The sequence below is a fragment of the Lissotriton helveticus genome, chromosome 12 (genome assembly GCF_964261635.1).
Source record: "Lissotriton helveticus chromosome 12, aLisHel1.1, whole genome shotgun sequence".
Lineage (NCBI taxonomy): Eukaryota > Metazoa > Chordata > Amphibia > Caudata > Salamandridae > Lissotriton > Lissotriton helveticus.
Window position 1 is genome coordinate 87937012 of NC_136073.1, and position 132117 is coordinate 88069128.

Genomic DNA, 132117 nt, shown 5'->3' on the forward strand with positions numbered 1-132117 from the left:
AGCCCAGGGTCCACAGATACACGCAGAAGGAGCAGGCAGGGAGCCCAGAGTCCACAGACACATGCAGAAGGAGCAGGCAGGGAGCCCAGGGTCCACAGATACACGCAGAAGGAGCAGGCAGTGAGCCCACAGTCCATAGACACACTCAGAAGGAGCAAGCAGAGAGCCCAGGAAAGTTCAGGAAAGGTTCTGTTGTCCTGAAACACGGGGCTCACAGCAGAACCGCACGCATACTTGGATTGCAGAGGTAGGGCGGAAGCTGGGGTCGCCCTTCTGCCATTTCAGAGCTTGTCTCTGCGAGAGCAGGCAGCTCACCCTGGGATGAAGACAGACAGTCTGACGAGGAGACGGGCTAGGGATCTGTGAGAGGCTGAGGACCAGTGACCGCTCCTTAGAATCTTACACTTATTTCACCTCAGTCCTCTGCTTCTTTTGATCAGACCTTCCTCGGTGGCACTCAGAGTTTACCACCCTGTGTTCTGATTGGCTGCATAGACACGAAGCAGATCCTTAGCCAGGAATCCTCAGGTAAGACTCAGGTAACCCTGAGGGTCACATTTTACAATTCTAAGACCGCCGGCCTCGTCTTTCTTTCACTCTTCTTACATAGACATGTTGCAATCAGTCACATTGTGTTCATTTCCCAGGAAAATAAATTGAAGGTGATGTATTTTTCGGTTTTTTCCATATAGGTACACCCTTTCACAACCCTATTCCACTCTTATTTTTTGCAGATACATAGCGAGAACTCGAGCGCTTTACATGAACGCCAGTGACGTTTCACCCCTTGCCTTCATTTAACATTTACACCAGTGTTTCTTTCCTTTTCCGTCCCTCTTCTGAAGGCCTGCCCTGTTGTGTGGCCTGTCGGGGTCGCAGTTATAAGTGTGTGTTGCTTCTCACACCTGGGAATTACCAAGAGTGAGTGAACACGTGTCACCCCTCAATATATTTGTGCATGTCAAACCCAGCAAGAGTTAAATACTTGAAAAGGTCCAGTAGTAACTGAGCATGCAGCGTTAGGTGCTGCATTTTATTCTCCAAAAAGTCTGTGAAGTTCAGGTGATAATGACTGCGCTCTGTAAACTCCGAACACCTCGTTGTTGCTTTCATGATCATTTAAGACTGCGAGACGAGCTGAGCGGGGACGCTTATAACATAACGGGCATCAGTAAAGCACACGATATCCGTGGGCACATTGTCGATGAAGTACAGATGTTTTTGTTACACAACTCAAGGGGTATTAATTGTATAGACCTCAGAAGGATGAAAGGCTGAATGGACTCGCCGGGATTTGAATGAGGTCAAACACAGGGTTCTACAGCGGACGCATTAGTCACCTAAGCCGCAAGACCCGTCTTGATGCACGGAGGGTCCTCTCTCTTAAGTCCCTTCAAGTGCCTTTCATTCTGCCAGCCTCCTCCTCACGCATGGGAAATAAAAACAGGACAAGGACACCGGAAGCACCGATAGATGCGGGATGCACAGAGTACACTGCAAAACCATGCCAGTGTTTGCATGCGTTATATGGTAATTTTCCTCATGTCCCGGTTTGTAAAGAGGGTTGACTGAAAACAGTGGGAGGTGCTTTTTATCTTTTACAAAGCAGGGATAGTTAGCAGTTGTTTCAAGAAAACAATTTAATTAACAGGCAAGCTACTGGGTTTAAAATTGCATTTCATATATATTCTTACTGCCTGTTCTGTAATTCTCTGCTGGGGAGCGCTGTTATTCTGTGCGCTCGCTTGAAGTAAAATTGTATTCCTTCTTCCATTTTCCTGAAATGTCCCGGGTTTTGGCTTTTAAATTCCCGTCCCGTAATGCGTTAGCACGTTAGAGTCAGAAATATTGGCGTGGACAATGCTTCCTTTCCGTAGTGCTTTTCTCCACAAGGTTTTGGTACTGTATGCGGCACAGGTATCTAATGGCCATCGCAATTGCTCGGGATAAATTAACAGTCTTGGAGTTGATTTGAGGGCTGAGGCGTAAACCTTACACACACTGTAGGCTCATATCTATAATCTCGCTGAGTTACCTTACTTTATTTGAGCTGTGCGACCCATTTAATTAAAAGTCAGGAGTAGCAGACTTACATCTTTCAGGTCCTTCGGGCCTCCCTCGTAGACTGGTATATTCCAATAAATAAAGGCGGTGCCATATCTATTTCTAAGCATTACCAAGATTAATATGGTGTAAGACAAAGATGGAAAAAAAAATAGAGACTGCACAATCGAACGTCAGAGGCTATTGTTTGGTGATATTGAAAGAATGTGTCCCTCTGGGACACCTTGTTTCATTTCCCTCTGTAAACCATTACATCTGGTGCTTTATTTCAGAAATGTATTTTAAATCAATATGAACTAAGACTACAGCTTTTAGAAAGCAGTAAAATAGACAATAAAAAGGTCGGAGTGGGGCATTCTGCTACCCCCTGAAATCGAATCGTAGTGGTCTGTACATATCTTCTCGTCTGTACCGGTGCATGTCAGCCCCAAAATTCGAACCTACTGGTCAGTTCGTGAAAAGTTCGCTTTCCAGACAGTGCAAATGTTGATGTCACGTGACTTTAGTGCGACATTTCTCTAACAGGCACTAAAATACTTTATTTGATCTGTTAAAATCATAAAAAGAGTGGAACATACCACCATGATGAAAACGTCACAAAACAGTTACAGATAAAAATTACATTAAAAATGTTTTAGTTATCGTAACCCTTGTGTGGAATGGAACCAAAGAGCAGCGGATTATCATAACAGCAATAAAAAACATGTCTATGGTTTCTGGTGAAATTAAAATGTTGATGCCAACGGAAAATGGAGAGGGCACAAAGTTCGAAACTGTCATGCATAATTTTCTGTCCAGTTTCTTAAGTCCTATATTTACATATCCTGGAACATTTACAGGTGAGGTCATGTTTGTGCCTAGGGCTTGTCATAGAAAGAGGCTTTGAAAGAGGACAGAAACAGGTCTGAGAAAGACATTGGGGCCGATTAGGATGGCGGACGGACTTGCGTCCGTCCGCCACCCCTGAGTAGGAGGGACCGTCCGCATGGGCAGCGGCGGTCCCTCCATGGCAATTAGGATGTGACCGCCACCCTGGCGGTCACATCCTGTATGTTTTACATTGCGGCGGGTGCTGCTTGAAGCAGCACCCGCCGCAATGTAAAAAACGACAGCTGTGCATTTGCGTGCACAAAGCAGCAGGCACTGCGCGGTGCCTGCCGCTTCGTGCACGCAAAGGCAGGGGGGTACCATAGGTACCCCCCATGTGCACCCCCACGCAACCTTCACCCAGGGGGCCTGCAACGGGCCCCCAAAGTGAATGTCCGTATGCTTTTCCACGGCGGAAAAGCCGCCGCGGAAAAGCATTACTTTCCCTACATCCTAATATGGCTGGCGGTGTCTGATAGACACCGCCAGCCATGTTAGTGCTTTTCCGCCGTGGTCGCCTTCCGACCGCGGCGGAAAACCGGCGGACACATTGTGAGACCCACCAGCCATCCTGATTTGGCGGTGGGTCTTTCAGGCCTCCTCAGCGGATTTCCCCGCATACTCTGGGCCGGCGGTGGCTTCTGCCGGCCCGGAGTATGCGGAAAATCCGCCATCATAATGACCCCCTAAGGCTGGATACTTTATACCCTACTGCCAAATTCTTATTTTGGTGTTCCATTCTTTTCAAGGTTTTGTGCTGTTTCTTTCTTTTCTAGTTCTTGTGCTGCTAGGGACAACAATTTGACTGTGTTGCAAGACAGTTAAACTGAAGAACCACTGAGGCATTTTATGACGGCCACTCTGCAAGTCAGGATTTGAGTTTCTCTTAGGATTGGCCTTAAAAATGGCATCCTTGTGTTATGTAGTGCCGGACAGATGCATAATAGATGTAGTAATGACTCTGCTCCATTGCCACAGTTGCGGCAGTCCAGGGATGGCTAGGTCTGTAGCCATATTGGGGTGAGATCTTTGTTGGAAAATTAACCCAATCTCAATAAGGACAATTTCCGCTTGTAGATGTCTCTGAAGCTTTCTTGCAGATAGGGTTGTGGTTTCATATGCTTAAAGGATGGAATCACCAACCATGCATGACTTTTACCAGCAAATATGGTTTTATCGGATTGAAACAAAAATATTTTTATTGATTTGTTTGTGATTTTTTAAAAACAGAGTATGACATGGGTATTTGCCAGGATTCCTCCAGATTTAGCGTTTGAAGCGCTTGATTCAAAATTTGGCTTATCGAGTTTTTGTTTGTTGATTGTATTTCTACCTCCCAGCAGTGGTGGGCAAGCGTGTTGTCTTCCGCAGCCCTCATACACCACTAATATTTGGCTAGGATACCTTGTCTGGCCTGCATCTGATTCGTTAATCTATATTCCAGGCGTATCTGCGCCTGAGAGATGTGTCGTGGGATTGAAAACAGTTTTTTATACAGCCTAGTCTGAGCTAGATTTAGCATTTGGGCATCCTTGGTGTTAAGCATTTCCGAGCCATATGTTATTGCTGTCAAAAATTTTGCAGCCACTACCTTTAGGAGATGGTTTGTTGAGCTGCCACTTAGGCTTTTCTGTAAAGTTTTAGAAGCAAAGCATAATTGTTTGGTTTTTATGTTGACATGTTCTAGGTGTTGTTTGAAACTTATGTGGCGATCTAGAAGAACCGCACTGTAAATGGGGATCAGGATGCACACCGTCTACTTCCATATTTATCATTCTTGTCTCTTTAGTCTCTGGAGTGCGTGCATATTGAGTTTATTGCCATGCCCAATGGCAACATGGTTATGAACTATCACTGTAGTGGGGCGCCATCACGCCCCAAACAATCGCACTGCTAAATGTGCCAATCGCCTTCATGTTTCATTTACTTATCATTATTTCATTTACATCCAATTTGTTCCATATATATTCCACGCTTGTCATCCTCCTTAATCCGTTTTAATTCGAGTCTGCGCGCTGAGTGTACATGCTGTTTTCGAGTTTTTACTGTTCACCCCATGTCTATCCGGACTTTATGAATGAACAGAACTGAAGCAATAATTCATGTCAGGCAGCGTTTATTTAAAAAAATACCCAATGCATTTCGGGCTCAACGCCCTTCTTCGGGGGTCACTGTGAACAAATAACAAATAACCACAGTCACAAATTGTGTTATCCACTTCAAGGCATTTTGAAAACATTACTTAATACTAGCCCGATTAATAAACATGTTGCACAGTGCCTTAGAAATATTTAGAACACTTTAGTCAACACTTTGGTGTATTGCGCTGTACGTTGAGTGCCAAACAATTTAAATAATGGTCTTATCTTTACTTTAGATCCTAATCCTTATCTCATTTCCGCTTTACGAACAGTTGAAACCCCCACGGTCTCCTCCCCACATAAGAGCCTTTCGTCAATCCCTAGATGTCTGTCTGTTCCTCGACAACATATCACGCATATTCCCCTTCACAATCTAATACCTTCTCTCTTCACGCACATTTAACCTAACGGCAAGCCGTCTGCAAACTACCGTGCCCCGTGTCTCATTTGAACCGCACCCTCACTGTCATCATTATACCATGCTGACTCTCCGTTCCCTCCCGTCCATCTTTGATGTTAAATCAACCGGGGATAAGGTTGCGATATTCCCACTTAGCACGTACCTGCTGCCTGTTCTTTAAAAACGTCCGTCCTTACTCATTCTGACTTCCCATGTGCTTCCTCCCAGGATCCCTCTCTTATTCACACCTGGTTTCAACTGCCCAATGACATTTACAAATTACCCACCCTCCCAGCTGCAATTGTGGAGTGTTCTTCGTAAGTTACTACATTTCCCATAATACTGTTCGAAATGAATTTACCAAACCGATACATTTTACAAGATCGCAATGTTAGTTTCTCACATTTAACAAAAATGTTAAATAAGCACTTGGTGCAAATAACTCTTGGATATCAGTATTAAATGTCATTTTCATCTGAAAGTGATCCTTAGGCGTCTTCAACACTGTCTAATTATGAACCACATTGTTGTTCCAGGCGTGCAGACTCGTGTTGTTGATAATTTAATCATGTTCTTCATCTTTATCCTTGGGTGCTATCCTGGTGTTGGGCATAAGTTAAACTGCACTGTAAATGGGGATCAGGATGCACACCGTCTACTTCCATATTTATCATTCTTGTCTCTTTAGTCTCTGGAGTGCGTGCAGATTGAGTTTATTGCCATGCCCAATGGCAACATGGTTATGAACTATCACTGTAGTGGGGCGCCATCACGCCCCAAACAATCGCACTGCTAAATGTGCCAATCGCCTTCATGTTTCATTTACTTATCATTATTTCATTTACATCCAATTTGTTCCATATATATTCCACGCTTGTCATCCTCCTTAATCCGTTTTAATTCGAGTCTGCGCGCTGAGTGTACATGCTGTTTTCGAGTTTTTACTGTTCACCCCATGTCTATCCGGACTTTATGAATGAACAGAACTGAAGCAATAATTCATGTCAGGCAGCGTTTATTTAAAAAAATACCCAATGCATTTCGGGCTCAACGCCCTTCTTCGGGGGTCACTGTGAACAATGTGTATAGGATGCTTGATTTGCCAATAGCTTTCTTTGCTAAGTGGGTAAGTGCTGAAATATTTGTTAAAGTCCCCATGTCGGCTCTGAACCCAGTTGGTGTTTTCGGGATTAGACTTTTGCAGCTTACCCATTTCTCCAAATCTGCCAGTAGGTTTGTTGCATAGATATTTGCCTCTACATCTATAAGGGCTATCAGTCTGTAATTACTGGGGTCTAAGCGTGTTCCTGACTTATAAATAGGTTGAATGATGCTGCCCCTCCAGGAGTCAGGAATGTTTCCAGTCTCTAAACTATTGGCGAACAGAGGGGTTAGGTAGTAGGACCAAAACTCGGGTCGTACCTGAACAGTGCATTCGGTAGGCCGTTGGGGCTGGGTGCCCCATCCGATCTTAAGTGTTTTATTGTATGCTTAATCTGCTGTTGTGTTCAACTCTTTGCGCGTGCCTGATAAAAATGCTGCTGTCTTTCTGTTCAGCTCTGAATTTGGTTTGGAGTATGGGGTTGGATAAAGACTTTAAATCTGTGACTGATGTGTCCACCGATGACCGTTTTTCCCTACTCGGACTCCTAGCCTCTGATATTTTCTCTGGACTGGAACACCTTATAGTCTCTTTTTATGTTGTCCCCAGTCCTGTCTGTTGTCTGTTCAGTTCTGAAATTATATGTCTCTTCTATATCAATGCTCCAAGAGTGTTCAGTAATGTCAGAGGTAAATTGGCGATGTTTGCCATTTAGCAGGAAATTGATTTTTAAAAAAAAAACTGTTTCGAGTTTCTCTGCTTACTTGCGTGGAGCATGATGGCCTCAACATTTTCCTTGTATGTTCGTTTGGCCACCTTTATTTCGTGTTTTATTTCCCTTTTCGTTTTTCCTATAATTATGAGAGACTGTTGTGAGGGTTGGAGACCATTAGTTCGAATTAACCTTAGTTGTTTGTTCAATCGCATTTTGATTGCCCGTATGTTTGGCGTATACCATGGCCCTCCTCCGGTTCTGGATGTTTTATAATCTCTGTGGGTAGGTTGACATTTTTATTGATGTTGTTTGTAAAAGACTCCCAGAGCCCTGTAATATCTCCAGCGTGGGCTACATTTATAGATGTTAGCAACCACCGGCATGTCTCCATTATTTTATCTATGTTTTCGTCCCAAATTAGCCGTTTTAGATTGTAAAGTTGTATCCTTGATGTAACGGGCACCAGTGCAATCCCATGCAATCCAGAAAAGTTAAAATTGCACTATATGCTATTTAAAACTGAGCGCCCTCGTCTCAGTCACTTTTTTTATATCTGTTTATTAACAATGTAAATATTTAGGGAGTGGTTTACTCGGCTAACCTATTGCAAGAAGACTCTGTGGGCAAAAAACACATTGATGAGCTGAAATTCCTACGAGGCAAACTCCGCCTTTTATCTTCCCGAAGTCTGTAAATTCATGTTTTAGAAACTGGTCCTCTACACCTCTCTTCCGGTCAAATGCGCTCTTTATTGAAAGGAGAGCGCGTAATTGAATTATTAAACACATAATGTGGTCTCAGGGAAGGAAGCAGCTACATAATACCTGAATTTGCAATAGTAACACAGCTGTTTTCAGGCGGTTTTCCCTTTTACTCTTAAGCATCACACTCTGAGAATAAACACACTGCAAAAATGAATTCAAGGTGAAGAACAAAAAAAAGGGATATATATGTGTTTGCACGTGTATATAAAAGTAAGTCTATATATTTCTTCGTGTTCTTGTAAATATGGGTCCATTGTTTAACAGTGGTTATTTTTGGTCTCCTCATGCATGTCTGACGTGAATTTTTTTTACTGATAGTTTGCCATGTCTTAATTAAACTGGTTGATCCTCGAATATTTCATTCCAGATTTACATAAACAGCACCATCAAGGAGCACGTGTTTCCATTGGCCAGGAAGCGATGTCGGGTGTGAATACCCAGTAGAGCGGCGGTCACAGTGGAGGTGGGAGTATGTCCTTCAGAAACTTCCAGAAGGTCACCGTGTGCTTGGTCCAGATCCTCCTGCTGTCCCCGTGCACAGGCCAGCTCGCGGAGCCGGGGTGCAACCTTCAAAGAGCCAGTGTCAGCGGCTTCACAAGGGATGGCGACATTCTGCTAGGGGGGGCTTTCGCCCTGCACGACGCCAGGGAGTACGAGCCCCTCACCTTCACGGAGAGACCAGAGCGGATCTCCTGCCATACGTAAGTAACCCAGGAACTTACCGGAGACAAGCATGGGACGTCACTTCTCATGCCCTCTGAAGAGGACATTCCCGGCGATGGTACTGTGACTTATACCACAGGCCTGAATTTTAAATCATTGAAAAAAGTGTTCTTTTTGCCTTAGACCCTGATTCTGGGTTGGCCGGTGTTTTCTGACGCCTGTGCAAACACCAGTTTCTGCTAGGGTCAAAATTGCAATTTGTGAGGCATTATAGCACCTGGTAATTATCTGGTGCTTTAAATACCTTACCCCTTGTTAAATACAAGCAGGTCAAATTTAACAGGGAAAATCATGTCAGTATTTACCATACTTCCCGTTATTCCCAAAAATATCACCTATTTCTCAGACACACCCAGAAAGTTCTTTAATTTGAAGTAGGCTTTGCGGTATGTTAGGATTGAGGGGCATTGGCAGAGATGCATTGGGTCACAGTAGTTCCACATCTCAGGATTGAGGGACCCTGGCAGAGCTGCATTGGGTCGCAGTGGTTTCACATCTCAGGACTGAGGGGGCTTGGCAAAGTTGCACTTGGGTTCAGTGGTTCAGCATCTCAGGATTGAGGGACAGTAGTAGAGCTGCATTGGGTCGCAGTGGATCAGCATCTCAGAATTGAGGGACACTGGCAGAGCTGCTTTGGGTCGCAGTGGTTCGACATGATAGGATTAAGGGCACTGGCAGAGCTGCATTGGGTCGCAGTGGTTCGGCATGATAGGATTGAGGGCACTGGCAGAGCTGCATTGGGGTTCAGTTGTTCAGCATGTTAGGACTGAGGGGCAATGCCAGAGTTACATTGGGTCGCAGTGGTTCCACATCTCAGGATTGATGGACATTGGCACAGTTGCATTGGGTTGCAGTGGTTCAGCATCTCAGGATTCAGGGACACTGTCAGAGCTGCATTGGGTCGCAGTGGTTCAGCATGTTAGGATTGAGGGGTACTGGCAGAGCTGCATTGGTTCGCAGTGGTTCAGCATCTCACAATTGAGAGGCACTGCTGGAACTGTCTTGTGTCGCAGTAGTTCAGCATCTCAGAATGGAGGGACACTGGCAGAGCTGCATTAGGTAGCAGTGGATCAGCATCTCAGGATTGAGGGGCACTGCTGGAACTGTCTTGGGTCGCAGTGGTTCAGCATCTCAGAATTGAGGGACACTGGCAGAGCTGCATTGGGTAACAGTGGTTCAACATCTAAGGATTGAGGGACACTGGCAGAGCTGCATTGGAGCGCACTGGTTCAGCATCTCAGGATTCAGGGGCACTGGAAGAGTTGCACTTTGGCCATGGTGGTTCAGAATCTCAGGATAAAGGGGCATCTGCAGAGTTGCACTTAGGTTCATTGGTTCAGCATCTCAGGATTAAGGGACACTGGCAGAGTTCCACTTGGGTTCACTGGGTCAGCATCTCAAGGTTGAGGGACACTGGCTGAGTTGCACTTGTGTTCAGTGGTTCAGCACCTGAAGATTAAGGGTCACTGGCAGAGGTGCACTCTGGATGCAGTGGTTGCACTCTGGTCACAGTGGTTGTACTCAGGACGCAGCGCTCATTTGTCCTTATAGGGTTTTGCTTCCCTTGAGGATATCCTTCCTCTAGTCTTACAGTCTGCAAACGTACTATAGCTGTGTAGGAGAGTGGGATCTGCTTCCTGTGGTTACCCCCACATTTTGCTGATGTTTCAATTTTTTTCGACTTTAGTCTAGCAGGGGCCCCGCTAATCCAGGACCCCAGCCTAGCTGCTTCCTCTCTAAATTGATTCCATGTACTATAGGTACACTCCAGTTTGGTTACTGGGGTACCCTTGTGAGTCCCTTGTATATGGTACACTAGGTACTAAGGGCATAGGTACCCCAGAGGTCTACCAGAGGCTTCAGCATGTCTTATGCCACCCCTGGAAAGCCTTCCAAAATGACACCACAGGACTGCTACTGCAGCCTGGGTAAGGTGGTGCATGCACCCCTTACTAAGATATAGGTTACCTATATCTACCTTAAATCAATGCACATCAGTCACCCCTATGAGGCCTTATCAATCCTGAAGACAGGGTGCTTGGTTTTATGTGAGAGGGTGCCCATGCATGAGCAGGGCTCCTCTGCAGCCTTCAGAACCTATTCTCTGGGGCTGTTCTGTGATGCAGCCAAACCATATATTCTTAAGTGCTTTATAACATCGCGGTAAATGCTAACTTTGGAATGGCTGCACGGAAACATGTTGTATTTGGTGTCAAACACTTTGGAATCCTCCCCCCCGCCACTTCTGGCAGCTGGAGTAAAATTCCACCCTTCTAGAGGGAGAGACACGTACACACCGGTATACCCGGTAACAGTTTTAAAGAGCCCTGGCATCACAAAATGGATGCTGCAGCCACAGATACGAGTCTGGCCTCCTGCTGCTGACCGTAACTCCGGCAGGGGAGGCCTGGACAATAGGTTTCCTGTCACAGGGATGTGTAACCACCTCCCAGACAGGCCTTAGTGAATTGGGGCTGGGTGGATGCACTCTGAGAGTGCTTTGAAGTCTGCACTTGGGGCACATTTGGTGTCCCTGTACATAGCCAAGTTCAAACCTGTTGCAGGGGCTACCAGCCCCTGCTCTGGCGCCAACCTGGACAAAGAAAATGGGTGTAGCTACCCCTATTCCAAACCCTCCCTTAGGTGGGTCCCCAGAGTTAGTCCAACCCCTTACTTGGGTATAAGAAAGGAACCCCTGACTACAGGACTTCAGATTACACCTGGACGAAACTCTGCTACAGAAATCTCGGAACTTCGACAATATGCACGACTAGATGACAGAAGAATCTCCCTTGGAGTAAAGGAGTTACTCCCCTGCTTGGCAGGCACCAATAAAATATTTGCCGGTCTGCATCTCCGAAGCTCCTGCCGGACTCTGAAGTGCCAGCAGCCCCGGAAGAGGATTTCCAGATTTCCCAGAGGCCGACCCGAGTCCCCAGCAAAGCTGAGACCCGCAGCCCTCGTGAGTGACGTGGAACCGGAACTCCTAGACACCGTGTACATTTGCAAGTGCATCAGATTCTCAACTTTCTTTGAGGCTGTGCTTTGGGTTACTTGTAGCCCAAGCCCCGAGCACCTTTTGCACCGAAGACTGTGGGCCTACACTCCAAGAGTGTTACGTGAGCCCGCTTCTTGCATTCCCGCTCGAGGCTCCTTTGCGATCCCTGGTCCGTCAACTGCTGGGTCCCTTGGAAGTCCACTCTGATGTTCCTTGGGCTTCCCTCCTTGCTCCAGATGTGCCCTGACTCCCCACTGATGGTGAGCCCCTCGGACCTTACTGGTCTGCACCAAAGCATCTTTCTCCTTCCTGCGTGGGTTGTTGTTGCCAAGACTTGTTGAGTCTAATCGAGGCACTGACACCACAGCACTCAAGATCCTTTGTGGGACAGCTCGAATCTAGCTCTTGGTTGTTTTCGACGCCTCCTGGTCCTCATGGCTGAAGATTCAAGCTTCACCTCTTTCACCTGAAATCCCCTGACATCGGTGGGCATTCACCTATCATGCCCCTGGTCACTAAGTAGTGACCCAGACTCTGTCCCCTATGCTTTCAGGTTCTTCTTATCTTTGATCCAGGCTTGGATCACATCAGACACTTTCCACTTCGACGGCAGCAGCACTTTGCAGCACATCGCCATTGAAATCAACGACGATTCCCGACACCAAAAGACACCTATGCACCTGGCTTCCCAGGGTGAGGTAACAGGAGTACTACGGTGCTCCCATGGGTGTTGGCCCTAGAACCCCTTAAGTCTAAAGGGATTTGCTCAAAGTCCTCTTCCAAGTGTCCCTAATCTTTAATTTCCCATCCGCGACTTTCCCAATTGAAGTTAACAGTGATTTGTGGCTGTGTTCACACACTGCACATGTCCTCCGTGGGTCCCTTGTGTCACTGCCTTGGGTGGTTCCTTGTGGCCCCAGCAGTTCTACTGGCTCTAGGCTGTGTGTCTAGTCAAGTTGTGGTTCTTATACCACTTTCTTAATATATGGTTTGGTACACCCCTAGGGCTTACCGTAGATTGTGCTAATTTACTGTGTGCTATTAAGTGTAACTTACGTGTTTTGACCTCTAGCCTCATAAAGAGACTAATAGGGTGTGTTTAGAATAAATACATATATTGTATATATATACCTGGTGCGGTTCTCTTTTCATTTGGTCATTCACAAGATTACAGACTGGTACAACAAACAGCTTTACATTCCTTCAGACTTAGCCTGAAGGCTGCTCTCCATAGCTACCACTAGGATAGCTCTCAATAAAGGTTGTCTTTAACCTATCACCTCTAAGGGGCTGTTTGGACTGGTGCAAGGTGCCCACTATAACTAGTGGACAGCATATGCCAGGCCAACTTCTCACAAGCAGTTATCAAAAAATGTAGCTGTGACAGCTTTGAACTGGACTAGAATATTTAAAATGCCATACAGAACTCTGTACTGGAAAAGTTACCATGCCCTAAACTGTGAAGCACTCTGATACCCTACAGCAGAGATCTTCAAACTTTTGTAGGTTGAGCCCCCCATCTGAATTTTTTAGATGTTGGGCCCCCCCACCACCTGACAGAAATTTCGCCACGCGCACATTCCGGGCAGATTCAGCGAATAACATTCAATACAATAAGAGTGTTTAGTAAACTGCAGGTTTGGGAGTGGGTGTGGTGAAATGACAGAGGCTTATTACACAGCTCAAAACACCACTTTCCAAGATAAAATGTGTGAAAATTGTTTTTACTAGGATGCTTTGTTTTACACATGAAATGGATTAATAATAACACCACCAACATAAATGCGATAGGTGTGCCTGTTTTTCAGAGACGGTCAATCTGTGGATGGATTTTGGCTACTGCCATCCTCTGGGTGTGCTCCACATCCAGTCTTGAACGGTACTTAGTCTTTATACCGCAAGTGCTGAGAACCCAATCTCACATAAATAGGATGAGCTGAACCGCAAGAGAGTTTTGATAGCAGTTTCTCCCAAAGTGAGGGTTGACTAGTGTGCTCGTGTGACTGCAGGGTGAGGTACAGGGTGAACAGCGCAAGTGCATTGTGATTGAAGAGTGATCACTGTGAGTGGAGGGTAAGTGGGTGAATGTTGTGAGAACAAGGTGATCAGTGGGAGTGCAGGGTGAGCGGGTGAATGGTGTGAGTGCATGGTGATCAGTGTGAGCAGATTGTGATCGCTGTGAGTGCAGAGTCATCACTGTGAGTGGAGGGTAAGTGGGTGAATGATGTGAGTGCATCGGGATCAGTGTCAGTGCTGGGTGAGAGTGAAGGGTGAGAATGAGGAGTGAGTGGTCTGAATTCAGGGTGCATTCCCAGACACTTGAAGTAACTCAGCATGTTATTGACGGCAGCGTAGAGTTTCAAATGTGTTAAACTATTGCTATTATGGCAGTAACCAGGGATCAGGGTGGAGGAAATAAATAATGTGCTGATCCCTCAACAAACTTCCAGTCTTATAACTAGGGTTGCCAGCTCATTATTTTGATGTCACAGATAGTATAAAAATAAGCAGTTACGTAAAGCTGTATTTTCAGCACTTGTCTGTGCATACTTTGAACAGCAAATATAAATAGAAATAACTTTTAATTGTTTTCTAGAGCTGCATGAATGATCCATGACTGATAATAAAAGGGAACAAAGATAGAAAAATCACATTACAAATGAATCAACAAAAAGAAGGGGGGACTGGGAGCTCGTTAACATTACAAATGAATACATACTTCTTATCTATAACCATATTTAGCAATTAGCAAGTTATTTAAACAACACATGACTGGCTGGCATTTTGCGCGCCTGCCTGTGTAATTTTAAAATAAACTTTCAGGGACGTTTTAAGGGCCTGTGGGCCAAATGTATTTTTGGGGCCCCTGTTCAGACCAGCTTTGATTTTATGATCCAGTCTCAGCTCTTTCATGCCTTCTTTGGTCAAATACTGAGGGGCAGATTTACAAGCCCCTTGCGCCTCCTTCGTGTTGCCGTTGCATCACTTTTGTGACGCAGCGGCGGTGCAAAAGATGCGCAATGGTGGGTATTAACAACATGACGCATCTGGGAGATGCGTCACGTTGTAAAGCCCTGTGCCATAAGGAGGCATTCCGGCGCAGGGGGGGGCGTACCTGCGCAGGAACGCCTTTTAAAAGTGGCAGAGTGAAATCTACAAGATTTCACTCAGTCACTTTTAGGCCAATGCTGCGTCAAAACCCTGCACCTGCTTGAAGCAGGCGTAAGGCTTGACGCAGCATTGTCCAGATAGGGCCCCCCAAAACATTGCTGGAGCTGCTTCGCGCTTGTGATGCAACTCCACCAATGCACCGCTTTTACGGAACAGATGCGTGATGCATCTGTGCCATTTTTGCCCCATTATGCGCCGCATTGTAAATGCTGTACAAAAGGGGGTGGTGATGGACGGAGCATCTGAACCAAACAAACACTCACACCCAGTCAAAAGATCTGGGTTTGATCCATCACCGTTCTTTAGCCCACTCTGCCACCCCAGTTCAGACATGACTATATGCAAATCAGTCTGACCCTGTGCCTCATGGGAACAGTCCAGCCCAAACTGCCAAGCCATGCCTTCCCTGGACCAGAAACAAGCTTCCGAGGACCGGTTTCTGGCATTCCAGCCGTCTTCAGCCCGGCTTGCTTGAATCCAGTGGCAAAGTGAGCAAGGGACTCACGTCTGAGCATACCCTGCCACACTTATGGCGGCCAAAGCGGTACAAAACGGGGTGGTGATGGATGGAGCATCTGAACCAATCAAACACTCACACCCAGTCAAAAGATCTAGGTTTGATCCATCACCGTTCTTTAGCCCACTCTGCCACCCCTGTTCAGACATGGCTATATGCAAATCAGTCTGACCCTGTGCCTCATGGGAACAGTCCAGCCCGAACTGCCAAGCCATGCCTTCCCTGGACCAGAAACAAGCTTCCGAGTACCGGTTTCTGGCATTCCAGCCTTCTTCAGCCCGGCTTGCTTGAATCCAGTGGCAAAGTGAGCAAGGGACTCACGTCTGAGCATACCCTGCCACACTTATGGCGGCCAAAGCGGTACAAAAGGGGGTGGTGATGGACGGAGCATCTGAACCAATCAAACACTCACACCCAGTCAAAAGATCTGGGTTTGATCCATCACCGTTCTTTAGCCCACTCTGCCACCCCAGTTCAGACATGGCTATATGCAAATCAGTCTGACCCTGTGCCTCATGGGAACAGTCCAGCCCGAACTGCCAAGCCATGCCTTCCCTGGACCAGAAACAAGCTTCCGAGGACCGGTTTCTGGCATTACAGCCGTCTTCAGCCCGGCTTGCTTGAATCCAGTGGCAAAGTGAGCAAGGGACTCACGTCTGAGCATACCCTGCCACACTTATGGCGGCCAAAGCGGTACAAAAGGGGGTGGTGATGGACGGAGCATCTGAACCAATCAAACACTCACACCCAGTCAAAAGATCTGGGTTTGATCCATCACCGTTCTTTAGCCCACTCTGCCACCCCAGTTCAGACATGGCTATATGCAAATCAGTCTGACCCTGTGCCTCATGGGAACAGTCCAGCCCGAACTGCCAAGCCATGCCTTCCCTGGACCAGAAACAAGCTTCCGAAGACCGGTTTCTGGCATTCCAGCTGTCTTCAGCCCGGCTTGCTTGAATCCAGTGGCAAAGTGAGCAAGGGACTCACGTCTGAGCATACCCTGCCACACTTATGGCGGCCAAAGCGGTACAAAAGGGGGTGGTGATGGACGGAGCATCTGAACCAATCAAACACTCACACCCAGTCAAAAGATCTGGGTTTGATCCATCACCGTTGTTTAGCCCACTCTGCCACCCCAGTTCAGACATGGCTATATGCAAATCAGTCTGACCCTGTGCCTCATGGGAACAGTCCAGCCCGAACTGCCAAGCCATACCTTCCCTGGACCAGAAACAAGCTTCCGAGGACCTGTTTCTGGCATTCCAGCCGTCTTCAGCCCGGCTTGCTTGAATCCAGTGGCAAAGTGAGCAAGGGACTCACGTCTGAGCATACCCTGCCACACTTATGGCGGCCAAAGCGGTACAAAAGGGGGTGGTGATGGACGGAGCATCTGAACCAATCAAACACTCACACCCAGTCAAAAGATCTGGGTTTGATCCATCACCGTTCTTTAGCCCACTCTGCCACCCCAGTTCAGACATGACTATATGCAAATCAGTCTGACCCTGTGCCTCATGGGAACAGTCCAGCCCGAACTGCCAAGCCATGCCTTCCCTGGACCAGAAACAAGCTTCCGAGGACCGGTTTCTGGCATTCCAGCCGTCTTCAGCCCGGCTTGCATGAATCCAGTGGCAAAGTGAGCAAGGGACTCACGTCTGAGCATACCCTGCCACACTTATGGCGGCCAAAGCGGTACAAAAGGGGGTGGTGATGGACGGAGCATCTGAACCAATCAAACACTCACACCCAGTCAAAAGATCTGGGTTTGATCCATCACCGTTCTTTAGCCCACTCTGCCACCCCAGTTCAGACATGACTATATGCAAATCAGTCTGACCCTGTGCCTCATGGGAACAGTCCAGCCCGAACTGCCAAGCCATGCCTTCCCTGGACCGGAAACAAGCTTCCGAGGACCGGTTTCTGGCATTCCAGCCGTCTTCAGCCCGGCTTGCTTGAATCCAGTGGCAAAGTGAGCAAGGGACTCACGTCTGAGCATACCCTGCCACACTTATGGCGGCCAAAGCGGTACAAAACGGGTTGGTGATGGATGGAGCATCTGAACCAATCAAACACTCACACCCAGTCAAAAGATCTAGGTTTGATCCATCACCGTTCTTTAGCCCACTCTGCCACCGCTGTTCAGACATGGCTATATGCAAATCAGTCTGACCCTGTGCCTCATGGGAACAGTCCAGCCCGAACTGCCAAGCCATGCCTTCCCTGGACCAGAAACAAGCTTCCGAGGACCGGTTTCTGGCATTCCAGCCGTCTTCAGCCCAGCTTGCTTGAATCCAGTGGCAAAGTGAGCAAGGGACTCACGTCTGAGCATACCCTGCCACACTTATGGCGGCCAAAGCGGTACAAAAGGGGGTGGTGATGGACGGAGCATCTGAACCAATCAAACACTCACACCCAGTCAAAAGATCTGGGTTTGATCCATCACCGTTTTTTAGCCCACTCTGCCACCCCAGTTCAGACATGACTATATGCAAATCAGTCTGACCCTGTGCCTCATGGGAACAGTCCAGCCCGAACTGCCAAGCCATGCCTTCCCTGGACCAGAAACAAGCTTCCGAGGACCGGTTTCTGGCATTCCAGCCGTCTTCAGCCCGGCTTGCTTGAATCCAGTGGCAAAGTGAGCAAGGGACTCACGTCTGAGCATACCCTGCCACACTTATGGCGGCCAAAGCGGTACAAAAGGGGGTGGTGATGGACGGAGCATCTGAACCAATCAAACACTCACACCCAGTCAAAAGATCTGGGTTTGATCCATCACCGTTCTTTAGCCCACTCTGCCACCCCAGTTCAGACATGACTATATGCAAATCAGTCTGACCCTGTGCCTCATGGGAACAGTCCAGCCCGAACTGCCAAGCCATGCCTTCCCTGGACCGGAAACAAGCTTCCGAGGACCGGTTTCTGGCATTCCAGCCGTCTTCAGCCCGGCTTGCTTGAATCCAGTGGCAAAGTGAGCAAGGGACTCACGTCTGAGCATACCCTGCCACACTTATGGCGGCCAAAGCGGTACAAAAGGGGTTGGTGATGGATGGAGCATCTGAACCAATCAAACACTCACACCCAGTCAAAAGATCTAGGTTTGATCCATCACCGTTCTTTAGCCCACTCTGCCACCCCAGTTCAGACATGGCTATATGCAAATCAGTCTGACCCTGTGCCTCATGGGAACAGTCCAGCCCGAACTGCCAAGCCATGCCTTCCCTGGACCAGAAACAAGCTTCCGAGGACCGGTTTCTGGCATTGCTAAAGAACGGTGATGGATCAAACCCAGATCTTTTGATTGGGTGTGAGTGTTTGATTGGGTATAAGAAAGGAACCCCTGACTACAGGACTTCAGATTACACCTGGACGAAACTCTGCTACAGAAATCCCGGAACTTCGACGATCTACACCACTAGATGACTGAAGAATCTCCCATGGAGGAAAGGAGTTACTCCCCTGCTTAGCAGGCACCAATAAAATATTTGCTGGTCTGCATCTACGAAGCTCCCGCCGGACTCCCAGCACCAGCAGCCCGGGAAGAGGATTTCCAGATTTCCCAGTGGCCGACCCGAATCCCCACCAAAGCTGAGACCCGCAGCCCTCGCGAGTGACGTGGAACCGGAACTCCTAGACACTGTGTACATTTGCAAGTGCATCAGCTTCTCAACTTTCTTTGAGGCTGTGCTTTGGGTTACTTGTAGCCCAAGCCCCGAGCACCTTTTGCACTGAAGACTGTGGGCCTACACTCCACGAGTGTTCTGTGAGCCCGCTTCTTGCATTTCCGCTCAAGGCTCCTTTGCGATCCCTGGTCCGTCAACTGGTGGGTCCCTAGGAAGTCCACTCTGATGTTCCTTGGGCTTCCCTCCTTGCTCCAGATGTGCCCTGACTCCACACCGATGGTGAGCCCCTCGGACCTTACTGGTCTGCACCAAAAAAAGTACAATAGAAAAAAATAAATACATATATTAATTAATAAAAACATATTAATTAATTAATTATAGTTCAATTAGTCCCCGCCCTATTCCCCTAAAACACACAACCTGCTCCAAATGTTTTTTCTTTACTAATTCATTATTAATAATTAACTACCAATTAATAACTAATCAATAATTAATTGATTACCACAATTAACAATATAAAATATTAAATACATAAATATTAATTGATCAAAATTATTTATTAATTAAATAAAATGATAAAACTTCCCACCCTATTCCCCTATAAACTCACAACCCACTCCTAAAAAACAAAACAATTAACATATTTATAAGATAATTACTAATAAGTAACAACCAATTAATACCTAATTAATAATTAATTATTTACCACAATTAACAATATACAATAATAAATACACAATTATGAATTAATTATAATTAAATTACTTCCCACCCTATAAACCCACAACCCTCTCCTAAAAAACACACATTTAAATTAATTAATACAATTTAATAATCAATTAATAAAAATGTTTTTCAAATACTAATCAATAAAAATTATTGGTTTCTTTATTAAAATTAAATTACTTCCCACCCTATTCCCCTATAACCCACAACCCACTACAGAACGAAAATACGCAAAATGTATTTTACATAAAATAAATAACGTCTAAAATGTTCACACATGCATAACAAGAACAAATATACTAATGCAAAAAACATTAGATGACATACTTTTAACATGTATAATAAAATACAGAACACAAATATAAATATCTACATTATCACCCCTTCGCTTCTAGGCATTTGCCCCTCTTGTGCTAAGTCTTTTTTTGGCTATTTGGGGTAGTTTGCGCCTAGGCCCCTGTAACTTTTTGACCACATAAGGTATCCACGCCAAAGTTGTGTACTTTTTTTTCAACATCAAAGGGTATTTTAAAGGTACCCAGGGTTTGTGAATTCCCCTGGATGAGACCCGGGAATTAGCCAAAATACCGGTAATTTTCTTTTGTTGGGGGGGAGGGGTAAATGGGAAAAAAGGGCTACATATTTAAGTGTCTGGTTCTTATCCTGAAAACGGTACCAACAAAGGGGTTGTGGTGCTGAAATCATCATCTTCCCAGCTTTCATGGACACGCAGACTGTTGTCAGAAAACCAACATTTTTAACACAGTTTTGTCATTTTTCTGGGACATGACCTAACATGACCTATTTTTTTTTTTTTGTGCTTTCAACATCTTTCCAGTTAATGGTAGAAATGGGTATGAAAACAATACTGGATCCTGGACAACTATACATTTTAGAAAAGTAGAAATCGTTCTGGATTCAGCAAGGGGTCATTTGTGTACATCCTTCAAGGTTTCTATATAGAAACTAACCGTTGAATATAGGAAAAATTGAAAAGCCATTTGTGTCAACGTTTTCACGTGCAACTTCTTCTAATTATGACACCAATTTGAAAGCAATATACCGTTATATCCGCTAGACTTCTCTGGTTGTGGGGATATATAGGACTTGTAGGTTCACCAAGAACCAGACGAACCCAGAGTCAATAACTGAGCAGCGTCTTGCAATGTTTTTTTTTTATGTACCGGGCATATAGCAATTATTTTTCAAAAATATATACAGGGAAAAATGTGTGGATCTACTTTCATGATTTAATTAATCATCATTGTCTACTCGTGCTCAATGAAGCTAGATTTTTCATTTCACAGGCATGGTGAAAAAAGTAAAATGTGAGCTAGTATGTGAATGAAGAACAAAAAAGTGATAGAGGTAAAAAGGTGCAAAAATACAAATTACAGGTAGTGGAGAGTGCTACATGGGAAGATGAAAAAAAAAGGGGTGCCTTATCTAAAATGTGCAGTAAATGTCTGTCTGTCTTGTAGTGCTGCAGTTTGGAAGGAAATTATGCTGGCCAGGGATAGTGGTGTATTTTATAGTGTGTTTTGTAGGTGTGTCCCCTTGCCAAAGCACATTAGGTGTTTAGTTTTAAAATAAATCCATCCAATGGTCACAGTTTTTTTGGGGGGGTGAGTATACCACAGTGAACTGCTGTTTGTTGAGTACTGATGTGAGACCGCGAGTACAACTGTGAAGCTATAATACGGTTGGCGGTTGAACTGAAACATGGTGGCATCGTTGGACGTGCCACCGCCGAGTAGACTGCTATGGCTGTGGTTGGCTTTCACCAGCACAACTCGTTATACAGCAGACGGTAGATCACCGATGCAGTGGGGACATGAATGAAGGGGACGCTGTTCTCGGGTGGTCGAACCTCTAAACTCGTACTAAGCCCCTTAGTCTTGGGACTTGTGTCAGTTTCCATTGTCGGACAATCGGTGATGTCATCAATGATGTCATTTGAGATTTTATCAGTGATGTCATAAGTTATGTCATAGAACATGTCATGAGTGATGTAATATGTGAGGTCATAAGCAGTGTATGACTGGGGCACAAGTTATATCTCTGAGGGGTGATCTTTCAAGTGGCGGTTGAGAAAAAAGGGGGTCCCAAAATGCATTTTCCCCATTCAGTTTTTTAAATAGGAACTTTAGATGCAGTTACAACCCAAACCAATAAATGGGGTCCCTATTGACACTAAAGGGGAGAATGTCTCTTTATGGGCCCCTATAATTGCTAATGTTTCGAACCCCACAGTATCTTCTTAAATTCCTGCCTCCTGGCAGACCGCTAGTATAGTTTCAGTTATTAACAACAAGCAGGACCCTCACTGCTATAGACCCATATTATCCAGAATAGTATGGAAGAATGGGTGCAGCTAACTGGTACTCAAAAGCTGTAGAGTATGGCTTCAGAGAGAGCTAGGGACTCAAGAACAGTGTTGGAATTTCTACCTAGTTAGAGGGAAGTATAAAATCACTAAAAAAGGATTGTTCTACCTTGCTATCACAAACCTTAGCAGCGCCTTTGACCGTGTTAATTGCTCAAAACTATGGAATAATTTAGCCTAGATTACCCTGCCACAATCCTTGATAGAATTATTGCGTGCACTGCACCATGGAGTTACCATGTCAGTTAGGTACAGTACGGATGGAGAATGTATTGAAAGTTTTGTTTTATCCCAGATTGTACATTGAGTTGTGTTTTGGCCCGGATTTAATTCTCCTGTATATAAATAGTTTGAACGTTTGAACTCTTTTTTTAACATTAAAAGGGAAGGATTTGTTTTACGCCAACAAAGCTGTCCTGCTTTCATGTACAACAAAGGCATTCAAGGTCTAATAAATAATTTTGTTATGTTCGTGGGCAATCTGAATTCAGAGTGTAATGTTGCAAAAACTCACTATATGGTCTGTGGTCAACAAAATTGTGAAATCAGACCTATCTCAATTAAGAGGAAAAATATTACCAGAGTCATTTGATATTGTTATCTTGGTGTAATATTTGATTCCAGCAGTAGCAGGCTTACCTGTTTCTCTAACAGGTGCCTCCACTTTAATCACTCTGTTCGCTTCCGACTAGTATTGGCAGTAAGCCTATATAATCCTTCCTGGAAGTTCATAGACTGAAATGTAATCCAGTTTTGACTTTTTGGGCCACCGTATGGGGGTATTGTGATTGCTCCAAACTTCAGCAGGAGGAGAAACCCATTTGCAGGCATTTGTTAGGCCTAGACCCTTGTCGCCCTCAATGTTTTCTTCATGAGGAAGTGGACATGACCTATGTGGAAGATCATTTTAAGCTTGCACCACTCCTACTTTGTGTTATGGAGAAATCTGCACACCTCATTCAACCGTGATGTTATTGCTGATTGCTAGCTAGTGATTTGGGGTATAAGATCCAGTGGTTAAGCTACATCAAGAGAACTGCTGAAGCGTTGGGTAGATTTGACGTGTACATGTCAGCTCATTCAGTGGGGAAGGGGTATTGTGCTATGGTAAAGGAGCTCTTCATGAATTATGACTCTGAAGCTAGAGAGAGCAGGAAATTGGAAAAAAACAGCTCCGAAAGAATAACAAGTCCTCAAATTAGGTGGGAGAATTAAGCCCTATTTATTTATGGTTAAAAAAAATCTCTGATTAGTAATTCCAATCTAAATTTTTAACTGGCTTCATTAGACATCATCTTCGGCTTCCCAGTAGGAAAGTACAATCCCAAGCTTGTATTGGCCTGACTTTGGGATGAAATCTCACCTGGGACATTGGTCCCCTTTTCTGCAAATTTTATGAGCCTTTTAGATGTATATATATATATTACCTGTATTTAAATCACAAGGTTTTAAGCAATATAAACCTGGATGTTACTTCCTTCATATCTTATCCAGTCCAGTTGTATGCCATTTTGTGAGGAGAATCCTGAAAAATGCAATGCGTTGGAATAATACAATAGATTTCTAGCCATTGATTACGACAGTTTTTTTTAGAATGAATTTTTTAATGCATTTTGCTATTGAAGTGCCTCCCAGGGCCCCCATGGGTGTGAGGACACCGAATGGCGGCCTGGGGGCACCTATGGTGCCCCTCCGTTGATCCCTGCAACCAGTGGCAGGCACCTTGGGGTGCCGGCCACAGGGTGCAGGGATGAACTGCACCCCTGCATTTCACAATGGAGGTATGCATTTCACTCGGAATGCATGCTTCCATTGTGAAGCATACGAATGCGACCGAACAGGGTTCGGTCGCATCATGCTTGCAGGGCCGTAACTGACCACAGCAGGTCGGTCTGTTACGGCTCCTGATCGATGTCATTCGGACCTTACTTTAAACAAGGTCAAGGTGCACCACTTCAATATTTACAGAAACTGTTAACTTTGATAAGGTCAACAGAAAAAATCACATCAGTTGTTACTTGTGTTCTTTAAGAGTTCTTTTATTCAATTCAGTTGAAAAATGAAAAGCACACACAGGAGCTACAGCCGACGCGTTTCGTCCTCTTGGGACTTCTTAAGGGCAAAATGAATCATAAGATAATGTTCTTAGGTCTTCTCCCGTGGTTGTTGGGTACGTGGGTATATCCGTGACGTTCTATTATACTGAAAGGGGCATCATGTTTGACAAAGAGTTCTCAGTGGAGGAATCTGGTCTGTTAGAGCCGTTCTTGTTAATAGGCGGTGTGTATCTATTTGTAGTCACGTTCAGCCAATACACTCATAAATTGAGAGGTATTTCAATATTGTGCATGTAATTCTCATCAATGTATGGATGATAGTCCATATAGTGCTGGAACCAGAGTAGTAAGCAAGGAATGAAGTTCTGTCTGTCTATTGTTATTTGCTTGTTGTAAGGGAAATATATGTTAATCCTCCTGCTTGGGCACTCCTAATAAAGTGAGCTGAAGCATCCCCTGGTTCCTAGATCAGCATGCAATACGACGTCCTCCTCCGTCAGGTACCGGCAGTGCCCAAGCAGGAGGATTAACATATATTTCCCTTACAACAAGCAAATAACAATAGACAGACAGAACTTCATTCCTTGCTTACTACTCTGGTTCCAGCACTATATGGACTATCATCCATACATTGATGAGAATTACATGCACAATATTGAAATACCTCTCAATTTATGAGTGTATTGGCTGAACGTGACTACAAATAGATACACACCGCCTATTAACAAGAACGGCTCTAACAGACCAGATTCCTCCACTGAGAACTCTTTGTCAAACATGATGCCCCTTTCAGTATAATAGAACGTCACGTATATACCCACGTACCCAACAACCACGGGAGAAGACCTAAGAACATTATCTTATGATTCATTTTGCCCTGAAGAAGTCCCAAGAGGACGAAACGCGTCGGCTGTAGCTCCTGTGTGTGCTTTTCATTTTTCAACTGAATTGAATAAAAGAACTCTTAAAGAACACAAGTAACAACTGATGTGATTGTTTCTGTTGACCTTATCAAAGTTAACAGTTTCTGTAAATATTGAAGTGGTGCACCTTGACCTTGTTTAAAGTATTTCATAGTTCATGTTTTGAACCAACATTGTAACGGTGGGTGTTTTTTGAAGTGTGCACACATATTGTCCCATGCACTACATTGTGGGTCTAAATCAATTTTGGGAGAATATTTGACTAGGTGCTGTTCTGTTGGGAATCCTCCACCGTTGTTCTTTCTCTAAACAAGTCATTCGGACCTTAGTCTGTCCGACATTGGAATCAGCCCCTAAATGTCATGAGTGATGCCATTTAACATGTCATGAGTCATGTGATATGTGAATTCATTAGCAGTGCATGACAGTGGTGCAAGTTATAATTAGCGTCCTTAACCATACCTGGCAAATTTTAAGGATTTGAAGTTTAGTTCTGGTATGACTTTTTCACTTAACTATAATGTCGGTTTGATCTTTGTTTTTCCCAGTAAATTTCAGTTTTTTTTTTTACTTAAGCTACTTAACTATAACATCACTGTTACCATTATTTTTTTCAGAGATTTGTTCATTATATTCTGCATGTACCTTGTGTAACTATGTCTTTAGGAGTGCAGCCCAGATGCATATGACATATGGCAATATGCAGTTAGGGGCTCAGCAAAAGGCCTTGTCTCTGCATCAACTCTGTCCCAGCATCCAACCTATTGCCCACTCTAAGCAGTACATGGTTGAGTATAAAGGTGATTGGATGCAGAACTTAAAATAATTTTTTTAATGTTGTTTTACATATTTATTTTTTTAATTTCTTTTTTTTAAGTTTTAAACTACTGGTTTTCAACTTTGTATTGTTCATTTATTGAAATGTTCTTTTAAACATATCTTGTTTTTATTTATTTTTCACAATTCTTTGCATTCTTTGATAAGGTGATCTTCCATAGCCTTGACAAATATTATTTTGTTTGTTTCTTCAGAGGTTATAACCTTTAGACAGTTCCTGCTTTATGTTGGGACATTCTCTCTTTTCTCCAGGTATTGACAATGCACTTCCTCTGGTGCAATCTGTGTCCTTCTGCAATTTTGCTCCTTATGACCTCAGAATGAGCTATGATGTCGGCAGGATGCATAGCCCTCAGGTACTTTGACATCCCATTTTTTCCCATGGATTACTGGCTAGCTTCACCCCTATGAAGCACTTGGTTCCACAAGGTACATGTACATTCCTAAGCACTTATTTTTTGGGCCAGTTTGAAGTTGGAAAACCTGCCACACTACCGATTCTTTCTCAGCCTTCAGTTGTTGAGTTGATACAGATATCAATGGAATGAAGATAATGTTATCTTGTAATACTGCACCTGTGCTAGGACTAGAGGATGGAGTAGTCCAGGTCTCTCTGACACCATGATTGTGTGTGATTCTATCTACACTAAACTTCCTAATTAAAACACCATTCTGGTAATGGTGCTGAAGAAGTGTGGCTCAATGGTTAGAACGGCAGACCCTGATGCAGAGATCTGACCCAGGACCAGGGTTCAATTCCCACCTCGGAGGCTCTTGGACTCAATTTCCCCGGACCTGATAATTCTCGCCTCAGTGCCTAGTCTAATCATGGGTCCCACTCTGTGACTCTGGGCACTAGCTTGCTTAATCTCCACAACGGCCCCAGCAGCGCTTGGATGCCTGGCTTCACCTTGGGAGTGCCCAGGAGTGGACATTTCACAGGAAAGCCAGATGGGTTCCACAGCGGTATGAATACAGCGCTACGAGACCTCTGGGTAGAAGTGTGCTATATAAATACAAACACATTTACATTTACAAGAAAACCATTTCAGGCTTTTTCTGAAAGCTTCTTGCTTTTTTCGAGTGGCATTCCCTGAATGGCCAATCAGATGGCTGCTTTCAGATTTATATAGTTATTTGATGTCTTATAGGTATTGCGATACTTCCGGAGACCCATAGGGCCAAAGACGGAGTGCTGAGTCACTTCTGCAGGGCCTTTAGTTCCTTTTATGGAACCGAAAGTACATCCATGAGACCCAGAAGTTTTGCAAAAAAAGTTGTGTTGACTATGAAGGGGTCATTTCATTTTAAGTTTGAGCCTGCAGGTTTTCTCCCAGGCACAAATAACCAATATCTGTTGTAGGTTTTTTCATTTTTTTATTTCAGCATTTCTTTGTACCACAGTAAAGTACCCAGCTAGACTACATTTCATTGACTAATGTAATTGTACTGATGTATTTTGAAGCACTTTCCACCTTATTACTGTTCTTAGGAAGTGGCACTTCAGAATATTCACTTTCTTTGAATTTTCGGCTGACTTTTTAAATTTGCATAATTTCATTTGGAATCCAACGTAAATCAGACAATGGGATCTAGATAAGACTGATTAGTAAATTACAATCCTAGGGAGAACAGGATGAGCCACAACCCTTGACAGAGTCCACTGTTTGGGGCTTTTTTTCTGTTTCTGCAGTTGCAAAAAAATGACACGCAAAAAGGGTTACCTGTAATCTCTGCAACCAGGAGGTTTCCAGTCATATTAGGAATGAAAACGTATTCAGAAAATCTGGAATATTCCAGAATTTAAATATTTGTCACTCTATCAACTGAATGCAGCAAAGAGAAGACATCAAGAAGTTGAGGGCGCCTCAACATCGACTGCTTCCCACCAGAGTCTCCGGCCTAGGAATTCTGGGCCATATTATCAAGAAAGTGTGATACATTATTGCCACTTTTATCGTCAGGAAACTGCAGCTAAAGCGGCGATAATGGGCTTGATATTATGCCCTTGTGAATTCCCATAGAAGCCCAGGTTAGCTGCCAATAAAAGAGGCGATAATGTATCGTCCTTTCTTGATAATATGGCCCTCTCTTCTTACAGATAAAATGACCACCCAAACCCAAGATGTACACCCCCGGTATGTGAACACAAAGCACCAGACGGATAGATTTTATAGTGGGATTGCAGTACTTTCTATGCAACCCATCGCAAAGTCTTCTGTTGGAATTAACAAACCAACACAAATTATGATTGGCATTGGTTTGTAATCCAAAGAATTGCAAAACAGATCAATGTGCTGCTTTCCTTTACTTTGCATCAAGTGGATATTCCATGTGTAGCATATGGGGTCCCCATGCTACCAACAAGTAGGGGGGGTGGGATGCACACCATTATTCCGGTATATTACGTTCGTCCATGTTATACAATGATTGCGTGCACATTGGTTTGGTGCCATGCCCATGGCACAAATTAGTTAGCAAATCCAAGGAGTGGGGCGTCATCTCGCCCCAAACCAATAACACTGCTTTATGGCCTTAGCCGCAAATTAACTCCAATTTCGCCAATGTAATCCTAGTAATCCTTTTAATTCTCCTCAGTTATAGTGTTTCTCTTGCTTGCTGGTCTACACGTGGAATTATGTGGTATTTTTCTAAATTTCTACTGTTTCAAATGTGTCCATCTGGACCTCTTTAGGAAACACGACTGACGCACGATTCATCACAGGCAGTGTTTATTCAAAAAATCCAATGCATTTCGGGCATTACAGATGCCCTTCGTCTGGGATCACTATAAATAACAAATAAAATTCAAATCAATTATACATTCATATGCAGTTTTCACAATTACAATCATTAAATCTCACTACCATATGATTTACAACCCAGTCATCGACTCCCACCATAGACCCATACATCAGCTATACAAGTAGTCTCCTGCCTTTTCTGTCGAAAAAAACAAATCTTTCTAAATAACATTCTTGCCTTTCATTTATATAAGTCACTCTGTTTAACAAAACCACCTATTTATATCTGTTGTTATTGCTTTTTTGAAATGTTCCGACAATGTTATGCAGAGTACAAACATGGGGCCAGATTTACCAACAATTTGCATAGACTTTGCGTTACTTTTGAAATGGAAACATGGCACAAAATATTTTGGGCATATTTACTTTCCATTACAAATCAAGATTTACATTGTAAAGTTGGTCAAAGTAGTACAAAGTAGTGGTATGCACAATTTTGCACCACTAGGAGTCAAAGGTGTGTTCCATGGGTGGGGCATTGGACTCTGTGCACTTTCCCATTGCTAAACAGTGCAAAAGTGCATGTGTTCTCTCTCTAAAACATGATAGCATTGGCTGAACCACAATTGGCCCATCCAATGTACACATATATCCCTAGTAAATGGCATTACATGTGCCCAGGATCTTAAATTAAATGCTGCTAGTGCGCCTGCAGCACTGATTGTGCCAAACACTTAAGTAGCCCTTTAAACATATCACAGACCTGCTACTGCAAAGCCTGAGTGCAGTTTTACTGCCATGTCGAAGTGGCATTTAAAACCCCTTGCCGAGCCTTAAAATCCCCTTTTATCACATATGAACCCATCTTAAGATAGGCCTTAGGTAGCCCATAGGGCAGGAGGCTGTGTATTTCAAAGGTAAAATATGTACTCTGAAGTTTTGTATGTACTGGTAGTGAGAAACTCCCACATTCATTTTTCACTATCCTGAGGTCTTCCCCTCCCACAGGATAGAATTGGGGATTCTCTTATAACATTTAATACGCTGTAATTCCTCAACGATAGGAGGTAGAGAAAGAGGTCATGTTTGGTACTCATGAACTTGTAATGATAAACCCTCTTTAATGGTAAAGTCAAACCCGGTCCTAGGTTCCTTGTTTCCAGTCCAGGGAGGACCTGGCCTGGCAGTTCGGTCTGGACTGTTCCCATTGGGTGCAGGGTCAAGACTGATTTGCATATGGCTGGGTCCAAACTGGAATGGCATGGTGAGCGACAAAACGATGGATTGAGGCCCAGGTCTCTGTACTGGGGTGAATGTATGACATTGTTCTGCATTCTGTCCATCAATTGTTCTTTTTGCATTTGTCACCCCGAGTTGAACGGGTATGCCCAGACGTGGGTCTCGTGCTCTCCATGCCACTGGAGTCAAGCTATCCTTACTGATGAGGGATGAAACTTCTCATAGAGCCATGGACAACTAACCTTGAATGCTCTTGCCCACCTCCCTGCACAAACCCCAACCAAGCAAATAACAACTATGAGGGTTGGATCAGGGAATCACTGGACACGATCCTTCCTCTACGGAAATCCATTCCCAAGAGGTCACACAAATCTGCTCCTTGGTTCTCAGATTCCCTGAGAGACCTAAAACGCCTCTGCAGGAAAAAAGAGAGAGCCTGGCGACTAGACTTTCTCCCAGAAAAAAAAACCCAATACAAAGAGGCTATTAAGGCCTACAGAAATGGGGTTAGGGCGGCCCAGGCCTCCTACTTCGCAGACCAAATAATGGCAGCAAAATCAAAACCCAAGGAAATTTTCCACCTGGTCAAAAAATGCATTACCGTCAACACTGCCCCCCCAGTCCCGAAAACGCTAGAACAATGCAATGAACTTGCAGACTTCTTCCATAACAAAGTCACTCAGATCTATTCCGCCTTCCCTACAGCTGCCAACAACTCAATAACACCCAATCAGACCTCTCCGACTAATTCCCCCTCCCCAGGACAGCCAACGCTGGACCACTTCCCCCCACTAAACCTGGAGACATTGCAACAACTGGCACGCCAAGTTAAATCTGGCTCTCCCCTTGACCCTGCCCCACCAGAAATATTGCTCCAAGCAAGCCAAGCCATTCTTCCCGTGGTGCTAGAGCTCCTCAACTCATCCATATCCTCCTGCACAGTACCCAATGGATGGAAGAGAGCTATGGTACGGGCTCTGCTGAAAAAGCCCACCCTCAACCCAGAAGATCACTCCAGCTACCGCCCAATCTCACTACTTCCCTGGGTAAGCAAGGTACTGGAGAAGTACATAAATACCCAACTGACACAATTTCTAGAAAGCCATGCACTCCTTGACCCATCCCAGACAGGATTCAGGCCCAAACACGGTACTGAAACCGCCTTGCTGGCAGTCACCGAAGAGTCCCGAAGGATACTAGACCAGGGAGGATCAGTGGCAGTGATCCTCCTTGATCTAAGCGCAGCCTTCGACACGGTCAGCCATGCCACCTTGCTGAACCGTCTGCGCAACATCGGTGTCGGAGGCGATGCTCTAAGATGGCTTGATTCATTCTTGCACAATAGATCCTTCCAGATCTTTGACGGGGACACAATATCAGCCAGAAAACCCCTGAACTGTGGAGTACCGCAGGGCTCTTCACTAAGCCCCGCGCTCTTCAATGTCTATATGCAACCACTGGCTGGACTCGTCGAACCCTCGGGTATAAAAATCGTATCATATGCTGACGATACCCAGCTAGTGGTTTCAATGACTCAGGAAGGCGCCGGTCACACCTCAGGAAGTCTGACGAACTGCCTAGAGGACATTAAAAAGTGGATGACATGCTCCTCTTTGAAACTTAATGGAGACAAAACCGAGCTCATGCTCTTAGGTCCCGCATCACCCACGTCACTTCCCTCCATGTGGCCTGGGCGTCTGGGCACCCCTCCCACTCCCAAAGAAAGTGTAAAAAGCTTAGGAGTATGGCTGGACAAAAACCTCTCCTTCTCCACCCAGGCTACAAAACTATCCGCCATCTGTTTTGGCTTACTCAGAACTCTAAGGAAAGTCCTCCCCCTCCTCCCAATGGAAGCCAAACAAGTGGCAGTTCAGGGCCTGATTCAGTCCCGGCTGGATTCAAACAACGCCCTGTATGTGGGAGCCCCTGAGACGTCCATGCGAAAGCTACAGGTGGTCCAGAACTGCGCAGCCCGCGCCCTGCTACAGATTCCAAGGACACAGTCTGCTAAACCCGCACTGAGCAGCCTACACTGGCTCCCAGTGAGACAGAGAGTGGCTTTCAAGGCACTATGTATTGCCCACCGAGCTTTCTGGAAGTCAGGTCCAGCGATCATTAACAAACTGGTCACTCAATACCACCCTAATAGACCCCTTCGGTCCACGGAGGCTTTTCTGGCCGTAGTCCAAAGAGTACGGAGAGCTAGGACCGGAGGAAGGATGTTTTCCTTAAAGGCCGCTAAAATGTGGAACTCACTCCCACTACAAATCCGGTCCAACCCTAACCTACTCTCATTCCGCAAACAATTGAAAACCTTTCTGTTTGCCAGGCCCACTTAAATCTCAGTCTCCGCCACCCTCAGCTCGGCTATCCATGCTCTAGCGCTTGGACGCCCATTTGGGCAGCAATCGCGCTTTACAAATCACAATACAATACAATACAATACAATGAAAGACTGAAACTGGTCCTAGGATTCTTGTTTCCAGTCCAGGGAGTACCTGGACTGGCAGCTCGGGCTGGACTGATCCCATGGGGCACAAGGTTAAGACTGATTTGCAAATGGCTTGGTTCAAATTTGAATGCTATGGTGAGCAAAACAACGATGGATTTAGGCCCAGATCTATGTACTGGGGTGAATGTATGACATTGTTCTGCATTCTGTACATCAATTGTTCTTTTTGCATTTGTCACCCCAAGTGGGACGGGTATGCCCAGACGTCGGTCCTGTGCTCTCCATGCCACTGGAGTCAAGCATCCTGGCTGATGAGGGCTGAAAGCCCGAAACCGGTCCTAGGATGTTTCTTTCCAGTCTAAGGAGGACCTGGCCTGGCAGTTCGGGCTGGACTGTTCCAATGGGGCACAGGGTCAAGACTGATTTACATATGGCTGGGTCCAAACTGGAATGGCATGGTGAGCAAAACAACGATGGATATTGGCCCAGATCTCTGTACTGGGGTGCATGTATGAAATTTTTCTGCATTCTGTTAATCAATTGTTCTTTTTGCATTTCTCACCCAGAGTGGGACGGGTATGCCCAGACGTGGGTCCCATGCTCTCCATGCCACTGGAGTCAAGCTATCCTGGCTGATGAGGGCTGAAAGCCTGAGGTCGGTCCTAGGATGCTTGTTTCCAGTCCAGGGAGGAACTGGTCTGGCAGTTCGGGCTGGACGGTTCCCATTGGACACAGGTTCAAGACTGTTTGCATATGGCTGGGTCCAAACTAGACTGGCATGGTGAGCAAAAAAAACCGATGGATTTAGGCCCAGAGCTCTATTCTGGGGTGAATGTATGACATTGTTCTGCATTCTGTCCATCAATTGTTCTTTTTGCATTTGTCACCCCGAGTGGGACGGGTATGCCCAGATGTGGGTCCCGTGCTCTCCATGCCACTGGAGTCAAGCTATCCTGGCTGATGAGGGTTGAAAGCCTGAAATCGGTCTTAGGATGCCTGTTTCCAGTCTGGGGAGGACCTGGCCTGGCAGTTCAGTATGGACTGTTCCCATGGGGCACTGTGTCAAGACTGATTTGCATATGGCTGAGTCCAAATTGAAATGGCATGGTGAGCAAAACAACGATGGATTTAGTCCCAGATCTCTGTACTGAGGTGAATGTATGACATTGTTCTGCATTCTGTCCATCAATTGTTCTTTTTGCAGTGCCCATGTGCAGCATCTGTAGGCCGCAGGGCCCATGAGCAGTCAACCCTTTCAGCACAATGCTTTTGGCTATGCCGGTGGTAGGTTGGCCGCAGGCTCTCCGGGAGCAGCCAACCCCCTATGTGCTTGGTCTTTGGCCATGTCCAATGGTGGGTTGGCCGCAGATTCTGGCCTTGTGGATTCCTGCCCAGCTATTGCTTCCATCTTTGTCCCACTGAAGAGAATTGTGAGAACCAGAAAAGTGAATAATTTGAATTATAAAACATTGAACCCGGGGCAAGCTGACAAATCTATCTAACCCTCGAAACAACTTCAGCAGCTAGAGCTTTGATCTGCTCACAGCTTTTAGTGCTAAAACTAATGGCTTCAGCTGAAACTTGATGACAAGAATCTAACTTCAAGAGGTCCTGGCCAGTCATAGCTTAGGACCGTGTCACACTGACAGTTTTTGACTTCCATTTCAGAGTCTAGGTCAAAAATTCAAAACTTTAACTGGGATATCAAGATTACCCCCTTGGTGTATGTAACATCTGCCTAATTATAGTTTCCTTAAATGACTTCTAGGTCTTAGTCAGTGGATAACGTTTTTTTCAATGGTGCTTTACTTCTACTTAGTGTGTTTTGCCTTAAAAAAGTAAACCTTCATATCTCTGGTTCTCTTTAACCAATTGTAATGATCTTAGTGTCCTTATGTCATTCACATTTCCACTATTGTTTTAAACTATTTTGGGAATGTTATTGTGCTGTGTTCTTCATTTTAAAAGTGCTTGAACGTAACACCTATATCTCTGGGATATCCTGCTGCTTTTTCTCTAGCTACCCTGGGATGGGCAGAGATTCTCTATGAAGTGTGCTTTAGCCTAACAATATTGAACTCATGAAGTTGACAGAGGCCACCCATTCCCAATTTAAGAATCCGATAGTCTGACAATCATGGACAATGTTGGAAAAATACTACTCATTTTTCTCCTTATGTTTCAGGTTTCTGACTACATCTCTCTCTTGGTACCAAGCCATGGCTTTTGCCATTGAGGAGGTTAACATGAAAACCAATCTCCTACCCAACATTACCATGGGCTTCCGGATCCATGACTCCTGCATGGTCTTAGAGCGATCGCTCGAGGGAACTCTATGGATGCTGACAGGGGAAGAAGTACCAACACCAAACTACCTGTGCTGGAAGAATCACCCAACTCTAGCCATTGTAGGAGATGCTACATCAACAGTTTCAATTCTTATGTCACGAATATTGAGTCTCTACAAGCACACCCAGGTAAGACCTTCCAATGATCATGGATCTATCAAACAGATTTAAGATAACAGAGCTGCATTTTAGAGTTGGAGTGTGTAATTCTTTCTTTTCACCCGAGGAACTGCACACTGTGCAGAGCATTTGTACTTTTTAAAGTAGGGAAGTAGTGTCTTGTATCTAAAAATTAATCTTTCTCCCCACAAAAACATTTTGTGGAAGACATTTTTAAAAATTGTTGTGAAATTGTCATGTAAAAAGTTGAATTGCAAGATTTTCATTGGAAAAACTGTTCTTATTTTTCTTTTGAACTTCTCAAACTTTTTTAACACTATCTGTAGAATTATAAAAAAAACAATTCTGAGTTCTAGTTCTGAGTTCTGGTTCAAGTTTTGGATTGGCAGGAGCTGGGGATGTGCATTCACTCTGGACAGTGACAAGGGGGCATTTGAGAGGTGTCCTGCCTTCCCTGGGTTACTTGTCCCCTGGCTGAATAGACTTTTCAGCATTAAGAGTGGTGGAAGGAGCTTTCCCTGGCACCCGAATAGACTGTGTCTGCTCTGCACAAAGCTGTCTCCACCTCCTGTAGTGAAGCTGGACTAGGAAGGACAGAACTAGTTTTACTGACAAGAGAGACTTGCTTCCTAAAACCTAAAAGGGAAAAGTAGTATCAATATTGGGGCCCTGACCCCATAACCTTAGAACTCATAGAGCTAGCGAATATGTGAGGAGGAACTACCACTTTACTGTGGGCTTTGCTGTGCTGGCCTGCAGTGACAGCTTCTGGCTTGAGAAGTGAAAGGACCGGACTGGACTTTCTGCAACTTATTTTCCTGAGTTTTTCCAAGGGGTGGAGTCAGGAACAGTAAATACTTCAAGATCTTCTGCTACCAGCACTGGGAACTGTATGTTTTATGCTGCAACAGAAGAAAAAGCAACCCAATGCCATCAATAACACTGCTGCCAGCTTTGTGGCCTGTTGGCACAGCACAGCGCACCGCCCCACTTCACACACAACCCTGGTCTCACCTATGGCGATGCCGCCACCGAGCCGCTTCTTGCACGATGACCTGAGGGCACAGCACTTCGCACCACCACATTTCACATCACTGCCCTGGTATTCCCGATAAAACACACAAGATGATGGACGAAATGTTGCACATTGGCAAAACATTCACCCCCAGTCAAAGATCTGGGTTTAATCCATCCTTATTTTGCTCACCACGGCACCCCAGTTCAGACATGGCCATATGCAAATCAGTCTTGACCCTGTGCCTCATGGGAACAGCCCAGCCCGAACTGCCAAGCCATGTCTCCCCTGGACCTGAATCAAGCATCCTAGGACCGGTTACTGGCTATCAGCCGTCATCAGCCAGGATAGCTTGACTCCAGTGGCGTAGTGAGCATGGGACCCACATCTGGGCATACCCTTCCCACATAGGGCAAACAGCAAAATGCACAAGATGATAGACGGAATGTTGCACATTGGCAAAACATTCACCCCCAGTCACAGATCTGGGTTTAATCCATTGTTATTTTGCTCACCATGCCACCCCAGTTCAGACATGGCCATCTGCAAATCAGTCTTGACCCTGTGCCTCATGGGAACAATCCAGCCCGAACTGCCAAGCCATGTCTTCCCTGGACCGGAATCAAGCATCCTAGGACCGGTTTCTGGCTATCAGCCGTCATCAGCCAGGAAAGCTTGAATCCAGTGGCGTAGTGAGCACGAGACCCATGTCTAGGCATACCCTTTCCACATAGGGCGAACAGCAAAACACACAAGATGATGGACGGAATGTTGCACATTGGCAAAACATTCACCCTCAGTCACAGATCTGGGTTCAATCCATTGTTATTTTGCTCACCATGCCACCCCAGTTCAGACATGGCCATCTGCAAATCAGTCTTGACCCTGTGCCTCATGGGAACAATCCAGCCCGAACTGCCAAGCCATGTCTTCCCTGGACAGGAATCAAGCATCCTAGGACCGGTTTCTGGCTTATCAGCCATCATCAGCCAGGATAGCTTGACTCTAGTGGGTTAGAGAGCACAGGAGCCCAGTCTGGGCATACCCTCCCGCACAGATCGGGGTTTAATCCATCGTTATTTTGTTCACCACACTACCCCAGTTCAGACATGGCCATATGCAAATCAGTCTGACCCTGTGCCTCATGGGAACAGCCCAGCCCGAACTGCCAAGCCATGTCTTCCCTGGAACGGAAACAAGCATCCTGGGACCGGTTTCTGGCTAATCAGCCGTCATCAGCCATGCTAGCTTGAATCCAGTGGCAAAGTGAGCAAGGGACCCACGTCTGAGCATACCTTGCCAACTCATCGTGATGAACTAAAAATCTAAGGATATTTGAAATAAAAATTACATTCTAAGGAATCTTCAACAAAATTGTTTATGGACTGTTTTTTCAAACATTACAATTCCGTGTGCATTTGGGGACGTTATTCACTTCTAGGATAACGCTACTAGACGGAACAGGAGCCACCCCCATTCAACTAACAACCCAGTTTCTTACAGTTCGGGTTTGGCCCATTCTGTAATCGGGATGTATCCCTACACCTAAATGCTCAACATTTGTGCAGGTCCATTAAAAGTCAGATTGGGGGATTTACACTCCAACTCCCTTTCCTCAGGAGGGCAAAAGCACACTAGGGGCTAGTGATAAATTACATAACACAATAATGGTTTTGAACCAGCTCATTCTGGTATTGGGCAGCATGGCCACCACTATATCCTAAACAGTCTATCTGACACTCCTGAGAGACAGATTGTGGGATTTACTCCTAATCTTACCTCGGAAGCAGCCAAAAAGCTAAGTAGACACCAGCAGCATATTAGAAAAATAGAATGGGGTGAACGCCAGGCCCTCCTATCATTGTGCCACACCAAAGGGGTGGTGACTGACATGTCCAGGCATAAGGGCACATGCTTCATCCTTGAAGTCCACACAGTCTTTCAGTTCTTCTGGAGCATCCCATCTGAGTACTGCAGCCATCCCAATGCTAATCCCGAGGAAACCTTTGGGTGTAGTTTGACATAGACGATGACAGAGAAGGGATAACACCTACCTTGCTGCCTCTCTTGTGTAGCAGAAAGGCTATCTTGCTGGGGGAAAGGACTCAATGCCAAGGCATATGCCTCACACCGTTTCCTTTTAAGACACCAACCCCTTTTCTATAGGTTTCTGGCCTCATGGGACAAGATGATAGGATGTAAACCCTCCAATTGTCCACTTAAGAAGTCAAAACAGCCTCCTGGTGCTAGGGGTGGAGGCTTCAATCTAGTGCCTTAATGGGTAAGACCTGCACCACATTGTAGTATTCATAACTACTGGCCAGATGGGCTTACCGGCCCCCCCACCCTGGTATGGGATATTAATGGGATAACACCCAATCTTCTCACCCAGGAAAAAGATAATCAAGTGAGTCAGATGGGGTGCTTGACTGTCTTTGCATTGGGCTTCTCTCTAGTGCACCAGACAGTATTTTATACAGGGCCACAATTGATTGTTTATACCCTCTGCCACCCCATATGTCAAATCTAAACCATGCGAAAAGCTAATGTCCTCTCATTTACTATGAGGAATGGTTTCAGTATTGGGTTTCTGGGTCAGTCAGCACCCTGAAACCACGATACCAGGGAAATCCAAAGCGGAGTACCTTACATGGATACCCTCAGGTTTTCACACCCAGGAATCCTGCAAATGTTAAGAATATGTATAAAACCCCTGATTTCCTCTTTGTTTCCACAAAGATTGACTTCATCATTTACCCCAGGGTTGTCTGGCATCCAAGGAACCCCATCAACCCCAGTCAGTTATGAAACCTAAACATCTTGGGCATTTGAGATTGGTGTGGCTTGCATGGATCTCAGCAACATTTCTTAAGCAGAATGTCCTGCAAAAATTAAAGAATTAGTACAAAAACATTAATTTTCCCATATTTATGTGACAGATGTCTCAGGCAGTTGCTGCCAGCACTAAGGTCTTTCCATACTGCCTCCTCACTCTTCTCTGCTGAAAATGCAACCCCCTTGCGTAAGTGGACCTATCACACATCATAGAAAGGGGCCTAAACTCTAATCATGAGAGGACGACATAGACATGACATGGTTCAAATTGTGACCAGTTCATGTTGTAGGCAATATGCCCACCACACAGTTAGTAGAAGTTGAGAAATCCTGATAAGTTGGACTATTGTCAATTCTCAAAAACTCTAGAAATCCCTTGTTACAGAAACTTGATAACAATCTGAGTTTGATGTTTGAATCACATTATGTGTAAGAAAAAGAAGTGGGATCCATGTAAGTCACATGACCTAGGACTTCTCTTGAGGTTGACATGTTGCTCTGGGTGCCAGTCGACCTTGGACCGTAGCTACCAACAGCTCCAGAAAGCATTAAATTCAATGGAAAAATCTTGATGTCTCTATGCTGTATTTTGTGCCTTTCATGTCATGGGTGACAGGCTTACTCAAATAAGTGGGATATCATTTTCAAGATAAGTTTGGCAGCAAAGAATAGTAGAACATTTCTTAAATCCCAATGAATGTCTCACTATTTTACCTTTGAAATGTAAGTCAGTGTGAAAGAATGGAGATTTTTTGCAAAATGCCCTTCGAATCACATTAGATCCTTGTTGACTCCAAATTCAGAGTAGTACAAATAACCACCATTTCTAAACAAAGACCCTTTGGCACAAACACTTAAAAAATACATAGCTTTTCTTCATACCCATTTTTACAATCATAAAATGTTACCTTATGAACTAAAGCATGGTCGGTACGCAATGAGAAATCATTAAAAAAACAAAGACTCTGTTTCACTGTAACCAGGTGTGTTTAATGGATGCACAAACTGTGGCTGGGAAAAGCCAAATCACTTTAGGGGCTAATAAGATAGATATTACTTTTAAAAGTTGAACTACTTGATTTGACCTGTTTGCTTGTGCCGGTCAATCAGCTCGACCATGGCTTCCTTCAGCGGGACCTTGGTGTTACTTGTCCAAAGCCTTATCCAGAATAAAAGAGCCCTGAGAATGGCAAGTGTGCAATAGGTTTTATGCCAAGGTCTAGTCTTAGCGGCAGGAGTGGGGTGTTCACTGCCAGGTTCATGTTGGCTCTAATAAATTTATTTTCAGTAAAGGTTAGGTCCGTCAGATATTCCAACCCCCGTGGCTCGACCCGATATTGAGCCGCTCCTAGACATTTTGCCCTATGCAGTTCTAGAATAGGTGAAACGGGAAGGTAGGGGGAGGCCCTAGCCCTACGTACTATGGCACAATCAACATGCTGGAGGGTCAAAGTGCTCTCTACCAGCTGCTGATTCCATGCCAGCCTATCGCTAATGTGAACTCACAGGTAATCAAAGGACTTTACTTGCTCCAAAACTTGGGTGCCCAGCGCGAGTTTGCCCTGGCTAGATTTATAGGGATTGAAGGACATATATTTAGGAGCAGTTTATTTCTAAGCCCTTTTCTTTGCAGACTTTAGCGAATTTATTCAAGAGGTTTTGGATTCCTCAAGGTGTTCTAGAAATAAGCAGTGTATCGTCTGCAAACAGCAGACATGGCACTACAATGACTGCCAATTTCGGGGGGTCACCACCACAATTATAGAGTTCACCAATTAGACCATTAATATGGAGGGTAAATAATGTCGGGGCAAGGACACAACCTTGGCGCATACCTTTCCGCACCAGTATGTTATTGGTCAGGCTGCCATTGGAATTCCACCTAACCTTAGCGTAGGTGTTGTGGTGTAGCCGAATCAGGATTCTAAGTATAGAAGGTGGTAGTCCTAATTCTCTCAAAGCTAGCCAAAGTTAGGACCAGTCTATAGAGTCAAAGGCCGTTTTTAAGTCCACAAGCACCACATATAAATGACCTCCTCTGATGGTAACTTCCTTCCATATTAACAGGAGGAATCTATAGACTTGGTCAGTGCTGCTTGTGGCGGCCGTAAATCCTGCCTGTAAGTCAGACAAAACATTATTTTCCTCAGTCCAATTGTGGATTCTGGTCAAAATGATTTTGCAAAAGATTTTTGGGGAAACGTCTATTAAGCTGATGGCCCTGTGTCCCCCTTTTTGTGGATGGGAATAATTTTGGCGCCCGCCAGGTTTCCGGAATGGCTCCCCCAAGCAAGATGGTGTTAAAGACTTTTTGGAGCAGGGGGCCCCATACAATGGGTTCTGCTTTGAACAGGTCACCCGGGAGCTTATCTAAGAACAGGGCTTTCCCACTCTGCAACAAATTTATGGCCAAGATGGTTTTGTCCACTGTTATATTGTCTCCATCAGATATTTCAAAATCCTGAAGGTTCATATATGTGCCTGGGTCGTAAAGTAGCCCCTGGCCTGCAAATAGATCCTCAAAATATTCCTCCCACACATGGGACTGGTTGTGGAAATCTGTTTCCGTTTCTTGGTTTGGTGACCCCTGCAACAGAAGGTCCCAAAAGAGTTGGCTGTTCTTAGGTTTCACAGCATCTAAGAGCATGCTCCACTTTTTGGACTCCCAGTTCCTTTTTGCCTTATTTTGTGCCAATATATATGACTTTCTGCAGCTTTTTACAACAATAGGAGACTTCCATTTCACTGCATCAAATAAGTAATCCCTGGCTTTTTTACAGGCTTCATTAAACCAAGAGGCTGTTTTTCGCTTTTGTCTGGTACAATGTTTGTAAAAAAGAGGTCTTATATTTGAGATCAGTTTTAAAAAAGTGGTATTAACAATTTCTGACCCTATGGTAGGGGTACTCAAGTCTATTAGGGTCTGCTCCACCTCTGTGTATATTTTGGGGAATGCAGTTGGATCAGCTAAAATAAGGGGCCACTTAACTCTTCTGTTGTTGTTTGTAGTAATGACCGGAGTGCTTTCACTCCTGAGGAGACCATACAATGAGGCTAGACCAGTCAACGTGAGAGACAGGGCGTTGTGATTGTTGTCTTCCCGGATTAAAATAGCCATGTCTTTAACACCAGACCAAAGATCGAGATCAACAAGAATATAGTAGATCCGAGTCTTAGAGGACCACTCTTAAATGTATGACACGCTCCTTTATTGGAGTGTGTCTGGCCATTACAGGCTCTGACCCCATATGCCATAGTGAGTGACAAAACTTGTTGATCCACTCTAGTGCATTTCTTCATAAGTGGTATCTGAAGTTTAGCAGTCTCCCTGGCCATGTCCTCATCTGAAATAAGATCCTGTATGTAATCAAATGGTTCAAAAGTTGTTTTTAAATCTCAGGCGATTATCAGTCGTGACTCCCCGGGGCTGAATCAAGATAATTAGTCAGAGTTGTTAATGTCCCTGGGTGTCTATGGGGGCTAATCATCTGGTGATAGATGTTAAAAAGTCTAACTTGCACATTCTCCTTGCCCAGTGATAGTTCTAGCCCAAGTATTTCATCTGAATCAAGATTTAAAACCTTAATTTTAAATCCCAGAGAGTTTTTGACCCAGATTAAGAGGCCACCTGCTGGACGACTAGCTGCCGGCTGTTTAGCTTCAATACTATATGTGGTAAAGACTACCCTATGGACACGTCCAACTGCCCAGGTTTCCTGCAGAAGGCAAAAATGAAACCCATCCATTAGCTTACACCAATCAGGGTCGGTTATCTTGGACTTTATACCGGTTACATTCCAGGATAAGATTTTCAAGTCCTGAGATTTGACTAAGGATTCCTGTGTAAGCCCAATGGTGTTGGTGACCCCCGGCACTTGTTGTGAATGGAGATAAATACTATTTGTTGCAGGTTCACTTAAATCAGGATCACTGCTAGTGCATGGCAAGGATATGGCAATGGACTGCATAGCAGATATATCTTCTGCAAGGGATGAGGCTGCTCTTTATAGTCAATTTTGAGAATCTAGAGTACTCAGGAGATGATACTTGTTTCTAGTTTCCAAAGGGGGGGCCTCCTGGTGTATGGGAGTCGTTACATTGGCCATACCATTGGCCAGGGTGTTCCTCTCACTATTTTCAAAGTGACTGTAAAAGAAGCCAAGTGGCAAACTGGCGATCGCTTTGCCCAGCCTCTGGTTATTTAAGTGAGACCCCCATCCCAGCAGCCAACTAGCAATAATTGGGGATCTGCAGTTTATTACAATGCAGTCTCTAGGAAATTACTTGCATAACGGCCCCACCCACCTGACTCATCTCACAAATAAAATATCATGGTAGTCTGAGTTTACATTTTTTTTATTCTTTTGAAGCCAGTAGCAGGTTTTATTCTTTAGTTGAGACTGTGACTCAATTAGATTTTCCTGCAGAGTGGGAACATTGGTGAGAATGGCTACATAGGGACAGCACAGTGGTGGGAGATGTAGGGTCACTTTACTGTCACGAATAATTGGGCCATTTATGTGGGGCAGTAGTGGGGGTGTTAATTGGTTTGTACATATATCATTCCCAGTAATAACTGTGGATGACTGTGGATGACGGACCAGGCTTATTTTTACTTGAGAGCATGCCTATATTTGCCACTTGACAAGTGCTAGCAGACCCTGGGTGCTTCTGTTCTACTGTGTTGGCTGGTTTCCTAGGGACAGCATTATCCACAGGACAGGGTGGTTGAGTGTGGCGTGTGGCTTATGACCCCTCATGTTGCTTTAGAGTCCTCCGTGGAGCAGAACCTCAATCCAGTGAATTCAGTTTTGCCCCTGCCCCTGTAATTAAATCCCTAACCATAGTATGCATAAGTGTCACAATAGACTCTAATTTATCCAATCTAGCTAAGATTGGTAAAAAATATCTAGACATTGTCTCTTCTATCAGGGATATTAACGCCACAGTCATTTCCTGAGGAATAGCTACTGGCTGAGTTGGTGATGACAAGTTAGTGCCATTCGGGGTAGCTGGTCCTTGCAAGGGTGACGCCGGAGCTTCTGGGCATGTAACCTGAGACTGTTTCTTTGACCTGACTCGTGTGTACTTTGTGGGCTCCGTATGTTTTATTGTTTTCTTCCTATTTCCTGCCATATCTCATACTGGCAATATTAGAGGTTTTGTGCAGCGCTGCTTGCGGGAGATGGAGCCAGAAAGCTACTCATGGGTGCGGAATTTGTTTGGCTAAGATCAATCATTTGAGCGGCGGGGGCATCCATCAAGTCTGGGTCGCCTCCTCCCACTGATAGCCGCTGTTCGGCAACCTCAATCTCCATGTCAATAGCCTTTGCCGCTCGCAATGGAAAGCAGTCAAGTGTAGAGTTACGGTGGCCAAGAGACCTGGCCCCACCCCGCCTCTTCCTGCCGCTGATGGCGCCGATGGGCCAACCCTCGGCCCAGGCTTGCCCCAGGCACGGCCCGGGCATGACCCCACGCACGTCCCCCGCTGCGTTAGCCCGCTCTCCTCTTTAGGTGCCTCCAGGCAGGATGAAAAGTGGGGGATGGGACATGTAGTCCTGGCCACCTCTATCCCAAGAGTCTTGCAGGCAACAGGCACAGCTGTAAAACGGGCTTCCCGCCCTGCGGGAGCCTTCTCTTCTTTTTAAGCACCTCCAGGCGCTGGCAGGATGACGGTGGTGGCAACGGCTGCAGCGGGGATGGGACAGGTTGTCCTGGGCACCTCTACCCCCAAAGTCCTGCATTCAACAGGCGCAGCAGTAACACGGGTTTCAGTTGAATATGGAGGTTTAGGAATCAATATTCCAACCAATGATATTTAAAATAAACATGTAGGTGTATTTGTAACATTCTTTTCAGAATGAGTGAACATACACTTCCCTAACTGTAATGAAAATATCAGTGGAGCTTGACCAAACAATATTTCTGTTCTTTACCTAACATTGGAAATTGGTTTTAAGGTGAACAGCTTTCAATTTGGAACCAGCATCCAAAAAATCAAGGAGACAATTGTCAAAATAGTACTCACTGAATGGAAAAGAACACAGGTGGCTATGTCTTTGATAATGTTTAATGATAATAACTTAAAACAATATAAATGCATCTCCTGTTCCTACCTCCTGACACCTTCACCTCCATCTCTGCCACTGTAAAAGCTCAATTATTTGAATTTGTCCTATGGAATAACCATTTGGCCAAATGTGTTTTTTACAGATCAGTTATTCTGCTTCAAGTCCACTCCTAAGTGACCACAATGAATTCCCATCCTTCTTCCGAACTGTTCCCAGCGATGACTATCAGTCCCGTGGACTTGCCCAATTGGTATTGTACTTTGAATGGACTTGGGTGGGCCTGTTGGCAGATGATGATGACTATGGCCAACAAGGAATACAACTTGTACAGGAAGAGCTTATCAATGCTGGGGCTTGTGTAGCTTTCTCTGAGACGATTATCACAAGTCGGGCTGACAAGAACGCTTTTCACATTGTTCAGGTCATCAAGAAATCAACCACCAATGCTATTGTCATCTTCTCTAATGCTGCCAGTTTGGCTGAGGTTCTAGATGAGATGATGAAACAGAATGTCACCGGGAAGGTTTTGATTGCCACTGAGGGTTGGTCAACATCTGGATTTATGTTTATGGAAAAATATTCAGAAATTCTCAGTGGCACCATTGGTTTTGAAATCTACAGTGGCGAAATGCCAGGGTTTGTAGAGTATCTTACCAGCCTACACCCTTTAAGAAATACAGATGATCTGTTTCTCCAAGAGTTCTGGGAAGAAACGTTTGGCTGTAAGCTTCACTATGGCAAGGGACAATCTATGGAAGTTTACAGCAATGACACTCTAATGTGCACTGGTGCGGAGAAGTTGCAAAGGCTCCATGTAAACCCCACTGGTATCACCAGTTTTAGCTATCCTTACAAAATCTACACTGCAGTTTATGCTATTGCACAGTCTTTACATGATCTGAGTATCTGTAAAATGGATGCCACACCCTTTGATCAGAGGACCTGTGCAGATATCATGGGTTTACAGCCATGGAAGGTACGAACCATACATGAGTGTCATTGAAAAAGCTCTGAGGTTTAAATGTAATTGCTGAACCTAATGGAACGATGCCTTTATTAGCTGATAATCATTCTGACTTAATGAATGGAGTTTATACAGTTACCTGTAAAAAGTGGCATTTGTATGTGTAACTGATGTTTTTATATATGACCCAAGTGTATGATGCACAAGGGAAATTCAAAAAACTTTAAAAAGTTCATGAATTTTCAAAGTTAGGGGCACTTTATGCACCATTCATTGTTTACATGTGCTAAAATTGGCATGTGTTGCATTTATTGGAATAACTGGAGTCATATAAGATATAGTTTGCAAAAAATACAATGTTTTAATTTTCCTCCAACGATAGCATGTCATATTTTGATTCTATACTTAAAATATGTTTTACTGTATTTTAGAACCCTCTATTGGATTATTCGTAGAACTGTTCCTGCAAAGTAGAGATTGCAAAATGGGGTTTCCACAATTGATTTACAATTTTATGTACATTTCGGTTCGATGGTAGGGTTGCGTACACAGTGTACTTCACTGTGTTAACTTTATGCCCTTCTACCTCGTTTGTGCCTGCTTTTTGATTGTTTAATCATCAGTGCAATCTCCTTTCTCAAAGTTCATGCCACAGTCCAAAATGCTGACAAAATTGTTGCATTTTTTTTTTTTTGGGAAACATTCAATTTTTAAACTTAAAGAAGGTTTAGATAGGCAGTGACTCACTTTTACTGAGCCTCACCAGCCTCCAAGGTGTACTGCTTACGGTGCAAGTTGAGAATTATTTAACTGTAGACCAGTGTGTCCCTGGTGGGTTTAAATAGAGAGAACAGAGATTAAACAAGGCGTGCTGGGAAGACTTGTTGGTTATTAATGACGTATGAAAGTGTTCCTCTCAGTGGTTAAACACAGGCATTAGTAGAAAGTTAAATGACATACAGGCTGGAGTCTCTGAAGATTAAATCCAATAGTATCTCCAATCTCCAATGCACTTGTCAGATATTTGTTTGCTTCTGATTTTTTTTGAGATTCTAATTCCTGCCATAGATATTTGTTCAAATTGTTAGCTGCAGCTTTCTTTTTGATCCGATACCACTCCTTTAGGCATGAGTAAAGCCGTCCCAAGCATTCATTTTTTAGTCCAAACTCTAAGCGAATTTGTGCTGGTGAAGCAAAGTTCGGCAGTTGTAGTACCTGTTTGTAAGTTTTGGTAATTAAACTGTTTAGGAGAACGGAGTCCTTGCCATTCATTGCTACACTAGCGTAGGCTAGGGTTGGAAGAGCTTTGTTGGCAATCACCGTAAGTAAAGGTTTTAAGGAAGGACCTTCCAGCTTTTTCGATAGAGTACTAAGTGCAAATGTTAAAGCTCTTGATCTATATGTTACATAAGTTTTCTGGGCCTTTAAAGTGAGCTTGTCGTCGATGTAATATCCCAAATATTTGTAACTTGTCACCCTTTCCAGCTGTTGTCCTTCTAGCCAAACATTGTGTGATGTTATATGCCGATTGGTAATTAGCATTGTTTTAGATTTTGAGAAATTCAGAGCCAAATTATTTGCAGACAGAAAAGCTGATAGAACCGATAGCTGTCTTGATAAGCCAACCTTTGTCTGACTCATGAGGACGATATCGTCGGCGTAAGCCAGATGTGTCAATTGTAGGTCGCCTAATTTTGGCGGGTGGGCGTTACATCCGTTTAGCATTGCTGAGAGGTCCGAAATGAATAGATTAAACAGATGCGGAGCCAGGACGCATCCCTGTTTTAAGCCAGATGTTGTACGTACTTTTTTTGATAGTCGTGACCCATCTCCTAGCCTTACTTGCGTCCAGGTGTCGGAGTAAAATAGCAGCAGACCCCTTAGTAAGTTTTCAGGAATCATCCAGGCTCTTAATTTCGCCCATAATAGGTTCCTGTCCACACTATCGAAGGCTGCTTGGAGGTCAATGAAGCACAAATTCAGATCCTGTTTGATGCGCTTACATTTTTCCGCGATCATGGAGATGGATAAAATATTTGTTATAGTTCCGATCCCTTCTCTGAATCCTGTTTGGTTAAGTGGGATCAAGTCCCTCTCTCCTGACCACTTTACCAGATCAACTAATAATAGCGATGCAAAGTATTTGGCTTCCACGTCCTGCAGGGCGATTAATCTGTAGTTAGCAGGGTTTGATCTCTCCCCGCCCTTATATATTGGCATTGTGATGGAACCGTGCCAGCTCTCAGGCACTAGGTTGTATGTTTGAATGTCTGCAAAAAGTTTCTCAAGCAATGGGCTCCAGTATTCCGGTGCATGTTTAAAAGCAGCTTGCGGTATGCCGTTTGGCCCAGGGGCCCCGTTACTTTTGCCCCTCTTGATTATTTTCATTATCTCCTCAACTGATTTTTTTCCGTATAATACGACAGAAGTTGGGTATTTAGGCTGGTTAGTAATTGGTGATTGACTGGTGTAGGCTTCTTCCAGTGTCCTTATTTGTTGATACGATGATAGCTCTGTATTCCCGATGGCTATTGCTCGGTGAGCTTTAAACTTGGAGGAGAGAAAGGTGACCCAATCGGATTCCTGGACATTTGAGGTCAATACATTGCGCGGTCTTGTTAATTCGTTTACAATTTTCCAGAATTTGTTCGAATTCGAAAGCTTTGAGCTAAACAGCAAATTAGTCCAGAAATTGTCGTTAGCCTTCCTTTTGTGTTCCCAGACCATCTTTTTATATAGTCGTTTTTGCGCGTAAAAAGTGTCCCAATGCTGTGCATCTTTATCCTGGATCTGTAGCTTCTTTTGAGTTCTTCGCAAGGTCCTCTTTAGTTCTAGTAGTGTTTTCGGTAGTTTATTGTTGAGCCTTACTGTTTTGGCCTGTTTACCCGGTAATTTCATTTTTGTCATCAATTTATCCAGAAAACGATTCCATGCCTGGATATTATTCTTTGGCTCGTCACCCACATCTTTCATTGTGGCCTTTATTGTTGAAAACCAGACCGTTTTGTTTGCTTCCGACCAATTAATGCGCTTTTGGTTAATTGTGCTTAGGTGGCCCTCCAGTATATATGATGGTTGGAATCTTTCCGTACGGAGGTTAAATTTAATGTGCTGCATCGCATGGTCACTCAAGGGCGTGTATTCAATATAGAAGGATTCTACTAAATGAATTAATGGTAGGCTCACAACTGTGTAATCCAACGTTGAATGAGAATGTGGACCGTAGTAAGTTTTTTTCGGAGGACGATCTTCGTTGGTCCTGCCATTCAAAACGCGCATACCTAGATACTCTAGTTCTGTCACAAGGTGTAAGCCGAGCAGATCCTTACGAGGTCTCGACACGCTGCATGATTGCTGTGGAACGCTCCAGTACATGTTGTCTGCAGATAGTATTTCGTCTTCCTCAGTGGAGTATATCAAATTCGAATTGAAATCGCCAGTTAATATTATATTCCACGAGGGCTCAGTGGAGCGAAGTCCCGTTATTGCGTTGCACAGCTCTACATTTTTTTTCTTTTTGACTTTTGAGTTCGGTTGAGTGTAATAATTAATCAGGATTGTTGTCTTGTTGTCGGTTGCCTTTTGACCTGATAATTTAATTATTTGAATGCTTGGGTCCGAAGAATGAAGCTGCTCAGAATTGATATTTAAGGCGGTTGACACGTAAACTGCTAAGCCTCCAATGGCTCTTCCATGGATTTTGGATTTTTCAGCAGCTACAGTGTAATGGATGAAACCTACCAATGCGATATCTTCTTGCAACCAGGTTTCTTGTAAAGCGATGATATCGCAGTTTGCCCACTCATCTAATGCTTGTCCTTCCTCCAACAGTCTTTTTGCTCCAGCGATGTTCCATGATATTACGTGTATTCCCCCGTGTGCTTGTTGATTCGGCGTTTCTTTATTTGGTCAATACCTCCGCTTGTCGTTTAGCATACTGGGAAGCCACTTCCAATGATCCATTGAGTGTTGAAATTTCTCAACTTTTTCCTCTTCTGTTACTCCCTGAGTAAACATTAGGTTGCTTCTACCTTGGGCGTTGTGTAATATTGAATAGACTGGTTTCTGGATTGCAAGGTCTGTAAATTTCCTGGTAAACCGTGTACGATTTTCTTTTTTTAACGGCAGCGGATAACGCGGGGCAGTGGGTTGTGATAGTTGTATGCCCCATGATAGAAACCGGTCTGAGCACCCTAATATTAATTGGACAATCCCTGGGGTTTTCCAAGTGGTCAATGTTTGCTCGTTACTTATATCTTTTGACTCTCTCTGAAATTGTACCAGTTCCAGGTCTGTGGATTTTATGTTACTTAGTTCTTTAATTTCTGCCATGAGTTTCAAGATGTTACTCCTATTTAGTGTATCATGCCTGCCCTGTGTCTTATATTCGGGAGTAAAAATTAGTTGACAGTAAACATCTGCAGGCTCGTTTGGATCTTTCCTTGTGTTCTTACTCATTTCTCCATTTATATGTTTATTGTCCTTGTTTGTTATACTTATACTTAGTTTGCCTTGATTTAAGGCTCCTGGGGTTTCGAGTATCAATCTTTGAGAATCCTGGCAAGCTTTTACTTCTAAATTATGTGTTCCGGTTTCGGACGATGCCTGAAAAGTAGAAGTGGTAAGACCCTTTTCCTCCGGTTCTGTTCGGGCAGCTGTTTGTACTTGAATGATATCATCATTTACTACCCTATTGTCTCCAGCTGGGAGGTTTGCGTCTTGCAGATTAAGAAAATTGAGGTTTGCTTTTGGTCCTGGAGCTAGTTGGTGACTGTACTTGTTGTTATGCGACCAAACTGAAGTGGTGACTTGCGATGTAGTAATTTCTTTATTGATTTCTTGATGAGGGAAAGGGTTCTGATCTATATGGGATTCTATGTCTTTTCCACAGTAAGATGATTTTTCAGAGGTATTTTCGCTTCCTGTGGTTGGCCCATTGTTTGTTGTTTGCGGTATATTATGGAGTTTGACAATCTTTTGTTTCGAGCTAGTCAGGCTATCGGCTGGCTGTTGGCCTTTAAGAGCCTTATCCGTCGTCAGTGATGTATTGGTGGACGTGTCAGCATTGGCCCTTTCGTCTGTGCAAGATTCCATAGTGCTGTCCTGTTCTAGTACCTTTGTATTAGAGTTTACAAAAATGGGATATATGTTGAGGCTTGACTGTAAACCAACTTCACTTTTTTTGTTCCTTGCTTTCCATTCTTTTTTCTTTTGTCGCTTTGTCATTGTTGGCTTTGTAGGAACTACATCAGTTTTAATTACTTTATGGGCTTCTTTGTTGATTGAGATTTTTCCGAGCTTGGGGGGTTCTTCTGTACTGGCGTTCTCTAATGAGAGGTTGTCATCTTTAGGTTCATAGCTCTGAGTGTTACCATTGCCAGACTGGTCAAGCTCTTTGGCTGGATAGATGAAGCGCTTGTTTAACGTAAGAATCTGGTCTAAGACTGTAGGTAATGTACTCAACTTATCAAGTACTGGACCACAGGTACATGACGATTCAAGTTGGAAGGCATTAGCTTGTGCTCTAATAATCAGATTATTTAGGTTATCCAATTTTGTATTAATACCAGCTATATAGGAAGCTATTACGTTCATTAAATCTATTTGAATATCCAGCTTATCGGATTGCATTATTAATGCTGTTGTTGATGTTTGAAGTGCTTGTAGTAGAGGCGCGGCAAGGGCCAAAGGTCCATTGTCTTTGTTGAGCTGTTTGTTGGTATCTGTGTTTGCTAGATTAACATTTCTCTCATTTGGTATAGACGCGTGATTTTCACTGTTTCTCAGGCTGGGAAATTGCGGATCCGGTTCGCTGCTTTTAATTTCAGCTGGAGTATCTTCCTCCGCCTGAAGATGCTTTATATTGGCCGAACGATCTTTCTCTTTGCTCTGGCAATCTATCTGGCTAAGGTCAGGCCATTGGTGAGAGAGCTCGTCAAGGCTTGAGTACATAACTTGTATATGGTCCTGGCTTGCTTTTGAATCCACTGCTTTTGTGAGTGGTGTTGGTTGTATAGTAGTAATGTTGAGATTTCCTGTGGCTGAGTGGACCATTGCTGATGTGGTAACTAATCTGTTAGCATCAGGAGAGATTTTTTTACTGGCTGTGATGACTTGTTGATCCGGGCCTTTTATGGATGGTAATGTGTCGCTGTAATGGAGGTGTGATTTCTCTGCTGGGGGTGCATCTCTTGCATCCACCTCGTTTTGAACTTCCGCTACTAATATTTTAACAGGGGCTAAGGGGGACGTTAGTCCTTCAACGTCCCCTGTTGATGAAAACAGTACTGATCCTGGATACTTTAAAAATTGAAATCGCAAACTCATTGCTGTATCTTTTCTTGATGCAGATTTTTCAAATAAGGATGCGATTGGCGAAATTAGTGGATTTCTCGGAGGGTTGTTTGCCTTGTTATCATTAGATTTATCAATCCTCCTTCGCTTTGCAGGCCCCTTTGGGACGTTGGTTTTATCTCCTGGGGCCCTTCTCACTTTGCCAGATCGCATAATAACCTGTAGACGCAGCACGGCTTTAAGCCTGGTTTGTGCCGCGGTATCTGGCAGTTTCTGGCGGTGAGCCCGCCCCCGCCTGGTGTTTGTATTTGGCGTTCGTGCTCTCTGTGCTCCGTCCGTGCCTCCTCTCTCAGAGCTCGTTGGAGTAATGCAGCGCAGCCAAGAATTACAGAAGATGAAAACAACTGCACAACTGCACTAGGACTAGGAGGACTGGGAGGACTATAACTGATGGAACGCTCCCCTGAACATACTGACGCTGCTCTCAAGAGAATTTGCCCCTGAGTTTTCGCCGGTCGTCAGCTGTGGAGCAGGTGGGGGCCAGGTGGGGGGGCCAGGTGTTGTAAGACAAAACTACGGTGGTGTTGTTATCGCAGCGCTTGACACCTGGTTAGTGTTAGTGTTATGCGGTCAGCGCTCACACTCACCTGTAGTTGCTGCAATTGCTGCTTCTCTCATGTGTGGCGTGTGGCTAATTGTCCTTATTGCTGCAGAGGCAGTTTCTGCTGCTCCTCAGAAATGTTGGACTGATAGTTTTGTAGTTTTGTAGAAATACCAAAAGTCCAGAAGTCCAGAGTCCAGAAGCAGACCAGACCAGACCAGAAGCATACCAGAAGCGGAGAGGAGGGGAGAGGAGAGGCGAGGCGAGGCGAGGCTCTGGCACTGCCGTTTCCACTCAGCCTTGCTCGGCGCCCGCCCGCCCGCAGCGGCCTCTCCCTTTCAGCTGCACCTCGACCTCTGCTCACCTCTTCATGACCAAGGCTGCCGCTGCACAAAGGTACCCGACAGTCCGACAGTCCAACAGCCCCCGTCGGTGGCCTCCGCCCTCCGGCAGCACAGGTAGCACAAGCAGCACTGGCTGCGAGCCGATTGCCGACAGCCGATGACCAACGATGACCAATGGACCGAGCAGGGACTGGGCAGGGACTCGGCGGACTGGGCAAGACTGGGCAGCTGACAATCTGCTCTGTTACCACTCTGTTACCGCTCGGTTCAGCTCAGCTCAGCGGCGGCAGCTGTGTCCTCCTCGAGGCAGTGGCGTTCTGGCGTTCGCAGCTCTCACGTTATCATATCATTACACTTTGTCCGAATTACTCTTCGTCAAGGTGAGCTATCACTGACAAGTCATCTCTCCCAGCGCCGTGCAGCTACCACTAGTAATAGTCCAATAGTAAGATATGGGTATGCTCAACCCTAATGTCCAAGTTGTTGATCAATACCCATAGATTGTAGGTTAATCTTACTATGTTCTGAATTGCTGTAGAGCCTCAAATGTATACACAATGGTGAAACAGTCACCGTTCTTAAGGACACCGTGCTCTTTCATGCAGTAATGCAATCCAATCTATTTTCCAAACATTTCATATCTCACTTTCAAAATCAATATTTCAATACCCAATGTGTTACTGGGTAAAAGTCCCTTTATCAGGTATAATGTAAACTCCTGAATCACAATTAGAAATTGGAGTAAACCACAAAACATGGTAACATAATGATGAGAGTCTCCCCCACTTTATAAATATGACCAATTATAGCACCCCCAGAAAGTCATATTTTGAGCTGCTTACCATTTCAACATCACTATATCATCTCTGTAATGAGATAATGAACCGTCAATCCCGTTTAAAATTGTGTCAATTTAGAATAGTAGTTTAAAGTTTACCGCTTCCATGGGCAGCTAACTCCAGGTTTGTCTATGGTCTAAACCACTGGTTAATTGGAAGCTTCCAGTGTGGAACTATAGTGGCAATGAACGAGTATGTGGATAAGTCAGCCTAGGTTATTCAGCAGGAAAGAGGGGCATATTATCAAGGGGGTTTATCTCCGCTTTTTTGGCTATAAAAGCCAAGAAAGCGGAGATAAAATTATCTCCCTATTACCTAGCTGTCACTAACACCAGTTAGCGACAGCTAGTGGGAGATAGCGACCATCCTGGGCCCCACTTTGCATGTCAGTGATATTTATCACTAATGACATGCAAAGTGGGCGTGCCAAGATGTTAGCGACTGGAAACAGTCGCTAACATCGCTATCTCCTATTACCAACTTATGGAGATGTTCGCGCTAAGCGTGAATATCTCCAAAAGCTAACACCTGCCCTGAGCAGTTCTTAGCCATGTTATCCAAAGGGAGGTGCATAACATGGCTAAGAGCATTAGCTCGGTAATGCATGAATATCGCTGACTTTTCAGCGATATTCATGCATTGCGGGCGATTTTTATCGCATTTGCTATAAACCTTGGTAATACCAAGGTTTATTTGCGATAAAAATCGCCGCAGTTCAGCGGTAAATTTTTGTCTCTAACCAAGCAATAGCGATAATTATCGCTATTGCTTGGTAATATGCCCCAGAGTTTCCAGTGTGGAATGCATCTTCTCGCTCTGCTATATAGTCAGGGCCGGATTGGCTACCAGGCGTTTTGGCATGCTGCCGAGCTGGGGGCTGATGTCACTGTTGTGGGGGCTAATTTTGTTGATGGAGACTTACATGTGCTTTGAAATAAACAAACCCAAAACAAATTTCGTTCAGCACACGCAGGTCTCCATCAAAGAAATCAGCCCCCAGCTCAGCAGCATTCCAAAACGCCCGGTAGCCAGTCCGGCCCTGTATCTAGTGTGCCACCATTCTTCCAAGATCACTTTCTCTAGAACAAGATCGATTCTATTGGATTTTTCACCTGAACACCTTGAAGCCCTATGGCCTAAATGAACGGATTGAATTGTCCTGCTATTTATAATTTATTACTGTATCATATATTATTGTTTGGTACTACTTTCGATTGACATTACTCTGAAAGCCACATATCCATCTATAAGCTGGCATGGACGGTTATAGTATATTGATCATCTGAATATAATGTATACAGTGAGCACGATATTTACATGCACTTAGCGTTTATACCCAAGTCTCCGTTTTTACATATGTCACCTTTATTGAACAGTTGCCTTTAAGCGTTTTAGAATATTCATTCATGTCGAATGAGATTATTCATAGTGTATACACACTCCCTACATGTTAGGTAATTGAATCGAGACTGTGTGTGGGGTGACCCATACTTGTTGCTCTGCTAAATAGTGATTTAATTCTTGCAACTTTTAACAAATTTACTTTTTGCGCCGTATTTTTGTAAAATTATTTTCTATTTCCTGTGCTATACTCTGTGACTGTGTTTTACTTATACATGCTCATACAACTTTCTCTCACCTTGCCGCCTGCCTCCCCGGTCCACCACAGCTAGTGCTGTTTGTGTGGAGGGAGTGGTGCTGCGGTAGAACCCTCGCTTCCCTCACTTCCAGTGGCACAACTGGGGCAGCCATTTTCTGTCAGTCACGCTCTTGTCTTTTGGCTGACAGAAGCACATAAATATGTTTAAGGCGCCGACGCGCAGCGGACGCGCCGGCGGTGTGCCGAAGGCGCGCCAAAGGCAAGCCCGTCTGTGCCCCTCCGCACACCGTCCACACACAGCGCCAGCCATCTTGCCGCTTTTTGTGGAATTGGTGATAACTCAAGACAATCTAGTGTCCCCTTTCAGGTAACGGATAAACAGAAAGAGGTTGAGGGTGGTGTCCAACCTGTCGACGTTTTAGGTATTAAGACCACAGCCAACTCGACTTATGGAGATTCATTGAAGTGCGGCTTGCAGAACGTAAGGTCCCCTTGTAAACATCACCTGGAAATACTGCTGTTGACAGAAGTCCATGATTTGGATATCTTAGTGATGACAGAGACCTGGACTCATCCGGACTCTGACCTTGAACTGGGACTAGCTTGTCCCAAGGGCTACAAAGCTTTTCACAAGCCTCGCACTAATGGGAGAAGAGGAGCGGTTGGAGTTCTCTTTAAGGAGATGTGGAACATCTTACCCATTGATATTGATCCGGTAGATGGGATTGAACTATTGGGCTTCGCTTTAACTGATGCTGGGCACCAGGTGCTGACGGGCATTTTCTGCTATAGGCCACCAGGGGTGGTCAGCCTACTTCAACAACAAAAACTGATTGATGTGTTTAGCAATATGGCTTTCTCACATGCCAGGCTCTTGATACTTGGGGACTTTAATCTCTGGCCTAATGGAAGTTGGACCCAGGCTATAACAACATTTTACAGTCGTGTCTAGATTTGTCCCTCAGCCAGCCAACGGGTATCAAACATAATGCTCATGGCAAGAAGAAGATCAGTCGCTTCCTCAGCAGGGACTGGAAAGGCCTACTGGGGAAAGCTAGTACTGCCCCTATCTTTCATACGGAGAGCCTGGTTGAATTAGGGAAGCATGCGGAGCATAACTATGCTGCCTTCTGCACGCGCATTACGGACCATCTTGATTTGATGGCCCCTCTAAAAATGATCAGAAGAGAAGGTAAATCTTCTGCCCCCTCGTATAATACTGCTCTGAAGCATTTAAAACTTGCTTGCAGACAGGCAGAACGTAGATGGAGGAGAGGGTACTCTAATGTGGATAAAGTCATCTGGAAAGAGAAGATTAGTGACTATAAGAAGAGCATTATCTTCATCAAAGCCGAGTACTTTGCTGCTGTTAACCAGAAAGCTTCAAACAGCTCGAAAAGTATTTTTAAAGTCTTCAAAGACATAGCCAACCCGTCCTGTACTAACAATAAGACTCCCCCCACGCAGGAACTGTGTGACAGCTTGGCCGTCTTTTTTGATAATAAAATTAATACTATTATCAAGGGATTGGAAGAAAGCAGTCTGACTGATATGAGTACTGACCCTTTATCGGCCAGGCCAGAGGGTTGACGAGTGAAAATGGAGACCCAAGCTCAGTCGCCCTGTTTGGACCATTTTGATCCAATCTCCCCTGAGGTGTTTGAACAAATTGCGCTTAGTGTGTCCTCTGGCTCTCCCTTAGACCCACTGCTACACAGGGTCTGGAAATCGCTGGGTGATGAGCTCTTTCCCCCTCTCAGACAGTTGTGTAATCAATCCCTGAACAGTGGGGTAGTCTCCTCCTGTTGGAAGCAAGCAATCATCTCCCCCTTATTGAAAAAACCATCGCTGGATCCAGCCTGCCTGAAAAATTATAGGCCAATCTCACTCCTGTCCTACCCAGTGAAGATTGTAGAATGGATTGTGAGCAGAGCAATGACCTGCTGGATGAGGTCCAGTTTGGCTTTTGCCCAGAGCATGGAACTGAGACCGCTCTGCTGACCATGTTAGACGACCATCGTATGCGTGCAGACAAGGGTCAACATGCCATCCTGATCCTATTAGATCTGTCTGCCGCGTTCGACACGGTCAACCTCTCGGTCCTCCTGAAAAGACTGGAGGGCATTGGGGTTGCTGGGCAGGCACTAAAATGGTTCAACGCCTATTTATCTGACAGATGTCAGGCGGTGGCCCTCTACCCTTTTCAGTCTGAGTTTATCAAAGCCCATCATGGTGTGCCGCAGGGATCTGTGATCAGCCCCATTATTTTCAATGTTTATATGTGTCCTTTGATGGACATGATTAGATCTTTTGGATTAGGAGTAGTCAACTACGCAGATGATACCCAGCTGATTCTCTCACTGGAAGGGGATCAATCAACCTCCCTAGAGAACTTCCACAGTTGTATGCGGAACGTGGCTCAGTGGCTGAGAGACAACTCTCTGCAATTCAATGCAGACAAAACTGCAATTCTCTGCATTCAGAACGGGAGGGTGCCACTGCATCCCCCGGCTGGTCTCTGGCCTGGTCACGTGGACCCCCCTCCGTTGCCGTCTAAGTCTGTTCGTAACCTGGGGGTCCTATTTAACGAAAAGCTGACACTGGAGACACATGTCAATAAGTCCTTGGGGATGTGTTTTTCCCTTATTAGGGCTATGAGGAAGATTCTTTCTCTGCTTCCTACCCATACACGCCCTCTGATAGTCAGGAGCTTGATTTTGAGCAGATTAGATTACTGCAACTCCCTGCTGCTGGACGCCCCTCAGTTTCTGACTGGCAGGCTAAAGAGAATCCAGAATATGGCAGCCAAGTTGGCCTTGTCACGTCCACGTCACTCCTCTTCTTCTGAGGCCCTTGTGGAGTTGCACTGGCTCCCTATAGTGCAGAGAATTCATTTGAAATCACTCTGTGTTGTGTTTAAGGCGCTTCATGGACTGGGCCCTTTACTATTACAGAGTAAATTTGACTGGTATGTTCCCTCCCGCTGCCTTCGCTCCTCTTTAGCTTTCCTGGTGAAAATTCCCCCGTCCAGAAGAGTCAGGTTGGGAGGTCAGGCTTTCAGTGTCGCAGCTGCCAGACTCTGGAATAAGCAGCTCCTGGAGCTGCGACAGATGATAGACCTCTTATCTTTCCGTAAACAAATAAAAACCTGGCTCTTTCCTACAATTTAAAGTTTTTTCCGTTTAGCTTCCGGTGTCTTTTTCTTTACCCCCCCTCTTTTAGCGCCAGGATGCCTGCTTGGGTTACAGTGTGCTTTATAAGTTCTACTTACAATTACAATTACAATTACAATTCTTTGTAGCACAAAACACACCCAACGCATTGTTTTTATTAAATTTGACACAAGTTATAGGGAACATGGTCACACATCACTTTTTTTGTCACATCTTTATTAATTCGCTTGATTTATACACAAATCGGGTAGAGGTTCCTTTATTGTTCACGTACACACGTAAACACACGCCCCAAACAATTCCTTCGGAAGTGAACATCACAGGCGAAGAAACGAACCGGGAAAGTTTCATGTTGCAGGCTTCGGTAAGCGCTAGACTAACTTTAACACCAGTAAACCTTTGGCTTATCACATGCGGATTTTTGTAACACGCGCGTTAACAGTTCACGTAGCACTTTTTTGTTAGAAAAGGCATCAACTGAGGCGTCTACTTTATTTAACATGTCTATCATTAAAACACCATCATGCTCTCAAGCCCGTTTCACCGATCGTGAGGATCGCATGTATCATAGCTAAGCACACTATATCACGGGGTTACAACAGGTCACAGCTCGTTTCATATTGCATAATCGCACAAAGTAGGGACCATATTAAAAATACACCTGATTGTTGTCACACGGTGGTGGATACAACTGGCATTATTCTTGTTTATAATAATATAGTCTATATTTGGTTTTGTTGTACAGAATTTTCCCTGATGAAGGCTAGTATAGTCGAAATGCATTGGGAACAAGAGAAGTAAATGGATGTGATGTAAACATATTGCATTATGGGAATTGAAGTTTCCTATAAAAATATGATTTGAATATGAGGATATGAATAAAAACGAATTCAAGGAACAAATATAACCTGCGTTAAGAGTATATTCTTTGAATGAATGGTGCAGGACGAACAGCACCCATCACCTGTGCCTAGGGAGACAGTCCATAAGTATTTGGAACTGCTATCTTTCAGGCTTTAATTATGGCCACATCAAACAAGATTATCATTTTTATATGGCGCAAACTCAACCCAAAGGTACAGAAGTACTTTACCTGAGCACTAGTTACAATTCACAAGTACATATTCAGTTTTGGTAGGAATGGGATGATTAAGTGATTTGACCAGAATCACAGCATGTTAAGCCATAGCTGAGACTCTAACCTGGTCCACCATGCCCAAAGGTGGCAGCTCTGGCTGTTATGCCACATTCAACCAAGCAAAACCTTTTAATTTAGTAGGCTGAACTGCACACAAAAGAGCTACTTGCAGGTAGCTCGTAGCTGTACAGTTACCAGTAGCTCACAAGCTATCCATTGGAGAAGATTGCTCTAGAGAAATTGAGAACTCAGCAACTCTTCAAAATAGCAATACATTCATGTCTGAATGAATTTTGTTTTTAAATTAAAAAGTACTTGAATGCAAAAAAAACTAAATACTTTATTCAAAATGGCACATATTTATATGATTTCAGGTGGAATTACAAATGGAACCAATCTTTCACAGATTTACTAGGATGCAAATATTGTACCCTAACAAACTAACACAAGTGGCAACTAACTTTGTGAATTTTCCCTCTGTAAAATGTAGTGTAACACGATGTAAGGTAACATAACATAGCATAACATAACATAAATGTGCGTTCGGTCTGGTGGCTCAGTGGAATAATGCATCCACTGCAGGGGCCTTTTTTCAACCTCATGCTCACAGATTAAAATCCCGGCAGGTCCACTCAGTCTTTCATCCATTTGAGGTCGATAAAATGAGTACCATGAAGTTGGGTAACAATAAACATCTGTTATTCAGCGCCAAGATGCCCCGTCAGGGGTGAACATGCGCATGACAAATACACAAGTTATGTTATTTTAAGTATGGCATGTGACCTGCCATCTGTGTGGGTGGTAGAGGTAATTACATTCGCCATCCTGGCAAGACTACTGCCCACCATATTTGGAGATTCTGAAGTGTAAAACGGAGGAAGACAAAATCCAGGGTGAACCTGCAGAAAGGGCCAGATCTAACACTCGGCCAAGAACAAAGGTGCTCTTATTTATCTTGAATCTCTAGAACTGCAAGCTACCTTCTTAATAACCTGCAAGTAGAAAAAAGTCTAGGATTTGACTGGGAGTGCCAGCATACTGTTGATTTACTTTCTTTTAGATTATGTGGCTGGGACAGATGCATCTGCCTGGAAAAAATGCAGTAAGACCCGTGGTAACTGTACTTTTTAATATTTTGCTAACTGGATGATGGAATTTGTTCATTTGAGCTCAAGGTTGGTCTTGTGCACCTTTTCTGTTACTTTCAAATGTTTAATAACACTAGGGAAGAAGATATAAACGTTCATCCTCACTGGCTATTTGTTCCACGTTTGTCTCATTGGCAGAAAATGTAAGACTTCAGTGCAACAATGAGGTATCTGACCTTGTGGAGCCCTGTTTGAAAGCAGAATCAATCCTTTAAACTGCCAGAATAGATCTTAAGTATACGTAACAGTAATGGGTGGAATGCTTGAATTAATTCATCCACTGTTAATATCACTCGGGCCACATCCCAGTACATCGTTATCTAGCACACAATGGCACTTCAGTTTGGTCACAGATATATGCAGATCAGTCTTGACCCTGACCTTCTTTTTCTTGGCCTTAGGACTCTGTTCACTTTACCATGGGTAGCAAGTGCTCAAGTGCTTGTGTTCTCTCCTTTCAACATGGTAAAATTGGCTTACACCTAATTGGCATATTTAATTTACTTATAAGTCCCTTGTAAAGTGGTATACCTTATAGCCAGAGCCTGTAAATTAATGTAAATTATTATGCTGCCCACTTAAAAAGTCCCTTAAGAAATGTCCCAGGAATACCATTTGTAGCCTGAATGCAATTTTAAACTACCAATTCGAGTTGGCAAATTAACCCCCTTGGCAAGCCTTAAACTATCCTTCTTTTGCATATATGTCACTCCTAAGGTAGGCCCTAGGTAGCTTATAGAGTAGGGTGCATTGTAATTAAAAGGTTGAACATGTACTTTTACAGGCCTACCTGTCCCATAGGTTAACATTGGATTGCTTTATTACATTTAATACATGCTAACATTTGATTGGGAACAAGAAAGCAGTTTGTGTTTGTATCTATGATCATACTTAATGGTAAAGTTGGTTTTTAAATTACTTTTTTGAAAATGTAATTTTTTAAAAGTTGGCATTTTCCTACCTTTTGCTATTTGACGCCGTAGCCATTCCTAGGTCACATAACTAGCTGTAGTCGGCAGTTGGACTTTGTCAATTCCTACCAGATAGTCACAAAAAAAGCATTATATGTGCCTGGATTGGCCATCAACTGGTAGGTTGTGGGGCTGAGCTGGGCGCAAACCCACTTGCAATTGAATAGGCTGTCCTCTGCCTGCACACAAAGGACTTGTCACCCTTGCAGCAGAGTCAGGAAACTTCAGCACTCCAAAGGGAGTTCTCTATATATTTCTCCTATGAAGAAGGCACCAGGTAAAAATAGTAACTCTCATTCCGACTCTGTAGTTCATTTTCTGAACCTGTGGAAGTACTCTCAGAGGACTGCCTGCTGCTGTGGCCTGCTGTGTACTCCACAAGACTGTGTTGCTGCACCTGGAAGGTCTGCTTTGCTCCCCGGAGCCTGCCTTGAACCCTCAATAGTCTGCTCTGTTGCTTGAGCACTGCTTCATCACTTGAACCAAGGATTACCAGAGTAACTCTAAGAGCTAGTTTGCTGGCCTCCTGTTAAGTGCCACAGGGATATAATGGGATCCCACCATCTTGTACCGACACCTGGACCCAGCCGGAGTTAGTCTTGAACCCCTAAGTGGTGCCACTCTAGTCCTAGAACCTTGGCTGTGGTGTTAAAGGATGGCAAAAATCCAAAACGTGGGTCTTAGAAAATGTGTGACTAAAAACTGCTCTGAGACCCGAGGGAAGACCAGGACAATCTGTTTGTCTATTTATTTTATTTATTTATTTGAAAAGTTTTATAAAGCTTGCACATGACCTTTAATGGTATCAGAGCGCTGTACAAAGTGGCAAAAGCATGAATAAGACCAACACAATGGCACAAATGATGTAGTTAAGTGAACACACTGTCAAACAAAGGGGGAGAACAATCAAGGTCAGGGGCTCCGGAGTCGGCCCGACTGCACAGTTTCAGAAGGGCCACAGAGTGAGAATACAATTTAACAGACAAGCATAAAATAAATCGAAACAACGGTGTAAAATAAGTACCAAAACTGTAGACAGGGTGCTTGAGAATGAGTACAAGTTGATGCTGTTACCCAAGGTGCATCGCCGGTCGGCCTCACTTTGCAATAGCACCCGCTACGTTCTTATCTGCAGCAGGAAATCTTGTTCAGCTGTCCTTCACCATAGGGGTGCCAAGCCTCCTGGAACTCTCGTTGGGTACAACCTCCTGCCTTGTCCTGCTGGGTGTTTTAGATTTTCAAAAAGTGACTAACTCCTAACATAGAAACCTTCACCTTAACTTCATCCAGTGGGTTCAACAACAATGACAATCCCTCCTTGGACACCGCCTGCAGCCTTGCCCTGCTGAACTTTGCATTCTTCGAATTTTTTTTTCTGCATAATTTTCTTTTTGGAATTTCATCTAAGTCCGAACCATATCCACTTCTTGTATCCAAACCGCGCTGCATCATGGTTGTCCATATTTTTTAACTTTGACCCGGTCTTTTGTGACCAACTGTCCGCTGCTGATCCTTTGATCATTTAAGAATAAGATTTTGCAAAAAACTTTTAAAACGCACAACTCTGGTTCTACTGATTGAATTGTTATGTTTTGTTATTTTGGTTTCAAATAATGTTTTACATTTCACTCTATTTTTCTAAATTATAGTGACTTTTTCGTGTGTTGACTGCTATGATGCCAAGCTGCCAGAACGTTAAGTACAGATTAATTTAGTTAATTTTGAGGTCTCCCTGCAGGGATTGTGGCTGCTGCTTGAATAGAAATCCCCTGTTTCCTCCTTCCCCCCTTCAACCAACAACCCAGTTTCCCACCTGGTGTATTTTAAATATTTAAATATAACATTATAGGTTTGGGCATTGCAATGTATTTATCTCTAAACTGTAATATTTTTTTGGTACTGTTTGTGTCCAACATGCAATTTTTTCTAAGGAAGACCTTGCTGCTTGTTACAAGCTACAAAGGATAAGTGCTAGATTCCTCACGGAAAGTTGCTTACTTCTATGAACCAACTTGTTTTAACTTTGTGTAAACTGGGTCACAGCTCACATTTATACTGAGGCCTAACCTAACAATTCAATGGCAGATTTATGAAGGAATTTCATTGTCCATGAGTCAAGCAAAGTTACTCAAGGCAGCACAATTCCTTCAATGTAAAAGAAACTATTGATGGACAGAATGCTGAACAATGCAAACATTCACCGTCAGTCACAAGGACCTGGGTTTAATCCATTATTCTTTTGCTCAACATGTCATCCCAGTTTGGGCCCAGCCATATGAAAATCTGTCTTGACCCTTTTCCTTATGGGAACAGTCCAACCCGAACTGCCAAGCCAGGTCCTCCCTGGATGGAAAACAAGCATCCTGGGACCGGTTTCGGGGCATCACCCCTCATCAGCCAGGCTGGCTTGAATCCAGTGGCGCAGTGAGCACATGACCTTCACATCTGGGAATACCCTTCCCACTTAGGACAACACATGAAAAAGAAACAATTGATGGACGGAATGCTGAACAATGCAAACATTCACCCCCATTCACAAGGATGTGGGTTTAATCCATCATTCTTTTGCTCACCCAACCCCCAGTTTGGTCCCAGCAATATGCAAATCAGTCTTGACCCTGTTCCTTATGGAAACAGTCCAGCCCGAACTGCCAAGCCAGGTTCTCCATGGACCGAAAACAAGCATCCTGGGACTGGTTTCAGGGCATCACCACTTATCAGCCAGGCTAGCTTGAATTCTCTGGTGCAGTGACCACGGGACCTACGTCTGGGCCTACTCTTCCCACTTAGGGTGACAATTGCAAAAGAAACAACTGAGGGACGGAATGCTGAACAATGCAAACATTCACCCTCAGTCGGAAGGATCTGGGTTTAATCCATCATTCTTTTGCTCACCATGCCACCCCAGTTTGGGACCAGCCATATGCAAATCAGTCTTGACCCTGTACCTTATGTGAACAGTTCAGCCCGAACTGCAAAGCTAGGTCCTCAGTGGACCGGAAGCAAGCATCCCATGGCCAGTTTCATGGCATCACCCCACATCAGACAGGTTAGCTTGAATCCAGTGGCGCCGTTGAGCACAGGACCCACCTCTGGGAATACCCTTCCCACTTAGGGGGTCAAATGCAAAAGAAACAATTGATGGATGGAATGCTGAAGAATACAAAAGTCACAAGCGTCTGGGTTTAATCCATCTTGTTTTGCTCAGAACGCCACCCCAGTTTGGGCCCAGCCATATGCAAATCATTCTTGAACCTTTTTCTTAAGGGAACAGTCCAGCCCGAACTGCCGAGCCAGTTCCTCCCTGGAACGGAAACAAGCATCCTGGGGCTGGTTTTGGGGCATCACCCCTCATCAGACAGGTAAGCTTATATCCAGTGGCGCAGTTGAGCACGGGAACCCGCCTCTTGCTATACCCTTCCCACTTAGGGCGACAAATGCAAAAGAAACAATTGATGGACGGGATGCTGAAGAATACAAAATTCACCCCAAGTCACAAGGATCTGGGTTTAATCCATAATTATTTTGCTCAGAACTCCACCCCAGTTTGGGCCCAGCCATATGCAAATCAGTCTTGACCCTGTTCCTTATGAGAACAGGCCAACCTGAACTTCGAAACCAGGTCCTTCCTGGACTGGAAGAAAAGCATCCTGGGACCGGTTTCGGTACATCACCCTTCATCGGCCAGGCTAGCTTGAATCCAATTGCGCAGTGAGCAAGTGACCCATGTCTAGGCATACCCTTCCCACTCATGGCGACAAAGGCAAAAGAAACAATTGAGAGACAGAATGATGAACAATGCAAACATTCACCCACAGTCATAAGAATCTACGTTTATTTATTATTCTTTTGCTAACCACGCCACCCTAGTTTGGGCCCAGCCATATGCAAATCAGTCTTGACACTGTTCCTTATGTGAACAGTCCATCATGAACTGTCAATCCAGGTCCTCTGTGGACCGAAAACAAGCATCCTGGGACCAGTTTCGGGGCATCACCCCTCATCAGCCAGGCTAGCTTGAATCCAGTGTCGGGGTGAGCACAGGACCCACGTCTGGGAATACCCTTCCCACTTAGGGTGACAAATGCAAAAGAAACAATTGAGGTATGGAATGCTGAACACAGCATACATTCACCCCCAGTCACAAAGATATGGGTTTATTACATCACTCTTTTGCTCACCACGGCATAACAGTTTGGGCCCACTAATATGGAAATCAGTCTTGACCCTGTTCCTTATGGGAACAGTCCAGCCCGACCTGCGAAGTCAGGTCCTCCCTGGACCAGAAACAAGCATTCTGGTACTGGTTTAGGGGCATCACCCTTCATCAGCTAGACTAAATTGAATCCAGTGGCGCAGTGAGCACGAGACCCATGTCTGTGCATACCCTTCCAACTTAGGGCGACAAATGCAAAATAAACAATTGATGGACGGGATGCTGAACAATGCAAACATTTACTCCCAGTCACAAGGATCTGGGTTTAATCCATCATTCTTTTTCTCACCACACCACCCCAGTTTGAGCCCAGCCATGTGCAAATCAGTCTTGAACATGTTCCTTATGGGAACAGTCCAGCCTGAACTGGCAAGCCAGGTCCTCCCTGTATTTTCAAGATTTTGTAATGGGGAGATGTCTGCTATACCCCATTGGGCTCCATTACAAACCCTTGTGGTGCACTTACTCCCATATAATTTTAAGATTTTGCGTATCAGCTTATTGCCTATTTTATGGGAGAACCTAGAAATAGCCTTGCTTGATCTCAAAATGTTTAATTTGCATAAGTTAATGTGTGTACTCCGTGATCCTCCGCTGTTAAAAAGTAACCCCAGATAAGAAAATGTAGATGTCCTTTCGATTGGTACTCCCCCAACATAGTGGGTTCTGCTCTTGGCTTTGCTTTTCCCTCACGTCATGACTAATGTTTTCCTCAGATTTAGTTTCTTTTTCGGTCATGAAATTTGTAACGTTATCTATCAGGAGTTGAAAGCCATTTGCAGTCCTTGATATTAGGACTGCATCATCTGCATATAATAAAATCTGGGGTTACACGTTTACCAACAATAGGGGCATCAGCTTTCAAACTCTATAATAAAAAGTCAATACCATTAATATAAAGCGAGAATAAAAGGGGAGCAAGGACCCAACCTTGCCTAATTCCACGGGTTACTCTAAAGAGCGTTGTGCATTCCCCGTTCTGGCCATACCGTATCTTTGAGGTTAAGTGAGCATATATCTGTGATAAAAAGCTTATGATATCATATGGGGTGCCCATCTCTTCTAGTGTTTTCCATAACTTTGTATGGTTTACCAAATTGAATGCACTAGAAAGATTAATAAAGCAAAGGTGGAGTAGACCTTCTTTGGCAAGTATGTGTTTCCCTATAAGCAACTCGAGGTTAGCGCACTGCTTGAGCATTCCAATACCCCTTCTAAAACCATTACTGGGCTGCAGTTAGGATATTTTTGTCTTTTACCCAGCATTCCAACCTGGCTAACAGGATACTGCCCATTCATTTAGAGGTGGAATCAAGAAGGAATATTGGACGGTAGCATTTTACGCTACCTCTGTCGCCTTTTTTAAAAATAGGGACAATCACACTTTCAGCCCAAGTTGCAGGTAGCACCCCACTAATAATTGCATTGAATAAATTAACTAAAACAGGGGACCAAAAATCAACATTATACTTACAGATTTCAATGGGGACCCCATCCGGACCTGCAGCCTTCCTACTTGCGCTGTTCTTTAGGGCAATTTTTATCTATTCTACAGTAATAGATTCTATCTTTGCAATGTAGAATAAAATAATATAGAGGTTTTCATCTGTTTCAGTGACCAGTTGTGAAGTGTTAAAAATATGTTCAAAGTAAGTTAACCAATCTTCTGATGTCACCGATGTATCAACCTTAACAGATGAAATATCTTTAAACAAGGGTTGGTCTATAGTTTTCCAAAATAGGATAGAATTCTTAGTCTTGGCTGCTTGGATCAGACTATCCAATGCATTCTCCCTGATTTCAGTCCGTTTTGAGTTTAAGGCTTGCTTATAACTTTTCCGAAAGATGCTAATTCTTTCTCTATTCCTAGGGTTTTTAAAAAAAACTTTAGTTATCAAGTTTTTTCATACATCAAAACAAACCATACTTTTACAGTACCATAGGATATCAGAGAGCAGGTATATAATGGTAAGCAAAGAAGAAGAAGAAAACAAAAAAAGAAAGCACTGCATTCACAGGTTCACAGGTCACAAACACATCCTGGTACACCATTAAGTTGGCTTGTTTAGGCGCCCAATACATAGTTCATTCAAGGCCCATGAGGATTTCAGCGAATGAGGAAGAAGTCCAGCGCCCATATGCTTTACTCAGCCCAATGAGGCACAGTATTCACATAGCATAGTGCTCATACAGTAAGTTGTTATATTACCCTTCCAGAGATCCCTCATGATTCACCATCACGGGGGATCCCTCAGCACCTTCACTATGTGCCTGGAGATGTACAATTAGCGGCTCCCAGATATCCCCGGGTCAGGAGGTAATGGGTAACATTTCTGCATTGGTTGTTAATTTGTCTTTGCTATATATAAAATCATGCAGCCAATCTTTAAATTTAGGAGCCCGCCCTCTACCCCATCTGCAGGCCAAGAGTAGCCTCATGACGAGTAACTTCCTATGCGTCTTAGGGATGTCCGCTGTGTAGCCCAGCAACGCGAGCAGGGGAGAGTATGGAAGTGGGAGTGCAATCATCTCAGATAGTGCATCAAGTACTGCCCGCCAGTATCCCTGGACCTGAGTGCAGGCCCACTCCAGGTGTAAGAAATTGGCCCCTTCAAGGTGACATTGCGCACATCGTTTGTCCTCCTGTCATTTGTATTTATGGAGTAGCGTAGGTGTGTAATATATTCTATGGAGAAACGTGGAGTTTACTTTTAATTCTCCCTTCAAGTCCCTATTTAATCTGGAACATTGTTGATTAAACGAACGTGGGCAATAATCCCTATTTTTCTTGTTTTTAACTTTCAGGTCTTCAGAGATTTCAGCTGGAATGTTATGAAAGGCTGTTACAGCAATGTCACGTTTGTTCATTAAGATTCTGAGTTTTGCAAGCATAGATTCTGTCACTTTTCACAGGGCAACCTTTGCATAGCCAAAATCCCATTGTATAATTAGTCCCAAAACTATACATTTATTGTGAAACATAAAAAGTTAAATATTTTCCAGATAGGATATAAATAAAGGATGTATGAGTTTTGAATATACATAGGACTCCCTTTATGAGGAAACCTATTGTTGATCAATGGTAATATATATAAAACTGCCAAAACAGTTTAACAAATCCATTTCAAGAGAACCAGGCTGAACAAAGTTAGAAGTGGCCAGATTCAAAGACACTATGGGGCATATTCTGAAGCCCCTATCGCCACACGAACATCACTTATTTTTACATTCCCATAGCGATAGGGCCAGAGCCTAGTCTCAAGGCAGTGTTAACCCACCTAACGTGGCTTAACGCTGCCTTGAGAATAGGGCCTGTTTAATGCTAAACTTAGCGTGAAAAGGGGCGTGCAGTGGGTGTTGTGGTGGGCGTACCACCGCAACACCCATTGAGTTTGATGCTACCGCCTATTATCAAGGGCCGCTATAATAGATGGCAGTGCTGAACATAAGACCTAGAAAAATCAGGTCTTAAGGTTTGTTAATGTACAGAAAGGGACCACTGATGAAACTGATTGCGTCATTCAAGATCAGCTCTATCTCATACGCTGACGATACCCAATTGATATTGGTGTTGGATAAGGAGCGTCCAGGTGCCAAGGAAGACCTTAAGGACTGCCTTGCAGCTATTTTTAAATGGATGACCAACAAACATTTAAAGTGTAACACCGGAAAAACCGAGATCCTACCAATAGGGAACTACAACCTTTTCTCCCCAACAGCATGTTGGCAAACGGATGCTGAAGTGCCCCCTAATACAATTGCATCTGCTCGCAACTTGGGCACGAAATTTGACAACCATCTATCTTTTAAACCCCAGGCTGTAGCAGTAGCAGGCATGTGCTTCCAAATTATAAAGGCACTAAGGAAGTTTTTTGATCTTCTTCCACTTTCGGCGAGGAAAATGGTCGCAGTGGCCTTAATATGTTCTAGGCTGGACTATTGTAATGGATTATATGTTGGAGCTAATAAAACTGTTCTCCATAAATTACAGATGGTCCAAAACGCGGCAGCCCGCCTTGTACTGCGTCTGCCCCATAAATCGTCAGCCTCAGCAGCTCTAAATACCCTTCACTGGCTGCCAATAGGTAAAAGAATCTTGTTTAAACTTCTTTTAATTACCTTCAGGGCATTTCACCAACGTGGCCCAACCTATTTACACAATGGGTTTAAAAGATATTTTCCAGCGCGTTGTCTGAGATCTGCAAGTCAGAATCTACTTACTCCACCCTATTTCAAGTTACCCACAAAGGGTGGCAAGTCCCTTTTTGCACTTGGATCTAAAGCCTGGAACAAACTCCCTCTTTTCTTGCGGTCCTTCTCTCAGGAAGCCCATTTTAGGAAGGCACTGAAAACTTGGATTTTCTCATTGCCCGATACCATTTGCAGGACCTTAGTGTAATGTGTGTTCAGAAATTAGGACATTCTTTTTCCCTTCCAACTCTTACATCTGAGTTGTGTGAGCGCCAAGATACTCCTTGGAGTGGAAGTTGCGCGGTAGAAATGCCATTTACATTACATTACATTACATCTTTCTGTGCATTAATAAACCTCCCTGCTCGCAGACACTCTTGCACTCTGGAGCAAGGGTGCCGGTTTTGGCATTAAGTTATGAGACTTAGCGCCATTGCAGGGGGAAACACCAGGCTGCAGCACATTCTTGTGAATAGGGTGCAGTCTGGCGTTTCCGAAGTGGCAGTGAGAGGCGTTAAGCCGAGGAGGCTAACGCCTCTCAATGGCACTTCTTTGTGAATATCCCCCTTAATCTGTTAAGGGCATCCCAGCAAACCCAAACCAACTCCACTGGCACAATTCAAAGCTCAGGGTTATTTATTAAAGGTGAGAATCAAAATGTTCATTCATATTTAATGATCAAGTACAATCGAATGTCTTTATGTTATTCCCACTTCCAGCTTCTTCATTATATAAGGAATGTACATTTGCAAGAAATTGGTGGAAGAAGGAACTTTTTTGATGAGCATGGAAACCCTCCTCCACAATACGATATTATAAACCTGCAGCAGAATCACAATGGCACCCTCAAGCCTGTGAAAGTGGGTGCTTTTGACTCCACAGCCCCTCCCGGAGAAACGCTTAAAATTAATGTCAATGCAATCCGGTGGAATGCAGGAGATGCAGGAGGCACAAAGGTAAAATTAGTGTAGACGTTTAAGATGTGAAAAAGTATAAAAGACAAAAATGTTGCTCTGATATCTTTAATGGACTTTCAACCTTTATTCAAGATACAATTTCTTCAGGCTTAAAATACTTTCTTGAATTTTTTGGGAGTGGAGGGGTTCAGTGGTTCACAAAGAACGCAAACATCCGAGCAGCAAAAGGTGATATACAAACCATGTTGCTATATGGGCATTTAGGGACATTGTCGACATTGCTAAGTTAGCATGAGCTTCGCTGCCATGATGCTGCTTTTGTGTACATTACTACACACCTTTGTTTTTGCAACACTCTGTGCCTTTCACATGAGAACGGACTGACTTCACATTCTGTGACTTTCCTGGAGTTTAGTCTGAACACGATGTGCAAGGTCGATCAAAAATGCCCCTTGTTATTCTGTTCTGGCCAGTCCCTAGCACCTAGACATAACATGCTACACACAGCTGCAGTACTGAAGACTCATGCTTTGATATTACGTTGTTGCTTGTTTTTTTAACACACTTGGAGAAAGCTGTTCCATGGAGAAGAGCTCTGTAGTTACTATGATGTAAACCTTACATACAGGCTTTAAGGTATGGGGTCTGCTGTCAAAGCCCAGAGGTCATCCTTTTTATAAAATAAACTTCTCCTAGTCAAGGGGAGGGTGATTAGGCTTAAAAGCCCTTATTGCCACAGTCTTTATAAAATGACTTCTCCCTTTGTATTCTATGGAATTGTAACCATTCTAACTATGCTAAGTTTATGCATTTTGCTGCTAGTAGTGGCACGCTTAATGTATTGCAGAGTACAATAGATAAAATAAACATTTTGAACTATTTCACTGACTCTGCCTATTCTCATTGTGGACAAGTAGGAGTGAGTGAGCAAAAGAGTAAGTCTTGCTCCCGCGATTCCTGAGAGAGTTGGGAGTGTTGTGTTCTGTGTTGTCTAATCATTTGTAGCTCTGTGATCTTTGTAGGAGAACGAAGGAGACACTATAGCTAATCGGTTTGGGATTTTGGGTTCTGATGTGGTAGGTTGGTACACCCTTATTCACTGAGGTCCTGTTTTCCTGCGCATAGTTCTGTGTATGTGCAGAATCCCTGCAACAATGTATTTTTAGTCTTGAAAAAATAAACAATATGCTTCCCTCCCATACTTCTAAGTCTTGTCCCGGCAGTTACATATCTTATTTTCGGGTTGCAGGCCTAATCCCAGTCCATCATACGTCTGCAAAACAATAGAATGCCATACAAGAGCCTCAAATCAATGCAAATGTGTACATCATAGTTTAACTGTTTAAATTATATCAAAATGTGACATAACTTGTGGTGAGGTTTTGGAAGCAAATGAATAATGGCTCCAATGAACTCTCTCTTTGCAGTTCACTAACTCTTTTTGCAGGTAATACTACTACTCCAAATATTTGTGGTTGATGGAATGGAGGTACCAACCACTTAACATTGTGGATCCTACTCACAAAGTGAACTTTGCATGTGGAGCTCCATTTAAGTTTAGACTTATATGAACTGCTATGTGTATATCTCCTCATGGATGGAATTAACAGTTTCCATGTGTAGATGTAGGCTTCCGAGCCTCGGTATGAATGGGGGCTTGGGGAGTGAAGCCTCTTAGAACGATATGTACAACTGTACAGTTAGTACATTTAGAATCTAGTAACTTTACAGTGGTATTTTATTCTGCCTTTTTAGCAAGATCTTCACCATGATGGCAGATATTTCTGTATAAGGAGGGCAACTCTGAATGGAAGTGAATAGCGAAATTGGCTAGTCCTGAAGTAAATTATAGGCATCTGACACACATTAACACATCAGGCACAAAAATACAGGTCACATTTTAGTCTCTGCCTTCTTAACAATCGACTGCCTCACTACCTGGACCCCACATTCCATGGGGGAGCAAGCCCTACTCTAGAGGAAGAAGAACTTCAGTGCAAAAGAAACAGACCGGGTAGTTAACTGTTTGGTAAATCACTACAGGTAACTAAAGGGGCATGACCCATCTCCAGTAGGAGCAGTCCAGTCCAAGCTTTGAGACCCAATCATTCCTCAACTATATCACAAGCAACCTAAGATCATTTCCACCCTGATTGGGGCTCTTCAGTCAGGTGTTTCTCGGCTCCAATGGCCCAGTGAGCAGTATGACCAATGTCTGGATATACCATTGACTGTTAGGGCAGTCCATCAAACCCACAAAAGGCGATGGGAGGAACGCTTGCAAATTGTTTAACTACTGGCAATCACTTGGGGTAACATTCCAGGCCATTGTACCTGGAGGAAGACGTGGATCCCGTTTCCATTACACAACCCTCAAAGAGCATGTTCTCCCCCCATTCATCCTGTCTTGCTATATGTTCTGCCTGTTCCTAAGAACATGAGGCCAGGTAAAAAATCTAGACCATTGAATCCTAACTAATTTCCATTGAACCTTTCATCCTACAGTGTCCTACCCCACCCTGCTCAGATAGGCACATATCACACACCTATCCCTGGTATACAGACTCTAAAAGCAACAATCTGTCAGTTAGTCTTAGCTCAACCCTAATCTTGGAAGCTACTGAATCAAGACCATTGAAGAATTAAAAGATGTATATCACACTAAATATTTGATATCTAGTTCAATTTTGTCTTCCTTATCACAGTTTAGTATGAGAGGACCTGTATTCTTCACAAATGTATGAAATTCAGTATTCACAAGAGCAAAACAGTGCACCTTCACCACTCACAAGACCACCCATCTGACTATTTCTACATATTTAGAGCATTTTAAATACAGTCATCATCATCTTTTCCAATAAGGTATTCTACCTTCCCAAGCTCAACTTATGAGAAGCCCCCTAAATGCCTTTGAGTACAACTGTTCCTTTCAATGTATTCACTATGCTGGCTCCAGACCAAAGGTTCATACTTTATTCTCTCTTAATTATGGTCGGAACATGTCAATGCCAACCTTCCTAACAATTTCATGCTCCTTTTTAGGAGTTCCTGCAGTGCTGACAAATCCCTGCCCTAATCTATGACTACAGAATTGACAGCCAATACATAGTTTGTCATACATCCAATCCAGAACAGGCAAGCACTGCTTGGCAAGTCCCCAATTGTCTCAACATATTTGTTTTCAGTCTACTTTGGCATTTATACCTCTGTCTTCCTTGTCAGCATAATCTGTTTGCCACTGAAATTCTTTTGCTAATGTACCATTCATGTATGCTGCAGACATTTTTCAATCCCACTTTTAACTCGGAAAATCTGCCACTTAGTGTTTTTGGCACCTGCCTGATTCTGTAGTCAGTTCTGAAAAAGGGAACCCCCTCTAAGGAAAAGTAAAGGTCGGGGAGTAAAGGGGGACAACTACAATAAACACAGTAAATAATATACCTTCCTCTAGACCTCTATTTCTTTACCATGTAGAATGAATCTTAATGGTTTATACATACATTTTGTGAAACATCATGGATACAAGACCATCTTATTATGCAAAAGTTATATTTATTCATTTTAGTAGATATTTGTATTTACTTATTATTGATAGTATGAAAACGGAAAGAATGTAATCTAAAAAGGCATACATATTCATAAAAGTCGTTTTTACAAATCTTTCTTTTTTATACATTTTTTACATGAACCAACAGTTTCATATATGTGTGTACAAGTTCAATTTAATGCTATTCACTGGACCCCCTATATTAATACAATACACGCTAATCACATTAACAGATTCATATTCACACTCAATCAAACCAATCAAACTAGCAGACAACTCAAAATCACATACACATGCTGGTCAGAAGAGGACATAGATGTTATGAATCTCCATGACTGTGTCGTAGGTTGAGCGCATGCAACAAGGTCGACGCGCGTGTCTGTGGAATATGTGTGTTGTAAACCACCTTCTTCAGGAACTTCCCAAATTATATGTCTTTCACCTAGTAGTAGGGGTACCTAAAATATTTAAACAATATGTTTCAATAACCCATACAGCACCAATTCATTTAAAATTGATTGGACCACATTCTAATTTCAAAAAGGAAGAAAAGGAACAAATAGTGATCAATGTATTTGAGGGGAAGTAGCAGGAAATAGAAAGATGAGAAAAAATTACAAAAATTTGGAAAAAAGTTTGTGAGGTGCAAGACTCTTCCTTTCCTAGTTATTGAAAGGTTTGTCATGATTTTCAGGCGAACTACGCCACCAAGATATGAAGAAAAAGGAAATTAATGCAAAAGAGCATTGAGGTGCAAAACGATTTAGCCACTGGTATACCTAGCCATGCTTTATCGGCAGGGTGTCATGCTTAACAACTACAAGTGTGCATCAAAGAGACTCTTAAGTCACTTACAGCTAGTGATGATGCAAGAAATATTCTCAAATGGTTGCCACATTAAAATGACCCAACTATTGGTAAATCTTCTAGGTCAATTATAGATATCTCCCCTTAGGATTGGGTTCCGTTTATGTGGAAAAGTAAATTCTGCCATGTTCTGTGTCCCTACGTGTCATCCATCATATGTTATGTGTGCATGATTAATATGCATATGTATTCCCTATGTTCGATTCAAGACGCAATTATAGTTGTGTCCACCTCTAGTATGCCAGTTTCCAGTTCTCGTGAATACTACGAATATCAGGTCTATGTAAAGCTACGTTGCCACGTTTCTCAGTGTGCACGTTATTTCATTGTAAAGTCCCCGTTTCTAGGCCTCAAAAGGGCCTGGACACCAGATTCAGCTCCTGTCTCCTGAAACCTCGCTGAGGAGCGATACAGCCCCCACCTGTATCCTCGACCCTTCACTTACTTCCTGCCTCGCAGTGCCCGGTTCAGCCTGGCTCTGCCTCTGAGTCTGCCAAGAAAATGTTATAGTTCCAGTTATCAGTTCAGTCCTCCTTCTCTGCATTCCTAAGCTACTGAACTGCATCAATAGTTTCCGTCATTGTCTAGCCTTTCCGGCTCCATGTAAGAGAAATACTGCATTTAATGGTCATTTAATATTCTTCATCACGCACTACATGTAGAATAATGCATGGTCCAGTCTAGAATCAAGTTAGCCTTTCCCCTCCTGACTTTTAGTTTATATCAACATGTTCTCTAAACATCAGATACTAGATACTGTTTAGGTACATGTCGCCCTGACTCTCCAGACTTCAGTCTCTGCTCCTAGCACAGAGTTCGAAGCCCCCAGTTTCTCCTAGTGATACGTCATTGCCAGTTTACGCGCACCACCAGGTTAGAGGTCCCGGCTCCTCAGGTAGCCCCCTCCATGGTTTCCGCCCCATTCATGACATATTCTGTTACGTTTGCATCACATGTCTATGTATACGCCCTGTTACACCTCTTTTCACCCTTATCTTTCGCGACTGCTACGCGTCACGCCTTTTGCTCCACCCACTGCTCCGCCTATCATATGTACTGTAATGCAACTGTTTTACTATATATGCTTGTGTATTGTTATTAAATGCTAGCGCGCTCATCCCAGATCCAGCCCCAGCAGCTGCTGGGCCCTGCCATCCTATTCCTATGCAGGTTGTCCTGTTCCTGTCCTGTATGTTGTAATAAACCTGCGAAACTCCTACTACCTCGAATCTTGACTCTTATTTATTGAGCTATCTGTTATTCATTTATACATTCAAAAATAGGGTATTATTTATTTATTTACCACATAATGGCGCCCGAATAGGGACTTGCCCTTTCCCCACGCGCCGGTGAAGCCACGCCGGCCCCCTGATTTAGCCACTGGTATACCTAGCCATGCTTTATCGGCAGGGTGTCATGCTTAACAACTACAAGTGTGCATCAAAGAGACTCTTAAGTCACTTACAGCTAGTGATGATGCAAGAAATATTCTCAAATGGTTGCCACATTAAAATGACCCAGCATCCAAACGAGACGGTGGAGGAACGCGGCGAGTCCCGACCAGAGCCCAAGCCGAGAGTCCAAGGTCCGAGGTATCCGGAGGTCCACCCGTAACTGAAGTCCGAACAGACTCCTCAGTTACAGAATGCACCACAGACAGTTACAGCACCGCAGCCTATCGCTGCAACACAGCATGTCACACAGCAGATGTACCAGTATGCACAGTCTGAGTATCCAGAGTACCAACAGTATTCATGAAACAGCCTAGAGAGGGAGGTAGGCTTGCCTCTCATCGAGATACCTGTAGATCAAGAAGGTCCCTATGTTCATAGTCAAGTATTAGGGAAAGACAGAAAGTTTTTGATTGATACAGGGGCAAGTAGGACCACAATTAGTCACGCCGAAGTTCCAGGGGCTCCGCTCTCAGGCTCAAGAAATGTTTCCCTTGGATTTTCAGGAAAGCCTATCGTAAATGAGATCTCAAAGCCAGTTTCTCTAGAAGTAGGTCCATTGTCCCGCACTACTGATCTGTTACTTACTAAGTCATGTCCAGAAAATCTATTAGGCATTAAGACACTGAAAGAGTTAGGTGCAGTTATATGCTGTTCCCCAGAGGGAATACGATTGTTCCTACGTGACTTTAAGGGTCACTATGTATTACGAGATTTTGATTCCAGATTGTCTAATGTTCCACAGCACTTATGGGCGCAAGGTCCAACTGATGTAGGTTACATGCAAATCACACCCTATCGTGTGACTCTCAAGCCAGGTGTAGTGTTACCACGAATCAGACAGTACAGATTGCCACCTGAGGCTGTAGCAGCCTTATCCAAAATTATTGACGAGCTCATTGCTCAAGGAGTGGTTGTAGAAACTGACTCCAATGTATGTAATTCTCCGATCATTCCAGTCATGAAACGTACTGATCCAAATGCACCCCCAGTATATCGATTAGTGATTGACCTACGAGAGCTTAATAAGTGTATTATTCCTCAGTACCCAGTTGTCCCAGACATCTCTTCCCTATTAACAGCCATTGATTCCGAAGCCACGTTCTTTACTGTAATCGACCTCAAGAACGCGTTTTTTAGTGTTCCCATTCATCCAGACAGCCAGTTCCTTTTCGGATTTTGTTTAAATGGAAGGAGCTATATGTTCACACGAGCTCCTCAAGGTTTCACAGAAAGCCCTAGTATTTACAGTCAAGCACTTAAGAGACAACTAGACAACATTCACATGCCAACTGACACTGCCCTGCTCCAGTATGTCGATGATCTACTGATCACAGCCCGTTCTGAACGTGCTTGCGAGCGAGCATCCCTTACAGTCTTGTATTTCCTAGCCGAGATGGGGCACAAGGTGTCCCCTTCTAAGCTTCAATTCTGTGTCCAGCAAGTGGTATACTTAGGACACTTACTGTCCAAGAGGGGTAGGCAGTTGACACCAGACCGTATCCAGTTAATAGCGAGTCTTCCTCAGCCCAAGACCCAGAAGGAGGTACGTGCTTTTATCCTCAGTATGCTTTATCCTCAGTATGCATTCCTAGCCAAACCACTGATACAGTTAACGACACAGGAGGCAGCCGTATCGACTGTTCTCCCTTGGACATCTGAACATACACTTAGTTTCAATGAGTTAAAGAAAGCTTTATGCCAAGCTCCAGTTCTAGCGACACCGAACTACAGTAAGCCTTTCACACTTTTCGTTACTGAACGCGAAGGTACAGCATTATCTGTTCTCACACAAGATCAAGCAGGACAATACAAGCCATGTGCTTATTTTTCGAGCACATTAGATCCTGTAGCCCAGGCTCTGCCTGCGTGCCTCAAGTCAGTTGCAGCCACAGCACTAGCTATCAGGCAAAGTGATTCCATAGTCTTAGGACATTTCCTGACAGTACAGGTTCCACACTCTGTGGAAGTTCTTTTGAACCGAACACAAACTCAGCACTTGACAATTGCACGTTTAACAGGTTATGAATTAACACTGTTCCAGCCACACATAGAAATCAGACGCTGCAACATCCTGAACCCTGCTACACTGTTACCATCAGTTACTTCGAATTCTGCCACACATGACTGTGTGGAAGTAGTTAACATTACGACTAAACCAAGACAAGATCTGACAGATATTCCATTACTAGATCCCGACCTGACACTTTATGTGGATGGTTCATGTATGAGAACAAGTACAGGAGAACTAGTCGCCGCGTATGCAGTGACTACTGACACCGAAGTTATTGAGACACACCGTATTGACACCCTGTCCGCTCAAGCAGCAGAGCTAGTTGCTCTGACACAAGCCTGCATACACGCCAAGAACTTGAAAGTTAATGTCTACACGGATTCACGTTACGCATTTGGAGTCGTACACGACTTCGGAGTGCTCTGGCAGGAGAGAGGTTTCATGACTTCTCATGGAACCAAGATTCAGCATGGTCTCCTTATTCAAGCTCTGTTAGATGCCATACACTTACCGACATCTATTGCTATCATGAAATGTAAAGCACATACGAAAGTTACTGACATTATTTCCCAAGGTAATGATCTAGCAGATCGCACAGCCAAGTTTACAGCACAGACTCCAGACATTCCAGTTAATCAGACACATACTCCAGATCCGACCACATGTATGACAGTTAAGGACCCTACACAAGATGTCATAGATATCCAGTTACATGCTACTCCCGAAGAAATCAAGAAATGGTCCGAACAAGGAGGGGTCCAGACAGATCAAGGATGGTTAACGAAGGGTAGAGCCACATGGTTTCTCCCCGACTCTATGGTTCAAGTCATTATTAATACCGCACATAGTCCAGCACATTTAGGAGAAAAAGCTATGTTAGACAGTATCCAGAACATTTGGTTCAACAAGCATTTACGAGCTGCAGCCAAGCAGAAAGTCCGTACCTGTATGATATGTTGTCAGTTTAATCCAGGTAAAAGTGTCCCGGTGGAACAAGGTGGATTCCAGCCCCCTGACCACCCTTTTGAAGTCCTCCAGATGGATTATATTCAGATGGAGCGATGTCGAGGTTTCAAGTATGTCCTTGTAGTTGTATGCGCTTTGTCCAGGTGGACAGAAGCATATCCAGTCCCAGATTACACAGCCGCGACCACTGCCAAGCAGCTGGTTCGTGAGTTCTTCCCCCGTTATGGACTCCCTAGAGTCGTATATTCTGACAACGGCCAGCCATTCTCATCTGAGTTGATGAAGCACGTTTCCCTGTTGTTAGGGTACCAGTGGAAGTTTCATTGTGTACGCCATCCTGAAGCAGCCGGTCTCGTAGAGAGACATAACCAGACTCTGAAAATCCGTATCGCCAAAGTATGCAAAGAAAAAGGTGTGGACTGGCTGGTAGCTCTGCCAGTTGCTTTACTTTATATGCGCATGGTCGCACATTCCAGATCAGGTCTGTCCCCGTATGAGGTCGTTTTCGGCCGCCCCCCTAACATGTGGGGTACTCCTAGACCCCGAAGTATTACCGATGTTTCAAGTAATATGCTGACAGATTACCTAGCTTCCTTGATGTCTGCCCTCAACTCATGTCGTTCACAGGTTGCCGCCACATTTCCAGACAATACCGAGGTGGCACCGCATGAAATCGTTCCAGGATCCATGGTGTTGGTGAGGAATTTTGACAGATCAAGTCCGCTGGAGCCTCGCTGGAAAGAGCCCCGACAGGTCCTCCTCACCACCCGTACAGCCGTGAAGTTGGAAGGTCGCAAAGGCTGGGTGCACCTTTCTCATATAAAAAGGTTTTATGGACTGAAACCCGTCTTAAAGAACATTTCCCAGGATTTGAAGGATTGCCAAAGCACCATTTTTAAGGACTGTCCCGCAAAAGACAATGTTACTACACCCCCCCTGTTAGAGAAAACTCCGCAACAGGAGTATAAGTTAAAACTCCGGTCTAGTAAAATAAGTCAGTCAGTTTGATTGTCTAAGTCCTCCCCTAGGTGAAACGGTTAGACTGTTTCTGACATGTATAAAATAGACCCCCATAGTGAGAGAGTCAGTCACAACTCAATCCGATGTATCGTTTTTCTATGTTTCATATTATTTCTCAGCATTATGATTTCCTGCACCAGTTATGCATTTTACCTGTATCTTCCAGTTCCTCATGTAAATATGTCTTCTAATGCTACTGTAGAGCACATGTTTAGTGACCTACCTCCCCATGAACTCTCTTACCGCCTCGCTATGCGAAATAATTCCTTTATCCGCATGTTACATTACTCACACCAGACCAGCAATGCCACTAATTGTTGGGTGTGTGGTCGACTCCCCCCTTTCCAGACACCGAAGGGAGTTCTGCCACTTTTTCCTTATCCATTTTCACATAATGGTTCGTGTGGAGCATGGTCCACGTTAACGTCATCCTCAACAGATATGTCTTTTCTTAACAGTACATGTTTCCCAGACAAGCAAGGTCTCCCCCACAGAACAGGTTTAGATCTAGAAAATGAAGTGTATAATTTAGGTAATTATTCGTCGAATTTCATGGTCCTGAATGTCCAGTCTGATTCTACTCCAGACTTACCTGCTATTTCAGTATTACCAGTCAAAGGCGAATTATGTGTCCGAAATAATGGTTCCGTACATGTAGGACATAGTGATTGTACTACTATTGTCAAGTATAGTGACAGTGGGAAATCTATCTTCAAAGCTTCACGTCATTCTTATTTTATTTGTGGTCAAACTGCATATGTTCGTCTGCCCCTCGATTGGGAGGGAACCTGTTACATTGCCTTCCTACTGCCACCTGTTTTCCTAGCCCCATCTGATTATCACAGAAACACACATCTAGTACACATTAGACATAGAAGGGAGTCCCCAATTGTCGATTATACTGAAACTGCTCTAGAACAGTATACAGATTTCAACAGAGGTTTCTTCTTCTTTATAGGACCTATCCAGAATAGTAAACTGATCCGTAGGTTAACAAGAACTCTTGAAGCTGTGGTAAATGAGACTGCCTCTGCTCTAGGTAACTTAACCGAAGAGCAATCTGCTATGAGATTTGTCGTTTTACAGAATCGTCTCGTCCTTGACGTCATACTGGCCGATAGGGGCGGGGCCTGTAGAGTCATCGGATCTAGTTGCTGCATTTTCATTCCAAATAACGCGCCGTCTGTTTATTCAGCTATAACCAGACTCCATAAAATTGCCCATCTGATACACCAAGATCCAGGCACCTGGACATGGTCCGGTTGGTTCTGGAATATAATTTCCGCATGGGGATGGAAAATATTGTCCTTCCTAGGTATTGCAGTAGCGATCATATTCAGCTGCTGCCTCTGTATACAATGTGGCCCTGCGATTTGCGGCATTTGTGCTACCTCTTGTATTCCTAATCCCAAGCCCCGTTCTAAATCCCGTTCCAGGATAATTCGAGACGAGCAAATGATACTGTATGAAATGATAGATGGTATCATGAATATTGATGTTTCCTGATGGAAACGTAGTGACAAGGAGGGAATGTGGAAAAGTAAATTCTGCCATGTTCTGTGTCCCTACGTGTCATCCATCATATGTTATGTGTCCATGATTAATATGCATATGTATTCCCTATGTTCGATTCAAGACGCAATTATAGTTGTGTCCACCTCTAGTATGCCAGTTTCCAGTTCTCGTGAATACTACGAATATCAGGTCTATGTAAAGCTACGTTGCCACGTTTCTCAGTGTGCACGTTATTTCATTGTAAAGTCCCCGTTTCTAGGCCTCAAAAGGGCCTGGACACCAGATTCAGCTCCTGTCTCCTGAAACCTCGCTGAGGAGCGATACAGCCCCCACCTGTATCCTCGACCCTTCACTTACTTCCTGCCTCGCAGTGCCCGGTTCAGCCTGGCTCTGCCTCTGAGTCTGCCAAGAAAATTTTATAGTTCCAGTTATCAGTTCAGTCCTCCTTCTCTGCATTCCTAAGCTACTGAACTGCATCAATAGTTTCCGTCATTGTCTAGCCTTTCCGGCTCCATGTAAGAGAAATACTGCATTTAATGGTCATTTAATATTCTTCATCACGCACTACATGTAGAATAATGCATGGTCCAGTCTAGAATCAAGTTAGCCTTTCCCCTCCTGACTTTTAGTTTATATCAACATGTTCTCTAAACATCAGATACTAGATACTGTTTAGGTACATGTCGCCCTGACTCTCCAGACTTCAGTCTCTGCTCCTAGCACAGAGTTCGAAGCCCCCAGTTTCTCCTAGTGATACGTCATTGCCAGTTTACGCGCACCACCAGGTTAGAGGTCCCGGCTCCTCAGGTAGCCCCCTCCATGGTTTCCGCCCCATTCATGACATATTCTGTTACGTTTGCATCACATGTCTATGTATACGCCCTGTTACACCTCTTTTCACCCTTATCTTTCGCGACTGCTACGCGTCACGCCTTTTGCTCCACCCACTGCTCCGCCTATCATATGTACTGTAATGCAACTGTTTTACTATATATGCTTGTGTATTGTTATTAAATGCTAGCGCGCTCATCCCAGATCCAGCCCCAGCAGCTGCTGGGCCCTGCCATCCTATTCCTATGCAGGTTGTCCTGTTCCTGTCCTGTATGTTGTAATAAACCTGCGAAACTCCTACTACCTCGAATCTTGACTCTTATTTATTGAGCTATCTGTTATTCATTTATACATTCAAAAATAGGGTATTATTTATTTATTTACCACATTTAACCTCTGTAGACTTTTTCACAACAAGAAAAAACATAAACTGGTGACCTTCTATAGCGGAAGTAATAACACATACTTGTTGAAGTTTTGTAAATTTCTCCGGGTTTGCCTTACCGAATGAATCCTTTCTACTTATTCGTCAAAGATATTTTCTATTTTTCATTATACGAGTGCGACATCGACTGAAAGTTGGTGCTATTACCTGTGAAAGGATTATATTATATTATATACTGGTAGTTGTTATAGCGTTCCCTGTACATGTTATGTGTGCTTTAATCTAAACTAAAGTACTCCGAGATGTATGTACACACCTGTTATCAGTTGTGGTACCACCACACTAGGCATCCGTGTACAATAGGCAATATTACGGTTCAATGCGTCCCTCAGTAAAGTCCAGTTAGGATGAGCTCAGGTTTCCAAAATTGAGTCCATCTCTATTGGGAGGAGAGATAGAAGAAAAGGACTTTATCTTAATATGAGTAGTGGTTACATTGTTTGTAAAGATGTACAGCTCCAATCAATACTATACTACTACGACCGTTGGCATGACCCATAACGTGAATAGTGTCTATATTGCAAAAGTTCGAATAATATAGGGTGAACATAGCCTATGCATACTATCTGTTTAAATGTGTGCCGAGTGACTTCCCATACTGCTCATTGGCCTCTATTGCCACCTTATCGCTCTATTGTGATGAATGCCAGATTATCTACGTGACATGCTGCAAGGCGAGCACGCAATGTGACTGTGGTCTCCCACTATGACATGCGCACACTGATTGAATAAGTGCCGGTATCTCATTGAGATATCTTAGAATACCATCCTATGCAATATTTGCAGTACTTCACTCACCGAAATGGTACTCCACTTGTGCCGCAGATGATCCTTGCTGGCTCGGCAACATGCAGCAACTACTGCTGTTGCCTCCACACTTTTTATGGGTCCTAAGATGCGTGGTATTAAGTATAGGGATTTTGGCGCCACTTGGCAGATTTGCACAAATTGTAAGTTAAGAAATTTATGTCAACGGTGCTCAAAGGTGTGGAGAACCACTAAACTCCACAAAACAAAAGCTCTATAAACATAAATTTCACTCCTAAGCACACGTTAAGTATGGAGAAGGCTTCCCTGTTAGCGTACAGACACAATAATTTCAGAGCAAAGTATAGACAATTTCTTTTGGTCCTTTCTTTTCAGGCTTTATTCTTTTGATTTCAGCCACAGCCAACACCTGTTTTGTCGCAATTGGGATGTGATCCCGCGACTTCATCAAGGCTATACTCTTCCAGGTGTTGAGATTTCAAATGTGGTGATATTTCCAACCCACAAAGGGGTTCCAATTAGTCTCGCGACCGTCCAGATGCACAATTTCTTTAATATATAGGTCCAAATATCCACTGTTTATCATGTAGTCATCTTCAAAGTCACAGAGTACAGCAACCAATTGAGAAACAAAGCGTCCACCGAGTGCGGTAAATGGCACTTTTTATGGGCCTGACTTCCATCGGATATTAAAAGAGGTGATGCACGCCGCGCGACGACGAGCAAGTCAATACTGGGATGTGGACCTACTATTTTGGTCTAACAGAGAGGCGCCATATTGGTGTGTGTGTTAATATGCAACTGGACCACTTGATACATGATCATATTATATTTCTATAACGTGGGTTGCCAAAGTAAAGGACACATTCATGATTCTGTAGTTCGTACAGCGAGAGCTCCAGACACAGATGCTGGAAGGCAAATGTACAGGGGTGAAAAGATAGGAACAAGTACTGGATGACAGGTAAAGGAATGAATAGGTAGGATTTGTACTGTGGAGGAGGCTGGGTACAAACGGTAACACAAATGTTTTTTGTGTGAAGCCTGCAGCTGAATAGAGTCACTGGCATATGCATAGGCCACTGGGTGAGTGCAGTGGGAAAGGACACTGCTGAAGGAGGCAGATGCTGTATGTTCTCTGGGAGTCTTACTCATGGTGTATGATGGCTCACATGACGACTTTGGAGTCTGAACTGACAACCTGTCTACAGATCCTGAGGAAGTTGTACTCAGGGAACATATTGAATCAACCACTAATCTTCGGTCTCGGAAACAGTATGGGCTGGATCTTCATTACAGTAGGCCAAAATCAAAGGGGCAAAAGATAAAGAATATAATCTCCCAAGAACTTCTTAATGCTGTAAAAGAAGACTTGTATAGAAAAACCGGAAGTATTGATGCAGCAATCTGGCCTGTGGAGAATATGGGGGGCCTCACAAGCTGACATCAAATAATAATGCAGTCGGATGAACTCAATAAATTATGTCCTATGCAAATAGGGTCATGGTAAAACTTCAAAAGCTACAATTGGGCTTGGATAATCTTAGGCCAACTAATAATTCTGTGTGATTCCTTGGTGTGTGGAGCAGTTTGTTGTCCTGCAGCCTAAGATGAATTGATGCAAGATTTTCTAGAGTTCTAGAGTGAAGAGCACTGACAATCCGCCTAAACAAATTGCCTGTTGACTTTCACGCTAAATAAGATAACTCCAAGATGTGTGGTAGTGGGATAGTGAATGTCTCATCACTGGATCTTCATAATAGGATACCTGTTGGACCTGGCCCTTTGTGCAGGGTTACCCCCAAATATTTAGCATTTACCTGCCACTTTTTGCTGAATTTTGTTTTGTTGGCCATAAGACTGTGTGCACTTTGTCACTGCTAACCACTGATGTAGTACAGGTGTTCACTCACTAAACATGGTTTAATTGGCCTATACCCAATTGTCATATTTAATTTACTTATATGTCCCAGACCTGCCAACTTAATTAAACATGTCACATTGTGAAGGGGAGGTATAGCTGTTAACGTGGTGGACCCTCTACCCCAGAACTGCTTCTGTAAGTGGCACTTATGCCCCTCTCAATTGCCCCTACTCCAAAAAATAAGCAAACAAAAAGTGCACAAGCTTGCCAAGACTGCTGCTGTCCTGTGCTGTTTTCACACTTCTAATTGACATCGGCTACTCAGAGGCTCAAAAGGTAATTTAAAAGCAACTATTGTGCAGTGGTTTGCAACTGCTTTCCTCCCACCTTGTGCCACACGATATCGGCTCCTCTCAGGGTGATGTGTGAGGGGAGCCGATATTGTGTAGCACATAGTAGTATTTTGTGATTTGACAGGTCTGAGAATGGTATACTATATACTCAGGGTCAGTGATTTAAATGCTATCAGTGGGCATGCAGCACTTATTTTACCACCCACCTAAATTGCACCTTAAAATATGTCCCAGGCCTGCCACTGCAGCCTGAATGCAGTTTTAAAACTGCCATGTCGACTTGGTATTACAACCCCCTTTGGCAAGCCTTAACCTCCCCTTTTATTACATATACATCACCCGCACAGTAGACCCTAGGTAGCCCATAGGGTAGGCTACATTGTAATTAAAAAGGTTGGAGTTATATTTTTAAGTTTTACATGTCCTGGTAGTGAACAACTCCTAAATTCCTTTTTTGAACTGTAAGGCCTATCTTTCTCGTAGGATAACATTGGAGATTCTATTTTAAATTTAATAAGATGTAATTTTCAATTGAAAACCGGTGGCTACATCATGTTTTGTATCTATTAAAATGTAATGATAACATCTAATTAATGGTAAAATTTGAATTTTCACTACAATTTTTAAAATGGCACTTTAAGAATGTTGATATTTTCCTGCCCTTTGCAACTACAGCCTGTCTTGGGTCACATGACAGGGTGTAGCTGCCAGTTAGAATGTGTTAATTCCTTTTAGCCATTCACGCAATAGAGAAAGTAGGTGTGCCTCAATTGGCCACCTGCTGGCAAAAGGAGAGGGTGGAGCTGAGAATAGCCCCACTTGCAACTGAATCGGGATTGCTTTGCCTCCACAGAAAGTACCTAATAACTTCACATTGTCTGTGCAGCCAGCTTAGAGCCAGGGCAGAATAGTCATGAAATGTCATGCACCTCACAAACCATTATAGAAGATTTTCTCACCTTCCAGCAGAAGGACACAATGGTATTAAAACCGAACCTTCAGACCCACACTTCAGTTCACTACTGGACCTGCAAGAGCACTCTTAGAGGACTACCTGCTGCTGTGATCTGCTGTGCACTCTGTAAGACTGTTGCTCCATCTGGAAGGATTGTCTAGAGTCGGGAATCCTCATAGGTCATCCCTTACGTTGAGCCCTGCATCATCACATGAATTCATGATTACTAGAGTGACTCCAAGGGCTAGTTTTCTGGCCCCATGTCTATAGCCACAAGAGCACAAAAGGCTCCCACCATCTTGAACCTGCACCTAGACCCAGCCAGAGTGAGTCCTGAACCCCCAGGTGGTATCCCACCAGCCTTGTACACTTGGTTGTGGTGTTGAAGGTACCCAGATGGCGAAACCATAAAACTGAGGGCACATTTTGGCCGGAAACTTCTCTCAGAACCATGAGAAGACCGGGAACAACCTGCTTCCCCATCCACCTGAGAGACATCACCAGTTGGATTACCTTTGTGTCTTTTCCTGCTACATTCTTCTCTGCAGCAGCAAAACCTTTTCAGCGGTCCTTCACCAAAGGGGTATCTGGCCTTCTGGATCTGTCATTGGCTACCAGCTTCTGCCTCATCCTGCTGGATATGTCTGATTTTCATTTCAGAGACTAAGTCTGACCAGGTCCTGTGATCTCAGGTTACCCCACAAATACGCTTGCTCCATGGACCCCTCCTGCAGTCTTGCCCTGCGGAACTTCACCGTCTCAGAACACTTTTTCTTAGAATTTTTCTAACTCTGAAGGTAAGCACTGATGGGTCGCCATCCACTTTTAATATCTGAATAGCGTTCCATTGTGGTCAGCCATATTTTTGGACTTTGCCCCAGTCCCGCAAGACTAGATGTCCAGGGTTGGTGCTTTGATCTTTTAGGTGCTAGTTTTCACTAAAAACTTTAAAAATTCATAACTCCGGTTCTACTGATTGTTTTTTTGTCATTTTGGTGTAATTTTCTCTTGATGACTCTTTGTATGCTGCATACATACTTTATACATTGTTCTAAGTTAAACCTGACTGCCTTTTGTGCCAAGCTACCCAGGGATAAGCACAAGTTAATTTTGTGACTTTTAGTGGTGCACCCTGCAAGGGTTGTGGCTGTTGCTTGACCAGAGCTCACACTCCAGCCAAACAACAGCCTACGTTCTCACAGTATCTTGTCAGGTCTGTGCAGGAAAAAGAATATATCAGATTGCTGTTGCCTTCTGATATTTCCAAACATAGTTTTAATGGTAATTAGATCCTGCCTTCCTTCAATTACACTTAGCCCCACCCATTAACAGCACTTATTCCCTATTTCCCTAACTTTCCACCTTGTCCCACACACATTTACTACTAAATTTTGTATTTACATGTGTAGAGATCTCCGCCATTGGGCAGATATCTTCTCATAGAAAAGGTAGGAAAGGCGGAGGGAAGGATCTCCATGTGGAGATTTGCAAATTGCTTTTTGGTGTATACTAAGTAGTATTAGTCCAAACTCCAAAGCAGCTTTTGTGAATATGCTCCTATATATAGGTAGCCCTGTTTTGTCGGTGTGAGGAAGCAAATTAACCCCTTGCTACACCTAACACGCTCAAGGTAGAAGGAAGAGAGGCTTCGGTTCACCTCTCCGACATATGACTAAAATCTCCCCCAACAAATCCTTCATAACCTGTTCTGCGGATTGTGTTTTTTACAGACATTTGCAAACAAACTCTTTTGCACTTTCACCTCAGCAAAGAAAACCTCTGATTGACAAAAGATTACAGATGTCTCCTCTGGAAATCATCTCAAAACCTGCAATGTTTCAAAAGTTATGTATTATTTTACAATTCTTTTCTTTCTTTATCATCTTTATTTCGACAAGAATGTCATAAAAGAGGTCACAAATGCATCAACAATAACATTTCTGCACAAATCATTACATTTAGCATATTAAAAAACCAAGATACATCGTGTCGATAAAACTATTTCATCATGTTAAAATAGAAATCATTATAAGCAGTTAAAAAGAAGGTCAGCTCAGAGTCCCTCCCCTCACTAATAACCTTCAAGCACCATGGAGCTATACAAAAGTCTACTAAATCTCATTTTACCACATAATTCCTTCTGATGTTCCACATAGCAGCTAAGAATTTAGTTACAGCAAAAACAATTACTGGAGATAAATCAGTTTTTAATATTCGGTAGGAGTGAAAACACTGCCTAATCCCCAAGTTTTTGAAAATTGGAACAATCCACTTCTTCCTGGGTGTCTGGTAGGACGGGCAAAAAAACATAACATGCAAATCATTTTCTAGCTCCGCAGTGAAGGCTGGACAATTTTTAGAAGTAGGTGGACACAATCTGCTAGTAAGGGCTCTAATTGGCAGGGAGTCGTGTCTCCATTGGGGATACAACTTCCTAAGACCAGTAGGACTGATATCATCAAGAACAGTCTCCAATTTGTAGTAGTCTTTCATTGCTAAGAATGTGCTCGACAAAATCCCCGTTCGGGCATTCGATAATCGGGCAGACAGATTATAATCATAGTACAGGTTAACCAGCTGTTTACGCGATATGCTTCTACAAGCTCGTTCCGGGTTAATCCGCAATTGGGGGCAGCCTAGCCTCTCAAATTCCTGTCTTATATATTTTAGCCAGGGAAGTTTTCATGCATTCGGGAGATTTAACAGCTCCGAGAGTTCTTGCCTCTAACTTTCTGGAGGCGACTCTGGGTAACCCCAGAACTCGCCTCCAGAAAGTTAGGGGCTTAGGCCCAATTCCTCTTTTAATGATCTCAATCTTAGGTCGAGCCTAAGAGGGAGCAGGGGTGTACTTGGAGAAAAAGATATCAGCTGCCTAAGGAACTTATTTTCCGTGACGATTATTGCATGGGCACAATTGTGACCCCACAATTTGCCACCATAAATTACCGCCCCCGTGCCTGCATTTTGTAAATTTCAAGAGGTGGGCCAATAGGTTTTAGCATGGATTTATTTAGTAGTTTAAGAATGCCCCCCGCCTTTTGAGAGAGCTTTAATTGAGATTTAATCTGGTGTTGAGCCCATTGTAGTTTCCTTGAGAGTAAGACCCAGATACTCAAACGTCTGCACTCTTTCAAGCCGCGCAACTCCTATCGCAGTGTTTGGGCGTGATGTTTTCGGGGGATTGAAAATCATGAATTTCGTTTTAGATGTATTTATTTTCAGCCCCGATCATGGCAGAAGATGACAAAGCCATCCAAGACTCGCTGTATACCCAACGGAGTCTTAGAGAGTAACAGGGTGTCATCTGCGAACATAATCGCAGAGATCCCTGACCCAGCGAGCCTTGGGGCATCTCTGTTGGGGACCGCATTCAGATGGGGGATTACTCCGTTGACATAGAGGCAAAACAGGGTGGGCGCCAAGACGCAACCCTGCCTTACCCCCCTGCCAACGGGGAAGCTAGATGATAAGTTACCTTCTCTCCCACACCTGACCCTTGCGAAATTCTGAGTGTGGAGTCGAATTATGATATTCAGAAGGGGGACAGGGATGCCTAAATCCCCTAGAACGCTCCAAAGTTTCCTGCGTGGGACCAGGTCGGAGGCCGCACATAGGTCTACCAAAACAGTATATAATGAACCGCCCTCTACCTTAACCGCTTTCCAGAAAAGCATAGTTAATCTGAAAATCTGGTCTGTGGTGGATACGTTCTTTCTAAAGCCCGCCTGGTACGGGCTTAAGATTTCAAAGTCCTCCATCCAATCCAAGACGCGGTCTAGAATCAGCCTTGCGAAAAGTTTCTGAGATACATCTATTAGGCTGATTGGCCTGTAGTTGGCTGGGAGCAGAGGCAACCCCTTCTTGAAGATAGGGACGAACTCTGCTCCCAGGCAAGTATTTGGTACCGCCATGCCTCCAAGGATTGCATTAAAAATCTTTAGTAGATAGGGAGCCCAGATCCCAGGTTCATGTTTGTAAAGATCACCCGGAACCTTATCCAACCCTGGGGCTTTACCCACAGGAAGCTTAGATATAGCAGCCCGAATCTCACCTACAGTGAACTTAATCTCGGGTGAGCCAGGGACAGGGCTTTTCAATATGTCACCTGGGGGGATCTCCATAAGGGTATTGTCCCCCTTGTACAGGGTGCTAAAATGATCTTCCCATACCTCTGCTGCAATGTTTGGCACTGCTGCCAACTCTGGCTCAACCGAACCAGTGCTCACAATCTGCCAAAACTTCCGTGCATCTTTGACCGCTAAGGCTGATGTTAACTTTGCCCAATTTTCATTCCCCCACTCAATCTTAGCATGATGGGTTAGCTGCCGGTATACTAGCCTCCTGCGCTTTATAAGTTCCCTGTTGTTATTCTGTTTCAATGCGCCAAGGAGTTCTCTTTTTGCCAATCTGCAGGCCCTATTATACTAGCTTGGCTTCCTTCTAGCCCTTCTCCCACTAGGACCTGGGGGATTTAGGATATCTGACAGGTTATTAACGAATACCTTATTAAGTTCTCCCAGCCTTTCATAAAATTCATGCGTGGGATGCTGTTCGATAAGAGCAACTACAGCTACTAGTACTGGGATAACCCGGGCATACAATTCGCCTTCTCCATCTGGATTATTGAATTTGAATTTGAATTTAAAAAGTTTATATAGCGCATCTTACACCATTACGGTTTCTTGGCGCTTTTGACGGCATGCAGGCAGAAAAGGAAGGATCATTAGAGTGGAAAGGCCTGAGCAAACAAAAAAGTTTTCAGTCCCTTACGGAAGAGGGAGTATTGTTTTGAGGCCCTGAGATGATCAGGCAGGGAGTTCCAAAATACAGGAGCCAAAATGGAGAAGTTGGAACCTCCCCATTTTTTCCTAGTGAACCGAGGAACCTGCAAGAGGGATCGATCGGATGAACGAAGATGTCTGGCGGGGACATAGTTAGTTAAAAGGGAAGAGATAAATGCTGGGGCCGTTCCCTGTCGTGCCTGAAAGACCATGCATCCAGTCTTAAAAAGCGATCTTTGCCGAACAGGCAACCAATGCAGTTCCTTCAATAATGGTGTGGAATGGTGGCACCGGGGAAGACCATACACCAACCGGGCTGCTTGGTTCTGCACAAGCTGAAGTTTGCGTAGACTATATGCCGGAATGCCGTTGTACAGGGCATTGGCATAGTCTAGCCGGGAGATGACCAAGGCAGACATAATAAGTTTAAGTGCCAAAGGGGAAAAGAAGCGGGAGACAGAGCGAATAGTTCGAAGCATCAGAAAACAGGAAGAAACAACAGCACCAACCTGTGAGTGAAGAGTGAGCTGGTTGTTAATCTTAATACCCAGTGTCTTAACCGTAGAGGACGGAAGGGGAGGAGAACCAAGAGTGAGGGGCCAAAAGGAAGAATTCCAGGGACTGGAAGAGCCACCCGTAAGCACCAACTCGGTTTTATCCGGGTTGAGCTTCAGATGGTTGTGGCTCATCCAGTCCCTGATAAAAATCATAGTGGATTGAAAATTAGAGATAGCATGAGGGGAGGCAGAGAGGTCAAAGACCAGCTTATCCCATCTTACCCTGCTTCTATTGCTTGACAAGATGGCCCTGTTAGGTGTACCGGACTGTGAAGATGAGCTGCCCTTATGAATACCAGGCGAGGAAAAGTCCAAGATCAAGGGGTTATGGTCGCTCTCTCCCCTGGATAAAACCCTAAAATCTAGTGCCCTATGCCAAGCACTACACACCACAAAAATATAATCAAGTCGTGCCTCCCTCCCTGGTTTGTTAAAAGTGGACATAGGCGGGTTGTCCGACTTTGTACGGCCGTTACAAGCCCTGATAGAATGGGTCAGCGTCAGGGACGTAATTTGAATGGCCAGAGGAGCCCATGACCTTGCCGGAGGGCCTGTCACGTGTGCAATTTTCCAAACATCATCCTCCTCCTGGTTTACGCCATCCAGCAAACCCTCAAATGGTTCAAAGTAGGGGTCGAGGTCTTCTCCCACCACAAGAGTGGCTCCCTCAGGAATCTTAGTTAAGAAGGAGGATAACTCTTCAATGGCTCCCGATTCTGAGGTGGGACTCACAGGTCTAGAATATATATTGACCAGTGCGAGTCTGGAGCTATTCTGCCACTCTAGAATCACACATTGCACATCCTCTGATGCCGTGTCCATAATCCTAGCACTGCAACCCAAATGGGTTGCTATCCAAACTGTTAGACCCCCCGACGGTCTGCCCTTTCCCCCCCACCTTGCGTGGACTGAGAATGAGGCAAATCCTAAACGGAATGGCTCCTCCCGCGCCCATGTTTCCTGGAAGAGACAAATGTCATTCAGGTCTATAAATGATCAGGGCACTCAGGGCAGGCCAGTTTGTTACAAAGGCCCGCTACATTCCAGGAAAGGATTTGTATTACAGATAAGCTAGAGGGACTGCCGGGAGGTTGCATGGAGGGTTCTTCATTGATAGTGCTCACCGGGCCAGGAAGTAAGTATTCTGGGGAGAAGTGCCGACTATCAGGGATGTCCTCCACTATCCCCACCTGTGCTGAAATAGCCAGGCCTATTTCCTGGTCATTGCAGAGGTTTGTGTGGCCACCCCCCCCATCTCTTCCCCTAGTACCTGCATCCCACTGTAGTCATTCTACCTGGTCGAGGCAGCTATACCTGTTGATGTGTGAGTAATCACCAGGGATAGATGCATCATATCGAATAGGCCTGTGCCTTCTGCCTTGAAAACTTGTTCCCACCCTTGTCCATCCTTCATCAATCCCTGAATACAATCGGGTGTTTGGAGGTGGATAAAAAAAGGACAATGGCAGCGGTTGAATAGCTGTGTTACCCGAACTACCCAGCCAGTTGCAAATGTGAGAAACGATCTGTGAATTTCAAAAGTTTACCAGGATGCAATCACCCTTGATTTTCTTCGTGGTGGATCCCACCCATGCAACCCTCCGAACCATCAACAGTTCACTTCTCATGTCGGGGGGAAGGGGCCTATAGATGTTCAACCAACTGATCACTTTATTTTTTAGGGAGTCAAAAGTTTCTAGTGCAGAGTTGGTAAGCTCAGGCACACCACTTAGGATTACTACGTGGGATGCCGCCTCTGGGGGTAAGTTAACTACATTTTTCCGACTTATACTACTTGAGTCATAGGCGGGACGGTCACCAGTCTCAGTGGGGATCCTTGCCGGCCTAGTTAAATTCTTTGTAACTACAGTCTTAGAGTTCTGTGCTAAGGGCAAAGGGACTGGTTGCACAGGGGAGGGTACTAAGATAGGGATTGGTGGATTGGGTGGGAATGCGGTTACTGGAATGGGGTGGTAGGGTTTCTTGGCAGTTAGCAGACTGGGTGGGTTAGGTAGAAGGGGGACCCCCCCGTTCGTCGGAGACACTCTTTGAGTGCTGCCCACACTTCTCAAGTGATCCGTTTCTATTGCTTGTAACCTAATATCAATACGGTCAAGCCTGGCCATCAGGGGATCTAACAAATTCTTCAGAGCATCAGTGAAAGCATGGGTAAACTGTTCCCCCCGCCAAAGGACCCCTCCCCAAAGATAAAAGGAGCAGGCTGTGCTGCCACCCGTATTTGTGGGGGCTGGGTGGGACTGCCATTTATATTAATAGTTGCAGGGGGAGCACAGTCCACTATATGGGGCGTGTTCTCAAGGGTATTAAGGGGTAGATCTAATTTGGCCCTTCTTCCTCCCTTAATCTGCCTCCCTCTTTTCCTTTTCGGGACAGCCCCTTCCCTCAGTCCTCGTGAATGGGATAAATTTAGCTCACTCCCCTCATCTGAAATCAAAACTGGCTCGGATGTTGAAGCTAGTACAACCTCAGGTATGGTCTGGAGCGAATCTCTATGTGATGATGAGGTAGACCTTAGCTCTTGCAAGACAGATTCAATTGTTTGATCAATACTGTCCAAAAGAGCTATGTGAGAAGCATCAGCCTTTTCAGGGGTTTTAGCGTTCTTAATTAGACCCAAAGAGGATCATCTGGTGCTTTCAATCCCCTCCGAGAGCCGTCTTTCTAAAACAGTTAATTCACTATTCACCACTGAGTTAGCTCTAATGAGGAAACTGTCCAAAGTACCTGCAACCATTGAAGTTGATGCCGTGGCTTTGCTTCTCATTTCCCTTGAAGTCATTGTCCTTATTCGTTATATAAATCCCAACCAGGTCTGGTAAAGTGCGTAATAATCCTCCGGGTAGGCTTGCCAGACGCCCAGAGGGGTGGCCCGGTCAGTCTTATTCGGGCTTAAACGGGCCCGCCCTTGGCCCGGCTTCGCCCGTTGCGCGCCCGCGCGTGTTCCGCGTTGCGCGGATATAGATTGAACTAAATAGGAGGAGGCGGGGGCGGGAAGAGGACCCAGCTGCGGCGAGTTTCAAGCCGCTGAGAACGCTGGACCTCGCAGTCCCGCACCCGTCCTCGACAGCCAGGCGAAGCAAACCAAGGTAATCCTCAGGCGTCCAAGAATAGGGGGAAACAGGCGGTGAGTTGAGTCTCCCACGTAGCGGCTAGCGAGCGGCACCTCTGTATGGCACCAATTGTATACCACTGTTTAGTAAGGGTGCAGCAGCATCCATTTGTATCCAGAACTATGCCTAGTCAAATTGAGCCTATCATTATTTTTCTATACACTTGCATAGGTAGGTATCCCACAACACTTGTATACTGAACCCAGCACTAGTATTCCACACGCACTACAAAGTGCTTTCTTACACAGCCCATAGTACCAGCACATGACCTACGTGGGCCCCCAAACATTAGCTAGGTCATGTTATGTGTGTTCACTAATACCACATGCAGTAGGCACAGACAGACTTTATTGATCTCAAGAGGTAGCTCACGAAACAACAAAATGTCTCCTTCACCTGTACCTAAGTAGGATTAGGGCCAAGGTACAACCCAACAAAGCAGAACTCCTTAGAGTAGTAATAAACTTAACTTAATACAAAACCAATATCACAGCACTGTACCTTTACACCAAGCAAAGCAAGATTCAAACAGAGCTAGGTAAGATGCGCAGGTGGGGCACCATAGGGGAGAGTACTGTGTGGCTCAGAGACTTTATAGATTATTAGAGGTAGCAAAGTGACCACACCAGTGCACAAACACGTCTGCTTCTGTCTGCGGTCCCAAGGTGGCCCGTAGCATCTCTAGTGCAGTCTTCATCAATAGCAAAGGGATACACAACATGGAGTTCCGAGTTACAGTGTATGGCAATCCACCTCAATGATACAAAGGGAAATGAGTCAAGTAGGGAAGGGTAAAATACCATCATAGATAACCCCTGTCAGGAAATAGGGGAAACTGAGATAGATATGTGTATGTGGTTAGAGGGGAAGAGGCAACCCCTAATTGCACGGAAACTGTATACCTTGTGTTTCAGAGGTAACGGAGTGATTCAACTGGACATGAATGAGATCTGCAGAGTAATACTGCACATACCACACATGCAATGGGGCACATCCATGCTGATGGAGCTATACTAGCAGTCTGGGGAAGGTGCATATAGTCAGCTTAGCCCCGGATGGCGTAGCCTTTACTCCTGAGACACCATACACACCCGACTCTGGCCATCCCTGGGGAAGATCTGTCAGTGTTGTACCAACATCCGCTACAAAAGAAAACAACTCTATTGTAACAGGCTCGAGAAAAATGTACTGGTGATAATTTTGGTTGGGCCCACTACAAGGACATTCCAGTAGAATTCACACTATTTACTGACATACATGTCAATACAGGATGGTCTGTACCCTCTTTCACCATGCAGATGAAAGCAAACGCCTGCTGGTCACAAATAATCAGATGGGAGTGGATGAACAAGATTAACAGTACTGATCTCTTCCTTAATGCAATCAAAGAAGAACTGGGAGCCATCCGCCTCGGTGATGCAACATTGAAATATATTGGATTGATGACGGCAATGGAGAGAGGGGTGTGTGCCAAGATCAGTGCGTCGAGTTGCACGTTAGTTTCAGGCAACGACATGGACAACGGGATGCTCACTCTTGCCATCCATGTGAGAAAAGCAAATTACCTCTGACACCATAAATCAAAAAATCATAATTCTTCCCAAAAGATTGTTTAATTATCCTTGGGTTGTATTCATTTACATTATCTTACTTTTTTTTCTTTTTTGTTTTGCACAACCATCTATCCTGTCACGGGACAAGCTAGAGCGAGGCCAACTTGCCTTCTTGCTTTTTTTATATATCTATACACATATTAAAAGTGAAAAAACATTTTTGTTCAGAAAAACTTGTGCTCACAGATATATACAGTGCAAATCAAGAAAGCTTTAACATACGGTGCATATGTGTCGCAAAGGCAATGTTGTCTGACAATAAATCTAAAGTACATATAATATACTAAGTATTTTCTCAGGCAAAGGGTAGTCCTACTCAATTCTGTCGTAGTGAAATAGAGTCAAGGTAGGTTATTACTTTCCCGTCCTCAACCTGACATACTTTTTCAACCAAGGGAGAGGTCAACAATGATGGTCAGAACTCAAGAAAAGAACCCTATTTCATGGGTTCTATATTGTCCAATTTCTGGACCTGGCTAGGGCTTGGTTCTGTATAGAACCTCTCTGTATATAGAATCAACAAGTTTCAACCTTCTGAATGGCACTTCTTTATGGGAAGGTCTTCATCAGGGATAGTTGATTTTCAAGAGAGAATTTGTGTACCTGAATTAATTAAAAACATGAAATAGAGGCTTTCGTGATTTTCAATCTGATGCAAGCTAATTAACACGTGTATGTCTATTCTATACTGGGAACAACCACATACCATATGTGTATCTTGGGAACTCAAAGTATTGAATTCTATTGTCTTTGTTCACTTCAAGACGTGGCTTGGCTGACAACAAGCAAAAAACTACATATTAACTTAACAGGAGGAGTCCTGTTCTAAATTGTGTTAATAGTTGGGTGACGCTCCTTCAACGTGGGTTATTCCAGATGTTGTTGTGGGGTGAGCAAACTTGTTTAAAAGGGAGGTTTTTACAGTGGCTGTCAGGGAAGTGTTTATGGTGAGCAGTATCTCTTTTTTTATCTATATATATAAAAACGAAAGTATGTCTGTTTGTCTGTCTGTTTGTCCTTTATGCATTACTACACCATTCAGCCGATCGCCATGAAACTTTGAGAAGTTGTTGAGTACACTGCCGTGACGGTTTCTGGCATAAAAGTTTTTTAAATATCAGCCCCCCAGGGCCCTCATAATCTTTTGAATACTGATGTATGCACCAGACGGAAAAACAACAAATCGTGTATCCACAAGAACTCGAATAAATAAATAGAATTAAAACACCATTCATCCGATCGCCATGAAACTTTGGGAAGTTGTTAAGTACACTCCCGCGAAGGTTTCTGGAATAAATTCTTTTTAAATAACAGCCCCCCAGGGACCTCATAATCTTTTGAATACTGATGTACGCACAAGACGGAAAAACAAAAAATCGTGTATCCACAAGCACTCGAATAAATAAATAGAATTAAAACAGCATTCATCCGATCGCCAGGAAACTTTGGGAAGTTGTTGAGTACACTCCCGTAGAGGTTCTCTGGCATTAAATCTTTTTAAATATCGGCCCTCCAGGGCCCTCATAATCTTTCGAATACTGATGTACGCACAAGACGGAAAAATAAAAAATCTTGTACCCACAAGCACTCAAATAAATAAATAGAATTAAAATGACACTTTGAAATCTTTTAATCTTTTCCATATTAAAATGAATACGTTTTAATAAAAATGACACAATGTAAATTGAATGTTATCATAAGAAGTTTCTTTGAATTTCCTTTCTTCGGAGATTGCAGCAATGCGCGACGGGTAAGCTAGCATATATATATTTAGCATGCCATCGGGCCAGTGGTATGTCCGCTTTGTGGCTGTGGCTGACACCGGGGTGATTTACATCTATGCAATGTCTTGTTTGTGCCGGCTTGTTAACGTAAGTATAGGCGGTGCATAATTACAGTTATCGAGCAACGGGCTCTTCCTCAGGTGATACATTCACTGTGCATACTGGATTTTAAACTGGTGGGGTACCTTAGCGCGGCATCTTCTGAGGTGAAATAAATCATCCAGGCAACCACCCGCCTTCGTTCCTTGTGGTGGACGATCCGGTGTTTCAGAACAGGCGTCGCTGTGCCTCTTTGTTCGGCTCTGGGTCTGGGGTATACTTTCTCTGCTTGTTTGTGTAACTTGCTTTTAAGATGCCAGTGACAAGCTATTGGCATTGTCAATTCTTGTTTCTAAATTATTTTTAAAAAAAAACAAATAGATAAAATTTAAAATTACTAGAGAAACAGTGAAACACATATTTCAAGGTATCTCAGAAATGAACATTTAACTACATATTTCAATCTTTTGGCCGGGAGGAACTTACGATGCTCTTTTTGGACAGCCATGGTGAAGTCAGGATACAGTGAAACTTCTATGCCCTCGAAGACCACTTGTCCTTGTTCCCTGGCAAGCTGCAGCGCTACACCCCAGTCCCTATAATTGAGTACCCTCGCAATGATGGGGCGAGGAGGGGCGCCGGGTACAGGGTGGGGGGCCAGTAATCGATGTGCTCTCTCGATGATGAATAATGTCGAGAAGGCATCCCTTCTGAAGAGCGTGGTAAACATGCGCTCCACAAAGTCTTCCATCTTGCCCGTGGCGGTTGATTCTGGCACACCTAGGATCCGCAGGTTGTTGCGTCTCGAGTGAGATTCTAGGTTTTCGTTCCTAGTGGCTATGACCTTTAAGATTTTCTCCATGTCCTGTGTTTTCTCTGCAGACTTGGAGGTGGTATATTCCAGGATGGAAACGTGGTGCTCCATGTCTTTGATTTGTTGCTTGTGCTTCTTGATATTGTGTGTGAGCATGTCTATGCGAGCTTTCATAGTGTCCATTTTGGTCTCTATGGAGGTCAAGCTGGATTGCATCGCGAGAAGGAATTCTTTTAGGTCCTCCATGGAAGTGGCTTGGTCCGATGCTGGGGCTCCGGTTTGCTCACTGTCTGTGTCAGCCTGCATTCTAGAGTATTTTTGGGCTGTTTTCAGTCAGTTTTTCCATGACGTTGCGAGTCAGGGGTAGGCAGGCAGTGGGTGGCTCCGCAGTGTCCCTAAGCAAGGCACCCGGGGCCGCCACAGTGAGAGGGTGTCTATGGGGCGCCTCATGTGGGCCTGTTTGGCTGGTTATATATGGCAGCTCTCTGTCGGTGTGGGGTGGTCCAGAGGGACATCCACGCAGCAGATTAGGATGCAGGGCCTTGCGGGTGACGGTGGTCTCCCAGGCAGGTGAGAGCGAGAAAGGAAAGGTTGGCAGTGGAATATTCAAAAGCACCAGCACATCTGCTGTGTTTGCATTAAAGTCAAAATGTATCTCTTTTGTTTTTAAAGCGTGCTCGATGTCTTCATGCTGTACCACCCACAGCAGCACCTAATATATAACGGACGACTCCGTATATATTAAACACATTAGAAACATGGACAGAGCACAGCATAAAATTAAGTAAACAGCTGATTGGTCCCAACCAGCGAAATTATTTTAATACACAGTTTATGGAGTAGGTTCTGTTCAGCAAACAATCTTCCTGATAGTTGTTCTGTGGTTACAACATTAATTCCGCTACAGCCGACACGTGTTTCGTCGCTATTCGCGAGTTTTTCAAGGCTTCTACGGAAAAAACAAGGAAGGATCTAGCTCTAGCTCCGTGCCGCAGTTGACTGCGGCACGGAGCTAGTGCGCGAGATTGCACACTTATGCTGTTTGTTGGTGGGGACCGGACTTTCCTGTTATCAGAGTTAGGATACCACAGACAGACTGGTTTCCTTTCTGGTATGGTGCCCTGCAGCTAGACTACCTAATTGACTTATGGGATGTTGAATATGGTCTAACCTGCTCAAGCGAGTGTTTCTTCGGCAATTCATGTATTGAGGCTTTTGTTCTGAAGCTACACTTACCGAATATGCTTACGTCACTATGTTACTGAACTTTAAAATACAAAGAAACTGACATGTGGATGTGATTTACAACACCAGCCCATATTCTTGGTTGTGGACTATCGTATCCAGACCTCTTGGTGCTTTAATTCGTCTATTTGGATGCGACATCTGATCCTTCCTTGTTTTTTCTGTAGAAGCCTTGAAAAAGTCGCAAATAGCGACGAAACACGTGTCGGCTGTAGCGAAATTAAAGTTGTATCCACAGAACAACTATCAGGAAGATTGTTTGCTGAACAGAACCTACTCCATACACTGTGTATTAAAATAATTTCGCTGGTTGGGACCAATCAGCTGTTTACTTAATTTTGTGTTGTGCTCTGTCTATGTTTCTAAGGTGAGAGCGAGACGCAGAAGTTGTAAGTGAGGGCTGAAGGCTGGTACTTCAGTGCTCCGCATCTCCTGCAAGTTGGCAGCTGGTAGGGTGCACTGGGGAGGCCAGAGATTAGAGATACCCAGAAGGAAGGGCATGGGTGGCCCCAGCAAGAAGGTTGTTGGCCATGCGAGAGCCCCAGGAGGTCAATGCCTGTGGTGGAGGAGGATGGCAGGCGTGTGGTGTCAGCAATGCAGCGTAGCGGGCTTCAGCTGGCTGAGAGAGCGTGGAGCCGGCAGGTTGCTGCAGGATTGGGAAGCGGAGTATTCTTGATTGCAGAAGGCCTGCGTAGGCCCAGGTGTGGCGGGGAGGCTGGGTGGGTGGCCCCGGTCTGTGGACCTCAGGTCAGTTGTCTCTCTAGAGGGCCAGGTGCCATCAGTGCAGCAGGTTACCAGCGGTGTGTGGTGAAGGAGGCCGGGGAGTGGTAGCGCTGCAGGATGGTCACAGGTGGCTCCCAAGGATGAAGAGGTGGTAGTGCAAGCCCCAAGGAAGCCAGGGGCACCGCTGTTAGAATCTATTTTAGGGGAGCTGATGCAGGCCGGAGGCGCGGCCCAGGTGGTTGGGGAGCGAGCTCCAGGCAGCAAATGTGGCACAGCCTACGAGTCAGGTGCACTCACCGGGCAAGTCCGCGCTGGTTCTCCCATCCGCAGAAGCGGGCATCACAGGCGGTGGCGGTATGTGGCCAGGACAGACGCTGGCCTGCAGGAGCGCAGTGGGCTGGTGCGGTCTCCCACAGCGCAGGGCCGCCACGCCAGATCCACAGGTAGCAGTTCAAATGATGCAGCTCCTTGGTTTAGGCAGTCCGTGGAGTTGTCGGCTGTAGTAGGCGGCAGTGCAGGAGCTATTCTGGCCCAGGCTGAGCTAGTTCCATGGCGGTGATTGCAGATCTAGGCAGCGGTGGTGGCCGCCATCTTAGGTCGCACAGGCCCGGTTTTGTAAAGACACCTTGTGAAGTCCATAGGCCTTTTTCAGCGGGGCTGGCGGTAGAGGCAATTAGAAGGTGGACTCCGCTTCCACGGCAGTAATGTTTCTGGCGATTTGGGGCAGGTTTTGAGCACGATAACGAGCAGATGGTGCCCGAGCTGCAAGAGCCTCACATAGGTGCGGCCATCTTGCTCCGCGCCATCTAGCGCCCCCTAGAAGGAAAATCTTAAGGCAAAGGGGTGGTTTCTTTAATTGCATTAAGGCAGTCAAGATATCATTACCTATCCTCACTTTAGAATTAGTAATTGCAGTAACAGTAGCGGTAGCGAGTGCAGATTTTGCTCCATCCTCAGCTAAGGAATTCCCTACAATGTGTACTCCCACTCGTTGATGACTCAATGTATGCATTACATGAGTCCTTGGCAACCTATCTTTGAGGTCAGCCATTTTAACCTAAAGTGCCTTATGGTTTATTGTGTTGTCTTTAGAATCTTTGAATCCATTTTGATGCCAATAATATAAATTATCATTAAAGGACTGTAAAGAATAATGCAAAGGCCACTATAAGTGTGGGGCATTAAGGATTTGTATATTCAAGTGCAAGAAGTAAAGCTTTCAGTTCCACCAACTGCGCAGTACAGCCACCTAAAGACTGTGAGTGCGTTTTTTTAAGGTTGAAATTCTCCATTCAACATAACACCAATAACAGCACTGCAAGCCGCTGAATATTGCTGCTTAGAACCTATATCAGGTTGGGCCGAACCATCAGTGTGAATAATATTTTTATATTGATCAAGAGTCAAAACAGAAGAGAGCATGGGATAAACATGCTCATACTGTAGGAATTCTTGTGTCTGTAAAGATTAGTTAAAGACAAAGTCTACATCAACAGCTGTTAATGATTTTGTCCACTGTATCCATCTATGATGGAGAGCTGTAGCATTGAGAATTCTAGCTTTTGTGACAGCCTCTAACGGGCAAGGAGTAACAACAATAATGCAGCTCCCTTGTACATGTGGCCATTCTTTAAGGATGGCCATCTACACTGCAGTCAGAATTTTTTCAGTCGACGCAAAACACATATCCGTATTGGAATAGAGATGCTATTGATATGCAGTCAGAACTGTTTCACAATCATTAAAAGTGATGTAGGTAAATCTAATAGTACCTGTTAAAATTCAGATGACCAGGCTTGTGGTCTTGATACGCGTAGGCAAGTGACGTGTTTCAAGAAAGTCAGATTGCAATGATCTGTATGTTCTGATGTCCAAAATGTAGTGGGAAAACATTGCTTGTTAATTCATGAAGAGGTTAAATGTGTTGTGAATAATCAGGTATGTATGTTCTGCGAACATTTTGAAAGCCAAGCAGCAACTGCAATTTTTTGAGTTTGTTTGGAGGTTGGAGCTGTGGACACTTCTTCAAAAAATTAGGGGCAAGGCTCTTTACCTCGTATGTAAGTTTGTATATTAGAAAAAGGACACTCAGAAAATCTATATAAGATTTCTTAAAGTTGAACATATAGAAAAATTAAGCAAATCCTAATATAATGGGATCTACTATGGCTAGATACGGATTCAACTCATCATCTGTAAGGTACATATCATCTATGTAGGGCAATAAGTTTGGGTCAATATCATGTAGAATTGACATTATGTGTGCTGGAAATAGACCTGGGCTATTTTTATAGCCCATTGGCAAGCGTCTGTACTGTATTTGAAAACCAAGCACACTAAAAGAGGTACAATTGTGGCTTTCAGGCACGAGATTGTGGCTGAAAAAAACATTGGAAATGTTCACCTTGGTTTTGTATTTTTTACTGACTATTTTATTAACAAGTTATGTACTATGTGTGTTTTGCACTGTAAATGTGCATGTATGACTGTTTAAATCTCTATAGTTTAAGACAATGCAATAGAAAGGATCTGGTTTCAAAACAGGAAAACAAGGATTATTCATCTGAGACACATAAGGTTCAATTACACAGTGGTACTCCAATTGAGGGAGTATTTTTCTAACAGATGCTTTTCCATCCTATTTTAAAAGGGATTGTAGTTCCACTTGCGGGCTGGACCGTAACAGTAGAACATGATAAGAAGAATCCTTATCCCAGCCGACATGATTTCGGGAGAGCGCAGGGGCTAGTGCAAGAGCCCATTCTGCAAAATAAGCTTGTTGGACTTGTCAGGGACAAGGGCAGACAAGGAATGAAGAATAAGATCATCTCTTAGGGGGGATGTTTGAACAAACTGTATAGGCCAATCCACCTCTGCATGAAGAATGTCCAAAAATAAGGTAAACTTTTCCCAGAATATTGCTTTTATGGTGCGTTGTACATCATCCTCAATTTGAACTATCAGGAGGAGCTACACGTCTATCAGGGGTATTAACTGTAACAAAAGTATCAGCTGCTTTCACTACCAGAAACTGCTGGAGATTCTGGCAAACTGTGATGACTTCTGCAGGTCTGTTGTGGAGAGTCATCACCCAACTCATGTTCAGGGAGGAGGTTCTCATTGTCTGTGGCTTATTTAGCAGTTAAAGCCACAACTTTATTTTGCTGAAATGGGTCTTTATATTGAGGAGGTCTGTCCTCCTTTATTTTCATGTCAGATTAGCATTGTGGCTCCCTTTTTAGTTTCAAATACTCTTCTTGTCTGCGTTCAGATTGCCCTCCTCTGTCGTACAGCTGATCAGCTGATTCCTGAAAGGAAGGTGGAGAATGTGTATCAGGAACCTGATACCTATCTGGAGTCTTGATTTTAGTGCAACCACATAAATGGTACAGTCCCTCAGAGGACACCAGGGTTGGAGATTTACCTATTTGTTGTTGTTTAGATTTTCCTTTTTTTTAACAAACTCACAGGCCGTTTTGGCTTCCTTGTCTGTACTAGTTTTCAGTTTTTATTTTGTTAGCATTGTTACTTAAAACCATTGCATCAGGACACGTCATTAAAACTTTGCAAAAGTTATATGAAAACAAAATAGTTAAAATAGGTTGTTGTCTATTTTAATTTCAACTTGTGTTTTTGAGTTCATTTTCTATGCACCTTTTAGGGGTGTGGCTGCTTTGTCTTGTGTTATTGTGCTATGTGGTCACTGCATAGGGGAGGTATGACATAAAGTCCAATGCTGTACTCAGGAGAGCTTTAGGTTTGCTCGATTGTTTTGGCAAGATGACCCTACATCAGTGCTCTAGCCTTTTTGTTTTCCATCAGTCTCAAGAACATTACCAAGCGGCGGTTCAGCAGTAGGTCTTCTGGTGCGAAGCAGGCCAGCACAGCTTGCCTCCAGGTGCGGATCCTTCATTGATTGAAGTGAAGTTTCAATAGTTGTTTCCGTGCCTTCAGGAGATCTTTACATGTACATAAGAGGTGCAGCAGGTCCTCTGGCGCATAAATAGCAAGTGGAGCCCTCTTGATCCTTATGCCTGTGTGGGAGGTGCTGCATGCAATGTAACAGGCCTAGTCGGTACTTCAAGAATTGGATTTTGAAAGATTTGGCATGTCCCAAGTCAAAGTATTTTTGAGGGACAGGGACTGTGTAAGTACTCATTGTCATACAGCCATGGGCCCTCTTTGATGGGGAAGCTTTGTCCTCGGTCTGTGATAGAAGTTTGACCGTTTTCCAAACAAGTTTTTAAAGTTTTGAGTTATTCGTAGGTGTTTCCCAGAGCTGAGATAGCGCTGTGTTAATCAGGCTATTTTTCAGGTAAGACGCGGCAGGTGATGAAACTCACTGTTGTAATTCTAACCACAGGTAATGGTTAAGAGTTCCTACTGCAGCTTTCCAGACTTTATCCCAGGTGACGATATACGCTGCTTGTTTTGTCAGAATCTGTTTATTTAGGCCGGACTCCAGCCTAATCTGTGCTGGAGAGGTCTATTTGGGCAGGGCAAAGATAACTCTATGTTATAACTGTGCTATCCAAGGCTTTTGAATCTCTACCCCTCTACAGTTCACTACTAAGTATGGGCGAATTTTGAGGATTTGCGGTCTCGCGAAATGGCAAATAAAACGGCGAGTTTGCAAATTTGCACAAATAGTAGTGTTTCTCTACTTTCTACTGGCTAATCAGTAAGTGCTAGCTCGTTGGGTAAATGTATAGTGCTTTTCCTACACTGCAGCTGCGTAAAGGCCAAAAGAGTTGTGTCCAGTGACCACTTGTGTTTGTAACTTTGCCACCACGCTGAGGTCCCTCGAGTGAGCTGTCCATCACAGTGGGGGAAAGGGCGGGAAGACGTTGCATACCCTAGTGTGTGCGTGTCGGGGCCAAACGGGCGGGGCTTCTATGCGAGTTCACATGTCTCTTGTTTATAAAGGGTCAGAGACCGATCAGAGCAGCAGATGAGGAGAAAGCAGCCTCCTGGTCACGGGGATTGCGCTCGAGAATCTCGTGGATGCAAAGACCTCCATCAAGGATTACAGCTGATTGTAGACGGTAGATCTGGGGAGAAAGAACACCTGCCTAGCCTTGACTGTGCTCACTAGTTTTTTGGGCTGATTATAATGCGTTACTGAATTTGAGCTTCAACTCGGGCACCTGCTTTATTTATATCTGTAAGTGCTTCCTGTTGAGGTTTAATTTTTGTGACAGGAGCATCGTGCCAGAGTGAATCCTGCCTGCATATGTATCCACGAAGATGCCACCGTGTTGTGCCATACCTCTACTCAACTGGAGTACTTTCTACTGGCTAATCAGTAAGTGCTACCTCGTTGGGTCAATATATAGTGATTTTTTCTACACTACTCGTGGATGCAAAGACCTCCATCAAGGATTACAGCTGATTGTAGACGGTAGATCTGGGCAGAAAGAACACCTGCCTAGCCTTGACTGTGCTCACTAGTTTTTTGGGCTGATTATAATGCGTTTCTGAATTTGAGCTTCAACTCGGGCACCTGCTTTATTTGTATCTGTAAGTGCTTCCTGTTGAGGTTTAATTTTTGTGACAGGAGCATCGTGCCAGAGTGAATCCTGCCTGCATATGTATCCACGAAGATGCCACCCTGTTGTGCCATACCTCTACTCAACTGGAGTACTTTCTACTGGCCAATCAGTAAGTGCTACCTCGTTGGGTAAATATATAGTGATTTTTCTACACTACAGCTGCGTAAAGGCCAAAAGAGTTGTGTCCAGTGACCACTTGTGTTTGTAACTTTGCCACCACGCCGAGGTCACTCGAGTGAGCTGTCCATCACAGTGGGGGAAAGGGCGGGAAGATGTTGCATACCCTAGTGTGTGTGTGGCGGGTCCAAACGGGTGGGGCTTCTATGCGAGTTCATATGTCTCTTGTTTATAAAGTGTCAGAGACCGATCAGAGCAGCAGATGAGGAGAAAGCAGCCTCCTGGTCACAGGAAGTACACTGGGATTGCGCTCGAGAAACTCGTGGATGCAAAGACCTCCATCAAGGATTACAGCTGATTGTAGACGGTAGATCTGGGGAGAAAGCACACCTGCCTAGCCTCGACCGTGCTCACTACTTTTTTGGGCTGATTATAATGTGTTACTGAATTTGAGCTTCAACGCGGGCACCTGCTTTATTTATATCTGTAAGTGCTTCCTGTTGAGGTTTAATTTTTGTGACAGGAGCACCGTGCAAGAGTGAATCCTGCCTGCATATGTACCGACGAAGATGCCGCCGTGTTGTGCCATACCTCTACTCTACTGGAGTACTTTCTACTGGCTAATCAGTAGGTGCTACCTCGTTGGGTAAATGTATAGTGCTTTTCCTACACTACAGCTGCGTAAAGGCCAAAAGAGTTGTGTCCAGTGACCACGTGTGTTTGTAACTTTGCCACCGCGCTGAGGCCCCTCGAGTGAGCTGTCCATCACAGTGGGGGAAAGGGCGGGAAGATGTTGCATACCCTAGTGTGTGTGTGCGGCCAGCCCAAACGGGCGGGGCTTCTATGCGAGTTCACATGTCTCTTGTTTATAAAGGGTCAGAGACCAATCAGAGCAGCAGATGAGGAGAAAGCAGCCTCCTGGTCACAGGAAGTGCACAGGGATTGCGGTCGAGAAACTCGTGGATGCAAAGACCTCCATCAAGGATTGCAGGTGATTGTAGACGGTAGATCTGGGGAGAAAGCACACCCGCCTACCCTCGACCGTGCTCACTAGTTTTTTGGGCTGATTATAATGCGTTACTAAATTTGAGCTTCAACTCAGGCACCTGCTTTATTTATATCTGTAAGTGCTTCCTGTTGAGGTTTAATTTTTGTGACAGGAGCACCGTGCCAGAGTGACTCCTGCCTGCATATGTATCCATGAAGATGCCACCATGTTGTGCCATACCTCTACTCAACTGGAGTATTTTCTACTGACTAATTAGTAAGTGCTACCTCGTTGGGTAAATGTATAGTGCTTTTCCTACACTACAGCTGCGTAAAGGCCAAAAGAGTTGTGTCCAGTGACCATGTGTGTTTGTAACTTTGCCACCGTGCCGAGGTCCCTCGAGTGAGCTGTCCATTACAGTGGGGGAAAGGGCGGGAAGATGTTGCATACCCTAGTGTGTGTGTGGCGGGGCCAAACGAGCGGGGCTTCTATGCGAGTTCACATGTCTCTTGTTTATAAAGGGTCAGAGACCGATCAGAGCAGCAGATGAGGAAAAAACGACCTCCTGGTCACAGGAAGTGCACGGGATTGCGCTCGAGAAACTTGTGAATGCAAAGACCTCCATCAAGGATTACACCGGATTGTAGACGGTAGATCTGGGGAGAAACCACACCTGCCTAGCCTCGACCGTGCTCACTAGTTTTTTTGGGCTGGTTATAATGCGTTACTGAATTTGAGCTTCAACTCATGTGCAAAAAAAAATAATCCGCCCGCGAGCGGATTTGCAGATTTTTCGCCAATTTCGCAAGATTTGCGGATCGCGAAATTGCCGAAAATACGCAAATTCCGCTAGCGGAGCGGATTTTCGGCCCATACTTATTCACTACCATAGGCTATTGTTGGTAGAAGCTTGGCGTGTGGAACTTGAGCTGGGAGAATTAACGATGGAACACTCAATTTAGAGTTGAGATTCCTACTTGAGACTGCCAGGCCGAGGCCCTTCATTCTGATTGAACTCTTTTGGGCAACAAAGTGTCCGCCCTTGTCTATAATCATGCCGTGATATTCATTTTCGATGCAGATGCAATACATGTGCTGCCCATTGACAGGCTGGTGATTTCTTTGAGTTTTTCCTGATTGTCATTGTCCTTGTTTTCTCCAAGTTAATACTTAGGCAATTAGCTTCAGAGAATTCTTGTGTGGTGGTAGGAAGATGCTGTAGGCCCACCTGCGTGTGACTGATCAGGACTATTTCATCTGCTTAAAGAAGGCATGGTAGTGCTACACCTCCTAATCTTGGAGTGTGTGAGTTGCAGGCCTTCAGTACCGGTACAAGGTCTGCTAAGAACAGGTTAAACATGGTCAGTCCAGTATACATCCCTGTTCAAGTCCCTTCTTGGTTGATATGCGTCTTGACAGAGAGGATCCAGCTTTATCTGAATCCATGTGTCTTTGTGCAGTTTGATTATCAAGTTCAGCAAAGTCTGTGGTATGCCCCAATTTACCGATTTGGCCCACAGCCTGTTATGATTTACATGGTGTTAAATGGCCTTATAGTCAACTGGCTTACCCGTCGCGCGTTGCTGCAATCTCCGAAGAAAGGAAATTCAAGGAAACTCGTTATGATAACATTCAAATTACATTGTGTTATTTTTATTGAAACTTATCAATTTTAATATGGAAAACATTTCAAAGTGTCGTTTTAATTCTATTTATTTATTCGAGTGCTTGTGGATACACGATTTTTTGTTTTTCCGTCTGGTGCGTGTATCAGTATTCAAAAGATTATGAGGGCCCTGGGGGGCCGATATTAAAAAAAAATTTATGCCAGAAACCTTCCCGGGGGTGTACTCAACAACTTCCCAAAGTTTCCTGGCGATCGGATAAATGCTGTTTTATTTCTATTTATTTATTCGAGTGCTTCTGAATACACGATTTTTTGTTTTTCTGTCTTGTGCGTACATCAGTATTCGAAAGATTTTGAGGGCCCTGGGGGGGTGATATTTAACCAAAATTTAGGCCAGAAACGTTTGCGGGAGTGTATTCAACAACTTCCCAAAGTTTGATGGCGATCGGATGAATGGTGTTTTAATTCTATTTAGTGCTTGTGAATACACGATTTGTTGTTTTTCCGTCTTAAAAAAATGTTATGCCATAAACCTTCGCGGACTGTACTCAACAACTTCCCAAAGTTTCATGGCGATCGGATGAATGGTGTAGTAATGCATAAAGGACAAACAGACAGACAGACAGACAGACAGACAGACAGACATACATTCATTTTTACATATATAAATAAAACATAGATGTGTTGCCATTTTTGTTGATTCCACCGTGTCGATCAGCAATGCCATGTTCTGATGCACTTTGCAAAGCCGGTCTAATTAAGGGGAATGATTGGTTTCTCTTTGGCCCAGGACTGGAGCTCTTCTAGGAGTGTACCTGCAAGGAATCTTGCCTCGTTGTAAAGGAGAGCTACTAAGCTGTAATTTTTTGGCAAAGACTTCTCTCCCGACTTAAAAATTGGGGAGATTATCAAGTCCCTCCCGGAGGGTGTGAGTGTGCCTTGGCCCAGAGTCCTGCATCTTGTTTAAACAAAACCAGTGGAATTCCCTTTGGGGCCAGGGCCCCTTTGCTACTTCCCTTTTCTATTTGCCATTTGATTGCCATGATGTTGCAACTTGAGGATACGGAAATTGGCATATTTCCCCCAACTGCCAGAGGTTCTGTGGCGCTCCTTACCTCGAAGTGGATCTCGGGGGAGGCTCCTCCTGTGTGTCTTATGGTTTTTTATCCTGCGGCCAGTAGGTTGTTGTCTTGGTGGAAGTGGTCTCCAATAATCCTGGGCATAGTACTTCTCTATGCTAACCGAGCAAAACTGTGCTTAATCACGTAGCGTAGCAGCTAAATAAACAACATCCTCAGATGCTTTGCTAAAGCAATGTTACATGCTAAAAAGCATATAACCAATTCACAAAAGTGAACTTTTTCAATTAAAACATGAGGCAATGAGAGAGGTGATGGTTTGGGGTCCCCTCTAACCTAGGGGGAGGACCAAGCCTTGAACACAAAGAGCATAAACAAAAAGCACATCTTGTTGAACTTCGGTGGTGGTCCCATCCTCTGAGGACAACTCCAAGCACAGTTATTGGCAAAAAAACAATCCCAACCAAAGGCCCTGCAAAGCATTATGGGACGAGATTAGCAGTGGGCAGTGAATATTATAGTATCCAATATCAAAAGAATCATTTGACTCACGAGTCAAATGCAAAGCATTGAAATTATTCTTACATCAAGCTGCAGTTCCCCTAGTTGTTACTAGATGTCCCCCACAAGTTAAATGCAAAACCATTGAAACCCTTTCATCAAGCATTTGCATTTCACGTGTGAGGGACATCTAGTATCCACCAGTTGAAATGCAACTCTTTGTAGAATTATTTTGCTATTGGATACTATATAATATTCACTGCCCACTGCTAATCTCATCCCATAATGCTTTTCGGGGCCTTTGGTTGGGATTGTTTTTTGCCAATAACTGTGCTTGGGCGATTCGGTTGGGACCACCACCGAATCGTTCAATAAGATGTGCTTTTTGTTTTCAAGGCATCTGTTTGGTACTCTCTCTAGGTTAGGGAGGATCCTAAAATCATCACCTCTTTCACTGCTTGCTACTTTTTCAGTTTCACTTTAGTGAAAGTACTATATGCTCTTTAGATAGAGTTACTTATTTTATCATAACTGGCACTGTGCAGGATGCTATTTGCAATTATTTCAAGTACACAGTGCTATCAGCTACGCTACGTAGTACTACGTGTAGTTCAAAGTATGCTACGTGAAGCTAAGTGTAGTGCTGCTATGCAAACTATGCCCAGGGTTAGTCTCCAAGGTAATTTGCACAGTCTTCTTCTGAGATGTTGGATGAAATGCCCTTGTGTGTGGGGCAAATAAACCAGTTTATTGTTCCCCAAAATCTTGCACTGTCTTTCTGCTTGATATATGACAGTCAGTTTCGCCCAAAGCTTTTCCTCTAAAGCTCTATTGACTGCCCCTTTTTGTCTCTTTAGCTGAGGTAGTCCCACTCTGAGTCCTTCCATCCTCCTGACTCTGAGTAATGAATCAGTCAAACTCCATCCCGACTGAAATGAGAGAGATAGACCTACAGTGTATTGCTGTTGATGAACAAAGAGAGAAACAAAATTTGAGTATTTTTTGTAAACTTGTGTTTACTATCTAAACTGACTTGTCTAGTCTCAGAAGAACCAGAAAAAAGGAGTGGACTCTATATGTAAATCTTTCTAAGTGTGAAAGGGCCGGTCACTTTCAAGAAAAATGATCACCCATGAGGCCCCAAACATTGTAAGTCATCAAAATCAAGTTTACAAATTAGTTAATCACCCTCTCTCCCTGTCTGCCACCACATCAATCATCAATTATCACTCACAATCACTCAATATTATGTCACTTACTGGTGGAATAGTCACCTATTCTAATCTAAGCACGGTGATACACAATTGTATCTCCTCTTTGATGCAAACAAAACACATTGGCAGTCTTGTAAATCAAATGATCTTTACTGGGGCAGCCCTGCTAGGGGAGGAAAAAAAGAATGATAGGCATGGGACAGAGGCAGGCATTGTCTCCATAGTCCTTGAAGGTAATGGGAAGGCTTTTTCACTGAAAACTGGTCCAAATCCAGCTGAGCCATACATGTGTATTCAATTGGTGGGGCTCCATAAGTCAGACACTAACACCTATATAATACTCCTCTAGCTATATCCATTCTTTTTTTTCACAAAGCACTAAGCCCTAATAAATATTCTAAATGTTCTATGGTGGCCTACTCAGTCAGGGAAGTAGAGTTCATCCTCAAACTCTGGTGGTTCGCCCAACAGTTGGTCAATTAACACACTTGAGTCTGACCAATCACCCTCATCCTCTTCCTGTTTCTGTGATATTTCAAGAACAGTATAATTGAGTGGGGTGAAATATTGGTTCATGTTGATAATGATCAATCTCTCAACGTTTTAAGGTAAGAGATTGGCCCTTCGCACTGTGACAACTTCACCAGCTGCACTGAACACATGCTTCTTCCCATACCAATCGACCAGTAGGTTTTGTTCCACGTAGACTTCTATTGGGTCATCCGGATAGTCATGGACCATCCTCTAATTGGTGCTGCCACTTGCTTGACCTCTGTTGCCTTTCCTTCTGCACTTGACTTACACCCTGTCACTTCAAACCGAGCCATTCCAGAGGTTGGCTCCAATTCTTATGTTGCTGGTGTTATTGCTGGCATTGTTGCTGCTTGTTTTGTTGCTGGTGTTGCCCATATTGTCTGCTGTGAGACAACAGCACTGCCCTCTTTCGAGGTTGAAGGCTGCATGGCATAACTTCTGCCTGAGACTCTAACTTCCACCATTCTTTTCCAGGTCCCTTGTTTGCTCAACAATCCAAGTCATGTATTGTGAAATATCCCCTTCTGAAAAACAAATGAAAGTGACCAGTATTTTTTTGTACCGTGGATCAAGTATTGTGGCACATATATATACTCTTTGGACAGAAAAATGTCTCTTTGCAGCCTTGTGTTAACAGCCGAGCGAAGGATTAAGCTCTCAACAAAGCTATGTGCTTCTCCGCTGCCATTCATACCTGTGAACCTTTGTGACACATTTTTTTTAACTGGTCCTGGAGCAGATGCCACAACGGATAGCTTGGCATATTGTACTGGTCTTTTCGCCGACTTCCTGGATGAAAGTAGCATCTGTGTCAGGCATTTGACTGGGACTCATCGGTTCATTTCGATGGTCATGCTTATGCCAGGTGCATCCCCTCCTCTTTGAATGACATCATCAGAGTTCCAACATATTGGCACCTCCTGTTTGAGGGCTTTAACTGGTACACTATTAGCGTGCTGAGTCATCCTCAACTGATTCTGGGCTTTAAAAAAATGGGCAAAGTAAGTGCAGATTCTTCTGCAGGTGGTCAGTATGTTGTGGACTACGTCTTCTTTTTTTAGGAAGTCCTGTACAATCAGGTTGATGCAATGTACCAAACACAGGACCCTGAAATATCCAACATCAGTGTTGGCCCTAACTACATTACTGCCATGTCCATGGCAACACATCCAATTCTGAGACCATCTGGGTCGCTGCCCTTCTAGCATCTTGCTGTCATAGTCTGCCAAGATATTTGCAGCTGTATGGGATGTCTCCCTATTGAAAGTGGCTACTGATGCATGCTTTTTCTTCAGCGCTGAGACTTGTACATAGCTGTTGCCTAACCCCCACAAAAGAGATCCAGTGTGCAGTGATACACATGTAATAAGTGGCTTGACAACTGTTCAACATGTCTTTCAAAAGGTAGATAGTGTGAACAGTACCCTGCTGCAAAACTTGTCCAACCAATTGCAGCACACCATGATGGAGCGCTGGAACAGACACTCTGGTAAAATTCCATTTTGGGCAGATGGCCAAAACACAAATGCTAAAAATCCCACTCCTTCCACAAATGAAAATGGGAGGAGGTCCAGTGCTAACATTTTAGTCAGCTTCCTGTTGTACAAACGTGCCATTGAGTGCTTGCATTCATAGGGCCCCTCTTGACTAAACATGCCCATATTAGTAGCTTGGATTTGTTTCTTTTGTGGTGTCACTGACACAGGTGACTTCCGGGGAGAACCAGGAGGTGGTAGACTCAGTGTGCAACTTGGGACAGTCACTGTATGTGGTGGTGTTACCTTCTGACTCTTTTTCCATTTTGAAGATGCTGAGATGGGTGAGACTGACACACTGCTGCGGACAGGACTGCTTTGAGTAAAGCTGTCACCCTCTTTTTCTTCATCACCTTCACCTTTCAACGATATTGGAGCTGATTATCCTCTCTCCTCAACACATGCAGCAATTTTTATAAGGTGCGCCTCCTACCAGACTGCATGATGTTTTTCCATATTGGTCATTTGGCCTCCAGTACCATAATGTGAACCAGGCTTACCTCGATGAACACTCAGGACTTTCTTAGTGTGCCACTCCTTTCGGAGCGAACGTTGCGCTTTATAAATACCACTACAAAATACAAAATACAAAATACACTGCCAATGCCTGAAGAAGAACTGGAGGTAGGTGGGTGTGACGTTGATTGCCTCTTTGCAGTGTGTACTTCAACTGAGGCAGTGGTGGGTACCATCTCTGCAGGGCCTTACAAATTTGGAAGCTGGCAGTGGTGGTGGCGGTGGTACCAGTGCCACATCGCTCATAGCAGTTTGAATAAGAGGGGCAATGTCAATGTCCTCTGAGCCAGATTCCATGACAATTGCTGGATCATCATTTTCATCCCCTTCCACAATTCTAAGACTTACAGAAACTTTCCTTTTCCCATGTCTCTCCTGGTGTGTCTCAAACTCAGCTGGGGTACAATCCATGTCCAGGTCATCAGAAGTGGGCTTGGAGAAGATGGTAGAGTACTCTTCATTTATCATGATGGAGATCTGGAAGCCAGTGGGTCAACAACAGTTACATCTTGCTCGGCAGGAAACTCCACCTCTTGTTCTGGTCCTACTTCAGGAAGTTCTACTATTACTGGCTGCGGCTCCTGTTGTGTACCAACATTTTTCACAGGAGGACTCACTTCACCTAAAAAAGCATTACAGAATGCTGGCAGTTCCATGCATTAAGCAGAACCAATTTCTCTATGAAGAATGTTCAACACAATTATGTCTCATGCATGCAAAAAGTATAACAAATTGGGTGAAGTGTAATTTCAACAAATTTGGGGAATCTCAAATAACTCCTTGGTAATTGCAATTTTGCCCAGCCATAATTATAATATCTGTGTGTTTCTTTTTATAGATACCAGTCTCTGTGTGCAGTCCTATGTGCCCTACTGGATCAAGGAAAGTTGTGAAAGAAGGACAGCCCATTTGCTGCTTTGACTGTGTTCTATGTCCTCAAGGGGAGATTGCAAACAAAACTGGTGAGGTGATCTAAAACATTGTAGGTTGTGAAAAATGTCATTGAAATAAAATGATGGTGATGTGGTATAACACTTTTCTTGATTTACAATTTCAGATTCAAATGATTGCTCCATGTGCCCCTGGGACCAATGGCCAAACCAGAAGCAAAATAGCTGTATTCCAAAGATCCTCGAATACCTTTATTATGAGGAACTCTTAGGATCCATGTTGACAGCAACCAGCATTTTGGCATCTTTAATTCCTGGAGCCATCCTTGGACTCTTTATACATTACAAAAATACTCCCATTGTTAGAGCTAACAACCACTCACTAAGCTGCCTTCTTCTTCTCTCCCTTAGCCTTTGCTTTCTATGTTCATTGGCATTCATTGGTTACCCAACACTAGAGAAATGCCTCCTCCGTCAGGCAGCTTTTGGAATCACTTTTGCTCTTTGTGTGTCTTGCATTTTAGCCAAAACTGTCATTGTAGTTCTTGCTTTTAATGCCTCCAAACCCAACAGTGAATTAAGAAAATGGTTTGGTCCCCAGCTTTCATATACTCTTGTTGTTGTTTGTACACTCATTCAGGTTCTTCTATGTGTCTCATGGCTAATTCTCTCTCCACCTTTTTCCCAACATAATATTATCTCTAAGCCTGGAGTCTTAATATTTGAATGCAATGAGGGGTCTCCTGTGGCTTTCTGGTGCATGCTGGGATATCTTGGACTTCTAGCTACCACCAGTTTCATAGTTGCTTTCCTTGCTAGGAAACTTCCAGACAGCTTCAATGAAGCTAAATACATCACATTCAGCATGCTTGCATTCCTCAGCGTATGGATCTCATTTATTCCTGCCTATCTCAGCACCAAGGGCAAATACATGGTGGCCATGGAGATTTTTGCCATCCTATCTTCCAGTTCTTCTTTGGTGTCCTGTATATTTTTACCCAAATGTTACATTATCTTGTTTAGATCTGAGATGAACACAAAGGAACACTTGATGAGACGGGGAACAGGGCAAAGCAAGAGAAAGAAAAACATTTAAAGTCAGGTTCACTACTATAACTTCCTATTTCCTCCTTGAAAACACTTACACTTAAATATGCATTGATCTTAATGGCTGGAGTAAAGAACTAACACAGCCATTGGGTATGATTTGTAATTCATTGGGTGGGGTCAGAGCAAAGAAAGGGCATAGCAATATTCACAATTTTTGTGTAATATAGTTTTACCTTTGATTCTTTTCTAACTTATGATATGTCTGGGACTCATAGCTCGATACCTTTCTCTTAACCCACTTATATGTAATCATACTGACTTGAACATGTAATATCAGCATTAACATGACATTGCATTATTCCCTGCCACCCTGATCTTTATGTTTACTAATTCAGTGGAAAAATCTTGAATTTGCTTCTTAGTGGTCTTGCCATCCTTGAATGTCACATTGATATATTTGCCATGTATGTTCAGTGTAAGGGTAATTCAGGCTTTAAGATTTGGCTCCAATAAACATAACCTTAGTGATTACTGATAATATCAATGTTTTTTCATAACAGTTCAAGATAATAATCGGTTTGCTAATGAATCAAGCTTGCGTATAAATCTAGCTCCCAGTGGAGTCCCGAGCCTCCACCACTTAAAGGTGGTAAGATTCTGGTAAACTTGGAATTTGGTGACATCTTTCAGATCATCCACTGTAACACCTACCCCAGCCATTATCGTTGTCAGGTATTAACATAATCTCATGTTCTGGTTTAATGGTGTAATGAAGGGGTTGTGGCCTCTCATGCTAGGGCCAAGGAGTGACAGGAAATGGGCTACCTATCATGACCATGTGCATGTATCTTTCAAGGACAGTCCAGTGTTTTGGGGCTTTCTCTTTAAAACATTTATTTGACTGTTTGTCTATTACATATGGAGCACTCTGTTCTGTATCACCAAAACAGGAAAAAGAGCTCTGTTTCTGGCAGGTGGGGCTGTGACAAACTCTCTACTGACATATCTATTTTAAATTACATTGCTTTATTGAAGTGGTGTTGAGGGAGAGCTGAGCGTGTCTGGCCTCCTCTAGTCCACAGGCCCATGTTTCAGTAATTAACATCTGACTTCGGGGAACTGCCACCTTACTCCACACTTTCACTCTTGATGTATACTTGGATTAGACTTTATCAATTATCCAACATCTCGCTGCTTTGTGTTTAATTCAGGGTCATAACCCTAAGGCAGCTGGTACAAATACATACATACATACAGAAGCTACTGTTTACAGGTTTGATCACACTGTGATAGGACGGAAGAAGAGGCATCACACAGGAACTTTAGGAAGATATCTGTAATCTGGCCTCTAGAAGCTGTGAGATAGTGGGTTGGTGATTTACTGGGATGTGAGACCTGGTCAACCACAGCCACAATCCCTTGCAGGATGAACCACAAACAATCTCTAAATTAACCTGTGCTTAACCCTCTGGTAGCTAAATGCATGAAGTATATATAGCACAAATACAGTAATGAATTAAAAACACAACACCTACAAAATCCCTTACTAATTTGAATACATTATTTCACACCAAAACAACAGAAATCCAATCAGTAGAACTGGGGTAGTGAATTTTTAAAGTTTCAGGTAAAAACTACCACCTAAAAGATCACAGCACCAACTGTGGGCATGTAGTTATGCAAGACCCAGCCAAAGTAGATAGAGATGGCCAAAGGGATGGAGTGCAAGTTGGACTTAAAAAGAGGATAGGACATAGTCAGCACTTGGGGGATTATGACGCATTCAGGCTCGGCCCAGGTGTGGGATCAAAATGGTTGGAGCCTTTTCTGTCCCTAAGGCTCTGATCAAGAGGCCAGCTAACTGGCCCTTGAAATCACTTTGGTAGTCCTGGGTCAAGCAGTGGAACAAGGCTCAAGCACCAAGGCAGGCCTCTGATGGTTCAAGGCAGGCTCCAGGCAGTAAACCAGTTTTGCAGGTGCCACAGAGCAGTATTGTGGAGTACACAGGAGGTCACAGCAAAGGGCATTTATCTGAGAACTTCTTCAGGTCCATGAATTGAACTGAAAAGGGATCCGAGGGTTCTTTCTTTTATACCTGGTGCCTTCTTTGAAGTAGAGGTTTATAGAGAATTCCCTTTGTAGTTCTTGAAGTTTCCTGCTTCCCCTGCCCTGGCTCCTGGCTATCTGCATGAACAATGCAGGTATGACAAGTCCTTTCTGTGACAGTATAGCACAGACTGTTCAGTCACAAGTGGGACTGTCCTAACTCTGCCCCACAATCCTGCCAGTTGATGATTCATCCAGGAAAACCTAATCTCTTTTTGTGAGGCAAACAAGGTATACAACTGTCAACTACACCAAATCAAGTGACCCAGGTCACATGATTGGGCGGGTCTGACCAACCATAAGTGAGCCAGTCATTGATAGTCAGGAGTTGGAATGGTAGCTGATATCAGTAGAGGTTGGACATACCTAAGCCGCCATCATAAGGGGCAAGCTTACTGGTACCCAACACCAAATGGGGTCTCATGTTGTGCCAGATAAAGGTGCTTGCCACAGAGTTTATCTCCCGAAACCAGTGAAGGGGGATTGTGTAGGCAAAAGCATCATTTTGTACAATGCTATCCTTCCCATGGCATACAACGGGAGTGCTTGCCACTTTTTAGTTCATCCTTAACCTTGCAAGTAAGGGGCATAATATCAAGGGAACTGTCAGTGTATGCCCCTAGGTGACCTGGATGAATAAGTAATGGAAATTGAGGCTGCCTATACAGATTGTTGATTGCGAGTCCACACAATCCTGTGAGGGACTCAATAGAACCAATGTAGCGGGGTTGAACTTCAGTCCTGATGCTTCCGTAAAAAGATTCAAAATTTTGAGGCATTGTGGGCTGCTTGTGCTCAGGTTAACCAGATAGAGGAGATCATCATCCACATAGAGTGCTATGCAATCTTTATGCCCCGATGTCCATTACCCCATGAATCTGCGCATCACAACGTATGAGCCTTGCAAGGGGTTCAATGGCTAAGAGGAGAGGGGACAGGGGACAGCCTTGACCGGTACCACGCTGTATAGGAAACTCAATAAATAACACACCATTGATTAGCACTCTGGCTGTCAGGTTGGAGGAAAGAACTTGTACAATATCCCATAATAGGGGTCCGAACCTGCCCTCTCCAAGACAGCTACCATGTACCCACAGTCTACGGTAATTAAGGCTTTTTCAAAGTTAAGTAATAGCAATGCCTAGGGAGTGGACAGGAGATGGTGGCGTGATATGGCCGAATTAAGGACCAAACACCTCACAAAAATGGGAGGCAAGAATAATAGCAAAGATCTTTACCTCACAATTTATAAGAGATATGGGGCTATAGTCAGCACAGGAAGTCGACGGAGGGGGTGCTTCAATTTCCCTGGGAAAGAAGCGCACCCCTACCGCTTCCTTAAAGAAGTTCAAGAGGTGGGGGACAACTGTGTCTCAGTATTTGACATAGAATTCTAAAGGGTATCCATCAAGGCTAGGTCTTTCACCAGTTGCCATCGCTGATATTGCATCTGCTATTTCTTCAGCCATATAGGCCCCTCAAGTCCACGGCGCACTGTGCCCAAAACACAGGGCAGCAGCAGCTTACCCAAAAGAGGAGCAGCTATTTCCTCTGTGGGGCATGGGGATGCTGCATAAAGTGGTGTGTAGTAGTCAGCAAAAGCTTGAGCTATGGCTGGCGAGGTCCAATGGGTGCTGCCGTGGCCATCCACAATCTCTGGGATGACCCTAATAGCCACAGGCCAGGAAGCCAACCGTGGAAGTGTGCCAGATTTGCTTCGCTGTTTCAAGGGAGAGAAGGTTAATCTCTAACCGAATCAGTGGCAGTTGCCTGGTGGCATCACTATGCGATACTGGGGAGAGTCAGGACTCTAAATCAATGGTTACATGGTGTTCCCTTGCCCGTTCACCCCATCTAAGGATACCCTTCGCATATCCGCATATCGTTCTTTTGCACACTGCCTAGAGGACACCCGAGCACCTCATCGACCCGGAGTTCTTCTGGAAGTAACATGTAACCTCTTGATAAGAGTTGTCCTGGAGGTGCCAGGCATTGACATGCCACATAGAGCAGCAGGCACTATCAGTTTCACCAATGTGGAGAAGAATAGGGGAGTGGTCCGAGATTCCATGTGAGAGCACCTCAACATTAGACACCAACAGCGCATCGGTAGCGGGTATTAAGCATAAGTTGATGCAAGCATGTGTATGGTAGGTAGCAGATGTATGAGTGTACTGGTGCTGTCTTGAGTTCCAGATCCTCCACATGTCACACAAGCCCAGCACACCCATCCATTTCTGCAGCACCTTAGCCCAAGGGCGATGGGCATCAGAAACCATGCCAGTGAAGTCCACGTTGTGGTGTGGAATCACATTGAAGTCACCCCCATTAAGTGTCCGTCTCTTTGGAAGTTGCAACACCAACACAAGAAGTGTCATCAGTCAAGTCTCCAATGCAGTAGGAGGTGCATAAATACATACCAGATTCAGTATATGTCCCTCCACCAAACCATCTACAGACATATGCCAACCGGCAGGATCGGTCCACAATTGGGTCACAACTATGGGAAAGGTGCAACACAAAAGGATTTCCACACCTCATGTGAACCCAGCATGGTACACTGTTATAGCCTAGCTAGAAACTGACACTTTGTACCCATAAGACTTCTGCAGGATCAGGATAGAGGGGAGTAAGAGCTGGGTATAGCGCAGCACTGCAGAGCGCTTGATTTTATCTAGGAGAGTTCGACATTCCAGGACATGGCACTGTAAGGATTCATGGTGGGCATATAATGTAAGTAGAAGCAGGAGCAAGAGGCCAGAAGCCTCCATGAGAATTAGCAAGAAATTGATCTATTGCCAATCATGCAGTGTCAAGTGGCTGAGACAACCTAAGGAAAAAAAAGCATCAACACAAGGCCAGACAAAAAAACAGTATATTGCATGTACCAAAGCATTACAAGTCCCCCCAACCTCCCCCCAACTTTCTTCCCACCCGAGAAGCATCTGTAACCATCAGCAATTACCCCAATATACACTCAAGTGTCCTGGCTAGGTGTTGAGTAGTGGATCCCTCCAGTACACAGGATCAATGCAGTGCATTGCCTGATACCACACAGATAGTCATGAACTAGGGAAAAAGAAGTTAAAGAATATTTGCATGTTAACATCTCAAGCAGGGTCGATCATAGTGCATTTAGATAGCCGAGGGAGTCTGAATTAACCGCTCCTCTGGATGGGCCATTGCATGGGAGTCCTCCTGGGCAATCAAGGATAAGTATGATCTGATTGGTGGTGGTGGTGCTGAAGACCCTGCACTTAAAGGTGGTGATATATTCCTGGTGGCATGTCTGCTAGTACAGGAGTGAGTGCAAACCCTCCGACGGCGTCAACCAGATGCGGGTCATCGGCCAGGGCCCAACCAGTGGGCAAGGACTGAGAGTGAGGTGGACGGTGTAGCCGCTTCTCCTCTGTAAGCCATTCCCAAGTAGACTCTGGGGTCTCAGAAAAATAGGATTGCCTCATAGATACCCTAAGTCATGCTGGAAACAGAAGCATATAAGACAGTTGGAGACCCCTGAGTTTCTGTTTGACAGCTTCATAGGAATCCCCCCTGGCCTGGAATTCACACTTGTTGTACAGAAAAATCAATATTTTAAGAGTTTTGGTACAGGAGAGCAGGCCTCGCTCTGGCCTCTGTAAGGATACATTGTCTGTCCTTAAAATTAAGAAAACTTGCAAACATGGGTCGGCGCAGCTCCCCTGAAGGAGGCTTTGGCGCGAGCATTCTATGTGCATGCTCAAACGCAAACCAGGGGGTTCTTCCGCATCCAGGATTCGAGCCATTCTTCCAGGAAGTTGGCAGGCTGGGTATCTGGAAACCTGACAAAGCGCAAGTTGTTGCACCTAGAGAGATTTTCGGCATCTTCGGCATGATGACGGAACTCACTTGTATGAGTGATGAGCCAGGCCATCTTGGCTTTGAAATCTGCCACATGGTTTTCCACTGTCAAAATGCACCCCTCTGCTTCAATAAACTGTCCAGTATCATTTCAGAGATCTTGAAATCCACCCATACCTCCCCTATCTTCATTTCAACCATTGTTTGTGAGGACTGTTTGGCTTAAAGTATCTTGTCAAGACTGTTGGCTGATGTGAGGGCCTTATCTGGCACCTCTGCCCCTGCTGGACCAGCAGGAGTGTTGAATTGATCAATGCATGGCTGGGAGGGGGGTGGTCTTGAGATTTTATCCTTTCCCATCTCGCTGAAGGAAGGTGCAGTGATTGTAGTGAAGAGCTTGGCCAGCTTACTGTGGATCACAGAAGCATGAGCAGCCCTGTGCAGGGCCCAACCCGGGCACCCTTGGAAGGAAAACAGCGGTGGGGGAGACAGGAGTGGGTGAAAAGGAAGCTGTGGATGAAGTGTCACTCCGCCCAGGCACGTAGGGCCTTAATTGTAAGGTGTGGCACAGCACACCACTGCAAGCGGTGCACAAAGTTCCTGGGCCTCATTAAATTATGCAGCAAGCAAGCCAGGGGGTCAAGGGACTATATCCCCTACAACCACGCAGCCAGATGTCACAGCAGTGGGTCGGGCATGCCCCCTATGACCTCCAAAGGCCTGCTCCACATTGTAATCCAAGCACAGCAACACAGGGCTTAGCAGCTCTATCAACCAGGGCCATGTGGCAGAAGCCCAGGCCACTGTCCCAGAGAAACATGCAGTCACTCTATATATTGTCCAGACCGGGGCCAGTTAGTGAAACCACAAGCCAGCCAGGCCCACAAGGCTGCTTCCAGGCTAGGAAAATCGAATGGGCCCCATCTCCCCAGTACCAGACAGAGATGGGGGTGATGTGTGCTGTAAGGCAGCCTTTTACATGATGCTGAAGGCAGCTGCGCAGCCACAGCCCACCCCAGTGTGGCCGAGTCCCCTGCACTTCCCCGGTGATCAAGCTTTGGGCTGCTCACCCCGTGGAGCCACCCCCACTGCTCCTCACGTGTGTATAAAACGTGGAAGGCCCAAAGTGGGTCAGGCTCTTCCAGGAGCGCCCCAGGCTGCATTGCTGGCCCAGCTACTGGAACAGCCTGGTCCTCCACCACTGGTGGGCCAGTAACCTGGGATGGGTCAAGGCAATGACGCAGGCCACATGATGGCCATTCATTAGCGGCAAAGCATAGCCCAGGGAGACACTGGGCTCGACGGTCAGGTCAAACCCGACCTCTCCATCCACAGCCACGCTGGGCTGTGCTCACCTCTGCACCTCCAATAGTGTCACCCTCGATCAGTTCCACCAGGATACGCTATCTAACCGCATCCGTCAGTCTGACTTGACCCCATGGCTAATCCAGCAGAAGTGCAATTGCAGAGCCAGTCAGGCAGGCTGTCAAAGCACTAGGCCACCATTTTTTGTCTTCTCATTTTGCAGTCTCCGTTGTTCATGCCCTAGGCCTCAGCAAAAATCCCACATCCAGTCTGGTGGTTGGCGGGACATTGGAAAGACCGGATCCAAGCAAGAATGGTCTGGTAATGCAGTTAATGGTGGCAGATGACAGAGGGGTCCGGAGCATTCTGAGGGCCCAATTATGAGTCTCGTGGAGTATGGCAGTCTCCCCACCACCCTATTATGAATTGGGTGGTGGGACCACCACAGTCTCGCCACATCCACCAATAAACCACAGTTCCCTGGCGGTGTTGCAGTGGTTTAGAGGCACCCATATGCTTCGCGGGACAGTATGTTAGGAGTTTCCTCTCCACCAGGGATTTCATGGGGTTCCATTAAATCCCTGGCAAAGAGGAAACAAGGAGGCCTACAGGGGCCTACAGGGCCCGCAGGTGCCTCTGAACCTTGCAGATGCACACATGAGGGCACAACAAGACTCTATAGTGGACTGGCTCATTGGGAGCGGGCATGACATACATCAGACTTGCCCCATGTGGTCTTATGTGCTGAATACATGGTCAACTTTATACCTTTCCTCCTCCCAGTGCTTTGATTGTCCGTGTGCATTCCCCTGACCCCTTCCTCCTCTATTGTGTTATCTCTATTGCTCTCTATGATATTATAGATTACCCCGAAACAGGTCCCAGGGTGCTTGCTTCTGGTTCAGGGAAGACCTGGGTTGGCAGTTCGGGCAGAACTGTTTCCATGAGGCACAGGGTCAAGACTGATTTGCATATAGCTAGGTCTGAACTGAGGTGGCAAAGTGAGCTAAAAAATGATGATGGATTCAAACCAGATCTGTGACTGGGGGTGAGTGTTTGAAAGGTTTCAGCACTCCGGCCATCATCTCTGTGTTTGCCATGTTCGCCCTAAGTTGGCAGGGCATGCTCAGACATGGGTCCCTTGCCACTGGATTCAAGGTAGCATGGCTGAAGAGGGGTGATACCCTGAAACCGGTCCCAGGATGCTGGTTTCCGGTTCAGGGAAGACCTGACTTGCCAGTTTGGGCTGGATTGTTCCCATGAGGCACAGGGTCAAGACTGATTTGCATATAGCTGGGTCTGAACTGAGGTGGCGAATTGAGCTAAAGAACATGATGGATTCAACCCAGATCTGTGACTGGGGGTGTGTGAAAAAATGTGAGACCCCCAGGTCTCCCGATACTATCACTCACCCACTGCCGGCAGTTGTTTCCTGTGAACTTAGCACTGTGGACCATAATCAATCAATCAATCAATCAGTCAATTTGTAAAGCGCGCTACTCACCCGGGAGGGTCTCAAGGCGCTGGGGGGGGGATGGGGGTGCCGCTACTGCTCGAATAGCCAGGTCTTGAGGTGTTTCCTGAAGGTGAGATGGTCCTGGGTTAGTCGTAGGTGTGCAGGGAGGGAGTTCCATGTCTTGGCTGCCAGGTAGGAGAACGATCTTCCTCCGGTGGTGGTTCTGCAAATCCGAGGGACGGTGGCGAGGGCAAGGCTGGTGGAGCGGAGCTGGCGGGTGGGACTGTAGAACGAGAGGCGGTTGTTGAGGTATTCGGGCCCGTGTTGTGGAGCGCTTTGTGTGCGTGGGTGAGCAGCCTGAACGTGATCCTCTTGCTGACGGGGAGCCAGTGCAGGTTTCTCAGGTGGGAAGATATGTGGTTGTGGCGAGGGATGTCGAGGATGAGTCTTGCGGAGGCGTTCTGTATGCGTTGCAGGCGTTTCTGAAGTTTGTCTGTGGTTCCTGCGTACAGGGCGTTTCCGTAGTCCAGTCGGCTGGTGACGAGGGCCTGGGTGACTGTCTTCCTGGTTTCGGTGGGAATCCACCAGAAGATCTTTCGGAGCATGCGCAGGGTGTTGAAGCATGAGGATGAGACTGCATTGACTTGCTTGGTCATCGTGAGGGAGGAGTCCAGGATGAATCCCAGGTTGCGTGTGTGGTCCGTGGGTATTAGTGCGGTGCCCAGCGTCGTGGGCCACCAGGAGTCGTCCCAGGCGGATGGGGATAGTCCGAGGACCTCTGTCTTGTCCGAGTTGAGCTTCAGACGGCTGAGCTTCATCTATTCTGCAACATCTTTCATTCCTTCCTGGAAGTTAGCTTTGGCGGTGAGGGGGTCTTTGGTGAGGGAGAGTATCAGTTGGGTGTTGTCGGCATAAGAGATGATGTTGATGCTGTGTTTGCGTGCGATGGCGGCGAGGGGGCTCATGTAAATGTTGAAGAGGGTAGGGCAAAGTGAGGAGCCCTGGGGTATGCCGCAGATGATCTTGGTTGCCTCGGAGCGGAAGGGTGGGAGTCGGACTCTCTGGGTTCTGTTAGAGAGGAACGATGTGATCAAGTCCAGGGCCTTTCCTTGGATCCCAGTGTTGTAGAGGTGGGTTATAAGGGTGCGGTGGCAGACGGTGTCAAAGGCTGCCGAGAGGTCAAGGAGGATGAGGGCTGCTGTCTCTCCGTTGTCCATCAGGGTCCTGATGTCATCGGTGGCTGCGATGAGGGCGGTCTCTGTGCTGTAGTTGGCTCGGAATCCGGACTGGGATGGGTCGAGCGAGTTGTTTTCTTTGAGGAATGCTGTTAGCTGTTTGTTGATGGTCTTCTCGATGACTTTAGCCGGGAAGGGGAGGAGAGAGATGGGGCGGAAGTTCTTGAGGTTTTTTGGGTCCGCTGTTGGTTTCTTCAGTAGGGCGTTGATTTCTGCGTGTTTCCAGCTTTCATGGAATGTGGCTGACGTGTAGGAGCTGTTGATGACGTTCTGGAGGTGGGGTGCGATGATGGTGTCGGCTTTGTTGAAGATATGATGAGGGCAAGGGGAGGGGGAGCCGGAGTGGATGCTGTTCATGACGCGGGTGGTGTCTTCGGTGCTGGTAGGGGTCCATGCGTTGAGGCTGGGGGTGGGGGTCGATGGTTTGGTGGTTGGAGGCGGGGTCTGCGGTCCGAAGCTGTCGTGTATGTCTGTGATCTAACAAATTCACCTTCCACCAACCTCTTAGTGGTGCACCCTGATTGATCTCCAATCCACCCGTTTTCATGGGACCCAGTTTCATTCTTCGACTACCATTCTTCAGTTACTCTTGGATGCCTCATCCGCCCCGATTACCACAACGTCGATGGTGTGAGCTCCCTGCCGCGACCTCCTTTCTAAACCGGACTCTACACCGGTCTCTCCCCAGCGATTCTTCTTGCTCACATTTCGTCCTGATGATGATTGAAATCGAAACGCTGTCGACCCTTTCACAACAAAAAACTCCTTTAATTGTTTAAATCACACATGGAGTATTTATAATGTTGTCAATGTGTTGTATTATTTTAATGTCACTAGCACTCGTCAAACCATGCACCTTGCACTTGTTCTGTGAGCACTGGAACTGGTATTCAAGTAGTATACTTTGATATACGATTTATGAAGCTAATAAATCTTATACAACAATAATCGTGTGTTCCTGCGTATATTTCAAAACACTCTGTTACCATTAACTCAGGTAAAAATTTGATTAATGCCTTTCCCAAAATCATACTAGCTCAGGCTTTTCAAGGATCCATGTGGCCTTATATGCACCATTGTTATTTATACAGCTAGTTCTGTTATAAGAAAGATATCTGAGGTCTAAGTAATTATCCACTTCTCAAATGAAATAAATGGTCGTTGCACACCAGCACGGACAGTCAGGTTGATAAGCCAGTGTCAGACTTGAAGATAGTCCATTTCCGGTAGTGCACAGTCTTTAAGTAGCTGCTCAAAAGGGATAGGACCCTCCCCGTTGCAAAAAATGCCCAATGGATCTGCATCCCGCCGTCTGCCATTGCTGGTAACTGGCATGGCAAAGACCCGAAGTGAAATCCACATTGCATTAAATCTTGGTTAGGGCTGAAGGAAATGAGTACTGCTTTTTATGTGATGCCACTCGATCCCATACCTGAAGGATGGCCTTAATGACAGAAAAGGTATAAAGACCCCATGTCCGCTGTGTATGACAAAGAAAAGGAAACTTCCAAAGATGCATCCCCACTGCTGCCCTGTCCATAAACAGCCAGTGTTTCTCAAACTCCTAGCTAGTCCACACTATGTAGGGGAGTTGGGATGCCTGGTAGTAATGAAGGAGGTTGGGGATCCCCAGGCCTCCCTCTCATGGGGACCTGTAGCTCTGTTTCCAACTCATGCGGGCCTCACTCTCACCTATAAATAATGGCTCATCTCCCTTCGTAAAGTCTGCAGCATGCTTAAAGGAGGTTCTATTGGGAGGGTATGGAATAGAAATAGGATCTTAATGGTCATTTTGAATGGCACCATGCATCCGAGCTGTGACAACCGGTATTGTTTGCACTGAACTAGATCCCCCCTCAACTGCCAAAGTAAGGTGTGATAGTTGAGGGTTGCTGTTACCTTCACTGCTGCAGCCAGTTAGACCTTGAGGTAGGGGATGGATTGGTCTCCACTGTATCTGATATTGGTGTGTCAGTAACATTTCTGACACCAAGGGAATGAGAGATATAGAGCCTGTGACATTTGGAAATTTATTTGGAATCTGGCACTGTCCCAAACTCCCCAATTTCAGCCAGGAAGGCAGGAAGGGCCTGGATTGGTAATTCTGTGGACTATCATGTCATCAGCATAGCGTCTACCAGTGTGTTCCTCCCTGCCAAAACATATGCCTGTGATGGCCAAAATGCCCCAGATGCACTGGACTAGGGGCTCCATGTATAGAGCGAACAGCAGAGGTGACAATGGTAACCCCCTTCTAGTCCCCCTGCTGATAGGAAAGGGAGCTGAGATCTTCCCATTAACCCAGACCACTGCTCGCAGTTTCCCCGTAGTTATAGCGTACCCAGGTACAAAATCTCTTCCAGATGCCAAAGAGTCTGAGGGTTGCCTCTAAGTAAGGCCAATGCACCCAGTCAAACACCTTCTCGGCGTCTATTGCCAGTAGCATTATCTCATTCTGCGAACGCTTGGCTTTGTCAATCAGGTGAAGGATCTACTTTGTGTTGTCACTGCACTGACAATGAGGGACAAATCCTACTTGATTTGTATTGATCAATCCTTGCCTAAAAGGGCTCAGGCGCGCTTCTTAGATGCTAGTAAAAAGTTTAATATCCACGTTAAGGAGGGATATTGGCCGATACAATCCACTCTGCTGTTGTCTTTCCCAGGCTTGGGGATGACAATGATGGAAGCATGTAGTATCGTGGATGGCACATTCCCAGACCAGGCAATGGAATTAAAGAGACGGCTAAGGACCGGAGTAAGCGCAGTGCAGTAGGTTTTGTAAAAGAGGGCCAGGAATCCATTCGGTCACGGGGATTAAAGCGTTTTTTGCCAGGCAATGGCCAAGATAGCTTTCTCTATCTGGTTCGGCTGTTCCTGAGAGTCAGCTTGATCCGGGATCAGGCGTAGAGTTTGTGCCTCCTTTTGGTAAATGTTGGGACCGTCTGGGAGTAGTTCTTGCACCGACTAAAGCTGCGAATAAAAGTCTTGAAAGGTGATACTATGGGGCCATCTCCAACAATGCCCCTGCCATCAGGCAGTAGCAGGGACTCTACTCCTGCACCCTGCCTCTAAGCCCTGAGTTTATTCTCTAATAGCCTCCAACATTTATCTCCACCCACATAGAAGGAATGTCGAAGGTGGAGTAGTGCATATTCAGCTTTGTCCAGATTCTGTCCAGTTAACTGGGCACACGCCACCTTAAGCTGCAGCCAGACCCTGGGAGTCATGGTGTATTTGGGGATGCATTCCAATACCTGAGCCGTCTTATGTAGACCCTCCCAATAAGGGTCTCCCAGAGGGTAGTGATAGATCTTTCAGCAGTGTCATTAACAGACAGGAAGTTCACTATCAGCTTAGTAATGCTCTCCACTGCTTCAGGCCTCCAGAGCGAGTTTTCAGACGCTCTGTCTCCACAGGTGGGGGCAAGGGATACCGCAGCATGATTTGATCTGGATCGGGACTCTATCATGACATCCTTAATCAGGTTCTGGATCTCTCTTGTCCCCAGAAATGAGTCATGGTGGGCATTTGTCTTGTGGGCATGTGAGTAAAATGTGAGTCCTGCACTTGGGTATATCGGTCTCGCCAAAGGTCCTGTAAGCACATCTTCGGCAACCAGTATGCTCCATCCTGTAAAAGGGCCCTGTATGTCCTTATCGCTGCGCTGATCTGTCCTGTTCATTATTGAAAGCTAGTTTGAGTTCCCTCCAATCAGCACCAGTCGATCTTAGGATGCTCTCAGTTCCTCTATTACATGCCAGAGAATGCATTCCTGTCCATCATTAGGGGCGTACAGGGAAGCCAATGCATATGTGCTGTCCCCACACTCACACTATATGCTAGCAAACGTCCTTTGATGACTGCTAATTAAGAGCCTACCCGACCACAAAAAGAGCGGGAGACCAAAATGGCTTCTCCCGCGGTTATGGAGGTGGTGGAGAAGAACTGTAGTGGAAAGTCGTGGAAGGCGCATTCCATGCAGGTCTGGAGCTAACAAGTGTGTCTCTTGTAGCAGTCACTAATCAGCCCCCGTCTGAGACAAGTAAGAATATCGC

The 132117-nt window shown here is 44.6% G+C and overlaps 1 protein-coding gene across 1 annotated transcript; it reads left to right on the plus strand.

Moving 5' to 3' along the window:
• Positions 1 to 8524: 8524 nt before the first annotated feature.
• On the plus strand, positions 8525 to 118163 carry LOC144798445 (extracellular calcium-sensing receptor-like). The gene is made up of 6 exons (XM_078669321.1): positions 8525 to 8754; positions 34632 to 34923; positions 44978 to 45811; positions 71034 to 71270; positions 117016 to 117139; positions 117235 to 118163. The coding sequence occupies exons 1-6, from the start codon at positions 8525 to 8527 to the stop codon at positions 118161 to 118163; spliced, it is 2646 nt and encodes an 881-aa protein (XP_078525447.1).
• Positions 118164 to 132117: the final 13954 nt, after the last annotated feature.

What these genes read in the sequence shown, in the direction of transcription:
- LOC144798445 (XM_078669321.1), top strand. Translation starts at nt 8,525, where the DNA reads ATGTCCTTCAGAAACTTCCAGAAGGTCACCGTGTGCTTGGTCCAGATC. An exon ending in GAGCGGATCTCCTGCCATAC is followed by an intron (nt 8,755 to 34,631) that starts GTAAGTAACCCA and finishes CTTATGTTTCAG; the next exon opens with GTTTCTGACTACATCTCTCT. An exon ending in TGGGTTTACAGCCATGGAAG is followed by an intron (nt 45,812 to 71,033) that starts GTACGAACCATA and finishes TCCCACTTCCAG; the next exon opens with CTTCTTCATTATATAAGGAA.